Source organism: Pteronotus mesoamericanus, unplaced genomic scaffold (assembly GCF_021234165.1).
Source record: "Pteronotus mesoamericanus isolate MK-2021 breed Mesoamerican mustached bat unplaced genomic scaffold, CSHL_Meso_final contig_68, whole genome shotgun sequence".
Taxonomy (NCBI): Eukaryota; Metazoa; Chordata; class Mammalia; order Chiroptera; family Mormoopidae; genus Pteronotus; species Pteronotus mesoamericanus.
This window is the reverse complement of record NW_026555234.1, coordinates 9,099,311-9,225,599: the sequence shown is the minus strand read 5'-3', so window position 1 is coordinate 9,225,599 and position 126,289 is coordinate 9,099,311. Positions and strand designations below refer to the sequence as shown.

The 126,289-nt window shown below is 46.9% G+C and overlaps 3 protein-coding genes across 3 annotated transcripts; 1 reads left to right on the top strand and 2 right to left on the bottom strand.

Moving 5' to 3' along the window:
* Positions 1-5,299: 5,299 nt before the first annotated feature.
* Positions 5,300-84,739, top strand: FAM184B (family with sequence similarity 184 member B). The gene is made up of 18 exons (XM_054581972.1): positions 5,300-5,590; positions 42,765-43,526; positions 44,288-44,423; positions 45,798-45,937; positions 46,455-46,661; positions 51,843-51,953; positions 55,710-55,817; positions 63,979-64,085; positions 68,584-68,713; positions 69,473-69,685; positions 71,332-71,485; positions 74,423-74,586; positions 75,198-75,367; positions 77,151-77,297; positions 79,161-79,278; positions 80,925-81,029; positions 81,858-82,057; positions 83,685-84,739. Exons 1-18 carry the CDS (start codon positions 5,444-5,446, stop codon positions 83,776-83,778), a joined length of 3,213 nt encoding a protein of 1,070 aa, XP_054437947.1. The 5' UTR covers positions 5,300-5,443; the 3' UTR covers positions 83,779-84,739.
* Positions 84,740-88,009: 3,270 nt separating this feature from the next.
* MED28 (mediator complex subunit 28) lies at positions 88,010-95,536 on the bottom strand. The gene is made up of 4 exons (XM_054581970.1): positions 95,357-95,536; positions 91,934-92,000; positions 91,148-91,260; positions 88,010-89,886 (listed from the first exon to the last, which is right to left on the bottom strand). Exons 1-4 carry the CDS (start codon positions 95,513-95,515, stop codon positions 89,689-89,691), a joined length of 537 nt encoding a protein of 178 aa, XP_054437945.1. The 5' UTR covers positions 95,516-95,536; the 3' UTR covers positions 88,010-89,688.
* A 4,893-nt stretch (positions 95,537-100,429) lies between these two features.
* On the bottom strand, positions 100,430-120,925 carry LAP3 (leucine aminopeptidase 3). Its single transcript, XM_054581969.1, has 13 exons — positions 120,751-120,925; positions 118,267-118,382; positions 117,278-117,332; positions 116,711-116,816; positions 115,230-115,389; positions 114,181-114,345; positions 111,283-111,441; positions 108,922-109,046; positions 107,636-107,724; positions 106,649-106,751; positions 103,085-103,164; positions 101,330-101,439; positions 100,430-100,849 (listed from the first exon to the last, which is right to left on the bottom strand). Exons 1-13 carry the CDS (start codon positions 120,850-120,852, stop codon positions 100,660-100,662), a joined length of 1,560 nt encoding a protein of 519 aa, XP_054437944.1. The 5' UTR covers positions 120,853-120,925; the 3' UTR covers positions 100,430-100,659.
* Between the last annotated feature and the right edge of the window lie 5,364 nt (positions 120,926-126,289).

Below are 126,289 nucleotides of genomic sequence, written 5' to 3'. Positions count from 1 at the left end.
AGACCATGGGCCATGCAAATTAGTCTGAAAAACGAGTAGGACTAAGGCAGGGTAGGGAAAATAGACTTCTAGGTGCAAGGGTTAAATTAAAAAAAATACTCAAAAGTGTGATCTTGTTTTTAAATGAGTAGTAGAAGTATATTAGCAGTAACAACAGTAATAGAATTACTCATGCTACTTAATGGATTAGGGGGAAAAAATGACTTAGCAAAAGCTAAAAGATTATCTTAACAAATTTCTACTAAAGAAATCACCTAAGGCAGCACTTGAACTACCAGTCTGGTAAAGGTGAATTATTCAATACCTGTTGGGATGACTGCTTAGCCATCTGGAAAAACATAAATCTAGACACCAGCCTCACTCCATATATCAACATAAATCCCAACTGTATTTTTTTTTAAAGTAAACTTTTTTTTTTAATGAAACCATAAAAATGGCTAGGAGAAATTAATCTTGGATGGGGAAGGCCTTTCAACCCATGGTGCAAAAGCCAGAAAGTATAAAAGAAAAATAGCAATACATAGATTTGTCTATGTAAAAATGCAAAATATTTATAGAACATAAGAAAGCTAAAATAAATTACCAACTGGGGGAGATGTTTGCTTGTATATTATATGTTAAGCCCCTACAAAGAAAGATCTTGGATGTGTTAAAAATGAATAAGGACAATTTAGGGCATAAAAACATTTTATTTAGCCCTTCATGAAGGGGACAGTCTCCATTCAGAGAACAGAAAATGGAGCAGAAGGCAGGAAGCTTTTATAGGATAAAGAATAAAGAACAAGGAAGAGACAAATAGAAAAATACCTGGTTGTCTGGGGTCACACAGTCAACCTTGTTTGGGGTGAGAAGAAACAAGGAAATTAGTATAGAACCCAGAGTTGGCTTGGCATCTGGTGATTGGCTGACTGGATGTGCAACATTTCCGGTCAAGCAGAACATTTATAGGAACACAAAGTTATCTAAGTTTCAGTTTGCTGACCTGGCACCCTGAGCAGGAACAGCTCCATCTTGGGCCTAGAAAGGTATTTCAACAGAAGGAAGAAAGGCAGGTGAAAGCAGTGTACAAAAGGGTTAATTCCAATAACTGATCAATTTGTAGAAAGGTGTTCCCTCAGCCCCACTAGTAAACAAAGGGAGACACTTCACCTATTGAAGATGTTTGAAGATCAATAGTGGTTTGTTTGGGCAAGGACATGGGAAAACATAGATTTTTGTGCACCATTAATGACTGTGAATTGGAATAACTTCTGGAGAACAGTATAACAAAATATGTCAACATTTTAAATGTACTTACTCTTTGAAACTCGTTTATTCTAGGATCTATTCCTATGGAAATACTTGCACATCTGTGCAAAGATCCATGTATGATATCGACTAGGAAGTTGTCTGGATGCAATAATTACCTCCAAACACACTCTATCGGGCGGGTTATCCCAGATGTCTTAGACAGAAAACCATATGTCCTGAATTAAGATGCTCAAATCACTTGTTTATTGAATCACTTTTAAATAGAAGTCGATTGGAAAGTATAGCGAAGGTTAAGACATTTAAGATGGGGTGTCAGGGAAGTGAGAGGCCCACTTACCTGAATATTGTGTTACACAATGTTACATCCGTTCTGCTGCACCAGCCATCACCTCTGATGGAGTGGTTACGAGAACCACAGCTGAAATTGAAAGGGGGGCTGAGCAGATGGAGGATGCGTGGAATCAGTACATGCTTGCTCTGTAGGAAATGCACAGGCGCAAGTATGCCTGGTTAGCCACCTGCTGAGAACCACGTTTTCTATCTGTTTCTGGGGCAGAAGATACATGGGGCCAGAATGGGTGTCCACAATGAATGGCATTTTAGGGATGGTGTAGCTGTCAGCCTGAAGGTGGCATCATTTGTGCCTTACCATTTATTCTTTCCCTCTTCTTCTGTTAGTAACACTCTTGTTTCTTCCATCCTTCTTACATAAATTCCATTCTATCTTTAGCATGTCTTACAGTATACTATCTGTACTTGACACATCTTAAGAATTCTTTCTCGTGTGTTTCATGTATCTTTGTTTTTCCTATTCTTTAAAACAGTGGAATATTCTCATAATACAGCTAACTATAAACATATATTAAAATGTGCTTAAAATATAAAAAAAGAATTCTTCCACAGAGGATAGGCCAAGTATGATTGTTGTATATAATGGAGTACTGGCTGTTAAAAATAGGAATGACCTTTATCGGCAAAAGAAATAAAAATGTCCATTTTTATTGAATGAATAGCTTTCAAAAACATTTACAGCACCCTATGTGTTAAAATACATATATGTATATAACATTTTCTAGGTTGTACAGAGAAGTGTCTGGACAGATCTCAAAATATTAACAGTAATTTTCTTTGTGGGATTTGGGGTGATTTTTGCTTTCTCATACTTATTTTCTGTATTATTACAGGTGAGATGGGAGAGGTACTACAAAAAGCTTACATTTTTATAATCTAAAGAAAAAGCAAATGAGTTATGGTTTTTAAAAGTGTCCTGTGGCCAGCATTTTGCTCTGGGAAGAATAGCCTTACAAGTCATATAGACCCAGATCCATTTACTAGCTGCATAAAACTGGTTTCGTAGCCTCCTTTAGCTTTGATTTTCTAACCTGTACGATGAGATAATGAACACCTTAGTGGAGGTGAGAACATTCACAAAGGGCACAGAGCCCAATGCCAAGATTACCTTAGTGAGCTAGTAAATGTTCTTCCACCCCCGCACTTGACAGAATGCTGAATCCTCTTCTGCCCCTCTATTTCATTCCTGATAGTGTGAAAGGACCTACTAATCGCAGTGCTAGAAAATCCCAGGAGCTGCAGAAGACCCTTTCCAAGACAGGTCAGCTTGTGGTACCAAGATTACAGTAGCTGCAGTCCAGTAAAGCTGGTAAGGGAATCTGTTTTTCCCACTGTCTTCCATTATAAAGCTGAAAGTATAATACAGTATTTTCTACTGGAAAATACTTTGGCCCCTGGATCTAATGACATTGTATTTAAATGAGTAAACCTTGGGGTTAGAGTGCAGAATTACTAAACTTTAGGTTGCATAGGATCATCTAGGACAGAGGTTCTCAGTCCTGTTTAGACCCAGCATCACCTTTTTTATAATATTCATGTGGCTATCTTGAAATTCACAGATAATTTTTTAAATTATTACACACGCACTTAAAATCAGTATAATTTCTTGACAGTAACATGAAGAAATAAAAGGAAAGTAATTATAATCATGCATTTCAATATAGAAATGCTCTGGGATGATTAACTTTATGACATTGTACCACTCAGATGTTTGCACATATAGGTAGACTCATCATGTATCTGGCCGTTGTAATACAAATGTATTGGATTAGCAACCAAATACCGTGAACCACATGGCCACTGATGATATCTTCCAAAATGGCAAACAGCATTTGGTCAAGTTCTGGACCAAAAAGGCTAATTTCCCTCTAGTTTATACACTGGTTGATTTCCTGTAAAATTCAGTATGCAAAAATACTCTAAATATGAAATTTGGGCTTCATTAAGTAGAGAACTTATGTAAAATATTGATTCCAGAACACCCAACTCCAGAGAGTTTTGACTCAGAGAGTCTAGGATGGGACCCAGAATCCATATCAACCTCCCAGCAGTGATTGATTCAAGCATTCTGTTTTCTTTCTTTATTTTTAAAAATATTTTTTTTATTTATTTTTAGGGAGCAGGGAGGGAGGGAGATAGAGAGGGAGAGAGACACCAATCCATTTCTTGCATTCCCCCACCTGGCCGGCGGGGGACCTGGCCCACAACCCAGGCATGTATGTGCCCTGACTAGGAATGGAATTTGCAGAGCGATGCCAACTCCACTGAGTCACACCATTCAGGGCCAGGCATTCTGTTTTCTAAATCAGTTAGGGGATGGGGGGTGTTGTTCTAGTGGGTGGTTGTTCTAGAGAGGGAACCTAAAATGAAAAACTAGGAACCAAAAGCTCAGATTGGTCATTCCTATGTAGTGTAAAGTACTGAGATGAAAATTGGAATTTAGAATATCAGTTTGAGACAGAAGTCTGCTACTTGTAATTGCCCAACTTCGTACAAATTTTTTGTGTCTATTTCCTCATCTATAAAAATGGTTATTGTTACCTGCAGGGTGGAGGGTGGAGGGATGGGACTGTGGTTTCTGAGACTCTTTGAAGCTTGCTTGCTTTATTTGTCAAGATTATTAAAGCTCGATGATGCTAATTCCGACTTTCCGAAAATCTGGATAGGGTGCTGTAACTTTCCTAAAAGCCCACTGCAACCAGAGAAAGCAAGCCATAAATAAATAAATAAATAAATAAATAAATAAATAAATAAATAAATAAATAGGCCCGCTCACCTCCCCACTCACCAAACAAATTCACAGACACAGACTGAGTCCAGGAGTATGGGCAAGGACGAGTAAAATCACTTTCACTGGGCTTGGTTTACTTAGACTTTGAGCTCCGTCTGCTACTCAATTCCTCCTCAGTTCCTCCTCCTTTCCCACACCTGCCACCATACTACCTACCTATTTTCTTGGCGCTCCTCCCCCTTCCCGCACTGTGTGTTCTCGTCCCCGGTTTCAGTCACCAGCTCCTCGGCCGCCCCTTTTGGCTTTTTCCTTTGTTTGGTGATCCCGGGCAATCCTCCCGCAACGTCTGGGCTCCTCTCCAAGATGGGGGAAGTGGGGACTCCCTTTTGCAACCCCTACGGGGCCCACACTGTGCGCCCTGGTCCCCCTCACCTCCTCTCGTCCCCAACACTCGCTGTCACCTCCCGGCCCCTCTCTCGGCATCTCGCCCCCTCCCCCCAACCTCGGCTCTCAAACAGTGGGTCCAAGGCTCCTGAGCTGAGGAAGCTGGTGAAGGTGCTGGGTTCCCGTCCCTGCGTTCACCCTGAAGCATATCCCAGGGGCTCCTCCCCAGATCTTGCGCACCGAGGCTGAGGCCAGCTCTTCCTCCTTAGCCAGGGATGCCCACCACGGGCGGGGTCCGTCGCCACTGAGTCTAGAGCCCGGCGCCACCCACTTGTCGGAGAGCGCGGCGCCGGGCCAGTGCAAACCTCTCCACAGCCAGTGGCTCCTGGTCCCGTAAGCCCTATCATTGCAGGCAAAACACGCACCGGCAGGGGAGCAGGGCGTAGATCGCGAGCAGCACGTGCGGGTCCAGGGCACCTCGCTGCAGGGTGCGGGTGCCCGCAGAGCCAGCGAGAGCGCCACAGCGGGGAGAGTGGGTGCACGCGCGGCCGTGAGGCGGCCACCCGGGGGAGCAGGGGCCACGCGGCAGTGCGGGCGGCGGGACTGCAGTGCCACCTCTCCAAAGAAAGCCCACACGCTCACACGCCCGCGCGCGCACACACACGTGCACACCGTAGGCAGCGAGAACACGAGCGAGAGCCCATAAGCGCTGGACGCGTTTTAGCGATGGCTTCTGCCCTTAACAGCAAGATCCACGCACCCGGGACTTGCCTGGGCTCCAAAGCTGAGGCCCACAGTGGCGCCTGCTGGAGAATGGACTGCGACCCTGAGATGCACGTGAAAATGTGCAAGAAGATAGCCCAGCTCACCAAGGTAAGGTGAGGCGCAGTGAGCAAGCTAGCTGCGCTCCCGGGGTTCTCCGGGCCGGGGAGGGAGGGCGGGCCCGCCCAGGGGAGACCCAGGCCGAATCCAGGCTGAAACTTTGTCTCAGAGGCCAACCCAGAAGGAAAGCGGTCCTTAACCTCGGTGATTGACCTTCTGGAGGCACCATCCTAAAGCAACTGAGCAAGACGATCCTTGACAAGGAAACTCCTACAGCCTGTGTGCGGAGCAGGTGGTCTGTGCTCCCCCAGGTGGGAATGTTAATCGAAGTGAAGCAGTGCTGGGGGGTGGGGGGTGGGGTTGCTGCCTCTGTTCAAGTGATCGTGCATGGAATGTTGTGGTTTCATGAATCGCGGTACTTTACAGTCGGGGAGGTCATGTGCGCTCTATTTAAACACTCGATTCATTTATTCCTTCATTTAACAAATATTTGAGCCATTTGTTGAGTGCCAGCAGCTTGCAAGGCACCGTACTAAACCTGGAAGGCAGCCCAGAGGACTTGCTATCAAATTGGGTGTGAACGTGTGTAGGAGTGTAAATAAGCAAGTGCAGGATTCACCATTTAATTACGGGGTTACAAAGGACCTTGGGAGGTCAGCCAGCCCATCTCCTCACCTCATCCCACGGCCCAGATTGAACCTCCACAGGCTGTGGTGTCTTCCTTATGAACATTAGCAGGAAAACACTGCTCTGCCCTTTATTAACCTTCTATGGCTTCCCAGTTAGGAGCTCCTTGTATTAGGTTCCCCTCGTGTGCCTTGTGGGTAGATGGAGAACAGCATCCCTCTATGCCTTCTGTACATGGATCCCAGTGCCTGAATTTGGTTGTTTCCCCTGGGGTTCCCTTTTGATTTCATAATAAACTCCAGGTCCTGATTTTGTCCAGTAGTTTATGAGACAGGCTCTCTTCCCTATTTCCCTGCCCTGGCTGGGTGGCTCCATTGGTTGGAGCCTCATCCCATGAACCGAAAGCTTGCAGGTTCAATTCCCGGTCAGGGTTTGATTCCTGGTCTGGTCACTATGGAAGGCAACAAGTAGACGTTTCTCTTTCACTCTCTCTTCCTCTCTCTCTAGAAATGAAAACATGTTCTCAGGTGGGGATTAATACATAAATAAAGTAAGAAGGAATTCCTTAATTTATTCACAGTACTCTGCACCTGCTAAACAGATAACATATGTTAGTGTCATAAATATTCATTTACGCAGTGGTCCAACGTCCAGGCTGCACATTACATCCACATGGAGAGCTTTTAAAAACACACCAGTGAGAGGAATACGGCAATAGAGAAAATACAAATATTTGTATCAATGTTAAATGTGCAAACGTTGACAACTACATGATGGCTATGCAAGAAAATATCTTTATTCTGAAGAAATGCATGTTGAAATGTCTTCTAAGGAATTAGGTGAGATGTCTTACTCTCAAAGCATTTTATTTTATAAATAAAATAGAGAAAAGAAAATACAAAAGGAGAGCAAATGATAAAACAAATGGTATAAAATGTTAAGAATAGATGAATCTGGATAAAGAGCATGTGGATGTTCACTGTTTTTTTGTTTTGTTTTTTGCCATTCCCCTCCTACATTTGAAAATATTTCTAAATAAAAAGTTAAGGAGCATACAAGGCCCCAGTCCCCGTCTTAGGAGGAGAAGGGGAGTGGTGGCAGGCATTGCTGTTTGCCCAAAGCCTCTGAAGAGCCCTTGGCGTTAACACAGGGTTAACAGGATTAACACTGTTTTAGAACAACTGCAGGTTTAAACTGTGGAGTGGGCACAGAAGAGTTGTTTAGGACAACGGGAGGTTCCACATCCATTCCTGCCCATCAGCCACTTTGGAGCCGTCTAGGTTTTCAGGTTGACTGTCCTGGTGCTTGTGCTCATCACCCTTATTTTACTTAATAACAGCCCCAAAGCCATTCGCATAACTTCTATCACAGTATATTGTTATAATTGTTCTATTTTATTGTTAGTTATTGTTGTTAATCTCTTGCTGTGCCTAATTTATTAAGTAAACTTTATCATAGGTATGTATGTATGCGTAGGAAAAAACATAGAGTTTGGTATTGTCCGCGGTCTCAGGCATTCACTGGAGATCTTGGAACGTCACCCCCATGGTTCCGGAGGGAACCCTGTATCTGTAGATACTTCCTTTTTCTCATGGTCAGTTCTGGAGGTCAAAGCCACTGTTTCCAGCACAACTAGATCAAGGGAACTACTTCTTGTCATGTCCCAGAAACTTACCAAAGCCTATCAAGACACATAAGCTGAACCAATGATATTTGGCAAGGGTGGGTAGAATTGGGTAAGGAGGCGGTGGGGATGGGGTAGAGAGATGTTGTTATGAAGAATACGCACTGAGGATAAAATTAGAAATAGTAAGGGAAAGAATTCTACTTTCTACTCAAATTGATCTTTTAAATGGATTTAAACTTGATTTATTCTTACTCTTATTTGTACTAATACATACAGACTTAAAATTAACTGTGAGTAGAAGTAAAGACACCTGGAGAGCAAATGAACAATTTTAGGGTGAACCTTGGAATGTTCTTCCTCCTGCTAAGATGTCATCTCTTCAGAGAGGCCTTTCATGACCTTGTAGTCCAAAGGGACCAACTTTGCTTATTTGTAATTGGGAGAAAGAATTCCTCCTTCCTTGGTGATTTGCTGTGAGAGTTCGCTGATTTAAGCTACATTAAGTTAACTTACATCTATAAGTGGGGTACCTTGCCCAGGGCCGGATGCACTGTGAGCTTGACAGATGTTGGTTTGCCTTTGCTTCCTGAACTGGAAGCACTTCGGGGGGACAGAACTGCTGCCCAGTTGCCAAAACCAGCAACCTAGGGCAAAGCCAACCCTGCTCTGGCGCTGGGGGGCCAAGGCAGTGTCCAAAGGCCGGCCACAGGAGTGATGGCGGTCGCCACAGGTGTCCTCAGGAACCGGCTGCACTTGAACCCTGTGTTTACATGGCTTGAAGGTGTGGAAGTTTTACTGCACCCACTGACTCCCTTAGCTTTTCTGAAAAACCCTGCTGCTTGCAGGAGCTTGTTCCAGGAGATGTTTAAGCAGTTCTACACCAGTTTGCCTTAGGATTCTAGATTTGAAAACTGGAGATCTGTTTTAACAAGCCCTCTCTGTTGGAATCTTTTAATTTAACAATGTGATTCATGATGTAAAGACAGCTATCTTGCAAAAATCGCTTTGCCATAAGCAGCATGAAGAACACCTTCAGTTGAGTGTCTTCGAATCATACGAAGATGATGCCACTTTTGCATAACCATTCAGGTCTCTGCACTTCTCCCCGGCCTTCCTCCAATCCATCCCCACACGGCAGCCAGAATGATCTTAAAACTGACTCCTACCCTCAGACACTGCTGGTAGGAATGTGCCATGTTGCAGCCACTTTGGAAAAACAGCCTGGCAGTTCCTCAAGCTGTAAACAGAGTTGTCATGTAAACCAGCCATTCCATGCCTAGGTATTTACCCAAGAGAAATTAAAACATACACCTACACAAAAGCTGCTACACAGTATTCACAGCAACATTAGCCATAATAGCCAAAATGGGTATAAAGGAAATGTCCATCAGTTGAAGAATGGGGAGATAAAATGTGGCAGAAAGCGTAGCGTGGGACGGTGGGTAAGGGATGCGAGGTTTCTCTCGGGGTAATGAAAATATTCTAAAGTCAGTTGTAGTGATGGTTATGTAACTCTGTGAGTAGACTGAAACCCATTGAACTGCACACTTTAAATGGACAAATTGTGTGGTAGGAGAATTATATCTCAATAGATAAAATGAAAGCAAACAAAAACAAACAAGCCGAACCTTGTCTTTCTCCTGTTTAAATCCAGTTCTGAAGCAAGTTCTGGTAATTTAACAAGTCAGCCCACCTCCATTCTTCCTTTCCACATCTACCCAAACATAACAATATCACACTCACGCACACCATATGACACTTTAGGTGAAATGTTCAAATTGCTGTCCATCTCGTGCGAGACATTCACGTACCCTACCCACCACACTCAATGGCATTACTTCTGCTAGACCCTGTATTTTTTGTAACATAAAACAGGGTCAGCAAACTGTGGTTCACAGGCCAAATCCAGCCCACAGACCATTTTTGTATGGCTGTTAGTCAAGAATGGTTTTTACAATTTTAAATGATTTTAAAAATATCAGAAAGAAGAATATTTTGTTACATGTGAAAATTACATGTAATTCAAGTCTAAGTTCTGAATCCTTCTAAACCTTTAAAAATGTTCAGTTCTCTGTCACACTTAATTTGATAGCAGGTTTTTTTCTTTAGTAACTTGCCTTTGAAACCATGTTTTTTTCTTTAATAACTTGCCTTTGTTGAGTCTTTCCAAAGCATTGAGCCCAGTTTTCATAGGAGCAACAACTTATTTTTGACATTCATATATAGTTGACTTAGGATGGTGTTAAATTACATAATTAAAAGAGCAAATACCACAGGCATTAACAAGTGACAATTAATGTGAGCAGAAGCGTGGTGGTTTTCCAGTGGAAGGAGGGAAGTTGTTAAGTGATCCACATGTTGGGTGAATGGAGACTGGTTTAAAGAGTTTCTACTGTTTTTATACAAAAAGTGAATTGCTCTTTTGATATGCTACCAAGTGAGAAGTACGAAAACATTGAAAAAGCTTAGGGATCAAGGGAGGTTCCATGAGACAGGGAGGAACTGTTACTGGTAGACATTTTGATTGATTCCAGTTGTTCATTATTATAAGCAATATGGTAATGGGCATTCTTGAAACTGCATCTCTGCACACGTGCTAGATTATTTCCTTGAGATAGATTTCTGGGAGCAGAACTTACCTGTCACAGGTAGACTCTCATGAAAGAATATCAGGAAGGTTGGAAGAGAGAGACCAGGAGAGAGGAATATTTAGCAGTTGGTTGAAAGCAATCTAACAGACAAGATGTACTGAGGTCCTGGCTTGTGAACTACAAAGCCTGCCATTTGAAAAGCCGTTTACTACAACTCTCTCCTCTTGCAGTCCAAACACTGGCACAGTTTCGTGGGAGCAACGCTCGTAGTTACAGAGACAATGGCATAATTATCTTCAAACTCTAGTGACATAATCATGGGCCCAGGCTGTCAGCTCACATTATGATGGTTTTAATAGACCTATTTGAAGTTACACACTCTATTCTGAGCCTCCAGGGCAAGAGGATGTATCCGGAAAATGCTCCCACGTTGCTCAAGGTATTAGGGAAACCAGCAGCTCTCTCACAGCCCCGGGTCCAGGGGAATGAATAGCACACCAGCAACTCTCCCAGTTTTGTCCCTGTCTTGCGCGGGAGCCTTTTTCTTAGCTGTGGAACCTTAGCTGTGAATCATTAGCTGTGGAACCTTCCCCACCAAAAGTGACTCTTTGATGTCACCATCAGAAATACTGTTGTTCCCAGTCTTCTGAGGCAGAGTGGGTGTCAATTTTTCCTGAAAAGATGTGCCCCTGCCTGCGGGATCCTGAACAGCTACCATAATACCTTTACTCCCTGAACTTCAGGCTCTTGTTTTGTTAAAATTACAAAGCCCAAAGAGACTGTACAGTCTTTTACTGCTTTGTGCCAACTGGCGGATGCTGTCTTCTCTTGGTAGTAGCTGTGGTAGACCAAAAAATGGGCCCCCAAAAGTTATCAAATCCCTGGAACCTGTAAATGCTGTCTTCTCTGCGAAAAGGGTCTTTGCAGATATGATTAAGTTAGGCGTGTTGCAAGAGAAGACATGGGAGAGGCCAAAACCATGTGAAGACGGAGGCGGAGGTTGGAGGGATGCTGCCACAAGCCGTGGAACACCTGGAGCCACCAGAGGCTGGAAGAGGCAAAGAACAGGTTCTCTCCCTGAGCCTCAGAAGGGAATGCGGCCTTGCAATCACCTTGATTTCGAACTTCCGATCTCCAGGACTGTGAGAGCATCCAGTTCTATTGCTTTAAACCACGAGTTTATGGTGAATTGTTGCGATGGCCACAGGAAACAAATACACTGACTTTCTATCACAATGTCCTCTTGACCGTTACTGAAGGCTTCTTCCTTCTCAGACCCCCACTCAGGTTCTTTCCTCTCATAATTGTCACAATCAACTTGAGAGCATTTTTAACAAGAATTAAAACCTGTGAACTACAACCTTTGGGTGGAGCTCAGGCAATGATGCCTTTTACAAACTCCACTGGTGGCTATGGCTTTAGCCTAAAGCTACTGCAACAGGCCTGTGGCCTCTGGTCTACATGATAGGCCCCAGCCCATTGGCCCCTCTGGAAGCAGAGAGACTGTGTGTTCGTCTTATTTCCTCAACTTCTCTAGGAGTTCTGCAGGCCAGTTCCACGCGAATGTCAGCATTAAACACAAATGACTAGATCCACCTACAGCATTTGTCATTTAGTCCATCAAGGATGAGTCCTGAGAATTTGCATTCCAAACCAGCTCAGGTGACACTGCAGACCATCACTTGAGCTAGACTTTAAGATAACCCAGACCCTGTTTTGCCTTCCTTATTTCTGAACTTCTAATGACTCTTCACACAGTGCCCTGCTCTCAATAACATTCAATAATATGAGCTGAATTACTTTGAACTGTTAAACCCTTCAGGACAAGGACCTCATCTTATACCCAATTTATATATCTTTGGCACCTCCATTAGTGCCAGGTTACAGGGGGTGCTGGCAGAAGACATATTAAAGGGCAGGTGCATCAGCAAAGCTCCTATCTACAAAGATGCTCACACATCACTGGGTACCACTACATCATTGAAAATGCCAATGTGCTTCAATGAGCCATTCCCAGTTGGAAGTGCGACTTGGAAGGACCTTGAGGAGTAATGAGATGGGCAATAAAGTACTTTGTGAAGGAGGGTACTGCTGATTAACCAGGAAGCTTCTGTTTTGCCAGGGTTGGGGCCAGAGTTGAATTGCTCCAGGAAATGAAAGAAAGATAGCACTGTCTATGCTGCCTCCATCCTCCATGCATGCTCTTACTCTGCCGTCACCCACAAGTGCGTCTGGCATCCCAATCAGAACGAGATCATCAGCAGAGTGCAAAACTAGACCACGACAAGTGGGTAAACTGAGCAGGCTACCATCGGCCGCCCTTCAAGCCTGTAATTGGCCAACGCCTGTTAAGAAACTTGGGTGTGACGTGAGGAGACCCTACATGGGGAGATCAGTCTGTCTTTTAAAATTTGTCTACATCACAGATTCAGTTAAGCCAAACCAATTATAAGAAAGTGAACAAGAACCTGTTTCTGGTTTTTGTTCACTTTCATGCCAGGGTAGTCTGCCCTTGAGAAGCATGCCCCTCAAACATCTGCCATTCCTTGCTCTTGCAAGCTCATTAATGGCATTTTCTCAGAGAACCAGAAATAGCAAATTCATTAAAAGGTTTATCCTTAAATACAATACAGGTCTTTATGTGGGAGAAGGATGGCCTCTGAATAAAGAGTCCATTAGAGCTGTGGGCTGGAAAAAAATGGGTCAGCTTTCTTTTCAAGGAGAAATTAATACAGCAAGCCAGAGCCAGCCACACTGCCAACATTCATCTCGCCAAGCTCTTCCTCCTTGGGCTGCCAAAGCGCGTCTGTCCAGACTTGCTATTCCTGTCCTCAGCCCCCTGGAGCAGAGCCCATTTGTCCCAAGGCAGCCTATCAAATTGTCTGGCGACAACCTAAATAAATATGAGGGAGGAGAGTAGAGCTGAATCTAGGGTTATGTTTGCGTGTGTGCGTGCACTCTGAACGTAATCTAAACCAGACCACAGGAAAGCAAAAGCTAATGAGTGACTCACTCACTGACCTCTTGCTCTCCTTTGGTGGGTCCTGATGTCAATTCCCAGACATGTGAGGTGGCCCACCCAGAGAGGTGGCTCATGGCAGGGACCATGTGCTGTTGTCCCCAGAGAAGAGCTGACACAGGGAAGCTCATTTCCAAAGTTGGAGCTGAGTGCTCAAAAGGACTGTCCACTGTCATCCAGCTTCCTCTTTGTGACTTGGGCAAGCTGCAGCGCTGGGCATGGTGGGCCCCTGGTAGCTGTTTGAGAGTTGGGGAAAGAGCCAGCACTGAACCAGAAGGAACTAGGAAGTGAATATCCCCCTGAGAGCAGCCAGAACCCAGTCTATGAAAAGCACAGACAACACAGGAGTGAATTAGGCACAGATCTGCCATGGGAGAGCACTTGGCTCGGCGACCTAGGCTGTGCACCTTCCAGAAGGTGGATGATTCAGAATTCAGGATAGTTGGCATTTAGAAGTAGGCGTTCTGTCCACGTTCAGTAGGATCCCCTGCTGGTGGGTTGTGGACACAACAAGGACCCAATTCCACAGAAGGATGGAGTTGGCAGAGTGTCAGGTTCATAGCAATTAACGTGGAGAATTTAAGAAGTTTCTAAGACATTCTAGGAGGAGGTGTCTTATAGGAAATTCGATGTATAGTTGTGCTAGCTTGGAGTTTCCATTATTGTTCCACAAATATTCACTCACTCCTACCCCCGTCTCCCACCCCATTAGCAGAGAAGACTTCTTCATCCCATGGATGGCGGGCTGCTCTGGGAGACTTGCTTTGGTCTGTGGAAAGTTAGAGGATGAAAACATGAGCAGAGGCCTTAAATGTGTCATGCAGTTGGGTGATCACCATGAGAAAAGCACAGGCTGAGTGGCCGCTGCCCTGCAGCCTGGCCCTAAGGGACCAGGCCTGAATCCTGCTCACAGCCTGGAGCCAGGCCCAGAAGATCTGAATCCTGAACCGTGAGGCAGAGCTCACCCAGGTCAGCTTCAACACTGTTAATCTGCTTGAGAATACGTGCTTCCTGTTGTGAGTCCTTAAGTTTTGGAGGTAGTTTGTTACATGGTATTATCGTGGACAGTCCCTGGCTAAGACAGCGGGGCTGGAACTCAGAAGAGACAGTTAGACTAGAGATTCAGTTTTAGGAATTCTCAACTCATAAAGGATAGTTTGTTTATTTATTCATTTACTCATTCATTCAGCAAATATTTAGTACAAGCTGACTCTACGCTGGGTACTTCCATTCATTCGTATGGAGGAGATTGTCCAAGATCCTTATGGAAATAAGTCTCTTGGCAACTTTCCCGGGGAGAATTTGCAGAGGGAGAAAAGAAGCGGTCAAAAACTGAGCCTTGGGGATTGCTGGCCCATGAAAAAGCTTCAGAGGGGTACGGGAGGCACAGGTGAAGTGCTGTTTCAGAAATCAAGGGAGGAGAGCTTTCAAGAATGAGTGCTGACTGGTGGCAGGTGGTACAAAAAGGGAAGGAATGTTGAGCCCTGAAAAAAGTCATTACAATCAGCCATTGAAGCCCTGAGTGTCATCAGAATGATGGGCCAGTGTAGGGAGAGCCAGGCGTTGGCATCTGTGTTATTCAGCTCTGGCTGCCATAACAAAACACCGCAGCCTGGATGGCTGAAGCAACAGAAGTATATTTTCTCACAGTTCTGGAGGCTGGAAGTTCAAAATCAAGGTGCTGGCAGTGTTGCTTTCTAGTGAAGGGCCTCCTGACTCACAGACACTATCCTCTGGCTCTGTCTTCACGTGGCCTTTCCTCTGCATACACATGGAGAAGAAGGTGTCTCTTCATCCTCTTATAAGGACACTGGTCCCATTTGATGAGAGACCCATCCTTATGACCTCATTTGGCCATAATTACCTCTTTAAAGGAGTCGCATTGAGGGTAAGGCCTGCAACACAGGAATTTGCACAGGGACACAATTCCACTCATAACAGCATCAGGAGCCTTAGTTTTGGTTCCAGCTTTACTGCTGCCTAGATTGCCCCATGAACTTCCCCCGGGGCCTCCTGTCCTGATCTGTCCAGCAGGCAGAGTGCCCCCCACCCCCTGCCCACCTCACCCACCTGCCTCAGGGTTGCTGCAAGGAGAAGGCATGTCCAGGGCACCCCTAGGAGTTCAGTAAAGGTTTACTCACCTGGAAGAGGGATCCTGGTTAACCACCTGGCTGAGCTCTGTCCTCTCTTTCCCTCTGGGTCCGGGGTGGGGCACCTGTTCTCACGCCGGCTTTCCACGCCACCTCGGTGCTTCTTCTGGCTGCCTTCTCCCCCACCCCTCCTTGGGAAATGGGGCTTCTCAGCTACGCCCGCCCCCCACTGCCGCTCCCTCGCTCACTCCCCTGAAGGTGGGAGACATCTCTCCACTCTGGTTCTCAGCTGTCCTAGTGGGGCCCTGAGCACAATCGCACACTTTCATTCTCTTTACAGTCCCTTCAGTGCAGGAATAACTACTTGTGTCTGAAGTTCGAGGTCAGAGAACGTTGAGGCCTGCCACCCTCAGCTCACTCTGTGCTGGTGCTCAGCCAGCACCCAGGATGGAGCCCAGGTGTTGCCTTAGGCTTAGGGCAGAGGCCCTACCTGCGTACTGCTGACATTTGGGGCCAAAGAGTTCTTTGCTGTGAGAAGCTGTCCTGTGCATTGTGGGATGTTTAGCAGCATCCTCGGCCTCTACTCACTAGAGGCCAGTAGCCCTGCTCTGGTTGTGACAACCAAAAATGTCTCCAGATGTTGCCAGGTTTCCCCCAGAAGGAGAAGGGTGCCTGTCAGCCCTTGTTGAGAATCAGTGACTTAAGGTGAGGCCCTTGTTCATTCAAGGCTGGAACAACACTTGGACATTGACTTTGAAGAGCCTTCAGTTCACTATGGCAGGACTCAGTGGGAGTCCCAGAATCCTCTCGAAAAAAAGACATTTCTTCCAGGAAGCCCAGCACACTCCGTGTGGGTACACAACAGTGTGGTGGTGCTGGCTGGTAAACCAGAGTTCCCCAGGAGGACCTAGAGGTTAGCCACCACCCCCTCCCCCATTTTTCAGAAATTTTGTAAGACTCTAAGTGCCTTGAAAATTAAAAGGACAACCCTCACATAACTTGCCATTCCTAACAATGTCACATGCATTGCCTTTGCTCGGGAGATGTGTCTTTGTTTGTTTGTTTGTTTGTTTGTTTGTCAAAAATGGAGACAGGCAGATAGACAAACTAAGGGCAGCCTGGAATGGCACAGTAGCTTTGAGTACCAGGTTGATCTTAAATTTTCACCTCCTTGGCACTTTTGTTTCTCATCCGTGAAATGAGCATTTTAATCTTCACTACCCGCCGCCACCGGCCCGGAACAGTTGCAGGGCTTGGATGAGAATATGTATATGAATTCTTTACAAACTGAGCATGTCATAAAAATCTGAGATGTTTGGGGGATGCAACACAACACAGGGAAAGATCTGCAGCTGTGCAGTCAGCCAGTCCTGTATTCCCACAACCACCTGGAACCTTAGGCCGTTACCGTACTGATTAAGTTCCTTCCCTGACAAATATTGGAAGCAGCACCCACATTGGCACATAGAAACTGCAACTAAATGACAGAGATGTAAAACACCATTGAGAGTGGCTGAGGATTTTCTTGAATTATCTCTAAGAACCTGGATGCTTAGCATCCAACTTTGAGCTGCTTACTGAGCTATGATGCTATCGCGATGTAACCTCCCCCTCTGCCCATGGCGCAGGCAAGGCTGCCGCCCCCTGCCACTGGGAGGGTGCTCCTTGGGAGAGTAAAGGAGTCTGGGCAGTGACCACTGCTTCGCAATGTTTGCCAAGAAGCCGGATAGCACGTCAGGACAGCGAGCTGATCCCTAAGGGAACGAGTCCAGCGGAAGCAGGAACATGGAGCTAGAGGGGACTGAAAACCCCAAAGGTGGAGGGCGCTGGGGTTCCCACTGTGTGTTAATGGAGGTTCAAGTCATCTTGCCTTTGAAACTCAAGGATAGGACAGGGTGCCCCAGAGGACGTCAGACTCATACTGCCTTGGAGAAAAGATCGACTGAACTTAAAATGCATTATCATTAAACAGTTATAAATTCTGAATTGACCAAAAAAGGCTGATCCTCCTTTCGTCCACCTTTTCCCAAGTATCTTTTATTCCCGTCTGTATTAAGCTTACTCAACTTTTTTACTGCCTTAAATCAGGAAACCTCCTGGGCATAAAGAGAAAGTCAAGTCGAACGCCACGGTCCGTGTGCCAGTGTAGAGTGCCGTGGAGCGGAGAGCGTGTCACCGTGATCCCCAAGCAGTGTGCACTTGTCATTCAGGCCTCCCTCCCACTAAGTGCCATTTAATGGCCTTCAGGAGTCTTATTTATCATCCCTTCTGCTTCACCATGGGAGCACCCTCACTTATGCAATAAAAGTGACAAGTCACCCTTCCGCAGATGCTTCAGCTGACACACGAGGTCAAAACCATCTCTTCCTCTTGCCTTGAAGAAAATTGCACCTGTCACATTTCAGAAACAGATATAAAAACCCCGGCCCAGAAGAAACAGCCATCTAAATTACCTTCACAATGACAGACAGCTCCTTCACTCTTGCTACAGGGAGACAGGGGGTTAGCCACTTGACCTGTTGGTCTTGGGACACACAGTCCCATATTGAACACAATTGTGGGCTATTTGAAATTCCAGCCAAATGTACTACAGTTGCCAGTATTGAATAAATAATCACTGACGGCTAAACTAATTGCCCAGCTTCAGAAATGGCCAACGTATTCTAATCTTGCTTCATTTAGACCTGTATCTACTCCCTACCTCTAGATTATTTGAAAGCAATCTCAGAAATATATTATCCATTAATATTTAAGTCTATATCTCTGAAAGATAAGCATTCTTTTTTACAGCATATCCATAATGTCATTATCACACTGAAAAATCATGAAATGTTGCTACTTCTGAAAATATATAGGCTAAGTCCCTTTTAAGGTAGCTAATTTTTAAAAACAATCCATAATCAACAAGGAGAAAAGATGCAAGTTTTTGTCCCATATATTCCTTGAGCTGGAAGTGGTCTAGAGATAGTTTAGACATTCTTCCAGGTCACAGACTGGGGACTAGAGGAACCGAGAGGCTACTCTGTGGTCCCCCAGCTAGTTAGTTGCAAGGCAGGGTTAGTGGGGGTGGGGCAGGGTGCGAGGGATGATCAGTTTTGTTTGGGGCATGTTGAGGCTCTGGCGAGACATCCAAGTCAAGCTGTCAGAGAGGCAGTTGGATATTTCTAATGTGGTAAGAGGGAGGTCAGGGTTTGAGTTACAAATTTCAGGGTAGACATTATTGATCATCTCCCTCACACACATTTCAAACTTGATTCAGCATGTGCTACAGAGTCTACAAAGCTTAAAATTACATCTCTCTGAATTCCTTGCAGCTGCATTTCTCAATGTGATTCCCGTATACCAGTCGTGCTCTCAAATAAGATATTCGTTTGTTGTTTTATATAACTTTTTGCTGTACAGCAGGTCCTCAAATAACATCATTTCATTCAGTGTTTCATTTTAAAGTTAATGAGATGCCTAGGAACTTAACTCTAGTTTATATCAATTAGCCTATGGTAAAATTGGTTTAATGATAGGTTGTTTCACCTAAAGTCACAGAACCTATCAACAACATTGAGGACTTATGTATATACAACATTACAGAGAACAATACAATGTACCCTAATTGCCCAGCTTCAGAAATGGCCAACGTATTCTAATCTTGCTTCATTTAGACTTGTATCTACTCCCTACCTCTAGATTATTTGAAAGCAATCTCAGAAATATATTATCCATTAATATTTCAGTCTATATCTCTGAAAGATAAGCATTCTTTTTTACAGCATATCCATAATGTCATTATCACACTGAAAAAAATGACAGTATATGCTAATATCACAGAATATTTCCTCAGTATTTGTATTTAATCCATGTTTTCTTCTAGCACTTGTATTATAATTTTGTCTCATAGAATTTTTACAATTGTCAAATCAAGACTCAAATAAGAATTTATGTATTGCAATGGATTGATATGTCTTTTAGGTTTCTCTTAATCTGCAGTTCACATAAATGCACACATATCCTTTCTTTGTTTTTTTACTTGTTTAAGAAACTGGGTAATTTGTCTTACAGAGTTTCCAACAGTTTGGATTTTGTTGATTGCAGCCTTCTGTTGCCTTTTAACATGTTCTTCTGTCACTTGTATTTCCTGTAAATCAGTAATTACATCTACAAAACTGATTAAAGTCAGGCTTCACTTTTTGGTAAGGAAACTGCATAGAAAGTGCGAACTTGCATCAGGAGGAGCATATTGTCTGCTGTTCCCTTTGGGGGATGTTAGCAGTCCTTGATGGTTTCTCAATTCTCTCATTCCATCTCCATTGCATTGTTAAAATACTTCTATACAAAGAAGTTCTGCTGCTCACCTGCTTAATTTTCAGCTGGTGCAGCCCATATTAGAAAAGCAAAATAAATGCTTGATTGTATTTCTTTGGTTACCTACCTTAAAAATAATGGTTCTTTTCCCTAACACCATCCAAAGATGACTAATGCAGTTTTTTATTGAAGGAGAATATCATTACAGATTTAGTGGAATTTATGGATTTAAACATATTTAACATATCTCAACCCATTGCTGTTATTATTCTTACTGATGATGTTCATATTGACCCATCTTTGGGTTTAGCATCCACAGTGTAGGAAAGACCTCTTTCTGCATGCTTGTACCAGCAACCTCAGAAAATGTTTTTCTCTGCTCATATGACATGTAAAAAAAATGTAATTGCTTACTTAGAGTCTCCTTTTAAATTTTTGCATGAGGCTGAGCATCTGTTGATTTGATTGTTGGCTCCTTGCTTTTACTATTCTGTAAACTGGGTCCCTTGCCCATGTTTCTATTGGGTTCTACATTCTTCTCAAGACTTACACAATCTTCTGTTAAGTCAGGAAATCAGGGTTTTTGTCATATTTATTGCAAACATTTTTCTCAGTTTATTGTTTGACATTCTTGTATTTTTTCTGCAAGAAGTTTCACATTTCCTGGAAAATGTCCATATTATTCTTAACGGCTTCTGGGTTTTATGCTCCGGTGATGTATCAGTGAGGGTACTCTTAAGGCAATTCATGTAACACCTACCACGATGTGGTTTAAGGAGTTAGAAAACTCATAATCTTCTTTCACAGAAATCCACAAGTGGGGAGGACTTTGGGGTAGGTCGGGTGAACAGGCTGACACCATCACCAGGAGCCGAGGCCCTTCTGCCCCTGCTCTGACATCTGCGGGGGGACGTGGCCCCCAGGCTGGCGTCCCTTTTCATCGCAGAAAGGCTGCTGGCATGCCTGGGAAGACACACTCCCTGGTTCATACCTGTGCAGAAGAGCGAGGGAGACCCCTTTGTCTGCCATCGAAGATCAGTGCCTGCTTTCTTCATTGACCGGCTTAGATCCCTGATCATTCTGGATCGATAACCATCATTAGAGGAATGCTGCGGATGAATGGCCTAAACCAGTTGAGACCCATTGCTGGCGTGGAGCTGGACATGGGGTCGGCTTACCCTGAGTCACCCAGACTGCAGCAGGGTCGGGCGTAGCTGCTGGAACCTCCTTGGGGTCCTGTTAAGAAGGAAAAAGGAAGGAATAGCTGTTGGGTAGTTTTGGGGGGTGAATAATCAGCCCCCAAGATGTCTACCACCTAATCTTCCTTCTTGGGTATGAATCTGTTGACAATGGCATCTGCTGTTGATTGTCTAGTGTGACTGAAGAATCCAAAAATACATTTTAAAAAAGATCTTGTTTACTTTCAGAGAGAGGGGAAGGGAGACAGAAAGAGAGGGAGAGAAACATCAATTTGTGAGAGAACCATCAATTGGTTGCCTCTTACACGCTGCCAACTAGGGACCTGGCCTGCAACCCAGGCATGCGCCCTTACTGGGAATCGAACCCGCAACTCCTCAGTTCACAGGCCAGCACTCAATCCACTGAGCCACACCTGCCAGAACCAAAAATACATTCTGATGGGAACAAAAGGAGAGCAAGATGGCTCTTGGTCCTGAAGTGGTCTGGGGAGAAGATCAACAAAGGAATGAAGAGGAGAAAGGGGGGAAATGGCTGGAGGAAGATGGTGTCTGGGGATCCAGACCCATTTTCCCCACAGTCGCCAGAGTGATCTTTATAAAATGTGGATCATATCCTGTTGCCCTGTTCAGAGTTCCCTAGGGCTTCGCCTGTCACACAGGGTAAAAACTGTAGCTCTTCAGTGACCGATGGGACCTCTGTGACCTGACCCCATCACCCCATCACCTCTCTCACCTCTTCTGCCCTTACGATTGCTCGCTCTGCCCCGGCCACACCGGCCTCCTTGCTGGTCCATGAACCGCAACCACCTTGCAGCTCTAAGACTCTGCTCTCGAACCTGCCGCAGTGCCCTTCCCTTGGGCATGTCATTGCTCACACTTCATTTTGAATGAAGGTCTGACCTCAGACTTTCATTCAGGCATTAATTTCCTCAATGAAACCTTCCTTCTGTGCCCTGTGTAAAATTTTAACTCTATCCCCTAATCTTCCTTCTTTGCTTTATTTGTCTATTTAGCACTTATCACTGCCTAGCAAATTGCTTATTGTATTTATTTAACATGTTTACTGTCCCCCTCACCAGAACGGAAGCTTCATGGGCACAAGGATCTGGGTCTGTGTTAAGCGTGCTGGTGTCCCCACTCCCGTGCACAGTATCCCAGGTTTATCCCAGGTTCTTGGTAAGCAGTCTCTCAATGATTGAGTGAAATGGGAATGTGTTCACAGGAGAGATATATTTCACTTCCTAAGGGTAATTTCTTCTCAAAAGAAATTTTTGTGGTATATTTTTCAAGAAAAATAGCAAGTTGGCTATTTATTCTCACTAGCTACACAAATCCAGGGCAAGAGCCAGTCTGGTTTTGCAGCGTGTTTGTGTGCAGAATCAATAGTGAAGGCCGCTGTAAGGGAAGAGCAAGACATGACACGAAACATTAAGGTCCCTGTGAGGCTTTATGTTACAAAGCAGCTGGGAGCCTGGAGGAGGGCTCCCAATGACAGTTATCTTTTATAAATATTAAATCAGGATATTCGTGAAACCACTTACTCCTCTCCTCTAGGCATCTCCCTGCTGCCACTTGCCGGGTCTGCTGAGACCCGAACACCAGCAGCGGGGCTCTCCCAAAAGCAAGATCATCTGTTATTTCAGGAAGCAAAGACTGTAAGCAACAGCCCCACTGGGTCCTAAAAGCCAGAGTGAAAAATTCCAAGCTACCCCCCAAATATTCCCTGAACTCTAAATACCTACCCGTGTTTTACATATGTATGCATACTACTCATTTTCTCCTATCTTCATGATGTGGGCCATTTGACACATACCCATTTGTTTACAATTCATCAGACATTTATCATGAGCATTGATTTTGTACCAAACACTATGCAAGGCACAGGAGATACAAAAGCGAGCAAGAGAAAACATGGACTTTTTATTTCACATCAGGTTTGGCTGTGTGTAACAGCAAAACCCAAACAAATGTGAAGTTTATTCCTCACTTACATAAAAGAGGTGAACAGTTACAGGGTGGGATGGAAGATTCATGCTTTTCTATGTGCTGTGCCATGCCAGCTTCAGAGCTTCATCCTCAAGGTCACCTCATGGTCCAAGATAGCTGCTGGAGCTCCAGCCATGGCACCCACTTTCCACACTGCTGGAATGGAAAAAGGGTGCACCCTCTCTCAGTTAAGGAGACCTCTTGGAATCCTACATAATACTCTTGCTAATATTTTATTAAGTAGAACTTAACCACGTGGCCATAACCAGCTGCAAGAGACTCTAGAAAATAGAATATATTAGCAAGATATCAACTAGAAATTGAGATTCTAGAGATAAGCAACTTGTGGAGCAGAACATCATTCACTGGTTACCGATAATCAGGGATGGACTCCAACTTTGTGGAGGAAAACAAGGATCATAACTAGGCCAGCTACCAGGAGTAGAAGTCCAAACTGTTCTCCCCACGACAGCTTGGTGTTGGAGTTGCAAGGAAAACACAGTGCGGTCAAGCACAGGATAGAACAGCCAATGCTTTAGTCATGTAGAGAAAGGAGAGCAAGGTCAGCTCCAGGAGTGTGTGTCGGTTTCATCTGGCCAGCAATGCTCCAGCAGCCAACACAACAATTGTGCAGCAGGAGGAGGATCCCACCTCCACCCTTGCAGAGACTGAAACACTGACAGCTGGAAGCACGCCTGGGCGCCACTGGCACACTGGCTGCGGCAGAACAAGCGAGCAAGCACACATTGATCCTCAACTGGCAAAGATCTTCTTACACAATGTGAAAAGCCCAGCACAGGCCATGTGGGCACTTTACCTTTAGGTAAGGAGGTATCCCAGGCCCGAGGCTTTATCTTTAGTTAAGGAAGTGTTCCAGGCCTGAGGTCCTTGACTATGTGGCAGAGCAGGGGTCGAAAGACTGCGAGCCTGAGACTGCCTTTCCCCACCCAGTAGCCTCTACCACAGAACAGGATCTGGTGTCCTAAGAGGCTCCAAAGAGAAATGGACATGGCGGGGCAGAGAAGGAAAACCATAAATTTACCCCAGCCTCTTTGAGAAAAGAAAGTAATACCAATAAAACAGTGCATTTCTCTTCCCCTGTCTTCATACCAGAGGAGACCTGTCCTTGGGTTAGGAAAGAATAGCTCATGGGGCCAGCTGCGAGCTGTGGGACTCAGTAAATACATGAATCCTTGTGAGGGCCCTGGGGGAGCTTTTGGAAAGCAGATGGCATTGGATCTGGAGCTGCCTGTTGAGGAGGACTGCCCCAGGGAGAGAATGGTAAGGGAGGCATTCCAGATGGAGGGAGAAGTGTGAGCAGAGGTGGCAGGGTCTGCAAGTGTGTGGCTTGTTTAGGAATCAGCGTGTAACCCAATGTTGCTGTCACTTAGGGTCTGAGGGGGCGGTGGCATGATTTGATGCTGGCTTGTGCAGAGCCTTGAATTCCGGGCTGAGGAGGGGGGCAGTGGGGAGCCCCGCAGGGCAGTGCTGTGAGCAGCTGTCTCCAGTGCACTGGCTCAGGGTGCAGCGTGGAGGAAACCTGGAAGGGAGGGAGCTGGGCGTCAGGAGACACAGCTGGAATGAGGAGGACCTGAGGGGCCAGAGTGGGAAAGGAACAGCAAGGGGACAGATGGAAGTGAGGACTTTCCAGCAGTGAGCCTGCGCAGTCTTCAGTCACTGAGTGGACATGTCTTGGGAGGAAGAGAAAAGGGCAGAAGAGGACTTCTGGGTTCCCACCTAGGGTGACTGTCTTATGGCATCAAGAAGTAGGTTGGAGGATCGGGTAGCAAGGCGAAAAAGATGCCTTCACTGTGGGACACACTGCGTTGTGATGCCTGGGTTACTGTCCTCTAGATTAATGCTGCCTAATTGTCTCCCTGCTTTGACGCTGGTCCCCCCGTGGTTTATTTTCTACCCAGCAGCCAGAAGATCCCCTTTAAGTCAGATCATGGCCACCGTTCTGATCAAACCCACCAGTCACTCTCATCTGTGGATAAAAGCCAAAATCCTTGACTCTACAACTCAGGTTCCTCCTGCCTTTACTGACCTCACTCACTCCTATGACCGTCCCCCTCGCTCACTCTGTTTCAGCTCCACTGGCCTCAGGGCCCTCACCCTGGCCTAGAACTCTTCACCAGATGTCTGCCTGGCTAACCTCTCAGCTTCTTCTCATCTTTGCCCCAATTGCTCAAAGAAGTCACCCTGAACTGTCCTATTTTAAGTAACGTCACTCTCTCTCCAGGTCCCTGATCTCCTGTCCCTGGTTGACCTTTTGGTTTTCCACTCTTCAACATCCATAATGAACTCATTTATGATTTTTATTATTTATTATCTATCTCCCTGCTACTATAATTCAACTGTATGAAGGTCGATGTCTCTGTATATTGTGTCTGCTGATACATCACAAGAAGTTAGAATGGTGCCTGACACGTAGTAAGTGCTCCAGAAGGACAGCGTGTTGAATTCATAAACTCCTGTGGAGATGCTGTGTCAGGGTCAGAAATGGTGGTCTTCCGCTCTGGACAGACATAGGAATTGTAGAGGCAGAATGTGATGCCCACCATGGGACAGTAGTCCTGGGGACAGGGCCTGAGACTTCCCTACCTGGAGGGAGGACTTCCACTCATGGTGGTCAAGGAAGAGAGGTCAGAGACCCACCAGGAATCAACATAATGAAGAAGACTTCCCCATAGTCAGGCCATCCCTAAGGGTCAAGTGGTGTGAATACTTGAATCCTAGTTCTGCACAGGAAAATGAGGCCACCTGCCCTAATTCAGAGCCTTGCGGGCTCAGGGCTCCATGTTGCAGTAGAAAGAACTAAGATTTTAGAGTCTGACAAATTTGGGTTCATGGCCCAGGTCTCTCAACAACTGTGTGACCTATAGCAAATTATTTTGCCTCTATGTTCCTTAGGTTATTCTCCTATAAAAGGAGGATAATAATACCTTCACAATTTTATTAATTACTATCATTATCATTGAGATAATGTCAAGTGCCTACATTTCATATAGATACCATTCCTGGCATAAGGTAAAGACTAAAAATGTTAATTCTGATGATGACTAAGGATGAGGATGATGGTGATGGTGATGACGATGGTGGTGGTGGTGGTGGTGACAATGAGGATGTGATGAGAGTAATGATGACACAAGGACCTAGGTGTTTCTTGCTCTTGGACAGGCCTCTTTAACTCTTTCTCCCACTTGTATCTCTGCGTTGGTCTATGTGGCAGTGGCAGAGCCATTCATTCTTTCCTACTAATTGGCTTTTACCATGTTACGGAGGACAAGGACACGGGTCACTCTGAATTCACCTGCTTCCAACCTTCGGACCAAATAGGCTAGATCGATCCTCTCAGTGAATAAAGTCCCAGGAAGGTCTCTGCTTGGCCTGGCTTGGATCACATACCCATCACGTGCCAATTACTTTGGATAGAGGGATGGGATTCTAGCATCAGCCCAGCTGGGAATACCTACTCACCCTTGTGGAAAGAGTCCATCACAGATGGTGTATGGGATATTGCTTTCTGAGAAAATAAATAAAGTAGCCCACCATTCAATAGCCAGCCACTATGTCATTTTATACCATTTCATGATTGTTTTTATGTATTTGCTGCTAAATTGTAAACTCCAAGGCAAGAACAATGGCTTTTATGTCTTCACCTCCCCCTGCCTCAAGCATGGTGCCTGATGAAGGGAAGGACTTCCATGAGTAGAGATTGTTGAATTGAAACGTGCTGGTTTCTGAATGTGAGCCAGGTCAGAGAACAAAAGATTCTATAGCTAATGCCCAAGGAAATAGAAGTGGGATTTCCCAGGAGTCTCATGGACTGAAATTATAGGGTGTTTTAAGGCCCTCTACCCTTTTCAGAGGGTCTTTGAGATTCAGTGGAAGGAACATTAAAAATAAAAAGATAAAGGACCAGTTGTGGCTCTTTCACACAAGCTGTGTAACCATGTAGAAATCAGTAGACTCCTGGGGCTAAAGTTGCCTTATTTATGAAATGAGGAAGATATGGTCTTGGTGATATGGTGCTTACACTCTTAAAATTCCAAGAATATATTCACCTTTCTTTTTGACATTTATTGACTCCTTTTGAGCAATGTCACAATCAGGTATCATTTTTTAAAGGTCATTGTGCTTTTCTGACACAAGCTTGAAATTTGATGGTAACCTTTTGGATTTAATCTGAAGACTCAATTTAGGAAAAAAAAGAACACTGGTCTAGAAATCAGCAAACAGGCTCTAGATTCAGTTCTGCCCTAATGAGATGAAGGATATTACTTAAACTTTCTGAGCCTTGGCTACCTCATTTATACATAACTCAGCTGGTGTAAGTTGAGTGAAAGACAACATCTAACTTTAACTTTCTAAGGGGCTGGAATGGGAGAAACAGCCTGTCTCCCTTTTTCCTTTCAGTAATAGAACCATCTGTGCTTTCACTGGTCACATGGCAGCCCAGCTAGAAAATGCATCTTCCAGCCTCCCTTGCAGCTATGGAATTAAGTGCAGGCCATTGGAAAGTAAGAGAGGTGAGGTATACACCAATTCATTCCCAACCTAAGCACAAGCTGCTTACGCTGGACCTCCTCTATCTCCTCTTCTTATTGATGGGAATGGCAACAAACATGGCAGTGGCCTTGGGCCCAGATAACAGAAGCTGCAGGTTAAGGATTGATGAAGGCTGAAGTTGGCAGAGCTGAGTGATCATAGACCAGAGTCTTCCACCCACTTCTGACCATTACTGGCCTTGGGACTGTTATGAGAAAGAAAAATAAATTCCACCTTACTTAACCCTCTGTATTTAAGGAGTCTTTTGTAGTAGCTTAGCCTGTACCCTGTCAATCATAGAATTTGGTTTTACTTAAAACCCTACCAAGCACAGAATTAGAATTCACTTTTGCCTAATTGGCATTTCTGTTTTCCTTCAATGGTTTACATAGTGGTTAAGAACACTGGCTCTAGAGTGAGAATGGGAAAGAGTCCTGGTTTGGATGCTGTCCAGCACTGTAACCTCCGTCACATTATCCAACCACTCCATGACTTAGTCTGTCAGTTGATAAAACAAGACAATAATGAGACCTCCTTGCAGTGGGATTATTGTGAGAATCAGATGAGAGAGGGTGTATAAAGCTATGACCCTAGTCCGTGGCACCATGTAAACTCCCAGGAAGCGTTTCTATTATCAGTATTGTCAGGATTATCCCCACTGTTAGCATCATCATCATAATCATCATCATTGTCATCATCAATTATTTATGTCCTTTTAAACTGGCTTGCTCAGCACCCCCGATTTTGGAAGCTGTATAAGAATTGTCATGCATCCTGGATTCAGCACCTGGGATCCTCTGTACATCTGTGTGACACACAGTGAGTTCAGTGCCATGCATGAGCATGTGCCCTAAAGACACCTGCTGCTTTTGTATTTGTGCTACTTGTAATGTCATCTGCAGGTTGACTAAGTGCGGCATTCACTGTGCCCATGGTTTTGTGAGGTAAGCGTTCTCTTGAGCCAGAGCACCTGAACTGAGATCAAGAGCATTGAGGAAAAATGAAACGTTGAATAGAGAATGGTTTAAGTTTTATAATTGTCATCCTTACATTTGCTTTTTGATTATTAAAAAAAAATGCCAATGACAGGTGTCTAAGGAAGAAGCCTTCAAAGTTACCATTCATGTGAATAACTTTCCCTTTGAATCAAATACAATATTAGACATAGAAAAGTGACATGGTTAATTGATTCATATCATTTTGAGATTTTAAAAATATTTTATAGTTTTCTGTTCCTTTGATCATCTTAATTTACCAAATAATACATATTTTGTAGGAAATTAGAAAATGCAAACAGCAAAAAAAAATTTTAACAATTAAAATCCGCTCTAATTCCACCACCCGCAACTAACTGAGTCTTGAGTCAGCATTTCTCCCAGCTCTCCAGCAGCAGCATTTGCTCCCCTGGGACACCTCGACCCAGACTCCCTTCCCAGAGCTCTTGCTCACTCTGCCCCCAATGCATAACCTCTGCGCCCACAGGACCTGCCTGCCCTGACTGGGCGCATAGAAGGAGCTGCAAGCCCTGAGCTCTGCGCCATTTGTTCTCACATGCCTTTGACACTTTAACTCACAGGGGCAAAATCTGAAGAATGCCTGGCCTAGCACATCCCAAAATATGTGATGAGGGATATTAATTGGCATTATAAGAAGAAAAAGAACTCAGTGGCCAACTGTTGGAGTAAAACCAGTTAAACAAATATCTTCATAACAAAGCTCCCTAAGCACTCCTCAAGCCCATTTGACCTGAAACTCCTTGTTCGAATCCATTCCCTTTGGGAAATACCAGTTTAGTTGGACCATTGTGTTCCCAGGAGAGAAAGCTTAGCTTTCTTGGAGAGATTAAAGGACTTCTTGTCTTACTTGGGCACCAATGCTTAAGAAGAGCTGGGCTGGGCCTTGGAACCCAGGTCCCTTGTCATCAGCTCTGAGCTTCCTCTAACGTCCCATAGGTCATTCATCCTGCACCACGTTTCCACCTGAATGTTTTACGTGTTCCTGTGTGTATGTGTGCGTGCATGTACAAGTGCTTCCTGTCTCTTCTATGAGAGTCAAGACCAAACCCTAATCTGTTGTTCTATTTCCTCTGGTTCAGAAGCTGGTGCTCTGTGAACTTTATTGGGCTTCCTTGGAAGGGTCGGGAGCAGCAGCTGTAGTGGACATCAGTTCTTGCTGACATAGCATCCATTCTCCTGGTGCCAGATTTCCAATTTCCACTGAGATGCTGTTGTTTGCCCCACTCCATTCCTCTGTCTGTGTGGTTGAGGAAGATCAACCCCATTATCCTGGACCCCATGTGACTGAAATTAACCAATCGGTACATTCAAGTCCATTGACTGCAGGAATGAGCGTTAGACTCATGATCCTGCTCAGGCAAATAGACTCAACTTGGAGACTTTTGTCAGAACTGTTGACAAAAGTTAACTCTCTCTCTGGGGACACACTAAGCAGGTAAAATTTAGTCTTGATGCTTGCTGCCTGTGGCTGCTTTGCCAAAAACTTGCTGAAGGACAAAGCTGACTCAGGGAAAAGCAAAACTGGGAGGAGGAAAGAGATGGTCGAGGTGCTATGATTTAACAGCCTGGACCCATGTGTACTGAAGCTGGCACCGGCTCTGGGCCACTCAGGTACATGAGCCAATATATGGCTTTTTTCCCAACTGGTGGATTTGGGTTTCTGTTTTTGTATCTAGAAGAATCCTGATTATTAAATCTGTACATTTTTTAATATGTGGTTGCTAAAAGATGTTATATATTTCTGTTAGACAAAAAGGATCAGGCCAAGAAATGCTGTATTCCACAACCCCTGGGCATTTCTTTTTTAAGCAAAGAAAGGATTTTCAGGAGTACGTACTAAATGCATTTTCTACCCTCTAGAACTGGCAGGCATTGGAAGGCTGGCTAAGGGAACTTGGCCAAGATAAAGAACAGTGTCTGCATTAATGAAAATAGAGGTGACTTTATATTTGATTTTATTAACAGAATCCACCCTGGCAGCCTCCCAGATACTCACCTCCAGAATGTGCTGGTAGGAGTTTAAGAGCCATCAGACTTGAACGGGGTGAAAAGGGGTCTGATTCAGAGTCCGGCACATATTAGGTGCTCACTAAATGTTTATTAAAGAACCATTTCTAGTAGTTTCTGGCTTTATTACCTGGGATGAGTAAAATCACCAAATTGCATTTTTCACAGTTAAAGGGGAATACTAATTGCATGCCTTTCTTCCAAGGCAGCCCTGAATATTTCACTTGCACTTCACACATCCAAATGGTGTTTATCTCCTCTCTGTCATGTAGGATTCTTCATTTGTTTTTTCCATCACTCATTCACTCATTCACCCTCTGTTGAATTCTGGACCAGGGGTTCTGCTAGATGGCGAGGATGCAGTGGTACGTCACACGCATTCCCTGCTCGTTCATTTCAACAGCCTCTCACACAGGACCTACTGTGTGCCGGCTAGTTTCCTGGCCCAGTGTTTCACATCTGGACGCAAAGTTGAGTATATTCTGACTGTCCTCATGAAGCCAGTGGGCTCTGCAGTGGTGAGTCCGCCTTGACCATGTCGTACCCTCAGAGACACTGGAGCAAAAAGAGATTGACAGCCACTACTGTGGGTGATGAGGAGCCTCTGGGCAGTGTTAAGCAAGATTGCTGTGTAGTCCGCCCTTGGGTTTGGAAAGAATATGCTGGTAAGCAAGAGGTGAAGGGGCCCTAAAGGAGAGGAGTCATAGGCAGGGTGGTTGGAGGAAGAGATTCCAGAAAATTTTAGGCAATACAGAAAGCAGACTTTCCCTCAATTTTACAAAAGCCAACTGCTCCTACTCTTGTCATTACCCAGAAGTTCCCAGAAGGGGCTTGTGCAAGGATGAGTTCAAGAGCTTACTTCTGAAAGCAGAGTAGCTGCGCCCAGTGTGGTGTCTGTTATTTGCCTGTGGGCTGTTTCTCCCTGTCTCCTGGATCAAAGCTTTTGGTGGCACCATTCACACTTCATTACCCCTTTCACATCCATAGCAGCAACATGACTCTTAAACTCATGCTCCCCGAAGAACCAAGATCCTTAATGGCAAAGACAACACGTATATCATTGGGATGCTCGGACCATAACAGACCAACTTCTGCTCCTCACCAGCCAGGTGGAGGCAGTATAGGCAAACCCACATCTCCCGGGGAGGCCTCTGGACTGGGCTTCCCATCAGAATCTGTGTCTCAGGCTTAAATATTTATAGATTAACTGAAGCAGAACAGTTAGATGGTATATCCCTATCCCCAAACAACTACATTTTTTTCCCTGATTATAATTGAGGTATATACTCATCATAGATAAAAATGGAGAATGCACAAAAGCAAAAAAAAAGGCGAAGAACTGACCACCCTTCATTTTTATCACCCAGAGATAACTCTGGTCATATTTTGGTATACTCTTGACCCTCCTCTTTGTTGATATGTATGATTTTAAAACAGAATTAGAGCCATGTTGTATCTTCAATTTTATATTATTTTTATTTTAACTTAAAGTAATCACGGGCTGGCCCATGAACTTGACCCATGCGGCCCTTCTGTTTCTGGTATAGAGATTAAGTGAGCAACCCCATCACACATAAATTGAGAATGGAACTCCCTGCTGCTGAAGAAAGGCTGCATGCAACCAGACCACAGAGATTCAGCCACAGTTGGGAAGGCAGTTTGCAAAGGTGTCCAGAGCATCATAAATGGCTCTTTGCGTTTTGTTAAGGTATTGCTTGGACAAAAAAATTTAGCTTGAAACATACTGTTTATCTGAGGATTATGCAGAAGATACAATAAATGGATTGAAAAATGCTTAACGAGACACTCCCCCTGCCCCCCAGAGAACAGTGGCGGAAGTAAAAATTCATTGAATATGGGCATTCAATATGTTTATCTTTCATGCCTTTTAAAGCTGCTTTGTGAACTGGGAAGTGACAATAACAGCACTCATAGTTATATCATTGATATAGAACAAATGGGTATGCATGTCTTTATAGATAGGTACACAAAGCCTGCTTTCAAAATTTAAATATGTAAAATCACAATCTAAACAGGTAAACTTGAAGAGTGGCTATTTCTGCTTTTGAGTTCATTCAATTTTGTTTGTATGCATGCTTACAAGTTCTGATGCTCCTACTGGGTTACTTCTCTGTTAAAATATTTCCTGTAGAAGTATTAAGATTTCCTTGTACTGGTTTCATTCACAGAAGAAGTATCACTAATGTACATGCATATCTACTAACCAGGTTGGCTGCCCAAGGAAGCTATCGCTAGTCTTCGCTTTCCAAAAAGCTGTAAGCAAGTCACCCGAGATTTGAAAGACAGACAGGATGGTCCATTTCCAGGTCGCACACCTTATGCAGCTGGTGAAACTCACTGAAAGGCAGGCAGGCAGGCAGGGTGGTTTCTGTGTGAGTGAGGCCGGTTACCTGGGCTGGTAAGAGCAGGGGCTCAAATTAAGAGCCTTGGGGAAAGACTGCCCTTACCTTTCTGCCAAATCTCCATCTAATTCGGTTTGGGAGACAGTTGGGCTTCAATTACTCAGAAGCTTATGCCTCACAGCTCAGTGCCTTGTGCAGCGAGGCGCCTAGCAACAGCTCTCTGATGGGTAATGGGGGGATTTTAATTAGCGTCTTACACTCCATCTAGAAATCCACCCCAAGCCAGGAGCCCCACCTTCTTTGGGACCTGTTCTGCGCCACTTCCATAAAGGAAGGGACAGCAGCTGTGTGACCTTCACACTTCCCGGACATCTCCACAGCCAGATTCAGGGCTCTGACTATTCCTGGGTGCTCTGGGAAGCCATCAGAAGGTTTGGAGCGGTGAAGGGACATAATTTGACTGACTTTAAGCAGACTCTAGCTGGCAAGACAGAAACAAGGATTAAGAGGCCATTGTGGTCCAGGTGAGAGGTGCCGGTGACCCAGGCTAAGGGGAATGTGGAATGGTGAGAAGTGGAGAGATTTGAGATTGGCTGATGGAGTGGATGTGGGATGTGAGAGACAGGCTGAGTCCAATAGATTTTTATTTTCCATTTTCTTATTGTGCTAAAAATATAATTAACAAAATGTACCATTTTAAACATATAGTTCTGTGGCATTACGTATCAGTACATTCACATTGTTATGCAACCGTTACCACCATCTCTAGAACTTTTTCATCTTTCCAAGCTGAAACTCTGTGTCCTTTAGACAATAGCTTCCCTTTCCTTCCTCCCTCTGGACCCTGGCAACCGCTATTCTCCTTTCTGTCTCCGTGAATTTTACTCTGAGGAATCTCATAGAAGTGGAATCATATGATATTTGTCTGTTTGTAACTAGCTTATTTCACTTAGCATAATATCTTTTTTAAGATTTTTATTTATTTTTTTAACTTATAAATCATGTTTATTCTATTACAGTTACCTCAATTTTTCCCCCTTTACCCGCCCTCCACCCATCCCTCCCCTACCCCCTGCTCCCACAGTCAATTCCCACTCTGTTGTCCATGCCCATGGGTCATTCATACATGTTCTTTGTCTAGTCCCTTCCCCTTCTTTCCACCATTGTCCTCTTTCCCCCTCCCCTCTGGTCACTTTCAGTCTGTTCAGTGTTTCCGTGCCTGTGGTTTATTTTGTTTATTAGTTTACTTTGTTGAATAGAGTCCCCTTATAGGTGAGATCATATTGTATTTGTCTTTCATAAACTGGCTTACTTCACTTAGCTTAATATTCTCCAGTTCCATCCATGTTGCCGCAAAAGGTAGGAGATCCATCCGTCTCTCTTTCTTCCTTTCTTCCTTTCTTAAATGCAGATTGATTTTATTTTTTAAATGTCAAAGTTAATTATAAAATATTAAAAAATGTAAAACCATTATAAAGTCTCAGCAATTAAACCAACATGACACCAGCACAGAAATAATCAAGTACATCAATGAAATATAATGAGCATTCTAGAGACAAACGTATATATCTAACAATGTAATATATGATTACATTGATATTTCAGTCAATGGGGAAAATAAGGCTTATTCAACAAATAAGGTGCATGGAACACTATTACTTGAAATAAAACATATAGAGCCCTATTTCACACATTATACAAGAAATATTCAGGTGAGTTAAAAATCAATATGTAGAATCTAAGGAGTTTTAGGAGAAAATACAAAATAATATTTTTCTTACCCTGAAGTAAAATATTCAAACCCAGAAGCTATAAAATAAAATATTGACAATATGACTATATTAAACATTTAAGATTGTACAGTAATATACATATAAAAAAGTTAAAGGACAAGTAATAGAATAGGAAAATATTTGCAATACATATAAAAAAGGTTAATGGTTTATTTTGTTTTGTTTTTTAGGGAAAAAATTCTACAAACTTTTAATCAAAAAAATGGATAAAGAATACCAAAAAGTCATTTAGAGCTTTTTAAAAATATTAGAAATAGGCAAGAAATATACACAAACGGATTTAGTTTCAACAAATAATAAAGGAACAATTAAAATAACATCATTGTCACAATCAGATTAATACATATTAAGAAATATTGGTAATATCAAGTATTGGCAGCTGTGGAAGGAACTGGGTATTCATAGACTCTTTTTCTTCATCTTAAAGCAGTCCCTTTAGCATAGTTTGCAGTGCTGGTTTGGTGGAGGTGTATTCTTTTAGCCTTCTTTTGTCTGGAAAACTCCTTATTTTGCCTTCCATTTTAATTGAGAGCCTTGCTGGGTAGAGCAGTCTGGGTTGCAGGCCTTGCTTTTCATGACTTGGAATATTTCTTGCCATTCCCTTCTGGCTTGCAGTGTTTCTGTTGAGAAGTCAGTCGCTAGTCGTAAAATTATTTTTTAAATAAAACTTTTAATAAAGTGACATCAATATTTTTTTCCTAAAACTATTTACAGAGAGAAGAGAAGGGAAGGAGAAAGAGTGGGAGAGAAACATCAGTGTGAGAGAAAGCCCACAACCTAGGCATGTGCCCTGCGTGGGAATTGAACCAGTCACTTTTCAGTTCATAGGATGGCTTGTGATCCAGAGCCACATCCAGGGTCACCAACATCATTTTAAACAGTTGTCAGGTAAAAAGAGGGAGGTACTAGTTGTCCCCTCCAAATTAACATCAGTGATTTGGGGGAGGGAGCACAAATATCCCACAAGAACCCAGCAAGTCGTTGCAGGCCACGTGCCCTTCGCAGCCCTGGATTCCTGGCTTGGGAATGGTTGAGCCATGTCTCATGCCCATTATGAGAAAAGGTTCCCTTAGGTTTAGTGGTCTCCTATGATGATGGAGAAATATTCGTAGAAAATTACATCTGTCCATTTCCCCCACCACACACATAATCCAACCAGCAGCATCAGGAGGTTCAGTGATTTCTCATGTCTGCAATCCTGGATGTTAATTTACCCTATAAACATTCCCCCATGCGATGAAATTTCATAGGGGTAGTTTCCTTTGCCCAAAGTTTCTTAAAAGACTGCCTAGAGGGGAATAGCTTCACACATGATCATGTGCTTTCCAGAGGGACTGTGGCCAGACAAGAAGTGAGGGGAAGGAGAGAAAACAGTGAAGCTGGACTTTGTTCACTGCTGAATTCCACTTGGCACCAGGGGGTCCATGTGACAAGTCAGTGTGTTTGGGGGCAGAAGGAATTGAGTCAAGAGGGAGCCTGAGTTGTTTTCTTTTCCGCTTAGTGGGAGAGGGGGGCTGTTTAAAGAAATAAGAAAGTGGACGATGCTCTGATTATTGTGGCTCAGTGGATTGAGTGCAGGCCTGTTTACCTAAAGGTTCCCAGTTAGATTCCCAGTCAGGGCACATGCCTGGTTTGCTGGCCACATCCCCAGATGGAGGTGTAGGTAAAGCAAGTGATCACTATGTCTCTTGCACATTGATGTTCCTCTCTCTGTCACTCCCTTTCCTCTCTCTAAAATAAAATCTTAAAAACAAAACACTTGTTATCTTTTTAAAAAAGAGAAAGAGCAAATGCCTAACACATCAAGATCTAGAATTTCTGCATTCTCTGATAATCATGAATCTCAAGAGATGAGAGGCTTCAGTTGAATAGCAAGTCACTCAACAAGTGTCTGGGCGCTTTCTCTGTGCTAGACTCTGTTCCAAGCACTGGGAGTCCAGGAGTGAGGGAACCATAACCCGTTGTCTCACTGAGTCTGCACTGCTCCTGTCTGAGCAGAATCAGAGGTGATGCAGTAGAAAGTGAAAGGAAGGCTGCCTCAGCTCTGGCAGTCAGGGAGGACCTCTTTCAGAAAGGGCCTTTAGGGCACAGCCCCAGTGAGCAAAGAGAAGACAGCTGTATAGATATCAGGGACCAGGACAGTGTCCTCTCAACCATGGCTCAGGAGAGCCGTGTTTAGAAGCGAGGAAACTGGCGGCACCAAAGGATTCGTCTTTAGAAGGTTGGCTAAATATATTTGATTTGGGTAGAAATAGTGCCAAAGAACTACAGATACCGTTGTTGAAGGTGCTCTGAGATACAGCATTAAATGAAAAAAAACAATTGACAACAGTCTGTGCTGTGCACTCTCCTTTGTTTTTTTTTTAAAAAAAAACAACCCGTATTGGGGTTCCCTTATCCGTTACTATCTTTGTCTCCCTTGCTGCCTTTAGGATTCTCTGTTTGTCTTTGATATTTACCATTTTAATGATGTGTCTTAGAGTGGGTCTCATTGGGTTCCTCTTGAATGGGACCCTCTGTGCTTCCTGGACTTGGGGGACTTTTTCTCTCCTCCAATTAGGGAAGTTTTCCATCATTACTTTTTCGAACAGGATCTCTATCCCTTCCTCATCCTCTTCTCCTTCTGGTATCCCTATTATACAGATCTTACTACATTTAAGGTTTTCCTGCATTTCCCTCAATACCTCTTCATTCTTTCTGAGTCTTTTTTCATTTTCTTGCTCTTTCTGGGAGCTTTTTTCTACCTTGTCCTCCAGATCGCTGATTTGATCCTCAGCTTCATCTAGCCTGCTTTTGATTCCTTTTACTGTGTTCTTCAACTCAGAAATTGTATTCTTCATTTCTGTGTCCTTTTTTCATGCTGATATAGTTTGCAGTAAGTTCCTCATAGTTTCCCTGTAGTTTTTGGTAATTCTCTCTGAGCTCACTGAGCTCATTGAGCTTCCTTAGAACCATTGTTTGGAACTCAATATGTGATAGTTTACTTGCCTCTATTTCATTTAGTTCTCTTTCTGAGGATTCCTCCTTTCCCTTCGACTGGGGGGTATTTCTTTGTCTTCCCATTATTTGTGAGACTCTTCTTTTTTGCTCTGCTTCTTAAGTTGATCTGTCTTGATTTCCTGACTTTGTGGTGTGAACTCCTATGGTAGGAGACCGCTGTTTTTACTTTCTGGATCTCCCTCTGATGATGTCAGATGTTGACCTGGTCTGACCTTACACAGTCTGTTCAAGACTTCCAGTAGTCTACTCTCTGTGGCTATCTCCTTCAGCTGTTAATCTAATCACTCTGCACTCAGCAGGCCGTCTTAGACAGCTCAGGGCAGAGCAGAGTCCCTCCTGGGGGCGGGGCTATTGGACCCGTATGGGGGAGGGGTCAGCTGGGATCCCAACAGCTACTCTATCTGTTCTCTCCCCAAAGCCTCCGTCCCCAGTCTCTCCTCAAGTGTCTCCAGACCTCTCTGCGCCCCCTTTAGCCAGAGATCCACTATCTGTGGCTGCCACTCTGCACTCAGCAGGCAGCTTAGACAGCACAGGGTGGGGTGGAAGCCCACCTGGGGGTGGGGATATTGGGTCCTCTGACACTGCTGCCACTCAGGGGGAGTGGTCTCTGGCTGAGCAAGATGGCTGCTGCCACATGGGGGATGAGTCAGCACTGGGATCCCACTGGCTACTCTCTCAGTTCTCTCCCCAAAGCCTTCTTCCCCAGTCTCTACTCAGGCATCTCTAGCCCACTCTGCCCCCGCCTCTACCAGAGACAAGGGTAAGTAGCTGCAAATAAAAATTTATGCGTTGGCTCTTTAAACAGTTCTTTGTGTCTCCAGCTGCCTGTCTCTGGCAGAGAGCAACCCTGCTGCTTTTCACAGCTGGTTGTTTTCTGTATACTTTTTGGGCTCTGGTGCTGTAGGCTAGAGATCCCCACTTTTGGTTTAGACCCCGCTCTTCTCAGGAGGATCCAACTGGCCGTTTCAATATTCTTCTGGTGCTGCCCGTGGGCACCCCTCCCACCTTCTTGAGTCTCTACCGCACTCCTTACCAGTTAGATTGTGCTAAAGCTGATTCTTCTGTCTCCCAGATTACAAGGCTCCTCTCTCACTATTGTTCAATTGTTTGTTCCAGGTGATTTCTCCACAATTTAGTTGTAATTCCAGGTTGGTCCTGGGAGGAGGTCAGTGTGACTTCCACTCACTCCTCCATCTTATTTCTCCTCCCATAATATCTTCAAGCTTCATCCATGTTGTGGCATGTAACAGAATTTCCTTCTTTTTAAGGCTGAAAACTATGTGTATGTATATATCACATTTGGTTTATCCATTCATTTGTTGATGGACACTTGGGTTGTTTCCACCTTTTGGCTAATGTGAATAATGGTATGAACATGTCCCTTCTTTCAGTTGTTTTGGAATTGAAATTCCGGAAGTGGAATTGCTGGATTATTGGTAATTCCATGGTTAAATTTTTGAGGAACTACCATATCATTTTCACAGCAGCTGTACCGTTTCACATTCCCACCAACAATGCACAGGGTCTAATATCTCCACATCCTCATCAATGCTTCTTTTCTAATTACTTTATACAAGAACCATCCAAATGGATGTGAAGTGGTGTCTCACTGTAGTTTCGATTTGCATTTCCCTAATGATTAATAATGCTGAGCTTCTTTTCATGTGTTTATTGGTCCACTATGAAATTTGACCTAAGCAACTGGAAGAAGTAAGTTGCCATGCAGTGAGATGGGGAATATTGTAGAAAGAGCAGGTTTTGGAAAAAAAAAAATCCAGAATAAAATTTGAGATGCATGTTAGATATCCAAGTGGGGATTTTGGTGAAAAATAGGAGTTTGATGTTCAGGTGACAGGTCTAGATTGCACATGTAAATTTGGGAGTCATTAGCAAATAAGGCATGAATAAAATCATCAGCTGGGATAAGACCCCAGGGGAATGTTTGTAGAAAAGAGAAGCAGTCTAAAGCCTAAGCTCTGGGCACTCCTATTTGGAGGAATGGAGATGAGGAGGAACTAGCCCAAGCAATGAGAAGGAATGGATAGTGATCAATAGGAGGGTATTGTATCCTGGGAACCAAGAGAAGATGATAGTTCAAGGAGAAGAAAGTGATTTCTTATGTCAGATGCTGCTGAAAAGGTAAACAGATGAAGAGTGAGAATTGGCTATTGTTTTAGCAGCATGGAGGCGATTGGGGAGACAGGGAGGGGCTGTTTTGGTGGATTCGTTAGGTTGGCTTGAAAGACTGATTGGCAAGGGTTCAGGAGAGAAGGGGAGGTGAGGAATTAGTGACAATGGCTATAAACAAAGTACTTGAGGAGTTTGCTATAAAGGGGTGCAGAAAAGTGGGGGTCATGGGATCAAAAGACGGATTCTTGTTAATGCTAATGTTACAGGACATCTATAAGTTGATGGGAATGATCTGTTAATGATGATGCAGGAAGCATGGGGGAGAATTCCTGAGCACTCTGCTTTTCTACCCTCTGCCTTTCTTTGTGCCCCTGCAGACTTACAGCAAAGCAACTCAAATACCTCCAAAGTTATTAATTGGCTTCCTTGACTCTCTCTCTGTTTCTGTATTAGTCAGGCTTTCCTGCAGTAATGATGTGTAACAAACAGCACGACAACAGTGGTGCTTAGGTTGGCTTGGCTGAGCCAGGCTAACCCTGAGCATTGGCTTGGGGTCCAACCTATTCCACATGGCTGTCAATCTGGCACCCGTGGCTCCCCTGCATGTATTCTTGTAGAGGCAGACGGTAAAAAGCACAAGAAGGGAAGCCAAAACACACAAACATACTAAAAGCCTCCATTTGCAACAGTCCACGCATTCCATTGATCACAGCAAGTCACACAGCCAAACCCAAGAGGGAATAAAAGTGAGTGCTGTCCACAGACTGGAAGGGTCGTGGCAAGGAAGGGGAAAGGACAGGGGAAGAAACATGGAAATCACGCAATCTACAACCTTCTGCTAGTCTATAGGCCTCTCAAACCAAATGATCTTACTTGTTTCATTTTTCTAGTGTCTAGCACCATGCCTAGCATGTAGTAAATGCTGCCAAAATAGTGAGTGAAAAAATATTACCAGCTTTTTTTTTAAACAAGCTTATCATTCTATTTCTTTTTATTTTGGGGTCCAGAAGGATTTGAGTTTCAATTCCAGCATCCTCACTTTTTAGCATTATTTTTAATACTATTTTATTGTTGATTTTTACCATTATTTTGGCAATAATATCAATAATAGTAAAAAAATAACAATAGACAACATTTCTTCAGTGTTTACTTTGTGCTAGGAATGCTGCTAAGAGTTTTAGGTTTATGATATCATTTTAATCTCCAAATAAATTTATGAGGTAGGCATTGGTCTCCCCATGCCATGGATGAGGTGACTGAGAATCAGAGAGGTTCGGTAACTTTCTCAAGGTCACACAGCTAGAAAGAGGCAGAGCTCCAATGTGAATTCAGGTCCAGCGGGCTTTAAAGCCTCTTTTTAAGCAGCCTGCTATGTCACCCCTAAGTGTTCAGTTAACCCCACCCAATGTCTATTTTGACAGTTTCCTCATTTGTAAAATAGGTATAAGCCTGGGTCCACTCTGTAGAATTGTTAGAAGATTGATTGGCAAATAAGATGTATCTTATCTGCCACTGTTATTCTTTGGGTACTCCACAAATATTATTTGGAAGTTCTTTTCCATTTCACTCCTGACCCCTGCTGCCAGACTTGATGGACAGCTTCCTCAGCACCTGATGCTCAGAAGCCATTAAACACAGCTTGGTTAAGCCTGTAGTACTCAGCCCCTAAGACCCTAACAGGCCGTCAGCTGAATTTTCTCTGAAATCAAACCAGCGGATCTCTCTAACCCTCGGGAAGACTTACTGATTTGCTCAGTGTCACTCTTGGCTGCTGAATTATCCGTGTCCCTTGACGGATTCTGCCGTCGGCCTCCTCCTGAGAAGGTGGATTTGTCGATGAGGCCAGGGACGCTGCCTTGATGTTTCAGTTTAGTAGGTGGTGAGTGAGAGAAAGCAAACAGGACAAGGGTTGCCAGGTGACCTGTGAGACACCAAACCCCGGGAAGGGTGGGTCTGCTCAAAATCTGCTCAAAAATTTCACATGTGGTGCCTCCGAAAACAAGGGATGTTTCCTTTTGAGGGGATAATGTGAGAAGAGGGAAGGAAGAAACACTTAGTGAGTACTTACTATGTAGAGTACTACTATGTAATGAGTACCTAGTATATAAGTACCTACTATATGTGAATACCTACTATGTATGAGTACCTGCTATTTTTAAGTACTTACTATGTAATAAATACCAACTATGCATGAGTACCTACTGTGTATGGGCTCCACCAGGCTCCTGCCTTCCTTCACCCTCTTCTCCACACAGGAACAGTGCATCCCTGCCTTGTTTCTGAAGTTAGAGAGAAGCACAGAGTCTTTCCCCATGGAGTACAACACTAGCTGTGGGTTTTTCATAGATTCCCTCTATGAGGTTGAGGAAGTCCCCTTCCACTTCCAGTTTGGCGAGTGGTTTTTCTCATGAAGGAGCATTGGATTTTGTCAAATGCTTTTCCTGTGTCCCTGGAGACTATCAGGTGGCTTTTCCCTTTGCTTCTATTCTACTGTCCTTTATTCTCATCCTGCAGTGTATGACAGTAACTGATGTTCTGATGTTAAATCCACTTAGCATTCCCACTTGGTCGTGGTGTATAATTGAACAATAGCTGAATTCCATTTTCTAGTGTTTTGGAACAAATTGGAGCTTTAAGCCCCTGGCTGGGTTCCCTTGGCACAGCAGAGGTGCCCTAGGGAACGCTGCCACAGACATCCTCCGGGGGCCTTTATGTGGAATCACCCCCTTCCTTGCTTCCACACCATCCCACTTCCCTGTTCCCTCACTGGTTTCTCCTGGGGATAATCTCTAATAAATCACTTGCACACAAACCCTCTTCTCAGGTGTTCCTTGTGGGGATCCACCAACATCACCAGCCTGAGGAGCCCTCAGGTCACATGGTCCTGCCCAAACCTGCACGCCTCACACTCACTGTGGCTTCTCCTGCAGGTGATCTATGCCCTGAACACCCGCCAGGACGAGGCTGAGGCCAGCATGGAGGCGCTGCGGGAGGCCCACCAGGAGGAGCTCTGGAACGCGGTGGCCGAGACCAAGGCCAGGCTTCTGCAGGAACAGGGACAGGGCCGCGCGGAGGAGGAGGAGGCCCTGCTCCAGCGTGTTCAGGCCCTGGAGAGCGCCCTGGAGCTGCAGAAGAGGCTGACGCAGGAGGCGCTGGCCCAGTCGGCCACATGCCGGCTGGAGACCAAGGAGAGGGAGCTGAGGGTGGAGGCGGAGCACGCCGAGCGTGTCCTCACCCTCTCCAAGGAGATGCTAGAGCTCAAGGCTGACTACGAGAAGAGGCTCCGGCACCTGATGAGCCACGAGGCACCCCAGTGGGGCCGGCTGTCCCAGGAGAGCCCTGACCCAAAGGCGGAGCCAAGCCCCGGGCCCGAGATGCGGGAGGTCCTCCTGGAGGTGGAGCGGCTGCGAGTGGAGAACCAGCAGCTGAGCAAGGACTACGCCCGGAAGGCCGAGGAGCTGCAGGCCAGCTACGAGCGGGAGAACGAGGCCATCCGGCAGGCCATGCAGCAGTCGGTGAGCGAGGCCCTGTGGCAGTGGCAGGAGAAGGAGACTGACCTCCGCAAGAACTTCCAGGTCCAGGAGTCGGCCCTGCAGGCCCAGGTCCGGAAGCTGGAAGGGGATCTGGAGCACAGAGGCCGCAAGATAAGTGACCTGAAGAAGTATGCCCAGAAGCTGAAGGAAAGGATTCAGGTGAAGTAGGATCCTTCTCTACCTCTTCCGTGGGATAAGCATGACACCTAATTTTGAACACCATGTGTCAGGCACTGTGAAAAGCACTTGACTTCTACCGAAGTGAGCTTTTCATCTCCATTGAGTTAAATCTCACTTATTCAGCACATACTCACCAAACGTCTACCATGTGCCAGGCCAGGGCTAGGGGCAGGAGCCACACGATGAGCTGTTCTTGGTCCCTGACCTCAGAGGGCTTAGACTTCCAGTTTACAGATGAGAAGACAAGCCCAAAATTGAGAGGCTCAAGGAGTGGCTAGCCGAACACACAGCCGGTGAGTTTCTGAACTTAGGACAGCCTCATTCTGAAGACCCTGCTATTCCTTAACAACTTGCTTATCCTGAAATCCTTGAGGCTTTGTGTTCGTGGAGAGCCAAACTTTTTGGAGTCAGTTATGTGAGCCCCATGGATTTACAGAGCCCCATCCCTAAAAGTGGCAGTGGATAATGTTCCTAAGACTCCTTGAGCATTTTTTTCCTGTCCCATATACATTATCTCATTTGATCCTCACCACAGAAGTGTTAAATAACTTCCCCAAGCTCACACAGCCAATCAGAGGATTGGTAGGGAATTTGATGAACCCGGAGCCACTCAATTCTAGAGACTAAGGGCTTATGCTGTGCACTTCCCCGCCTTTCAGATCTGATGTTAGTTCTATGAACAAAGGATGTCTCCACACAGAACTGTAACCGGAGACATGAGCCCCTGTCTGTCTGTGTAGGACCTGGATGTGCAGCTCAAGGAGGCTCGACAGGAGAATTCGGAGTTGAAAAACACTGCAAAAAAACTTGGGGAGAAGCTGGCTGTGGCCAAGGATAGACTGATGCTGCAGGAGAGTCACGTGACACAGAAAACCGGTGAGATGCCCTAGAACGATTTCCTTACACATGGAAGGTTAGCTGCCAGGTTGGAGACAGTTAGGGGAGCAGAGCAGAGGGGCAGGGCTGTTTGGTCTGACCCCCTGGTGGGCCAGTCCGGTCCATGGAGGACGCCATGAGCCAACACCGAGTGCTGCTCCAGGCCAGATATCTAGACTGCATGAGGGATTGCTCCCTGGTATGTCCCCATCAGGCCCCCATAGTGCCCGAAGCTCCCAGCATTGGCCTCTGTCCCTCACTTAGACAACACTTCATACTTCGTAAATATTTAATTTATTGAGACATCATTGGTTAGTAGCATATAAATTTCAGTTGTACAACTTGATTAATGCATGTGTATACTCACTCTATTGTGTGCTCACCCCCTGAAGTCTAGTTTTCTTCTGTCACCGTGTATTTGACGCCTTTACCCTCTTTGTCCTCTCCCGACCCCCCTTCCCCTCTGATAACCACCGTACACTTTATACTTTAACATTATTGCACACAGTGCTGTTATAGGATCTTCCCAGTAACTTTGTGAGACAGGTAGTGTCAGTATCACAGGTTGCAGACGAAGAAATGAGCCTAAGAAAGGGTAAATGGCTGGGTCAAGGGCAACCAAGCTGTTTGCTGATGGAGCTGCTGTTTATGCCTAAGATTATCTGCTTCAAAGTGCCTCCCACCAGGTTCCCTCATCAGAAAGTTCTTGAATACCTACAGTGTGACCAGCTCGACACTGGTAGAGATAACAAAGGCACACAGCCTGGGCTCTAGCTCCAGGAAGAGTCTAGCACAGATCCATTACAGCCCACAGCATGCGTTGGTCTGATGGACGGGGCCCAGGCAGCAGGAGGGCGAAGTGCTGGGGAGAGAAGGAGTCACCAAGGGCTGGAAAGGTGCAGAGGAGCAGAGGTTCGCATTGGAACCAGAAGCCTGTGGAGGGTTCAGAGCAGTGGCCTCAAAAGTAGGAAAGAAGTACCTCAGGGAACATGGGGGAAGAAAGGGAACAATTTTAGTTATATTTACTTTTTGTCTTCTCTTTGAAATTCTATTCAGTTTAAATCCTTTGAATGTATATATCTCCAGGAACATGCTCAATTTTTTTTAATCTATGGAAAACACAATCAGAAAATTAAAGGTGAGTAGTTTAGGAAGGAGAGCGGGACAGCTCTTTGAATTCAGGGTGCTGCTTGAGCAAAGATGATAATCACAACCTCGACTATGCTTGAGGCCAGGGAGGCCACAGACCAGAATTACATAGGGGAGTGGTGGGCACAAGTGTTCAATAGCAGAATGGGGACCTGGTTGCCAAAGACCTCAGACTGAGGCCAAGGCCAAGGGCGTTCCAAACAATGTTGTGACTTTTGCTTATAGATGACATGAAGACAGAGCGAATTGCAGAGAATGAAGTCTTAGGGAAGGCGAATGACTTGGAATCCCGCAGTCCCCGTCCTCAGCAGGATCAGAAGTTTCCCAAGGAATGTCTGTGTACGAAAGGAGGCACAGATACACAGGTAGTGTGTGACCCGGCCCTGGGGGTGGAGAAGGCGTAGGAGGCTTTGTTAGAAGGAGGTTCAGATAGAGCTCAGTCCCCAGCCACAACGGATTCACCTGGAAGCAGCAGGTGCCGTGGCTCCAGGGGCATGTGTGCGGGTCTGAATTCCAGCCAGCTTCCTGCCAACCTCATGCCATTTGAAACGAGGAGATGGAGAATGTGGCAGGATTCTCCCAACTCCTTATCTTTGACTCCTGGGAAACTGGAAACTTGCTTAGGATTCCTGCTGTGTGTTCCCAGTCAAAACAAAGAAAGCACTCTTTAGAAACCACTACAGTATCTGAGCCTGTGACAATAGATGCACTATTGCAAAGAGCCCTTTTCCGATGGTGCATAAAGTCAAGTCTCTTACAAATATCAAATATATAGCCTTATAAACTTTTTATTGTACCTTGTGAAACAGGCTGTAAAATCAATACATAAACATTGTGAAAGTTGCACAAAGGAGAGACAGCGGTTCCCTGCTCTTTTTATAGACCAAGAGAGAGACGCGTGTGGAGACAGAACACATGAAGCAACAATATGAAGAGGACCTTCGCAAAATCAAACGTCAGACAGAAGAGGAGAAAAAGCATCTCAAAGAGCAGCTGGTGAAGCGCTTAGAAGACCTGGTGAAGACGCACACCGCAGAAATCAAGTCAGTCCGCTCTTCGGTGGAGGCCGAGAGGAAGAGGCTGCGGACGGTGAGATCCGCTTCGGCGGACCCTGTTCCATTTCCTTTTCTTCACCTCCCTTCTTTCCCCTTCTATTTCTTCTTTTCTTCCTCAAACATTTACTGAGCCCCTACTTGCCTGGATGAAGGTAGAAAGCTAGTTCTCCTTCCAAAGGGAGTTCAGGGTCTTTTGGAGGAGACACCCTAAGGGGACACCCTAAAACCATGGGCTGGAGTCATTGATAGGGGGCAGACCTGTGTCATCTGAGCGTTTGCTTTAGGGAAATTCAATTCCACTCAGCACAAAGAAATAACACAAAGCAACCGCTCAGGCCTGGCAGACTGCCTGGAGTCAAATCCCAACTCCGCCCTGCTCCAGCCCTGAGTCCATAGCACTATTTAACCTGGGCCCTCAGAGAGAGATTGTGTGCGCCTCAGGCTCCTCAGGTATAAAACAGGATGATAATAGCCCCTCAAGAGTAGCTGCGAGGATTAAATGAGGCGATGTGTGGGAAAAAAACAAAGCATATCCTAGTGCCTGGGGCTTTCTAAGCACTGAGTAGACGCAGGTAATTAGTCAGCCGCCTGGCAACGTGGGGGAAGATTTTCAGCCTCTGGGTAGTGTTCCAGCCTCTCCGCAAAGCAGGGGCTTTCTGCTAAGCAGGAATACAAAGCCTCATCTGTCCCGTTTGCTGGGGAAAGCAAATAACATATGTGAATGTTTTAGGAAAACAGTGAAGTGTAAATATTATTGTGAACATAGCTGGTGCTTGAGTTGTAGTCATCCCCCCCTTATTCACGAGGGGTACATTCCAAGACCCCCCAGTGGATGCCTGAGAGCGTGGATGGTACCAAGGCCTATGTACACTATGTTTTTTCCTGTGTGTACAGACCTATGATAAAGTTTAATTTATAAATTAGACGTAGAAAGGGATTAACAAAAAACTTATAATAAAATAGAGCAATTATAACAATATACTGTAAGAGAAGTTATGCGAATGGCTTTGGGGCCATTACTAAGTAAAATAAGTGTTACCTGAACACAAGCCCTGTGACACCATGACAGTGGATCTCATATCCCAGATGGGTACCAGGTGACCAATGGGCGGGGAGCTTACACAGTGTGGAGACGCTGGACGAAGGGACGATTCCCGTCCCGGCAGAACGGAACGGCATGGCGGGGCTTTCCTTACACTCCTCAGAGTGACGCACGACTTAAAACAGGCATCGTTTATTTCTGACATTTTTCATGTAATGTTTTTGGACTGTGGTTGACTGAAACCACAGAAGGTGAAACTGCAGATAAGGGTGGACACGTCTTCCCGGAAAGCCTACGCGTAACTCAAGAGCCTACACCCTCAGCGTTGAGTAGTCCCTGGAAGATAATCCCATGTCTCTGAGGAATGCAGTGTTGTGGGATGGTTAAGAGCAGCAAGTACTCAATACATGCGTGTTGGGTAAATAAACGAACTCATGAAAGACCCAGGCTAGTCCTGGGTCCAAGCCCTGACTCTCCCACCAGCGGTATGACTGTGGACAGGTCACTTAACCTCTCTGGAACCTGATTTTGAAATAAGGATACATACTTTGAGGGCTTATGACATGGTTTGAATATAACATTATATATAAACTCTTAGCTCAGTGTATGGCACGTAGTAAAAGTTCTAATAAACTGTGGCTGTGATCCGTTACCATGTGCACTGCATGATATCATGTCTGACAATATTATTTAGTACCCAGTATACTTTATACTTATAAAGCACTTTATTCTTATGAACACATTTAATCCTCCCAACAATATTACAATGTGTATTCGTATTCCCATTTTAGAGGTGAGAAAAATGTCCTGTGTCGACTCACACAGACAGTGGGTGGTGGAGGTGGTAGTAAAACCCAACAGCCTGGCTCCACAGCCCCTGTTTCCCATCCCGGTGCTGAGTAGGAAGTAGCTGTATAGAAGGCATGTTTTTCCCCATGAGCTGGGGCTGGTCCCGCAAATCCAATTCTCAGACTCCAGCTGAGCAATCTTTCCATCGTGGGCCACAGTCAGTGGGAGGGCCAGTGGCTGTCCCAGAAATGCAGGTTGCCCTGGTAACCTATCAACCATGCTTGACTCAGTGTAGAAATCCCACTTCAGCTTTCACCAGGGGGCATAAATCCGTTTGGGAAATGAATCACGTAAAAATACATTGTGTTTCCTCCTGGGTTTGGGGGTTGCAGCTGTGAGGTTTGTTTTTTTTTACCTTTTGGTAGTTTGTACAAACTGAGGATATAAATTATATAAATGATATATATAAACCCAAATCTAGGGTTATGGTCTAAAAATAGGCAACACTTTCCCCTCTAGTGTTAAGAGTGCACTCTTTCTTTGAGTCCTTTGCTGTAGGGATATTGTGTATCCTGAATGCTACCTTAGCCTGAAGAAGACACTACAGGGGATGGGCTGGAGTTGACCCAGGAGGCCTGTCTGTCTTCCCTGTCCACGGAACCAGATGCTGTTATCACATAGTCTCGACAGAACAGACTACACATGCTATAATAAGCACTTGCCTACATCGATTCCTAGGGAGAGTGTGGGGAAATTGATTGAGTCCCTCCTGAGCTGCGCTAATACTGCTGCATTCCACATCTCATCTGTATCACTTAGGATTCAGGGTGGCCAACATCATACACCCACCCTGGGCAGGTTAGGCAGAAAAGGAATTTAGTAACGGGTAATAGTGAGTTGTTCCTTGGAAGACCAGGGAACTGGGCAGCTACCCAGCCAGGAATGTTCCGGTCTACTGCGAGGCTAATGAGGCACCCTGCTGCCACCTCTTAGCCCAGACCTGCAGTTTTCATGGCTGACAGCACCAATACCAGGCCCTGGACACAGCCCGGACAACCATGCTGTCTCATATGGTAGCCACAAGACACACGTGGCTATTCACGTTTAAATTAATCACAATTAAATAAAATGTAAAATTCAGTGTCTCGGTGGAACGAGTGCATTTCAAGTGCTCAGTAGGCACATGTTGCTAGAAACTACCAGACTGCCATATTGGCTAGCATGGCACTGAGCAATTTCTCCATCTTAGCTACAGTATTCAGGACATTTCCGTCGTCACAGGTCTCTGTTGGTCAGTGCTGCTCTGGAATGACCTGGAAACTGAAGTTGCCATATCTGTGTGCCTCCCACTTGTACATATCTGTGGCTTCTGATTCAAAACCCAGGATGGGTGTCTCTGAGTGGTGGAACCTCAGTCACATGCCCAGGCCTAGTTGCAAGGGAGTCTGGGAAGGTAGCTCTGGTGTTTTTAGGTTCTGCAGTGGAAGGAAGGCTCTGATGTATCTGGTGGAGGATTTCCCAAACACTTGGAGGAGGATTGGATGCTGGGAAGCCAACTGTCCACTCCATGATTCGATCCTTATCTCAGGCCTGCAGGCTGGGCTTTCCCCATTTCACAGATGAGGAGCCTGGGAGATGAAGTAACTTGAGTGTCACAGAGCTTGGAGATGCGGGAGTCAGCTGTAAATCAGGCCTGCCTGACTCCCAAGCCACTAAGAGTTGTCCTCTGCGTATGTGGTATAAGCAATGCACACTGCCCCGGGCCTCAGGGAGCAGCCTTCAGATCCTCACCTGCCTCTGTCCCCTCACTGTGTATCCACCATTTCCTGAGTGTGTCTGCAGTGGTTTGGGCAATGCAGAGATACAGGAATCATGCTTGCCTTCAAGGACCTTGAACCCTCATAGGAGGAACAAGACATGCCCTCAAACACCAGCCTCAAGCCAGTGTGAAAGAAGCGCTGTGTCTGGGGAAACAGACTCACTGTCAAACCTTAAGGAAGTCACCCCAAACCATCCTAGGCCTCTGCTTTCCACTTTAAATAATTATAAATGTGAATGATTTCCTAAAAAAATTTTTCCAGCTTTTTATTTCTATCAACTCCAAAAATACTCCTGGTTATTTAGAAATATGTTGCTTAATATTGGAACCTTTTCAGATATCTCTTTGCTATTGATTTCTAATTCAGTTCCCTTGTGGTCAAAGAATGGATTCTATAATTTCATGCCTTTTCAATTATTCATCTTGTTTTATGGCCCACATATGGTCTATCTTGATGGATAGTCCTTGCATACTTGAAAAGAATATAGATCTGCTGCTGTTAGGTGGCGTGTTCCATAAATGATGATTAGGTTATGTTGTTTGATGGTGTTGTTCAAGTCTTTTATTTCCTCAGTAATTTTTGCTACTTGTGCTATTAATTATTGAGAACAGAGTACTGAAATCTCAGATTTAAATGGTCAGATTTTATATTTCTCCTTGGCTTTTGCTTTATATAAATTCAGACTTATTTCACTAGATTATATACACTTAGAATTATTATGTCTTTTAATGAATTGGCCCTTTAATCATTTGTGGAAATTCCCATCCTGAAGTCTACTTTGATAAAAATATAGACATTCCGTTGTTTTTATGGTTAGTGTTGCATGGTCTGTTTTCATTCATTTCTTTACTTTTAATCTAACTGTGTCTTTCTAGTCAAAGTGCTTTTATGGTATGCCTAGGTCTTACTATTTAGTTCATTTTGACAATTTCTGACTTTTGGGGATCATTTAGACCATTTACATCGAATGTAATTATCATTGTCTACCATCTTGCCATTTTTTCATTTGCCACTTCTCTTTTGTTTTTACCTCTTTTTTTCTGTTTATTTTTGATTTATTTAATATTTTTGGTATTCCCTTTCTTATCTCCACCAATGACTCATTAACTTTTTTTATTTTAGAAGAATGTGCTAGTGGTTGCTCCAAGACTTATCAATATAACATGCAGCTTTAACTTATCACTGTCTGCCATCAAATACCATTATATTAGTTTACATATACATTTCATTCTATCTTTAATGTTTCCCTGAATCTGAGGATGTAGTTGGCTTTTTGACTTATGGGACACAGAGAATTGTGTCAGTAACAAGCAGTCTCTTTTCTTATCTGATGCTATGAAACTTAAAGCCAGGGGTCTCCCCTGCCCTCCCCCATATGTATCAGATTTCATGGTATGAACTTAACACTTCTTTTGACCTTCTCTTGTATCTCTAATTTGTGTTCCCTTACAGTATTTTGTGACTCCCATAAGCCTCTTTGATTCCCTTTGGGACTAGGGCACCGTGTGTCCTGTCCATGTTTTTTGTGCCTGTGTGGCTAACTCTCCTCCTAATCATCATTTAGGAAGTAGAAGCACAGTTGGAGGAAGTGAAGAAGAAATCAGAAAATGAAATAAAGCAACTACAAGAAGAGAAAGCGGCCCTAAATGTGAGGCTCCAGAATTCTCTGCTGGAGGTAAGTCCCAAGTCGTGCAGTGCTTGGGAGGTATGGCTCTGGGCCCGGGGAGGAGTTTCTGGCTAACTGAGATGCCAGGACTCGCAGGAAGCTGCCCCAGCCATATTATAGTCAGCATCCCTGGGTGAAACACAAGGACTTCAGCATGACCGGAAAGCTGTCACAGGAGGCATCGATTTAGCTGCAAGTAACAGAGAGCCCGGTTTGTAGAGGCTTATCAGAGAGGCACTTCATGTCTCACATGAGAGAAGCAGGCAGAAGGCCACTGGTGTGGACGCTATGGCTGGACGACATCAGGCCTGTGAAGCTGGATTCTCCCAATCTCTCCTTCGCCCGGGCTTCACTATCACTGCTGTGGGCATTAGATATTTTTGTCATCGTGGCCTCTTCCCTTTATCAAAAAAAAAAAAAGAAAATTAAACATTCTATATTATGATTGGATTCATATAAAGACAAAAAGAGCCAGACTATATATTTTTTTCTTCTGATTTTAAAATAAATCAAACACTTTTCATGGCCCCTAAAAGCGCCGTGGGCGCTGGGCACCGCACCTGCCGTGTCGAATGGAGAGGTCGGCTCCAATGCCAAGTGCCTGTTGCTGCTCCGGCTGTCGGGCCCCAGTTTAAACCAGGAAACAGGGAGGAGCAGCGCTGACCAGGCCTGCCCACTTCACCAGGCATCAAAAGGCATTCGCAGAAGCCCAGCTGACTGCGACTCCCATGGCTGACATCTCCCGTGTCGCGCGGCCAGCCTTGGGAAGCCAGGCTGTAGCTGCCAGGCGACCACGGTGGAGGCAGATGAGGGAGAAAAGGGCGGGCGTTGGATGCAGACCAGATGAACAGCAGAGCTTGCCTCCTGGGCTTGCCTGTCCAGACCACCGAAAGGCCAGGTCCAAGTTTAAAAGAGCTGTTGTCCATGTGACTAGGGAGAAGGGGCTGGAACCAGGGTTCACTCCTGAGCCTAATTAGAGGGAAAGGAAACTGTGAAGAGGCTCCCTTGCTCCCCCTGCCCTCCCTCACACCCTCCAGGTGAGCGCTGCACCCCGCCGCCGCTCCACAGCGCCCATGAAATCGGTTCCTCAGCCCAGGCCACACATCACGACCGCCTGGGGGAGCTTTGAGAAATACGGAGCCGTGTGCAGGACAGTAATGATGTTTAGGAATGTATGTGATGGAGTTCCATTCAGAGTCATGCATGAGAATGATACAGCCAACTCTGAACCAGGGGTCATTTCTAGAAGGGGGATAGGCTGACGCGCCAGGAGAAGCACAGGAGTTGCCACTGCATTTGCGATGTGTTGTCTCTACAGCTGAGGGATGAGGACACACTTGCTGTTTTTCTCTAACCTTTATCTGTCTCACAAATTGTCATTTAAAAAATAAAAAAAAAAAAAAAAAGGATGAGTGGACCATGCCTTACACTTGAGGCAGCAGGGGCTCTAGAGGTGAGGCCTGCTATAGCGGTTTCTGTCCATTGCAGCCCAAGGCGGCTGCTCAGCAGAGAAGCCCGTGTCTCCCTCCCTGCCTCTCCCCCTCCCGCTCTGCCTTCCCTGCCGTCCCCCCCCCACCTGTCCTCCCCCCGCCGTGGACCTATACTGTTAGTCTTCACTTGGGATCTGGACTGCCCCACTCTGAGAGCGTAGGGAAGCTTCCCATATGTGTTTGGGACCAGCCCAGTTCCACTTGTCACTCCTGGGCCATCACCTGACTGTTTCTCCAAGTGCCCCTTAGAACCCTTCTCTTTAAAAATAACAGTGGTGACCTTTGTTAAGCACTTTCTCTAGTTAAGATGCTGTCTGAGCAGTTTACATGTGTTAACTCTGAAAATCCTTATAACCACTGTACTATTAGTAGCTCTGGTTTACAAATAAGGAAACCGGGGAACAGAGAAAATAAATCATTTCCTCAGAGTCACACAGGTAACAAGTAGCGGACCTGAGAATCAGCCAGGTCAGGGGGCCCTAAAGCCCCCACCGCTGACCGCTGTGCTAACGCTGCCCTTTGGTGACTGGGCATCACTCAGAGCCTGAGTGTCCATAGACGGCTGAGTCTGACCAGCCGCAGACAAAGCACCTCAGCCCTGCTCTTACCCTCTGTTTCTTCTGCTGCCTTCATGGTGTCATTATCTCTCCACCCGCTTACCAACACCAGAAACGGAAGCGTCACCCTCGACCACATCCCCTCTCCCGCTCTCCCGTCCTCAGCCTGAGTCCCCGCCTGGCCCCACCACCGCATTCAATCAGCTGTCAAGTCCTGTGAGTGTTTCTACGTAAGTGCCTAGGACCTCTCCCCTCTCTTCACAACAGTGCCTTGGTCAAAGGCCTCAGAATGGTTCACTGAAGTGCTTTTTATTTTTTCATCTGCTTGTAAACAATCTCACAGGATGCATTTAAATACTTCATAAACCTTAGCAAGGTGCAGTGTAAGTAGCTTCGTAATCTTCCACCGTTTCTTCCCCAGACGTTCATTATGTAAAGCCGAGGACACATCCTCACGGCCTGGCTGCTCTCCTGCAACAGTCTCTGCAGTCTCTCAAGGGCCCGTCCTGTCTCCGGCCTCCGCATTGGCCCCCGATCGCCTGATCCCTGAACTGGTGTCCTCAAACCCAGATCTGCTCAGGGCCCCGCTCCTCTTCCCAGAAACCTCTCATGCCTATGCTTTTCGCAACTTGGACCCCACCTAACTCACCACCACTGCCCCAGGACTCCGCCCCCTCCGTACTGGGCCCCGCCATGGAGCCTTCCTCAGCCCTCACACGCCTCCCTCCCGCCCTCCGCCAAGGCACCTGCTGTTCTTGCTGTGCGGAATGCCCTGTCCCACCCTTGCCGCTAACTCATGGGCTGCTGTTCACCCTTCAGAGCCCCTGAAGCTGCCCTGGACTCCCCTGGGCAGAGTTTGCTGTTGCAAATGCTCTGCAATCGTACCCAACGGCACCTACCTCATGGCAGTGGTGAAGAGTAGAGGAGTTAACACTGTAAAATGCTTAGGTCCTGGCCTGGCACAGAGCAAATGCACCATTAATGGTACTATTGTTATTTTGTGCGTAAGTCTGTTGAATGTTGCTGTGATTATAAACATGAATCTGTCTTCTCCATGTGATGACAGGTCCTTGAAGGCAGGGGCAATATCTCATTATCTTACCATTTTGCTCTAACTCACATCCTTCCCATCCGCCCACACACCTAGCACCGTGCCTGAGGAGTAGTAGGTTTCCTACGAAGATTCGTTAGTGGTGCCGGAGCTTCCTCTATGGGTGCCGGCCTCGTGCTGCTCCTTGCTCTACAGCCGGGAAGTCAGTCTGTCTAACTGACACCTGACAGCTGGGTAATAATAATAATCATCTTAATGAAGGCATTCCAGTTTAATAGCACCTTCTAGCTACTCTTCTCTCATATTGTCTGTTTAATTATTAAATAGTGTTTCTTTTCTTTACCAATTAACCTTTTTAAAAAAGAAATAGTACGCAATGGCGTGGAAGCCAATGGAAAGCACCCGCACCTCTAGCATAGACTCGCGTAGGTGAATAATTTAAAGGGAAGCGTGGCCGCCTGTAAACCAGCCAGGCTCCTCGTCTTCTTGAAGGACAGTGCAGCTAGCCCATTAGAAATGGTCTTTCTGGAAGCATGTTTGGAATATGCCGAATGGGGCACTGTCCCCAGAACTGACTGGCCCAGGGGCAGGGATTCCTAGTGTAATGACCACACCCAGGAGACAGGACCTTGTTTCATCACCAAGCATTTCTGTCCTTCTGTTGTAGGTATTAAGGCTGGAAGAATTTATCCAGCAGAACAAGGTATGTCCCCAAAGAGGGGAGGAACAACCCCAGGAACTCAACTACCCGCACCACAGCGTTTTAGAGACCCAGGTAAGCTTAGCTCTTTCTCTTTAATTAAGGATATTTCTCTGGTTCAACACTTCAGCATCCCCAGTGGCACATGCTGGCATTAATAGGCTTTTTATTTTCCCCCTCAGAGCTTCCAAAATGCCTGGAAAAAATCACTACAACATTCCTTCTGCTAAAGCCACGAACAAAATAGAGTTCTAAGTAATCCTCCACGTGGTTTGAAAAAGAACAAGGCTTGTCAGGTGCCCCTTCTCTCCCTTTCTGAAAGCAGCCTGGCTGGCAGACACAGGGGCCCTTGGCTCCGGAGGGGCCTTCAGTTCTGCTCAGCGCAAGGCATGAAGTCATGCTAATGTGCCCTCACCGCCCCCTCGCCGCCCCCTCCCCACGCCTGGTGTCAGTTACTCCCACACTGGCCCTCTGCACGCTACCCTCCTAGGGACGCTGCTCTGGGGCAGAATCTGGGTCCTGTGTGCCTCTCTGGTTGGCTCTGGTCGGCTGTATGACCTTCCTAGGTTTGTCCTGAGAGACTGCCACACATTTGGGGACTTAAACTGCAGAAAGGTATTGTCTCATGGTTGTAGAGGAGAGAAGACCAAAATCAAGGTGTTGGCAGGGCTGGTTTCTTCGGGAGGCTCTGAGGGGGTCCTGTTTTCTGCTTCTGCCCAGCTTGTCCCTCACTGAGCTCAGCTTCTAGAGAGAAGTACAGACCCTCGGCGGCACACGGCTGCGGGGGGACCCTCAATGAGTATCAGTTTCATTTGATTCAATTTAACGCCCTCGTGACTCACTCCTTCCACTGTCACTTGTGGAGTCCTAGGATGTGCCACCCTCTGAGCTAGATGTTACAGGGAAGAAACTTGCATAAACAAATAGCTTTGAAATGACTTGCACATTCAGTAGTAGAATCAAGCACCTGGTGCTGTGTATTCTAGCAGGCAACTAGAATGCACTTTGCAGGCATAGTTCTTTTAAATTTAACTTTCTTTTCAAATAAGCAATCTATGTGCATAGTACAGAATTCAAAAGGCATAGCAGATATACAGTGAAAAGCATGTTTCCTCAATCTAGTTTCCTACCTGTTTGTTTTGTTTTGTTTTCATTTTTTCTTTATTTTTATTTTCCTCGCAGAGTCATACCTTGTATGAGCAGGCATTTTTCCCCACAAATGATAGTATACTCTCCTGCCCTCTGCTTTTTCCAACTTAAATTTTTATAGCTTAGAGATTGTAACACATCAGTGCACTTCCATGTCAGCTTTATTATTTTTTATTTAAAAGAAAAACTGTGTGGTATTCCTTGGAACAGAAAAACCGTACTATATGTAACCCTCTCTTTTGATGGACATTTAGGTTTCTCCTGGTTTTTTATCTTTTAAAGATAATACTGCAGTGATAATAGATAATACAGAACTGTAGAGGGTTACAATGTAGTACAGGAGCTAAGTGAGCTCATTCCGAACTAGACGCCTGGGCTCTTACTGGCGGGAGGCTCTTGGACAAACAATCTGAAGGCTCCTGGCTTGAGCTGCCTCATCTGTAAGACTGGGAAGATGGCACCACGGCCGCCAAGGGTTTCCTGAGGACTACATGTGCGAATTAACATGCGCGCGGTATTGGGAACAGCACCTAGCACTTGTAAATGCTCAATAGTTGCTAATTCTTTCAATTGTAGAACTTGCCGGATCCAATGCATGTGCAATTTTTCCTTTTTCCGTCACAGCTGACGCTCCTTGTTGTGTCCTATTGCTTTCAGGGGTGGCGTTTGCGGTCTAACTTGGATAGACACGCCACACTGCCTCCCATTGTGCCGTTGTCCCACAGCCTTGCCAAGGCTGAGTTACAAAACCTTCTGAGCTTAGCCAGTCAGAGACTGTTTGTCATTTCGTTCAGTATTGGTGGCGAGCCAACTATTATATATGCCAGGCCAGCGAGTCGAAGCTTTGCGTAGGCCCTGGAACCACCGTCTTGCAGAAGTTCCCAGTGTCACCTGGGTGGTGTGTGAGCAGCCCACTGGCATGACATGGCATGGGACATTGCAAGGGGCAGATTGGTCTGAAAGGAGGAGGCTTAGCAGGGCCTGAACAATCCATGGCTGACCTGGGGATGGACACGGGGACCTCAAAACAGGGTATAAAAAGGCCAGCTTCCCCAGTGCCATTCTCACTGGATTGAGGGCTATGAATTTAAGCTTGTTCAAGACTCTGGAGTTTTAGTTTAGACCCTTAGCTGTTCTGCCAAAGCATTACAGTGAGTCAAAAGGATATAAATAATAGTGCCAATTGAGAGCCATATTTTCACTCCACTCTCAGAGTGTGCCAAGGGAAGGTTGCCAAAGCTGGGTGTGTCTCTGTCCCCACCCAAGTCAGCTGGGACTTTCCTGAACCTTTTGTCCCGGTCTCTCACATCAGGTCTCCTTGATTCCCTTGGCATCATAGTTTTATTCACTGGTTTCCAGAAAACCTGTTCAGTCTTGATAATTACGAGGGGGAACTTCTTTTCTGCAAGACTGTTCTGGTGCCAGGGTCGTACTGAACTGGGGGCAAAGAATGGTGACATTTTCATAGATTTCCTTGCTTGCATCTGCTCCCAAAAAAGAGAGAGTCGTTCGTGCTAGTTATCATTAAGTCATTTCACCTCAACAAGTAGGTGAGGGCTGTTGCTCCACAAAGCACATGGCTGAATACTGGGGTGAGTGGGACCCAGTCCTGGTCCTTGGAGAGCTCTGTTTCAAGTGGGGAAAATCACTATACACTTAACACGCTGTGTGAGAAATGCTATAACAATGACAAGAAGATGCTTGTGCAGCTGGTGGGGGAGAGGGAGGTTTCTGCCCAGGGAATCCAGGAATTCCACAGAGACATCTGCTGCCGCCTGCCTGGGCACTGAGGTTGCACGTGACTTCACCAGGAAGGGACATGGCAGGGGGAGGGGCACAGTGAAAGGTCCCAAACGAAAACCCTGAGGCCAGCGGGAAGGGACATGGGCAAGCCCAAACTCTCCCAGACCTGAGAAGTGTCCCCTGCTCGCGGGAGACCCGGGCTGGTTTGCTGTGCAGCCGTCACCTTGTATCACCAAACCCAGGGGATCATATGAGTCCATATGAGTCCAAGGGCGTTATCGTCTGGGGGTGAGCAGACACATAATCACTAAGCCCTTAAATAACTGACTCTCTGGGCATCGTCAGGCCACGGGGGTCTGTTGCGCTCCATCTGGTGGGAGCTGAGGGGTCTGGCTCCATCCAGCATGGAACCAGGTGGGCTGCACAGGAGACCCATTCCTTGGAGAGAGTCCAGGCTGGGACAGGCTGAGATCTGCGGGAGCCCGGGAAGGCAGCATGGGAAGGCCACAGCCCCAGGCTCAGGGTTAGGACATGGTTCCTTCCCGGCTTTCCCTCCCACCTGCACGGGTAGGGACCCCAGGCAAGGCCAAGAACATCTCTGAGAGCGGTTTCCCCATGGCTCCTAGTGGCAGCACAGAAAAGGCCCTGCCCATGAGCCAGGCACACAGTGCTTTACACAGTCCCACACCAATCCCGTGGGGCAAGTGTTATTACCGCCCTTGTACATACAGGGAAATCGAGGCCCACAGAGCAGCGCCAGGGGCCCGTGCTGTCAGCCACGTCGCTCTGCGGCTTCTCGTTAGTAAAAGGGCGGTGATCACCCCAGCCCCCACACCCCAGGGACTTGTGGTGATCAACAGGAGAAAGCACACGAAGGCACTTTTCAAAACTATTAAACGTTCTATAAATGTAGGGTGACTTTATAGTATCTCTTACAGTCCCGTGTAATCATTTCAGCAAAACCCCGTTGCATTAGGTGTTCTATTTTTAGATGTACATAATGTGCCTTTGAAAGATGGAGACTGACTTTGAAAGTTCCCTTCCAGGAGGTTTCCTGGGTGTGGGCGTTCCCCTAAAATGGAAACAATCCAGAAGAGGTTAGCAGCCTGGGAGATGAGAGATGAAGACCTAATGTGAACACAGGTTGAAAATAATCAGCTGTGTGCTTGGGAGGAGTAGGGCGGAGGTTTTGGCGGTGGGTGGCTGGAGAGAAGCAGAGCTATTTATTTTTCTGAGCACAATTTATACCCAGGTCAGTTTAACACTAGAGAAGGCACTGAGCTGAACCTGAGAAAGTGCCTGATGGGGAGCCTGCCCAGGAGTGCGAATGAAGGGCAGATGACTCTGGATACGCCCATGGCGGTTCAGCGTTGGCCCTGGGAGGAGCTTGCTGGGATGGGTCCCAGTGGATAACCAGAGAAGAGTGCACGGCTAAAATAAGTACTGGTGGGCTTCAGAGCCCTCTTTCAGCCAACTCTGGATCTCCATGGTCAAGTCTATTTGTGAAATATTTAAATGGCATTCTAACTCCTTTTTAATGATGTACTTGGATCCAAAACACAGGTAAGCAAGGTGTAGGAAAGAGAGGAGGGGACTGTTTGTGTCATTTACGTGGCTTGTTGGTCCTCCTACTGAACCATAAGTTTGTTGAAATCAAGAACTCTGTTTCATTAATCTTTATCCTTCCTGCACCTCACACACCTGCATGTGAGTGAAGCTCAGCACTTTCTGGTGCATAAACTGATGCAGGATGCGACAACTGAACAAATAGACTGCCAGTACCATTCTGAGTCCTGGTAGTTCAAAGGTTAGATTAAGAACTTCTTCAAAATTTGCCTTGGCTGGAGGATGATATAGAAGGACATGGGGGTCCTTTAGTTACTTGTGGGGGGAGGGGAGGGTGAGATTCATCTCCTTTTTTGGGAAGGACGCCTCCATCTCTGGTGTCCTGGGGCCTGGAAACAAGTGACCAGAAACAGGATCGCTGGGTTCGCCTCCCTGTTGATGTGGGATACAGCCTTCATCTCTCAGGGTGATTCTGAGTGTCTGCTGCGCAGACACTTCTCAGCAGCACGTTTGTGACAAACGGTTTGAAATCACACCCAGTTAGGTCTGATTCTGGCAGCTGGTGATCGCGCCAACGGGGCACAGCCAAGTGCCAGTGCGGTGACATGGAAGAACGAGGATGGGAGTCAGACGACCCAGGGGTCCAGTCCTCGTGCCACCCGCCCGTAGCCATGTGACCTGTGACAAGTCACTGAACCTTCCTGACCCTTGATCCCCATCGGCAGCACAAGGGCAGCGCTGTCTTCCCTGCCCCCTCGCGGAGCCCTGGTGTCCGTGAGTTACTGCAGGGAAACAGACACGAGTGAGGTGGCTGGGGCTGGGGTAGCCACCCAGGTGCATCGTCAGCCCTTTTAGTGTTTTTCCTCCTCTCCTGTTTCTGGACTCCTGCCCAATCGCCTTTAAATATGGTCGATAAGGCGGCTCAGCGGCCACATCCTGCACATTCCCTTTCACGGCCTTCACAGTGGCTTGGAGTCCATTTGAAAGTCTTTTTCATCTTTACAACTGACATGACATCTTTGTCCATTATTCATGCTGCTTTAAGTTCCTGCCCCTGGTTTCCTTGACCAGGCTTACCAGTAGTTTGATGTGTTTTTCAAAAGGCCAGCTTTCAGATGTGTTGGTTAGAACTATTTTGTTCTATGTCCTTAATTTTATCTTTCATATCCGTCCTTCAATTTTAGGTTTATTCCGTTATTCTTTTTCTAACTTCTTAATTCTTTTTTTACATACTCATTTAAGGCTACAAATTTCCAACTAAGTGTATCTTTTAAAGCTGTAGTTCAGAGTTTTGAACTTCATCTTGATTTTTTCAACCTACTTTCTGTTGCTTCTAACTTTATTGCACTGTCATCAGATAGATAACATGACCTGTGGACTGTCAGCACTTTGAACTGTATTGAGATTTGCTCTGTAGCCTGCTGCGGGATCAGGGTTTTGTTTTGTTTTGTTTTATTTTTTAACGTTCCCTACATAATAGACAAAAAGCATATTCTCGGTTGTTAGTTAAAGTACACGTATTTGAATTCTAGTTCTGTGGTATCGTCACCGTATGACCTTGGGCAGGTTACATATCCTCTCCTGCCTTTGTTCATTGCCTTTAAAATGGGATGGCAATGCCCACCTCATGGAGTTGAGGACCCAGCACACACGGAGCACCACTTCAATGTCAGCAGTGATTAGTAGTCTTTTTTTTAGCTATTTAGTTTTAGCTTATTAATCTTGTCCAAATCTTCCATATTCTAGCACATTTTTCTCTACCTGATGTATCAGTTCCCGAGAAGAGTGTATTAAAACCTCCCCTTATAAGCAAGCCAAGGAACACAAATGGAGGACTCATAGGCGGGAACAATGGGAGGGGACTGACTGTGGGCATCGGGGGGCAGGGCAGGGGAGAGCAACGGGGGAAAAGGCGGGACAACTATAATTGAGCAACAGTTTAAAAATGAAAAAATAGTCTTTAGACATTAGGATCAAAGGGGAAAATGTTAAGAAAAATAATCAAACCATAAAAATAGACCAAAGAGATTACTAAATGTTCTTTTGGTGTATTTCCAAATGTTTTCTGGCAGGTTCACTTGTGGATTATCTGATTCTCCACATCAGAGCTCTGAAAACTATGACCGCAGGTCAAAAACAGCAGCTACCATTTTTTGCAAATAAATAAAATTTAATGGGGAAAAAATGAAATAAAATCTCCCCCTTAGAGTTATAAATTTGCCCATTTTTTTCCTACAATTCTGAACATTTTCGCCATATGTTTTCAAGTTGTATTTTTAGGTGCCTACAGGTTCATTATTAGAGTGTTTTTGTTAAACTTTATTCATTTTTAGAGAGAAGGGAAGGGAGGAAGAAAGAGAGGGAGAGAAACATCAATCAGTTGCCTTCTGTATGTGCCCCAGCCAGGGACTGAACACACAACCTAGTCATGTGCCCCAACCAGGAATGGACAGGAGACCTTTTGTTTATGGGACAACACCCAACCCACTGAGCCACTGGGCTGTTGGAGTGTTTTAATGAATGATTTATTTTATCAGGATAGCTATCCATGTTGAACTATGCCAGTACATGCGTATCATGATTACTGGTACCATTTTGTTTTTGCCAACATATTTTGGCCTCTCCATTTACTGAAATCTCTTTGTAACCTTCAATCTTCCTTTTGAAACCTGAACCTAATTAACTTTAATCATCATTTATTTACTTATTTTGTAGTATTATGCTATTCTGATTTTTGGTGATAGTGGTTCCACATATACTGTGCAATTTTTTCTGTATTTCACCAAACATATATTTATAGCTCTGTCTCCCAAAGCAGTTTTGCTTAGCCTATGATATTTGCTTCTGGGTTTTATAGGAATCAGAGATCTACAAGATACTTTTAATGCCCAAAATGCCTGAAAATAGGAGGGAGATATGGGCCCTTTAGCGTCAGGTCCCCATGAAGGCTGTAAGTTAGTCAGGGACATCATTTCTGAGCGTACACGGTGGCCCGGACCCAAACTCGCTGGGCCCTGCACCTGGGGGCAGGGAAGCCACTGAACAAAGAAATCTGTTCCTATGCTATCTTACTGTACTGTTTCCCTGGACAGGAGTTACCTTGATGAGTGGAAAAATCAAATTCAGAAGGCCTTTCTCACCTTCATATCTCTGTGCAAAGGGGAAAATGACACGAACAAACTCAATTCATAGAAAAGTCCAAAGCCTGACCGCTAACTCCCAGTTTCCATATTCTCTTCCCTCCACACCCCCCCTCTCTCAGCAAGTTCCACGTTTTCTGATTGTTTGTGGTGAGACGTCACAGACCGTCACCTGTAAAATAGATACAGTCATAATGAGCAGCGGCTGTTGCCAGCACCCTTCTCTGATCCCCGCAACCCCTGTGACGCAGGCCCAGCAAGGACCGCTCTCTGTGGATCACATACGGAGTGGCATCACGAGGTGGTTGAACATCCAGGCCCCCGAGTCCAGTTGCCTGACTGCGTGTCCCATTTCTAGTACTCACTGATGGGGGAGCCCTGGACAAGCTCCTCATACCCTCTGTGGCTTAGTTTCATCAGCCTATGAAATGCTCGGTCACCTGGAGAGCAGGATACCAGGACCTGATACGCCTCCTAAGCCAAGCAACTGAGCTGGGTGCTGACCCATTCCGGGCCTCATCTTCCAGGCCTGCAAGCCGTGCTCCAGTGCTGAGTTGCTGGGGCTCTCTGCATTGATAGGTCACAGCTTGGATCAGGGCACTGTACTTAGTCTCATCTTGCAACTGTTTCTGCCTTAGGATCCATGCGTGACGCTGAATGAGCCTTCTCAGACCCTGCCCAGAGGAGAAGAGTATGAAGATAAGTTAGCAGCTAAGGAAGGAACCAGCAGTGATGAAGAGGACAGGTACAGGGGGACATGCACACTTCTGAGGGCCCCCATAAATGAGGGCTCAGACTGGGAAGGATTTGTTCATTCTTCTGTCCTCAAGTAATTATCGCTGCCCCTTGCATCATTCTTAAGGCAGGAACAGACATGTCTTGTGTGTCCTCAGCACAGCTGTGGGATTTCCCGAAACTATCATACAGAGTTGTCACACTGACCCAGAAAGGCCATTTTATACATCAGGACCCTGAAACTTAAAAAGGTTAGTAAACCTGACCAAAACTCAAACATGGACTGGCCCCAAACCCCTCCTCCCTGTCCTTCTAAGTGTTCTTTACTGAGGAGAGATGAGGGGGCTTTGTCATCAGGGGATATCCCCCAGCTGTGTCACCTGTATTAGTCACCTTTTGCTGCTATAACAAGCATTCCCAAAATATCAGTGATTTTTAGCTCATCAGCCAGCCACCTTGATTCTTGGTTCTGCCAAGCTCTGCTGGGCTTACATGAGCAGGGCTCCTGGCTGAGGGTCAGCTGTTATTGCCCCAAACCATGGGTAGAGTTCATCTGCTCCACAGGCTTTCTCACTCTGGGATGGAGGCTAACGTGTTAGTCCCTGACCAGGGCATGTTGTTATCATGGCAACGGGAAGAAGCTCAAAGGGCTGATGGAACTCTGCAATGCTTCCTGAAGCCTACACGCAGAATGTACTCTCTTGTTTCCATATTCCACTGGCCAAAGCAAGTCACATGGCCAAAATTTGTATCACTGGGCAGAGAAGAATATGCTCTTTACATGTCTTAGTCAGCTCAAGCTGCTATAATAAAATACCAGAGACTGAGTGGCCTAAACAGAAATTGACTTCTCACAGTTCTGGAGGTTAGAAAGCCCAAGATAGAGTTGCGGGCCTTTCCAATTCCTGGGGAAAGTTCTCCTCCTGGCTTGCAGGTGGCTGTCCTCTTTCTGTGTCCTCCCATGGTAAAGGGAGAGAGATGTGTCTCTCTCCTGTCTCTCTCATGTCTCTTCTTGTAAGAACACTAATCCCATCACGAGGGCTCCCTTTCATGACCTAATCACTTTTTAAAGCTTCCATCTCGTTGGGCAATAGGTTTCAACCTATAAACCTGGAAGGACCACAGACACTCAGACCCTAGCACTGGGGAGCAGCGTCTACACCCATAATCCCATCAATGACCGTGCCTGGCAACCTCTAGCCAAATGAACACCCCAGCGAGCGACACTTCCACAGCACCCTCCAGGTCCTGTGTCGGCCCATCTCTGAGGCAGAGAAGAACGCCAGGTGAACAGGACAGGCTCTGGAGTCGGGCCTCCAGGTGAAGCCCTGCAACCACCACTTACCAGTGGCAGCCACATTGTCCTGTTTATAACTCACAGTTCCAGAGGGAAAGAAACAATCTTTCCTGAAAATACCAGCAGCAATTTGAAAGAGGTCTTTAAGAAGCCCAACTTGGGTCACATGTCCATCTATGAGCCAACATTCCAGTTAAGGAGAAAGAGTGCTCTGATTGGCAGACCTGTATCACATGTCCTTTCCTGGGGCCAGCTGGGAATGGCGGCAGAGTTAGCTGTACCCGAACCCTGTGGACTAAACAGGATCACCATGGAAAGGCTCTCCCAGGGAGAGGAGGCTGGGCAGACCAGTAGCAGGTGGTGGTCACAACAGCCTTGTATTTTTCTCCCATGGCAGCTATTATTGGTGAGTGGGCATCTTCAACTACACAAGCAAACAAGGGGATGGGGGCTCTGGAGGTGGCTCACCCAGGGTTTTTGTGGGAGTTGAAGAGCTAAATAGTGAGGAGGAAGGAAGAGAAAATTATCTGAGATCTGAAGTCAGGGGCTGCGGGACAAAACCAATGCAGCGGTTCCTTTGGGGAAGGGGTCACATAGTTAGTAGTTACCCCCATGAGGGATGATTGTGATGAAACCAGGCATCTTGTTATGTTGGCTAAAAGGGAGGTGGCTTTCTCATTGGCTGTGTACTTAAGGTAGGGGAGAGCAGGTCAGGATCAGTTGTTTTTTTGTTTGTTTTTTAATCATCACCCAAGAACGTGTTTATGGATTTTAGAGAGAGGGAAAGGGAGAGAGGGGACCAAACCTGCAACCTAGGCATGTGCCCTGACCAGGAATCGAGCCTGTGACCTTTTGGATTACAGGAGGGTGCTCCAACCAAGTGAGCCACGCTGGCCAGGACAGGGTCAGTTTTAACAGGCAGGGAAGGGGGAGATCAGGAGAGCCAGCTGTGACTTGCTTTGTGATGGACGATGGCAGAGTGGGATGGGCTCCTTAGGATGTGGGGGAACTGAGGGCAATAAAATGGGGTCATTGCAAATATCCTTCAAAAACAGGAGGAAAATAACATTTCCAGGTACATAAAAGCCGAGATAACTTTTCACCAGCCAACTTGCAACATGATAAATGCTGAAAGGAAATTACACCGGATTTATACTTACATCTATAGGGAAAAAATAAAGAGCATCAAAAATGGTAAATGTATAAGTAAATATAAAAGACTACTGTTTCTCCTCTTAATTTCTTTAGAAGACACCAATTTGCTTAAGAGTGATAATAGTAACAATGACATTGTGTCACGGTGTTTGTATGTGTGTACAATAGTAGAACAGCACATGACCGCACTAGCAAGGAGTCGGGGCAGGATTAAAGGAATCATACTTTGTAAGGGATTTACATTTTACATGAGGAGGTACAATATTAACACTATGTAGATTGTGATGGGTTAAGGATACAAACTGCCGAAAAGGAAGAACAGAAGAACAACCACCAGAAAAAGGACTGGGCAAATAGAAAACAAATAGCAAGATTTAAGCCCAACCATTTCAACAATTATAATGTAAATGAAACAAACACACCATCAAAAAGAGATTGTCAGAGAGGAGAAAAAGGCAAGAGATTAGGCTACTCACAAGAGAGACATTTAAATATAAAGACATTTATATTTATATAAATATACCTCAGGATTCAACTGTAATTGGAGATGGGGCCTTTTAAGAGGTGACTGCGTTAAAATGGGGTCATTAGGACGACCCTAATCCAATATGACTGGTGTCCTTGTGTGAAGAGGGGATTTGCGCACGGCTAACACGGAAGGACCACAGAAGGGTGATGTGATGGTGGCTACCTGCAAGCCTCAGAAGACACCAAACCCGCTGACACCTTGATCTTGGACTTCTAGCCTCCAGAGCTGTGAGAAAATGAACTCCCACTTTTTCAGCCCTGCGGCCTGAGGGGTTTTGTCATGGCAGCCCCAGCACAGGCACACATGGGTCTGAAGGCAGAAGGGCGGAGAGAGATACACGGCACTAGCATTAAACGTAAGGAAACTAATGTGGCTACATTAGTATCAAAGTAGACTTCAGAACAAAGAATATTACCAGGATTTAAAAAGGTATATTTCAGAATGGTAAAGGGACAATTCATCAGGCAGATGTAACTATCCTACAGAGGAGGAAACTCAGGCCCTGACAGTTTAGCGATCTTGCCTAAGGTCACATAACTAGGAAGCAGCAAAGCTTGAATTTGAACCTGAACCGCCTGCCTCTAGCATGCGTGGTCTTAACCAAGTTGCTGGGCCACTCCTAGAACCTTCCTTTGCTTTCAGAGGTCCCTTAACCCCCAACCTGCGCTCTTGTTGCTGAGCCTTCTCACCTCTTTCAAGCCGGGCCCTGCCCCCCCCGCCCCCCCCGCCCCCCCGCCCCCCCACCTTCTCATGGCCTTTCTTCGTTGTCCAGGGTCCTGCCTTCCTAAGCTCTGGTCCCCTGGCCTGTGTCCTGGCTGGAGGAAGCAAAACACCCCTTCCACTTCAGCAGCCTCTACAGAGACGTCTGCCCTGTGACATCCTTTTCTGTTGTTAAACAGGACAAATGCCTAACATCACAACCTCAGCCAATTACATTTGAATTCCTCAGCTGGTTTAAAAGTTCAGAATTGAGAACTGGACTTCTCTCCAAAGACATTTGTCCGCCTCTGTTCTAGAATGCAGAAATTACTGCAGCTTTAAACCAGCATCATCCTATTCCTGTTACATTGTAAGGGCCTATTTATTACCCACCTATGTTTACTGGGGGATAGCCGGTAAAGGCTACGAGCATGCTCTGAAAGGTGGAAAGTACTGGATTCAAGTACAGCATTATTGTTGATTTTTTCATAAGCAGGAGGAGTTGTGAAAGTTGACCATGGAGACCTCTCCTTCTGGAAACCCCAGGGACCCTATATAAGTAACTAAGTTCGGCCACCCTGTCAGGTGATCATCGTGTATTAAGCAGCCACTAAAACTCTCAGGAGGCTCCGGCTGTATCCTGACTGTACCGTAAGGGCAGTGGCACTTAGAATTTGTACAGCAGGTGGTTTTTAATCCAAGGATGTTTCTCACTCCCCTAGCTGCCATGGGAGCGCTCTCAGCCCACGTGGCTGAGACATTATGGGTGTGGCGGTGCCATTTCTAGCCTAGGGTCTTTTGTGATTTTGGCCTCCATATCGTCAAAAGGATCGAGGTGCCGCTGGAGGAAGGCGGGGATCCGCAGGCTCCCCCGGGCCCTCTGCTGAAGGAGAAGGCCCCCGAAATCCAGCGTCTGCGGGAGGAGTGGCAGGGCCAGAAGGCCAGGCTGCAGGCCCAGGTAGGAGGACGGCTGCGATGGGGTGCGCCCTCGGGCTGGGTGAGCCCTGCCTCCTCCTCGCCCTTGCAGACAGGCAGCTTTGGGCGCGCACGCGGGGCTGTGGCGGGCATTCTAGGTCCAGGACAAGGTGGCGTTCCTAGTTCTATTTATTCATCTCTTCCACACCTGTGCGGCTCATGCACCACCACTGAGAGGCAGGACCCCTTCCAGGTGTTTGGGGTTCATCTATGAGTAAACCAGAAAAAAGTCCTACGTTAAAGTGCCTGTATTTTAGCAGAGAAGGAGGACACAGACCATAAATATTAGACATAAGAAGAAAGTAAAGCCCGTAACATATGAGCCAATGAGAAGGGCTCAGGAAAAAGGGAAAACAGCAGCGTAAAGGGGATTGGGAGGCTGGTGGGTGATGAGGGAGGGGGTATAATATGGAGTGGGCTTGTCCTGGGAGCTTCAATAAGCAGCAGAGCGGAGCAAGCACCTGAAGGCAGGGAAGGAGGCCATGTGGCCTCTGGAGGGTCCTCTGGTGCCTTCTTGATCTCTCTTGGATGGTCTGTATCCTAGTCCTCCTCTTCCCTTGCCCAGCATCCATGGCTCTAGCCAAGGTGCCCCAGGTTCTTCCAGCTTGAGGTTTCCGCCGGTGGGGCTCCCGCAGACAGAGGGGGCCCAGCTGGGTTGAGCAGACAGCCAGAAAACTTGTATCCTTCAAGGCAACCCGGGAGGGGGAACGGTCTCCGCTGAGGGCAGGCTGCCTGGGGGCAGGTGTCGCAGATGCAGCAGGCCCTGGAGCAGTGCGCCAGCAGCTACAGGCGCGACCTGCAGGAGCTGCGGCGGCTCTCAGACGAGGAGCGGGAGAAGCTGCAGCGCGAGCTCCGCGAGGCCGTCCAGCAGAGCCAGGCCGGGAAGGCGCAGCTCGAGGCTTCCCACCACCGAGCCCTCCGCGTGCTGGAGAAAGCCAAAAATCAGGAACTCAAGGTAAGGGTGCTAATGCGGAGTCCACCACGACTGAGCCCCGGCCACGCCGTTTACGGGGTGCCTCTCATACATCACCTCCATCCCCACAGCCATCTGCCAGGGTCATTATGATATTCCCTTTTCCAGATGAAGAAAGGCTCAGGTTCAGTCGCTTACTCCGGCTCACACAGCTAGGGAGTGGCAAAGCAAGGATTCAGACCTAGATTGGTTGGGCTCCTTGTACTGTTTTTCTTGACCAGCATGTGACCTTGATAACCTAAGAACAGTTTTCTTTCCTGACCTGGGCCATGGTGGGCACAATGCGTGCTGGAGAGTCAGGCTCAGCTGAGCAGCTAAAAAGCGGGGGAGGGCAGTCCAGAGTTGAGAAGGACCAGCTGCGCGGACAGGACCTTTGGAACAGCTTGGAAAGCTGTGGTGTGGGTCAGGCCCTCCGGCAGGCAGGTTCGAACACCTTCTACCTCCCACCATCGCCTTCTCCCTTCTACTTTCTCAGGAGGCAAGACAAGGCACCGCTGCCCTCAGCCAGCTGCCCCAGGCTAAGCATGCCCTCTGTTCTCCCTCAGGGCAGCCTCGTGCATTGGGTGAAATCCTGTTTCTCACGGTTCCCAGAGGTTGCCCGAGGGAGTAGGAAAGGCTTGTGGCCCAGACACTGCAGCCCCTGGGTCACTGTCCTGCCTCCACCATGACCTGTTTTCTGTCAGCAGGTCTCTTTCCCTTTTCAAGTCCAGTTTCTCCTCTGTATGGAAAAAAAAAAAAAAGAAAACAAAAGCAAAAACAAAAAAACCCAGCCCTGGCTGGTGTGGCTCAGTGGATTGAGTGCCAGCCTGCAAGTCAAAGCGTCACTGGTTAGATTCCCAGTCAGGGCACAGGCCTGGGTTGCGGGCCAGGTTCCCAGTAGGGACACACAAAAGGCAACCACACATTGGTAGTTCTCTCCCTCTCTTTCTCCCTCCCATCCCCTCTCTAAAAAGAAATTAATTAAAAAACAAACAAAGAAAACAAAAGGAGGTGGGGAAAGGTGGGTGATTTCTGCATCTTTGACTGCGTGACCTTGAAAAAGCTAATTTATCTCTCTCAGCCTCAATTTGCTCATTTCAAAAGTGGAGCTATATATTAACTGGAACTCTCTTGGAAAAAAAGAGAAAAGAAAGAAAGAAAAAGAAAGAGACTCCATTAGTTTCCTATTGCTGCTGTAACAAGTTACCACAACCTTGGCAGCTTTACACAACACAGTTTAACTATGGTCCTGAAGGTCAGAAGTCCCAACACCAAGGTATTGGCAGGGCTGTTTTCCTGAATGTGTTAAACTTGAAGACCTCTAGTCAGTGTCTATCTCTCCCTCTTTTCTTGTTCTCTCTCTTCTCACCTCCAGCACCAAATCCCCAGTGATCGTCCTGCTTGTAAGGAGGGCCCACTCTGGCCCAGTCAGCTGTGGACCAGGGTTATGTCCACGTGGTACAAAACAGCTGCTGTGGCCAGGCCATCTCTGCCACCCCAGACAGGCTGGGGAGGCAGCTGATAAGCCCTCCACCAGGGAGTGGCGAGTGCTCGGCTGGGCCCCAGCAAAAAAGGGGAGCTCAGCAGAGGGGACAGGTCTCCCCTCTGTGCCCACTTTTACACCTCCTTCCCCCTACTCCCCCCCACAGGCCACAGAAGAGCTCCTGAAAAAGGAATCCAGCCACAGCCTGCAGATGCAGCACCAGGCACACCAGCTGGAGCTCCAGGCCTTGGAGGAAAAGGTCCGGCAGGAGCTCCAGGGCGAGCAGGAGAAGGCGCAGGCCCAGCAGGCTCTGCTGCTAGGTATGTGACCAGCCGCCCCGTAGGGTCTGCAGAGGGAGCAGAGCAGCAGCATGCAGCCCAGGGGTCTGGAGCCACACGGGCCAGGGTGACCCTCCTGCTTCTGCCACCAACTAGCTGTGAGACTAGGGGTGGGTCACTCTCAGCCTTGTATCCCTTTTTTATAAAATGGAGTCACAATGCCCCTACCTCATAGGGGTGTATTGTGGATTTGATGAGGTATTAAATATAAAACACTTAGTTTGTAATCTGAGTTTAGTGAATGTAGATTATTTTATCATCTTTATTCTTATTGGCCACAAATCTTATCTCTGGGCCTTCATAAGAGTTTCATGGGCTGGCCTCAACCTCTCATTTCCACTCTGAAGATTTTTGTAAATTGGGGGGACTGAGGCCGCGCGGCTCCTGCATGTTCTCTGCTCCCTTTGCCAGCCCCTTCATAATCCCCAGCATGAAATTCACCTCCTCTTCAGTCCCCACATCAAAAACCAGTCACACAGAGACCTCCAGAGCCCAAATGTCTTGGCTACAAGCCCAGCCCTACCCAACACTCACTGGCTGTGTGACCTTGGCGAATTGCTTCATGGCCCTGTGCCTCAGTTGCTCAACTGTAAAATGGGAATAATAACAGAATCCACCTCATTGGGCTGTTGTTAGGTTTACGTGAGTAAATACAGAGCACACAGGCTATATAAATGTTCAGTTATTCTTATTCCATGTCCCACAGTTGCCTAGGCCACTCCTGGGGCCTCTCTCCATTTTGTAGATCATCTTTCTTCCTCATTTTATGCTTTACTCTCGTTTTCCTTCTCACTGTTTCAACACAGCTGCCTCTCCTTATTTCATGCCTATCATTAAAGACCATGGGGACCTTATTAGATGTTTTTTTTCAAACCCAGACAGGGCTCCCGTAAGAGAATTATGGTGAAGAGCAATTTCTTTACCTGCATAATTGAATAAGATCTACCTGCTGCTGGTGGAGTTTTCCTTAGACAGTGGGTCCTGCTGGAGGAAGAGATATGGGAGCAGGAAAGAGAGTCCCACAGGTTGGCCGGCTAACAGCTCCCCCAGAGTGGACGTAGCCATGTTGGAAAGGCTAAATAAAGGTAGCAGGAAGACTCATTATAGAAGATAACACTTTCTTTGTGCCCCATGTCTCAGTAGAAGACCCGCCAAGTTTAGATCAGGATGCCCGGCGGCTGTCAGCACAGAGGTCCCTGCTGCCCCTTCTCTGGCCCTTCTGATCACCCACCAGTTCGGTTCTTTCCTGACAGGAAAATTAGGAGAGACCCTGGGGACAGGCTGGGATTCTCAGCATCAGTCTCAGGAAGAAGGGGCTCTGTGGATGCCGCAATGATAAAATCGTGGGCTTCCTGGGTGGTACTTGGTGGGCGGGAGCACCTCCCATACAACAGAGTGGAATTCCGTACTCCTGGTCCCAGTCACTCCCGTTCCACTGTCTGCGTGGGACATACCTGACCTGCAGTCCAGGTCAGTGGTGAAGGGCAAGGGGCGAGTGTCCGGAGGTGCTGCGATCCTCTGGGTGGGGACCCAGACCTGCTGGCTGGCTGGCTGGGTGGGTAGGTGGTGGGAGAAGAGGGGAAGGTAATGAACAAATACACTACAGTTCATGCTTTGCTAAAGGGTTTTATTGCAATTTTCTGATAAAGAGTATCAAGAAATGGGGTTGTGTCTGGATTTTTTTAGAAGAAAAAATGCTTTAAAAGTTACTTTATTAAAAAATATTCTATTGAGGAGAAAAGATGATCAAGTAAGTTTTTCAACATCATATCATCAGAATATATTAAACACATGTGTTTGATATACTATACCTTTGAGAGGAGCACAGTAGGCGTATGGGAAATCTTTCACAACTGATACACTTTTATTATATCATTGATTTTCACTGTAAACATTTGTTTATTTTACAAATATATTTTGAGCACTTGCTATGTACTGAGGCCCATATTGGGTGCTTATTTTATGGCTCATGGGATTATTGCAAGAATATTTCAATAGTTATTTGCAATAACCAAAATATAGTCTCAAAAGTCCCTAACAGAAAAGTATTAAATTTACTAGCCCTTAAAAAGTATCTTCTTTTTAAGAAAATAATAAATAGCTCACTGAATAGCATATGCCCTATCAGAAAACATTGATTTTGAAATGATTGTTTTCTTTGCCTTTCAATCACACGAGGACACTACTAGAACTCAGCCACCATCCTCAGAGGAGGAATCTGAGTTTCTGGCTGTACTCTTCCCTGAGCTGGCAGGGGGAGGGACTGGTACATTTCTCCTGGGTGATTCTGATTTTAATCCTGATTCTGTTGGGACAACGTGCCATGTCCTGCCTCCACCACCCATGCAGGGAGAGGAGAACCTGGGACTGTTTTGTCTCCTTAAGAGTAGGTATAAATGTCAAAATTTCCAACCCAAGACTCGCAACCCCAGAAGAGGCCCCTGGTCATTTGATAATTCCCTGTTCTCCTCTTGGTTTTTGGCCTTGGTGCTGGGGCCTGTATTGCCTCAGGGTCCCGCCCTGGCTCAAGGCCATCACACCGAAGCCCACTGCCTCTCCTAACCACCTGGCAACAGTTGAGCCACGGTTCAGAGTGAAGAAGAACTCCTGGAAATGTTGGATCCTGACTTCACAGCTTATTAGCTGTGTGGCTCTGGGTTACTTACTCAACCTCTCCGAGGCTCAGGTTCCACTCATCAAGCCAGGAGTGGTAATACTGGATAGGACTGTTGTAGGGAACAATAAACAGTTCCCCGGGTTTTTAGCACATTTAGCGTGCTGTACACTGAACTCTCCTTACTGTTATCTTGGAATAAGTTTGGAGACCTCCATCCAAAGCCTTCAGCAGCACCTAGCCTGGGACAGACTTCAGCCTTCACCTTGACCTTGCGCCTGACCTTCTTGCTCTTCCTTTTGCAGAGTCCCTGAGGCAGGAGTTGTGGCAGCAGCGGGCCGCCTGCTCTGAGCACCAGAAGGACTTAGAGGCGCTGCAGGCTGAGCTGAGGGCCGTAGGCAGCTCTGACCAGCGGCGGGCCATCGGCCAGGGTGCGGGCGACATGGAGGACCACGTGGACACGACGGAGGTGTGCGCCCCTGGCGGAGCAGTCAGGGCTGCAGTGGGCTCCTAAAGAGGAGGCCCGGGGTACTCGCCCCTTGTCTCAAACGGGGAACACCCTTTTCCTTCCCTATGGGACCCCTGGGGGCCTGCAGGCTGACCTTTCAGTAAAGGAAACACAGGCTTTAAGCTCTGCATGTTGTTTTTAATTCCAACACAACAGCATCTCTGGGCGTTGGTGCCAGACGGGGCTCCGAGTCAGCCAGCCTGGTGATCCCTTCAGATCTGCAGGAGGATGTCTCTGAGCCCCTCCTCTGTCTAGACCTCCCTGTTCCCATGAGTGGGAGCAGCCTTGTCACCCGGGCTCAGTGTCCCCTCTCCTTGAGCGTCCCGGTCAGACCTGGCCCCCTGGCCCCTTCCTTGCACATCCGTCACTCCTCCCTAGCTGGGTAGCCCCGCGACCTCGCAGCCCAGACCTCCGAGCGCCGGCCCGCCGCCCCGCTTCAGGTGTGCCTCTGTCGTGCCTGGGCACCAGCCTTCGGGGGCTCCCGACTGCCGCTGCGGCTGGAGGCGGGGGCGGCGCGCACCTGGGCCCTTTGCGCTTCCTGAAAACGTCCCTCCTGGCTACCTTCTCCCCAGGAGCGGGGCGGCCCGGGCCCGGAGGGCTCCCCGAAGGGCGCTGCTGAGCGGAGTCCGAGCGAGGGGTGCCTCCTCTGGGAGAACTCGCAGCTCAAGGACACGGTGCGGCAGCTGCGGGCAGAGGTGGAGCAGCACCAGCAGGAGGCGCTGCGGCTCCGCGACCAGCGCAGGTGGGTCTGCGGGCCCCTGACCTTCCTTCCCTTCCCTTCCCTCCCTGCACTGCGGTGTGGTGAGCCGCGGAGATCTAAAATCGGCCACCCCTCGGCACCTTCCCGAAGACAAAGACTCCCTAATCCGCCAGCAGCTCGCCGATGTTACTCCCTGGACGCCGGAACAGCATCTAGGAAACTGCGGAGGACCGGCCCTGACAGAGGCGGGAACGGGGCTTCAATACAAATCAGGGAATTAATGGAACCAGACTGAACGATACCAAAAGTATCCTCAAAACTAACCTCGGGGAGACAGTGCTGTGTGCCCATAACTAGCTGGCGAGCTGGGCGACAACTACCCCCTCCAAGACTGTCCTCCGTAAAGTGGGGATGGCGCCACCCCGGGGATGGGACTCAGGGAAGTGTCCGAGCCCCTGAGCGCTGTCCCAGGCCTGAGGGAAGCGCTCCGTCAACCTTGGGGTCACTCCGACCTAATCCAGGCTGGACGGCTCATTATCAGCCCTGAATTCACTGCCTCCCCCGTCCCCCCACTTCTTGGATAGGTCACAACTAAAATTTTAACTTCACTAATAGATACAGGACTTTTCAGGTTATCTGTTTCCTGCTGAGTGAGCTTTGGTAGTCCATTTTATCCCCGCTGTTCAAGTGAAAGGGGTCGTTCGGGTGGGAGGCTCATCTAAGCAGCAGCCAGGAGCCCACCTGGCCAACGGGCAGCGCCTCCGAGTGGGTCCGGGACTCACCCTGTGGCACTGGGATAAGGAGATGGACCAGGGTAGGGTCTTCTAACCATTTGGGGGTACAGCCCCCTCCAAGTCAGAAAAGCAGTGGTCCTTCTCCGGGGAGAAGGATTTAGTCACACAGAAATATGCAAGTACTTGCCATGGCTGGGTGGCCCAGTTGCGTAGAACATTGTCCCATAAATCAGTTTCCAAAAGGTTTCGGGTTCCATCCCCAGTCTGGATGCGTCTGGGAGGCAAGCAATACCTGTCTGTCTGTCTCTCTCTGCCCCCCCCCCCCCGTTCCTCTCCTTTTCTCCTTTAAAATCAGTAAACAAGTCCTCGGGTGAGGATTATATATAACACTTTCTGAGGGTGACACACTCCGCAGCTTGTCTGTGGATCCCCACCCCTAGGCTAAGGAGAGTGACAGCTGATGGTTGAATACACACTGTGTGCCACACACTGTGTGCTACAGACTGTCCTGGACATGTAGGAACATGATCATTTTTGCAGTAACCTTGTAAGACAGCCACTGTTGTCACCTCCACGTAACAGATGAAGAAACTGAGAAGGACATACTTTGCCAGAGGTCACAAGGCTAGGAAGATCGCTCCAAGGTCACAAGGCGGAGGCCGTGGGTGGATGTGGCAGCCTGGCTCTAACGGCCCCCCTCCTACCCCGTCCCCACCTGCCCGTGCCACCCTGCCCGGTCCGAGCCCCAACCTTCAGTCATCCTGATGCAGAATCACTGCACCCACGCTCCCCCTGCCCCAGGTGAAGGGGACGCGTGCTGAGACTCCCATCCAGAGCTCCTTGTATCTCTCCCCGCAGGCCGTTCTTCATGCAGTGAAGAGGTTCCTCCCTCATGGAATGCTGGGGCGAGAGGTCCCCCAAGTCAGACACCCCAGGTCTCCTTCCCACGGTGTCCCGCCCTCAAAGTCATAACCACCCCCACCCATTGTCTCCACACCGGGCCACCCAGCAGAGTGGGGAGACATCCCCAGTGCCCAAGAGGCAGGTCCCCAGAGCCAGGGCCAGCCCAGCAGTGCTTCCCTCCACCGCAGGCAGCTGGAGGAGGACCAGCAGGCACAGCGGGCCCGGGAGGTGGAGAGCCTGCGCCAGGAACACCGGAAGGAGGTGCAGGCCCTGGTGGCAGACTTCAGCAGTGCCCAAGCCCGGCTCCAGGCCCGGCTGGCTGCCCTGGAGACTGAGTAAGTGAGGCTGTGGCCCCAAGTTGGGAGGGACGAGTAGATGTATCATTTTCTGAGGTGACTGACTCATCCCAGTGTTTCTAGGACCCCCCGAGTTTTAAAACTAGAAGATCTGAGTTCCAGGAAGCCCGTTGGTCCCTGAAAAACTGGAATGATTGGTCACCTGTCATACTATGGCATTGCAGCCCCTTTCACACAGGGCCCTGGGAATCTGTGAGGAATAGGACTGCCTCTTGGGCTTGGTTGGACCCTCCCCACGGGAAGACATCAGAAGGATCAAGTCCCCCTTTTTTATTAGCATTGGCCCTCTCCTGCCATGCATCATCTTGTTTAGTCTTCAGTTGTCCTTCATGGTGGAAATTGTCATTCCCACAGGCAGTTACAGCTCCAAGGGTCCCTTGTGCATGCATGCATCCATCTGTTCACTCAACAAATACTTACTGAGGGCTTACTGCTTTAGGCTCTGGATTACTGCAGAGAACAAAACAAAGACTGTGCTCTCTTAGAGCTCACAAATTCTAATGGGGATCCTGACAAGAAGCAGGGAAACAAATACTTAATTTCCTATCAGGTGGTGAAAGTGCGCTGGAAGGAAAATAGGCTCAGTTTCTAGAGAGTGGCAAGGATGGGCAAGGAAGGCCTCTTGGTGACATTTATGCACAAAGGGGCAAGGGAATGAGAGAGCCATCTGGAGAAAGGGCAACTCAGAGACAACAGCAAGTGCAAAGGCCCTGGGGCCTGCTTCGTAAGACTGAACAGCCCAAAGGCTCATGTGGCTTCCGTGGGACAGGCGAGAGAGTGAGTGGCAGAAACTGAGGTTGGTGGGGTACCTCGGAGGGATGAAGGAAATATGACAGGGAACGGGGAGCAGTTTGGATGTATTCAGGGGCACCGGGAAGCCACTGCACGGCTCTGAACTGAAGTGACATGGTCTGATTTACTTTTTAACTAGGGTCACTCTGGCTGCTAGGGGACTGGAGGATTGGGGTTAGCATCAGGGAGACCAGGTTAGGCAGCACTGAATGAAGTTAAATGTCACCTGTCTGACCCTTAGCTTGAGCTCTTAAAAACTGTCATCCACTCTCTCTAACACAAAGCCAATCATCCAAAGTCTGGAGTGGAAGCTTTTACCATCTATCCTCCAGTGGGCACTTACCATGTGCCGGGCACCCATTATCTCATTGAATCTTCACAATCTCCCCGTTTCACGCCCGCTTTAAAGGGGCAACGGAGGCTCACAGGTGAAATGCCCTGCCCAAGGTCACAGCTAGAAAAAAGGTGGGATTAGAGCCCAACTCATCTCACCCCGAAGCCCTAACCTCTTATCAGCGACAGTCCATAGGTCATCTGCAGCCCTAACCCTCCCCCTCCCACACCACCCCGAGAGTTCTTTCTCCAGCTTCACGCTGAAAGGGCGGTGGGGCCCCAGCTGCCCTCGCTGCTCTGCCCAGGAACTAACTCGTGCCACACCCCGTGTCGGCCAGCAGATAGCGCCAGAGCCACGTCGGCACCCACAGAGCCGGTGGGCATTGGTGGGAGCCGGACACGTTCCTGCGAGGTCGCTTCTCCCAAACATCCCCTTGTTCTTGAAGTCCCAGCGAGTGCAGCGTCTGTATGCACACACGAGCCACTGGTCCCTCGGCCATGCATCCTCGGGGGACTGACAAAGTCACACTGGGAGGGGAGGTCCTGGACTCCACCCCGAGCTCTGCAGCCAGTGCACTCGTTGGGCAAGCTCTCTGGGCCTCAGTTTCCCCTTTTGTGAACTGAGAGAGTGGCGTCCCTACCACGTCATCACCAAGTCTCCCGGCTGGTGGCTGAGTGACTGCAGCGAGGGGCTAACTGCGTGTCTATTTGAAACAGAAGGAAAGAATCTGGAGAGAAGCCGGGGAAGGGAGCGTCCAGGCCGGAGGACGTCCAGCTCATAGGCCGCCTGCAGACCCGCCTGAAGGAGAGAGAGGAGATCATCAAGCAGCTCACGGTGGGGCTGGCGGGCTCGCCGGCGGGCCCTGCTTGGGCACCACCGAGGTCCTGGGGGCGAGGGGAACTCACTTGGCACCTGGTATTTTACTGGGTCTTCCAGTTTTAATCCTGATAAACATAAAATCCCTTCCAAAAACCCTTGGCTGCTTTTTCTATTGTATAAACACTACATACTAAAACACACACACACACACACACACACACACGCACGCACGCGCACACGCACACACACACACATGAAAATAGCAAAACAGCACTCTATTCCCAAGCCCCAAAACATCTGCCTGCTACTGATACTGGTTGGTTTTTTTTAACCAACAGAATTCAGGAAGACCTAGAATGACTTGCCTTATATTTGAGTTTTAGTAGATTCAAGCAAGCTCATTATTCTTTATTGATCTTCCTTCTTTAAAAAGGGACCACCTGTTTTCCAGTTAGCAAAGCCACTCCCTGGGCCCTACCAAGGTCTGATGGCCATTTCTTTGAAGTGCCCCTCCCCCCATCCACTGCTGCCCATTCACCCAGACCCTGCACGGCCCACTGATGTCTCCTTATGCTTTGACCATTGCTCTGGGCTCTCACCCAGCCTCATCGTGCGGCATGCTGTGGTGGAAAGTTCCTTGTATCACCCCATTGGAGAGCTCCCAGTCCCTTACAGTCAACTCTGGGGACCGGGGCCACAGAGTCACCCCTGTCAGTATGGCCCAGGGGAGAGAGCCCGTTTGCCCCATCAGTAGTCCAGGCACTTCCCTCCACAGCCTTGACCCAGGCCGCACAGCTTCTCACATGCACAGTCTGAGCCTCCACCCCACCACGCTGACCTCACAGTGACGAGGGTGAGCTTGTGAAAACGTAAGTCAGATCACAGCACGGCTCTGTGCGGCACCTCCCGAGGCTTCCCATCTTTCTCAGGGTAAAACCCACGCCTTCCAGGGGCTTGCAGAGCCTCACGCCCTCCCACAAACGCACGCACACCTGTCACGTATAGCCCATCTCCCAACCCCGCTGCCCTGCTCCCCAGCCCTACTCTTCCATGCCAAGACGTTAATGAGCCCATCAGGAAAACGTTACCACTCCCTGAAAATTACACGACACTAATAAGGGATCCTCATTTGGTAAGTGTGACAAAGGTATTGTGGTTTTATCTTTAAAGAGTCCTTATCTCTTAGGGACACATTGATGTTTCTACAGGTGAAATTGTACACTGACTGGAATTTGCTTTAAAAATAATACAGAAGGGAAGAAAAATGTGGAGGATGGCACATATTAACAGGATTGGCCGTGTAGTGATTGTTTCTGGGGGTCTTCTTTCTTTGCCTCAATTATTACCTTTCTGTACCTCAATTAATTAGCTTTCTGTAGTAGACTCTTCTTAGTTGCTAAGAGAACTTGGATTTCTAACTTCCCTCAGGCATTCCAAATAAGCTTGTCCTTTGCTTTGTTACAAGAGGGGCTGGGGGAAAAGATCCCAAAAGTAAAAGTGCTTCCTGAAAGCTTCAGTGGATGACAGCTTGGTTCCCATTGGCTGCCCCCCACCCCAGCCCAACCCCCGGAATTCCCTTCTCCTTGTACTCCACCCTCACGCAGCTAATCCAGTGCCGCATGGAGAGGCTCACTTAAACTCAGTTGTATTGTTTTTTTCAGGAGGAGAGAAGATTTCACTACGCAGCGCTCCCCAGTGCAATGTCCCATCGGAATCGGTCCTTCTCTTTCAATCCTCACCCAGGGTATTTGACCCCTTCCATGAAGGTAAATTGGTTCTGCTGGTTCCAGTGCGTTACCCAATTCTGCTGGTTTCATTTTTCCTAAGGTAACTGCAGCCTATTTATCAATGGCTGGGATGCATTCAAAGGGATACTCGTGGAAAATAAGACCCACAGAAAATAGTCCAAATGATTAAACAGTGTGTATTATATCTGGCTAGGAAGAGAATGTGTATTTTTTAAATGAGTTTTTGTATTCTAATTTGCTATAAATAAATGTGTCACTATTAATAGTGGCTAAAATAATAATTGGTGGTAGGAAAGAGTGAAGAGCAGGCATCTTCCACTTCTTAACATTTTTCCTTAGATATTTTTGGAATTTGTTACAATGAGAATATTCACATCCAAATCTCTCATCTGCTATCACAAATCATAAAAGTGATAAAAAGAATTGTATTTTTCACAGCTCACAGAGTAATGAACCTAACCTAAGCTGAACTGATGAGAGATTATAATTTTTATGTCTACTATCCTCCTAGTGTAACAAAATGTTAAGTTTCATTTCAGAAATATGCATGCATTTGTGGGCAGGATAGGCCCAGCTTCAGCTGGGGGTGCTATGTGGCCTTTTAAAATCTAAAAGGAGATTTTGAATTACAAAACAGGAATATTAGGTAAGAGATAGTGAACATGTTTGTTTTCTAAAACACAAAATAGATCAGAAGAAAGGGAGCTTTAAACAAATAAAATGGAAATATATAAATAAAAGTATTGCCTCCTCTGTTACATCACTCCAGGCCAGGGGGCATGGTTTACTGTTACAGCAATGTCCCTCTGCGGTGACTCTCAAAGGCCTTTCCTTGAATGCAAACAGAAAAAGAAGATGGAGGAAGTGCCCAGCCGAGTGGTCAGCGTGCCAAACCTTGCCTCCTATGCCAAGAACTTCCTGAGTGGAGACCTGAGCTCCAGGATCCACGCCCCGCCAATCACCAAGTCACCCAGCCTGGACCCAAGCCCCAGTGGGGGCCGGCCTTACAAACCCACCCAGTCTCCAGATGTGAAAACAGCCGCAAGGTAGGGGGCAGAGGCTGGGATTCCGTTTTCCCACAATAGGAGGAAAATTGGGACTCCGTTCTGGCACCTGTTAAATACCCGGTACTTGGGCCAATATAAAGGGTAGCAAATCAAGCCCTGCCTTGGAAAAAGTACAGTCCAGCCAAATGGGAACATTGTGTAAAAGCAGAGAAATAGGCCATTCTTTAGAAGAGAGACTATTCCTGGTGCCAAATTCCAGAAAGCCTTTTTTTATTTTTCTTCATGGCTGATTAAACAAGGGACATTGAACCACCTAGCTGACAACTTCAGTGTGGGTTACACAGAAGATGGATCCTCATCACCTGGCCTTGGGGTCTGGATTGAAGTTCTCATCCTCCTCATGTTGAGCTGTGTGGCCTTGGGCAGGTTACTTGACCTCTCTGGGTCTCCATTCCTTCGCCTCTAAAGCAAAGATAATGCAGCACCTGCTTCATCAGACTGATGTGACAGGTTAAAGGAATTAATCCATCGGATGTGCCTAGCACAGGACCTGGCATAGAAGCATTCAGTGTATGTCCACTATTACCGTTAAGGCTATTTCTCAAGATCTATGGTATCTGCTTGGCACTTTAAGGCCTCTTAATCTATGGGTTTGTTTGATCATGCATGACCGCCTCAGGTCCTGCCTTCTTATTCCTCCAGAAAGCCCTGCAGCATGCTTCTCTTCCACAAAAGTGCTTTTTCCTTGTATTAGTTCTCCCTCTTATCCAGTCTTCATTCAGAGGTAAAATTTTAAATTCTGGGCTTTGAAGTCTGCATTTCAGAAAGGGCCGCTCCTCAAATATTCTTTTCCCTAAGGCCCTGCCTACCCGTCGCTATTTGGACAAATGGGGCAGCATCGATCTTAATGAGCATCGAGCTGCAAGGACCTCCTGGCGGTCCGTTATCGAGCCCAGCCCTTTGTTGCCCAGCGAAGGAAGCTGAGGCCTGGGCTCCCAGCACATCCCTGCAGTCGCTGCTGGAGCTGGCGCACGGTTCATCTCGTAATCACACACCTCTGTTTAAGGCTCTGTTCTCATTATTTTGTATGAGGTGCCAGAGCTGCAGATAGAGACCATTCAGCCAGGTACACACCATACTTCCTTGCTTACTGTTTCCCTTTTTCAATATATTGGGCTAATTGTATAGCCTCACTGTGATGCTAGAACACAGTAAATAGCTTTTAAGGAAGCCATAAATTGTAATGCTGTGTTGATCAACCATTTCTTTTACCTTTTTTTCTCTTTCTTTTTTTCCTTGTAAGAGTTCAGCTGAGCCAAACTGACAACATACACTGGGGAGCAAGATCTCAAATGCTCCTCTTTTACCTTCTTTATGGATTTTGTTTATTGTTTCATTTGTGCCTGAAATAAATTTTACAAATACACCTCATTGTCTTATGTGAAACAATAGACAACCTTTCGTTTTCAAAACAGGAACTAGACCTTCCCTCCCCATCCCTGTCCTTCACCCCTGGTTCCCTGATCCTCATGTGGGCCAGCCATTGTCCAGGAACTTTTGAAGAGTAAAGAAGCAGTTCTCTTTCCCTGAAAAGATGGCGGGATATGAAGTTGTTTACTGAGTAATTTTCAAAACCACCTAAACCTTTTTGTTTGTTTGTTTGTAGGACACAGGATGATGAAACAGCTCAATCCAAAGAAGTCCAGCAGAAACAGGGCTCTGCCCACCAGGAATGGTTTACCAAGTATTTTTCCTTCTAAATTGATCCTTGGGATCCATCACAAAGAGGATGTTTGAAAAACATTTCTTTTAAAACATCTGTTGAGGGAATGAACTAAAAAACCAATTGACCAAATACCTTGCCTTGTACCATGGTTTGCATACAATAGCTAGAACAGATTTTGGCATTGACAGTTCATACTGTTTCATTGTGACACCAGGCCATTAAAAATTCTTGACATTAGGATAAAACAAACCAGTGTTGTCATAAAGCATCATAGGAAGATGTTATTAATGTCACCAGTGACCCACCCATTGTATGCCTATGTCCCTAAGATTGCCCTCCACTTGGTGGTTTCCACTGTTTACTGTTAGGGCAACTTCATTTTCCCTTAGGACGCAAGTCAGATCCATTTGAAAAGTGTTTTTATGTAAGTGATATGATTCAAAATGCACATCTAACCTCAATAAGAAGATGAATAAAACAAAGTTCCGAATAACCAGGAAAGCCAATTAAGAAAGCAAAACAAGCAAATCAAGACCATGACATACTTAGATTAAGTATTTTGATTTTCTAATCCAGGACATGGAGCTGATAATAGAGGGGATAACACCTACCTCAAAGTGGGGCTTTATGAGGATGAAGCAAAATAATATGGGCCATGATCCCAACCATGCATTGGAATTAAGCACTGCCAGGGTTTTCCTGTGGGTAACCAAAAACACACCTCAGTTTCAGTGACTGCGACATTGACTTGGCCATTTGTGAAGGTTTCAGGATTGTTTGTTCTCTCAAGTCAAAGATCTACTGAGCCTCTGGGAAGAGGGGGGTGGCCATTCACGGTGCTGACCTCACTGTCAGGCCGCACTGACCTGTGTGACCCTCGGAGGGAGCTGTGTGATGTGACAAGACTCAGTACATCTTTTGATGGGCAAAATATGTTCTCAATCCTTTGGTGCTGGCCCAGCAAGGTGGCCCATAAACAGTTGTTTATTATATGCACTGTCAGATCTTTGCTCTGTCAATAAAACTTGAAACAACTGGGCAATAAGAATGGTTGTGACTTGTATTGATTTTTCAAAGAAGGGTGAAGTTAGGTGACAACTGAACTTGGAAATAATAAGTTCTCACTGACCTCAATCAGATCTTCAAATAAAAGGCAGCTCACGTGCTCAGGTCATTTTGAGAGAAATGCAATTACAACTCAAAACTTGTAATTTAAAGGTAAGTTTACTATCTAATCAAAACATATGGCCCCAATAAGATACTTTTTAAAAGCAAATACTTGCTACCATACATGAATATGCCATGTTATTTTTCAGTATCAAGCATTTAGGGTTTTTTTTTTTTGTTTCCTGCTTAGAGTGAGCACTGTAGGAGTATGTCTGTACTTTCTCTTTTAAAGACTACGTACAGATAGTTCCATCGTTCTTTTATTTGATGAGACATTTTCCCGCCACCAACAGCTCCTGATGACTAGCAAAGCAGGGCCTCACTTCCTTCTACTGTCCTGTCACTCATGGTCACACCTGCTAAAGGCATAGAATGGAACTGACACTCTACATCTGTTTTGACTGCTTCCTTGTTGCAGGTGAGTGAAAGATCTTGTTAAATTCCTGTACTCTACCCAATCATGACGTATTTGGTAACTAAATCTTTGCATGCTTCTGTCACTTTTTCTTTAAGACACATTACTTGAGCATTGAAGTGAAGCATCAAAGGATTTTTGATTTTTGATTTTTGATACACGCTTGAGATTTTTGTTTGATAAGACCAAGTTACCCACCCAGACGGTTTCTAGCCATCTACACCTTGACCAGCAGTGATTGACATCCTCTCTCTCTCTGTTCCCTAGATAATATTAAGAAATTCAATTTGGTAAAAACAATCGCCTTAGTTTCTTTTGCGTAACTTGCCCTGTCAGTCTCTCAGGAGCCGAGTGGCCTGGCGGGAACAGCAGCGATGAAGAGGAGTGACCGGCTCGGGACTGAGTTGGGAGGGAGGAACAACAGGATTGGCTGACAAGTCTCTAGGTTATATTATGATAGAAGGAAGAGGTCACATATCCCTGCAACTGGAAAGGAATATTACTGCCACCTGTTTTTTAACTGGGGTAGAAGAGAATTCACCTAATCAGGCGCTACATTCCGTGCACCTGAGCCCTTATTAGCTGCTCTAGGATTGATGCAAATTCCAACCAAGCAGTCTGTGACTGAGGCTACTTGGTCTACACTCAGTCTCCAGGATCCACGTGGGTCCTGCCTGCCCCTCAACCTTTAGGTTTCCCAGGGTTATGCTAACTAATCTCCATCACCACCAGGATGCAGTATTATGATCTGCTGCCTCCTGTGGGCTCCTCAGCGGCCTGCTCTCCCCTTGCAGGAGATAACCAAAGGCGGCCCAGGCATGCAGAGCGGCCTCTGACTCTGAAGCCCTGTCAGCCTGTCCTTCTCTCTCTGCCGGCAGTCAAGACAGCGTGGTGGTAAGCAGTCAACTCTCCTGTTTTTGTGTGCAGTATTCCTGCCTCCTTCCCAACGTCCGAGTCCTCGCACCCCGGCAAGGCTCCCTTCCACTGGACCGCTCCCCCCAGGCACCGCTGGTGGCACCTTCAGCAGCTGGGCCACCCCCTGTCCTGGCGACTGTCTGGGCTTCACATCCCACCTAGAATGGGTCCTCCTTACCAGTCGGACAGTGAGTGAGCCAGTCCCCAAACCGCACCCAACTGCCTGCCCCCTCAGACCTCGTCCGTCACAGCCATGTCAGTTGTGGCCTCTAGCGGCAAACCCCAAGACACAATGGGAGGTGCAAGGAATGCACTGGGGGCGCCTAGGCCGCTCAGCCAGAGGCCACTGGAAACACAGCTGCAGTGGAGTCGCTGGGTTTATTCCTTGCTGCATAGAGGGAACATGGTCATCACGCTGGGGCTTCTCGATGGGTCTTAGAACCTATTTTAAGATTCTGGCATTGGGTCATTTCAAGGGGTCTAAGAAGGCAGGGATGCACTCTAGACTGGATGCTGTCAGGAGGTGGGCGCAATTCTATGACTACGTTGTTAAATCTTATCTACAGGGAGCGTAGACGGGGGTGAGGAAAATGCTGTAAATGGTTAAAAGAAAAAAAGGTCACTGATTTTTGTCATGAGGGAATTTGGTTATTTGGGGGTTGGCACAGTGACTTGTTTCTTCAGACAAAATTACAAAGTGGTCTCGGCTCTACTTCATCACGGTCAGAACCACTGAGGTCAGTGCTGTGAGACTGCGTCCAGCAGGAGAACAGGGCCCAGCAGTGCGGGGTCAGCGTCCGGAAGTCGGGACATGCGTTCCGACCCCCGTCTCAGGGGAAGCACCTGTGGAAGAGAAACGGGAGAGGAAGCAGAAGCCAGGAGGGGCCTTGGGACTAGGAAGCAGGGCTGACGACGGTGGAAGGCGGCCAAGGTTTGGGCAAAAGAGCTGTGGGAAAGGTCGGGCTGGGGGAGCTGCAGCGCACGGGCCGCCCACCTGCGGAGACCTGCGGGAGGCAGAAACGCCCTGGCCCCAGTACCCGCGGTGGGCGGGGCCGCGCAGGGAAGAGCGTGGCTGCAGCGGCCCCGAAGGCGGGAGCTTCGGTAACCGCGTTCCCGGGCACAGTCTCCCGGAGAAGCTGAGCGGCGCTCCTCTGCGGCCCCCGGAGGCCCGGGACCGGACAGGAACGCGGACGTTGAGGGGCCGTGTAGGAGAGGAAGCAGAACAGGAGAGGTGTCTTAAAAGAGGAGTTCAAGTAAAGGTTGTGTCCATTCGCTACGGCCACTGCGAAGTGGCTGGTGACCGTCACCAGCACAGCGGTGGTCACACGGGGGTGGATGGCAGCCTGGAGTAAGGAGGGAGAAGCGGGGGCTGGAGACTGGAGGAGGGGCGGCCACTCGGCCCGGCGGGGGGGCGGGGGTGGGGAAACGCAGGAGGCCCAGGACTCCCGTGCGCAGTGCTGAACGCCCCGGACCTGGATGACGCGGGGGCCGAGGGGTGAGCCCTAGGGACGGCACCTGGCCTGGGACCGAACACTTGTGGGTGCGGTGGTCATACCCAGGCGGCACCTCGGCAGATGGAACAGGAGAAAAGGCGCCCTGGAGGTGCGGGCGCGCTTCCCATGACGGGAGTGGGAGGGTGCGGGAAATCCCAGATGTTGGCTTTTAACTTGCCCCCTGAAGGAGGGTCTTCTTGATCATCAACCAGCAAGATGTCATTTAAAATGAAGAGATACTTACAGACAGACAAGATTAAAAATTTATTTTCCAGATTTTCTGAATTTAACAAAAAATGGCAGTAACTGATACATTAATTCAAAATATTTTCACTAAGCACCAAGTTAACTTTTTACCAAGAACCTCATTATTGAAAAATGCTTAAAACTTAAGTTTGTTTAGGTCTTTAATGAAGAAATCTAAAGCTGCCAATTAAGATTCTAATTAGTGGGAGATGACCAGGTTGACAACCCTGAAGTCATAGAATGTGAGAAAAAACAGTTTTTAAAAGCTGTTTAACCCACACATTTTCACTGAGGGGATTCAGTGGCCACCAGCTGTACATCATACACAGACAAAAATGGGTAACAGTGCTCTGCAAAAACTATCAATAACAGATGACCTCTATATACCCAGAGCCTCATGAGAGGCACAGGGACAGATACAAGTTACTAACTCTCGAGGGAGCGCCAAGCAAGGCTGGCAGGAGACAGGGAGCCCTGTGTCCTGGCGGTGCCGCAGAGAAAGCATTGCAGGTGCCAGGGACCAGGTAGCAGCCAGGCCAGACGGCACCATCAGCGGGTGTCGCTGTGTGTGGGGAGGGGCCTTCAAGGATGGAGAAAGTACAGTGAGACGAGAAACCAAGCCCCAGGGGTACTGCCTGCTCAGAAGACAGTGGAGTGTGAAGAGATGCAACCTAATCAGAGACTAAGTAACCAAGACAGGAAAGAAAGCCGAATTCAGGGAGCCAGACGCTAAAACGCCTTCCCAAACGTGCTATTTGTGGAGGGTAAGCCACGGAGGGCCACCCTGCAGGCCTCTCCACACCCCGAGGCCCCGTTCCTCGGAATCAGCGTTGTCCATTAGCCAAAACCTTCCTTACTGGAAAACTTCTGCTCCAAGAAAGTAAAACACAAAAAACACAAGCAAACAAAACTCCAAAAGAGACTATCACGGTGAGCTTTAGCCCCCTTCCCCTCTGCCTAAGTCTCGTCACTGAGGGCAGGGGGGTGTATTAAACCAATTCATTAATGCAAAACATAAAAAAAATCAGCATATCACTGCTCCTACTACATTCCCCCACCCGAATAAGTAAACAAGCTACACACAAAGTATAAACTTCCCCCAACTAGGAGTCAACATCAACTCAAGGATTCCACTACAATGTTACTGCACTCACTCAGGACACTACAATCCTCTTCCGGCCCAAGTACAAAATATATCCCTTACTCTGAGGGCTCTGGAAGCATTACAAACATTGCTGCATTAGATTCCTCTTTTTGAGGTAGTTCAGAGTCTTGAAACATGGCAAATGTACATATTTTTACAAACTAGCACAAGGGCAGGGGGTGGTAGTTAACATAAAAGACCTAAACCCAAATCCTCACCCTCAGATTCACAGATCCTATCATACAAGTTGTTTTTCCCTCAGATGATACAAACTCATATAAAACGGGAAACAGATTGAAAGTTACACAAAAATTTAAAAAATAAAAACAAGCAGAAAAAGGAAACAAAAAGCAATGTTAGCCAGGCTATGGTGCATTCTACAAAGTATAAAAAAGTAAGAGCTTATAAAAATAAGAGGAAAATGTAGTGAAAGCATTCGACTAGAGTCATCTCATCCTCTGGCGGAGTGGTTCCGAGAGGCCACGCCACCCAGAATGGGAGCCTGGCAAGAACCACCGAGCTTGCGGGACGTGCACGCCAGCTGACTGTCACACCAGCTGCCCCTCAGGTTTGCTTCATGGGTGCGGGGATATTAGCGGACGCCTGCTCCAGGTAGGCCAGGGAGCCCTGAGGGATGTCAGCCGGCTTCTTGTGCTGCCCGTTGACGTCCTCCAGCACCTGCTGCCAATGCCGCAGCTTTGTCAAGTGCTTCTGGACTAGAGCATCTTTCCGCTGTAATTCGTTCCTCAGCTCCGAGACATCCTACAAATGAAAGTGATCACGTCAGAGAAAACTCATGAAAAGGGACTATAGTTCCTGAATAATTAAGAGCACTAAGAAGTAAATTCGGAACAAAGAAAATCTATTAAACAAACTAAGCCCATTATTCGGCTTGGCTCCACTATTTGAACAACTCACTGCAACTCTTCCAATGGCAGATGTCTGCCTAACACTGACAGCTTTTAGAGTTAAGTACCCAGATTACAATATTCCAAAGTATCCAAGAGCAGCCAAAAGAAGCCAGTCTACCCCCCTGCCTGGTCCCCAGCACTCAGTGTCTCTGTCCAAAGGCTGCTGCGGAGCATCTCGGCCACTGAGACTCTGAAACACATGGTAACAGCCATTTAAAAGAATCCACGACCACTGTCCTACCCACTCAGCTTATGAAGTGTTAAAACTTCATTTTCAAGAGCTTTTTAAATGAATACTAGCATCATAATTCTTTAGCAAGACCTGCCCTGAACACACCTATGTTACTACTCAGATATTCAAATCGGAACACGATCTGATAGGATGAAGTGTGAGAATATCCCTCACCATTCACCTTCTCCACAGTTGATATCGTTGAATAAAAAGAACATTTTTAATTGGTGAGCTTGCGGGAGCAGTTACTTTGAAAACGGCCCCCGGGGTTTTGTGTTTCTCGTTAGCGGCACCACTGGCCTGTTGGGCAGGACGAGTCTTCCCTCTCCCGCGGCAGGGGTGGCCCGGCCCAGCCCGCTCAATGCCCCCGAAGCTTTCTAGTTGCTGCAGCAACCCCAGCGCATGTCCAAATGCCCGGGTTTCAAACAAGTGAGAAATGAAACCCTGAGCTTCCGAAGCCTGGGGGAGAACATGAATTTCTGATTCATTGAACACAATTTGACAAAGCCCTTCCAGTGTATATAGCGCTGTGTAAGGCAACTGGGATACGAAGATCACAGTTCTGGTCCAGAATGGGCTTTCCATCTACACTAATGGCTTTTCAACCCTTTTCAAGCAGCAGAACCTCTCCTTTAAGAAAAATCATCCATGAAAACCAGTACATGAAACCGCTGCTTGAAGCCCTGCTTCCCTACCGCCTGCTCCTCCACTCCTTGTCCAGGGCGGCACAGACACTACTGACAACCAGCAACATTCCTTCTCAATCGGTAAAGCCCTCCTATGAGAGGAAAGGGGTTTTCATTTAAGCCATTTAAAGCACAGACGGTCTCCTGACAATACAGGCTCTTCCTAAAAGTCGGGGAGAAAATGGAGCTCATACCTCTTTGATAACCTGCTCTGGTTTCTGGACAGATAACTGCAATCTTTTTTGTAGAAAAAAACATTCTGTCTGTCTTGCAATATCCAGAAATTTCTGGATACACTGATCAACACCTTAAAAAAGAACAAAACCCAAAATATTAAATCAAGATAAATGCTAGACACAAATCCCTCCGTAATACATGAACAGTCAGAATATCAAAACATCGCCTTCTCGTAGATGTAACCCGGGACTTTACTCCTGGCCACCCCAACTGTAGTGACCCCTGGCTCTCCACGTGTTAATCAACATTACACAGCAGATAGCTTGTTCTTTTATCAGCTGAATAAGAGACCTTACACCAAGTTTTTTGCAGACAGACAATCCAGAGTTGCAGCAAGTAGCATGACTGTAGTTAAAATGCAACACTGAAAATACAGTACAGAGTCAGAAGCACTGGACATGCCCCAGGAGAGAACTTGGGCGAGGAGGAGGAAGCACAGGAGACTGTTAGCCTATTCAAAAAGTAATCAAAACTTGTTTTAAAAGCAGTGCACACTATTGGTCTTTTTTGTCCTAATACCACTATGAAAAGCTCATCACAGGTGGTTCATTATGAATGACATAAGATGTCAATTAATAAACTGAACAGAGAACCAGCAGTATACAGACGTGATCTGCGCAAATTTTATTTCACAGAAAAGTTCTCTGAGGATACCAGCAGGACTGAAATATATCAAGTGTAAAATCAGCAATCAAGAATCTTGCTCAAGGCAAGAACATTGTCTAAAAAGAGGGAATTCTTACCAGTTCGAATTTCTTCCTGATCAGTGCCATTCACGTACTCCTGACTTACCAGAGACGCAAAGCAAGCCTGTTTGATCAAAACATAACACAGAGAAAAAAAAGTCACTCCCATGTCAAAAATCTTACTTCAGAGTAAGGAATAACTTCTCTTGAAGTTGTTCAATGAGTTGCTAGCTTCTGGGCTGCACCCCAAACAAGACATCATACCAATGAAGAAACTCGTAACCCGGCCGCATGAGGTGCGCGGAGGGAGAGCCAGGGAAGGAGGCAGCTGGAACCGCTAGCAGTGCATGTGTTCTCGCGCCTGCCACTCGCTCCTCTCCCCGCTGTCCCACTCCACACCAGGGCCTGGACCCTTATTCCAGTCCTACTCGTGGCCCCTCCCTCCAATGTCACATGACCTGTATCACCCATTCAGGCCTCAGCTCAGTCATGACCTGCTCGGGAGACCACCGCTCTCTGCTCCTTTGAAATGGCACCCTTCCTGCTCAGGCTCTATCTCCAAGCCCAGTTTTGTTGTTCTGCACACAGTTAACCGACTTCATTCCACTCTTCCAGTCCAGTGTTAGCGGCCCCCTCCTGGCAGGTGGGAAGCGTGTCTTGTGCACTGTGCGCCTAATGCAGCAACACCACTTGGCACACAATAAACACGTGCTAATGACCGACCGGCCAGCTCAAGAGAACGAGGTTGGCGTCATGTGGATAAACAGGCCCCAGAGACGGAGTTCTCCCTAAAGGGACAATGATCCAGATGTCTATGAGACTCAGCCAGGGAGGTCCACAGACAAAGGAAGCCTAACAAAGGGCAGTGCGGCCAGGAAGAGAACTGGACGGGAGCTGGGGGAGCGGGTCAGACAGGGAGCCCGGCCCCCAGGAAAGCAGAGCCGTGCCAGCAGCAGGCACACCACATCTGGCACAAGGCAAGGAGACCTGGGCCCAAAGTCAGGCCATCGGCCAGATGTGAGGACCCTCTGCCCGCAGTTGCTGCCATTTGATTTATAGAGAAAAACCACAGGATTCCAGCGTGTCCCCCCACCCCCGCCCCGGGGCAAATCCCTGTAACTGCTCCATAAATCAGAAAAAACAGGCTTCCCATTCTGTGTAATGCTCTGAAAGATGACTCCTTTTGGATTTGGGACATGAGGCGGGTGGCCCTGCTCGGGGAACCTGTGGCTACTGGACAACATCCCGGCCAGGATGTCAACCAGTCCCACGCTGCGGATAGCTGGGCTGCTCCCCCAGCGCCAGCAAGGCCACCAGCTAGGGTGGGAGGAAACCTGATGGCAGGAATCTTAGTATCCTCATCCCCCTTAAAAAAAATAAAATAAACACAGACCTTTATAAAGAGGTGCGTGGAGAAGCAGCGCGCGGCCAACTACAAAAAGGTTATGACTGTTAGCATATGTCACACACAGAGCCTTTGCCTGGAAAGTCAGGAGGCCTGAGTGGTGGGCCCCTTTCCACACACGGAGGGTCTGGCCAGCCATCCCCCCTCGGAGCCTCCGCCTCTCCATTGGTAAGGGAGGGCATGCTCTCCAGGGTTCCTCCCACAACCAGCGGCACGGTCTCGATAAACGCACTCCATCAGAAAGCACTGACAAAGCAATTGATCGAGCAAGTCAGAGACCTCAGGGGAGCACTGGAGGAGCAAAGAAGAGCGGGCGAGCAGTTCCTGAGCCACGGGAGGCTGTGGAACAGAGGTCCGTCCACCCCCCCCCCCCCCCCCCCCCCCCGCAGGCCGCAGCAGGGGAACCGGAAATGAGCACGGGCCTTGAGCTGAGTCTTGACAGGAGCCTGGGGGTCGCTCACCCAGCGCCAGAGGAGGGTCCAGGCAGCACCTCTCCCCCTGCCATGTAGCTACTGAGTCCCGGTGCCCTTTTGGGTTTCAGTTCTCTGGAAAGCCTCGTCTGACAGCCACGCCCTTACAGGATTCCAGGTTTCTTCTGTCAGAGCATCGACCCTCAGCTCGGCCACTGCCTGCCATTTTTATCTGTTCCTCCCACTGTGCTGTCATGAGCTCCTGGGAAACAAGGACTGGTTTCTCTGTGTCCTTAGCACTCAGGACAGGGCCTGACACACAACAGCTTCCTTAATGGTTTGACAAATATTCACCAAGCATTTGCTCTATGCCACCATTGTATTAGTACTACTGATAAAATGGGAGAAAAGGTGGGGTGTCGGGGGGGGCGGGGGGTCTCTGACGTCCGGGAGCCTGGTCGGGGTTGGTGCTCCGAAGGTGCCAGGGAAGCGGCACTGAGGAAGTGATGTGTGAGCTGGGGGATGGGACCTGGGATCCCACAGGGAAAACATACGGCGTTGGCAGGAAAAGTCTTGTGTGGCCAGAGTAAGAAGAGATGGCTTCAGAGCTGAGTCTTGAACATGCAGTACTGGGGAAACCTCAGCAAACCTCCCGGTCTCATCCCGAGTCACAGCTGGACACCAAAGGGTTTTCAAGCATTAGGGAGCTGGGGGTCAGCTTTGGCCAAGGCTTCTCCAGGGCCAGTCCTTCCGCAAGCGCTCACCAGTGAGAGCCGCCGCAGCTCAGTGCTAGACGCCGCTGCAACGCCTGCCTGTCTCTCCTTCACCGCTGCCCGCCTTAACTCAGTTCTCTCCAAACTTCCGAATGCGCACTCCATCAGCACAGGCATTCTGCGATGCTTCCCCAACAATGCAACCACCTGCAACCTCACCACGTACTATCGTGCTATCACATAGGCACTGTATAAAACCCACCTGACCAGGACTTAAAAAGGTGAAAAAGTCACTCCAGTTAGAAGTTATTTTATTTCCACACACTAATGGCTCAGCTTCCCCTTTAGACAGGACACGGGAAGGAACCAAAGCACGCACTTTTATCTCTCCTTTGTTTACTATCATTTCCCATCTTCGTAGCTACAGGGTACACTTTTTGGGCCAAACTCTTATTTTGGATCATTTCTGTCTGCCTCCCTTCCGCCCTGACCCCCGGCTTTCCCCCTCCCTTGGCCCTCCCGGCCCTTAGTACTGAGTTCCGCACAACTTTTAAGTCCATTTCAGCTCCAAGATTCTCATTACTTCGTAAGACCGAGAAAGAGTGGAGCCCAGCGGTAAGGTGTGCTGCGGAGGGGTGGGAAAAGGAGGTCAAAGGCGGAAAAAGAACAGCCCGGGACACGAGCAGTTGGCTGAGAACCTGGAACAGGGACAGTGAGAACTCCAAGCCCACGTGCCACCAGAAATGTCAAGTTGATGCACCTCCGCCAGCAGACCGGAGCGAAATACTAGTCACCACTCACTGGGGAGACTAAGAAGTCCTTACATTCCCTGAGGCAGCTTCCCCATTTGTAAACCGGGTGCGGGATTTCTGAAAGAGAGAACCTGCGCGTGCGCAGCTCACATTTCAGGAAAGAAGGGAGGCTGGGCACAGACGCCCCTCTCTCCTTTTACCTCGAACGATGACTCCAGCTCATCCACCAAGGTACTCGGAGAAGATCTCGGAGCCCCTGGCGCGGCCTGAAGAAGCGAAGCCTGGCCCGGGAGTCCCTGCGGCGGCGGCGGAGGTCCGGGGGGCTGCCCGGAGAACATACCTCCCAGCGGAGCCGCCATTTCTGAAGTGGCGAGTAGAAGCCCACTGAGCTTGCGCAGCAGCTGGCGCAACACGCGTTCACGTCACGTGACGTTAGCAATCACGTGACGGCTCTGAGCGTCGGGAGATTGTCTATTGGGCGTCCGGGAAACCGAATGTTTGATGTGCGGGTTGCCTTCTCCTTCCCAGCGCGCGGGGTTCTTGGCTTTTACTTTTACTTTTCTTGGGGCTTGTGGGCTTTGACTGGTTTTGGCACAGTTGTGTGGAGAAGATCAGTAAATACGTTTGGACTGAGCCCACCCTCAGGCTGCGCTGGGCCTGACTGTTTCCTTAACGCTTGGAGTGACTTTGGCTAAGTCTGTCTCCGGGTGCGGTTTACCCGCGGCGCGAGGACGGAGGCACCCGCTCACTCCAACATTAACTGACAGTTTACGGTGCACCGATTATTAATCCAGTCACTGAATATAATTATTTCTGGGGAGAGAGACAGGTAACAAAGACCACTTAACATCGTTGAGACTCCCTACCTGTGTGGCTGGCACTGTTTCTGTTAGATAATAATTCTCTCAAAGAGTCTCTATGTTATTATATTAATAACTTACTTTTAACACTTACTTACTTATCGTTTTGGAAGGTAAATATTTTTATTATATTTAACTTTACAGGCAGATATGTGATAATGCGGCGCATTTATTGAGGCCTCCATGTGCCAGGTACTATTTAACGACTTGCGTGTTGTAGCGATCACTCCAAGTCCCTGCCCTCGTGTTTTTGTGGGAAAGAGACAAACACATAACTATTAAGATACATAGCAATATCATGTTGAGATAAGTGCTAAGACAAAAAAAAAAAAAGAAAGAAAGAAAGAAAGAAAGAAAAAGAAGTATCCCCGTGAGGGGATTGCTAGTGATGGACTTGAGAGAGGTGGTTGGAAAAGGCCTTTCCAGGGAGATGCGTCCTGGAGTGACTGGAGAGAAAATTGAACTTGGAAAGCTTCTTAGACAGAGGGGTCCCCAAAGAAGGAGCCTGCCTGATGGGTTTAAGGAACCACAGAAAAGCCAGCAGGGCCAGAGTGAGGGAGGCGGGGCAGTCGCAGGTCAGATCAAAGGTCATCTTCCTAGCTTCCCTCTTAGACCCAAACTCTCAGCCGCTGCCCTGTTTTCTATTTTTTTTTAATTCAAGATTTTGTTTATTCGTTTTTAGAGAGAGGGAGCGAGGGAAAGAAACATCAATGTGCGGTTGCCCCTCATGCGCCCCCAACTGGGGACCTGGCCCACCACCCCTCGGGCATGTGCCCTGCCTGGGAACCAAACCGGCTGACCTGTTGGTCTTCAGGTGGCGCCCGGTCCTCCGAGCCACACCAGCCAGGGCCGCCCGGTTTAATTTCCTTCACAGCGCTTAAACATCATCCGCAATGGTTTTGTTTGTGGTGTTCATTGACTAAGTTGCCTTGCACACACGCCCACACCAGCTGGGATGCAAGTTCCGCGAGATCAGGGCCTGCCTTCCCCATGTGTATTCCCAACACCCAGACCTGTGCCTACCATAAAAGAGACATCATAAATGTCGCTTGCCAGGAGGGAACTGGTCTGCTTCAGCAGTTCTCAAATGTTTGGGTCTCAGGATCCTTTGTGCTCCAAAAACTGGGGCCTCCACCTCTTTTTGTCTACGTGGATTATGTCAGCCAATGTTTACCTACTCAAACAGACTAGGTAGAATAGGTACCTATTAATTAAAACTGAGACTTTAAAAATGTATTTAAAAACTTACTACATATTCATATAAATATTATTTTAATTAAAAGTAAAAATTTTCCCAAGCCAAAAATAAGTTAGAAGAGTGGCAGCATTTTACTTTTTTGCAAATGCCTGGCTGAAAAGATTGTACGTATCTCATGTTTACCTAACTATGAGTAAGTTGCCAGAGACAGTGGTCCGTAGCACTTCTCTTGGATTCACCCCAGAGAAGAGCCCATTTGGATTTTGCCGAAAACACATTTCCTTGTTTAACAAATGGCAGAACACTGCCTTGGAAAGATCACTGAGAGAGAGAATGTGTGTACGGAGTTGAATACAGTGGCTGACATAGATTGAGTACTGCTGAGAAAAGGCAAGTGACATGATGTGATTTATTTAAAAATGGTCTCCCCCAGGTATAGGAACAGAAGGTAAGCACGTGAAGGCAGGACCAATAAGGCAGTGATCTAGAACTCTGTTAAGCCACACACAGAGAGGGTTGTGACTTGTACAACACTAGGGCAGTTGAGGCAGAAGGCCGAGGTGGTGAGATGTGGTCAGATAAACTTCATGACTGGCTTAGGAAAAAAGCCAGCTGTTTGGGAACGGAATATGTGATGGCACTTGTTGATCACGACTTACGTGAAGGGTTTAGGCTACCACTTCCCCAGGATTACGATAAAGGGAGTAGCCCAAAGTTCAAGAGTGGCAGAGCTGCAGCCATGGAGTGCGGCAGGCGGTAGAGAAAGGACCCAAGGAAGTGGTTAGGCTGATACTGTCTAACTGACCTACCAAGTGACAGGGCGTGGTTCCAGCACTCTCCTCCCTTCTGCCCTAGACTGTGATGCTCCTAAGGGCAGGGACTACATCTTGTCTGCTTGGCCATGCCAACTGCCTGTGCAATGCCTGGCACAGGTTAAACGTGGAATAAATGTTGGCTGGATCAAATTCTTCACTCCGAAACACCAACACTTCCTGTTTCCATGACTGTGCAGGGTACAAGAGCATTTTTGTATTTACTGTGCTGTAAACTTAAAATCTTTTAACTGTCAAGATTTCATCATTTCCTATCCCATTGCCTCCTTTCTCAAGCATTCGTTCAACCAGTACTGACATTCTGTGCAATGAGCAGAAACACAGTGAGAGGGTGCCTCCCGTCACTGCACTTATAATATGCGCAGTCCCTTTACAGCAAGCTTGGATACCGCACTGTATTCATGATGCTTCTTGTGCTCAAGGCCATGTGTTGGGTTGCGGATGCTGGGCTTTGAGATCCATTGATCTGGGTTCTCACCTTTTTCCTACTTTCTAGTTCAAAAACATTAGCAATTTACTGCTCTTGAGATTTAGTTTCTTCATCTGTATATGTCACAGAGATTGTTACCAATCTCCTGTGTCTTCTGCCTTTTTTCATCAGGGTGACAAGTGTACCCAGAAAATCTTCATCTCCCCAAATCATTGGTGGTAACATGGCTTACGCCGGTTGATGATATAAGCACATTATGTGGGACTTCAGTGAAAGCTTTCAAATGTGTTAATGGTTGTCCTGGCTGGTGTGGCTCAGGGGACTCAGCGCTGACGTGTGGACCGAAAGGTTGCCAATTCAGTTCCTGGTCAGTGCACATGCCTGGGTTGTGGGACAGATTCCGGTCGGAGGCATGTGAGAGGCAACTGATCAGTGTATCTCTCATGCACTGATGTTCCTCCCCCTCTTCCCCACCTTCCCCCCATCTAAAAATAAATAAAAAAGTATTAAAAATAACTAAAATGTGTTAATGGCGATGCACCCCCTTTGCCCTGCTCCCTTTCCTCATTTTCATGTAGCCTTCAACCCCCCAGCCACCTGGGACTGAGGCCGTGAGGGGGACGCTGAGCCTGGGCGCTGCTTGAGTTTTGGATTCCTCACTCTACCTTTTACCACTCTTGTTCGAAACCGCTGCTGTTTGGGATGTGCTGCTCTCCACCGCCATGCTTAGCCCTCACTGCAAGAGATTCAGGTGAGACCACCCGCCTCGGATCTGGGCTCTGAGATCAGCCGAGGGTCTGTGAAATACCTGGCAGCCAGCTGCATGGGAATCAACCAGATTAGATAAGCACGCGACTGGAGGGCCGTGCCCAGCCTTTTGTATCACATAATCTAGAAAACACAGTAGTTCTATTGTTCCTTTATTTATAAAAGGCCTTTGATAGAAAGCCTTCCGTCATACCCCTACTTGGCCTTCTGAATCACCCAGAAGGAATCTCAGTGGTTTTTGTTCGCTTTCACAAGTGGATAGTTTCACTTCCAATTTCATCTCTTCTGGATGTGAAGACCTGGAGGAACATGTTTACTCACTATTCCTGCCTGACTTTAATTCTAATAACACAAACACGCACAGCTACTTCAATGACCTCTCTATCAACCAGTTTAGACATAAACAGTATCTTCTTAGATGTCAAGTTTTTAAAATACTAAAAACAACTCAATATTAAGAGCTTTTCCTGTCGATCTTTTCAGTCTTAAAAAAAAAAGGCAGCCATCCTACTCATAGGTAATTTGATTCCCTCCATACAAAAATGAAATAGAAGAAAGCTGTCTTTCCTTTATTGCACAAATGGAATTTTGTTGACTGGTGGTAGTACCAGAGGGTAAGCAAATAGTTTACCTATTAACAGCCCCTTTGTGGTCTCATTTCAGTACTTCAGATAAATTCCACATTCAAGTCACTGAACTGAAAGGAAGGATCACAGTGTAAGCAGAACAGCAGCTGGAGGCAGACTGCGTGGGTCTAACTCTGCTTTCCTACTCACTAGCTTGTGACATTGCTGGCATGTCAATACCTCCTCTGTGCCTTGCTTTCCTAATCCGTCCTGTGGAGATGATAGTGCCCACATCGCAAACAGGTAAGGTCATCACGGAATGATCATTAACACTGAGAGAATATCTGTATCACTGTGCCTCAGCTTAGTTCGCACAACAAAGCCAGAAGAGATGAGTGACGGTAGAGCAGTCGCTGGGTTTACAGTGTCATGCGATGTAAGGAAGTACCAGAGCCACACCGGGGAGCACCAGAAGCTGGATTTATTGTTTCTGACAACTGCACAGCAACTTGTAGTTTGTTTATGTTCCTAGGATCACAAACCTGAAATACAATTTTGCTCCTCAATTAAAAACATGTAGTCCGAAAAGTGATTAGGTAGTTTTCAAAAAATTCAATCCATTTATAGGATATCTTAAAAATCTTTGCCAAGCAACATACTAGCTTTCTATTTTACAATCTCTGCATAAAAATGAAAAAACAAACCCAAGGCATACAAATTTCATTTTGTTCTACATTTTAAAATACCATCATTTGTTTCCTTTAAAAGGTTTTTATCCATTGCAAAATATTTTGAAGCTCAACTGCCCATTTAAGACAGAAAAAGGAGCTTTCAGTAGAGTGTCTGCACTAAGCACTGTCTTGACTGAACCGAACCAAGAACTCTATCAGAGTCCTCGTGGGCCTCCCAGTCATGCCTTTGCACAGATACGAAATCTCATCTTTGTTGGTCATCACACCTGCGATGTCTAAATGTGCCCACTTTGGATGAGTCACAAATTCTTTCAGGAACGCTGCAGCTGTGCATGCTCCAGCGGATCTGAAAAGAGACAGAAATCATTGTTTTACCCCATGTAAATGTGCATGGAACGTTTTATTAAGACACTCCATTCTTGCTAAGTAGATTCTATGACCAGAGAGCAAAAGTCAAGCTTATGAGACCTATTAATAAGTTAACCCAGAAATCACTCCCAGATATTTATCTTCAGATATAGTTTTAAGCAGTAAAGGATAAAGTCCAAATTCCCCTTTTCCCAAGGTAATAAATTTCTATATTATCCATCTCCTTCACTTACCATTTGTCTACAATGACCTTTAGATTTGAAAATGTGTAAAATTTTGAGAACCATTTAAGAAATACCTTAAAAATTATATACATTAGAAATTAATGCTTATAACCACTACATCAAAAGAAAATTGGTGAGTTAAACTTTTTGTGAATGGGGCTAAAATTGAAAATGGTCATTCTGACAACCAACAGTGATTGCAAAAATGCACTTTAATAGCTCATTTTACATACCTATATTTTCCAATGTTATTAACATCAGCAAGCTGGCAATCCACAACCTGTCGTGTATAATGTTCAAAGAGAGGCATCCTCCAGACGCGGTCCCCTGTTTCAATGCTGGCCTAGAGGAAACAGGCACAAAGGCTGGAAGACTGGATGGCACAAGGCTTTGGGTAAGTTCACAGCACTGAACTTGGAGTGTCCAATGCAGGTAGAAGAGAGCTGTTCTGACCGATTACTCTAAAACATTAAGCTACATAGCAGATTCAGGATTATTTTATTATCAATTAAAACACTTAAGAATTTTAAAAGAAACTAAGTGTGTCGTAAAACAATCCCACAGATTTATAGAGCATTTGCTCAAATCATCAAATTAATATTAAGGGTCTCAGTTTAAATTATGGAGCTGAGTGTGTATAACTCTCACACAACCCTGAAATATGTATAGGCTGCGATGTTTGTCGCCTTGGTGAGCTGGGGGACACGAGGGGCCAGTGTTTTAACACACTGTGGTGAGAGATGAGGCAGAGAAGCGAGAAGTCAGAAAGCAGCGGTGTAAGCTGAGCGACTGTCCGGGGCATGGGCCAAGGGCTGACAGCGGCTGCCCCCGGGAAAACAGACATTCAGTTGATGTAAGCAGCTGGCAGTTATGTAAATAATGTGTGTGCACATATTCCTTTGATTTTTTCAAAGAAGCTTAAATTTTTAAAGAAACCAACAGTGTTGTGGGTGCTACGATAGAGACGCGGAGTGCATGGGAGGCCAGGCGTCTGTGGCCCACCCTGGGAGGAGGCACTGAGCTGATATCACAGGGGTGGGGAGGCGGGAGCTTCACAAATGGTGGGAAGACAAAGATGAAGACGAAGCAGTTCAGGGTGAAAAGACATTTAGCACCTTAAACCAACACCGAGAATTATTCTGGGACATTTTGCATTTGCTCCCCGCTGGCACACAGTAAGCTCCCATTAATTTCTTGTTGAGCGAATGAGGTGCCGCATGGAGCTGCCTCATAGCCAGGGGGATGCACAGGGTCTGGGGCTCAGGAGCGAGAAGGGACTTGCCAGCCAAAAGGGCTGGCTGAAGCCATGGGAATAGTTGCACTTCCTGGACGGGAACAGTAAGATGAGCATGTGGCCCGGGACTGAACGTCCACTACAGGGACAGACACAGGAGAAAGCTGGCAAAGGAGGTTGCAACAGGTCAGCAAAGGCGGGGGCCAGAGGCAACTTTCACAGGAGCCAAGATCGGGGTGTCACCAAAAGGTCACCGAGTGACATGCTGCCTTTAGATGGCCTCAGCGAGGCTGGGAGAGTGGGGCTGGCAGGGGAAAGCTGAAGGTAGTGAGGGAAAGCAAGGCGGGTGGGGACCGGGCTGGGGACTAGTGCATAGGAGGCACAGAGCAAAGCAGGCGCAGGCATCCTTATGGCCCCTGAGGAAGGACCAGCGGTATTCATTACAGGCCGCTCCTTCCTTTACAAAGCTGTCCTCGTGACCTTTTCTACCTCAGAGACTAAGGGATGGCCACCGTATTTGAGAGTCATTTTTACATTGTGAGGTTACCGGAGGGAGGAAGAAGGTGGTATCATACCCGTAATTTTGAGACACTTATAGAAAACCCAAAGCACCCCGAATTAGGTTTATTGCATTTTCAAATCAAAGGCAAATCTATGGCATAAAAATCACTTGAATACAGGCATTTAAGAAATAGATCATTCTAAGGCTAGAATAATCATCGCTCCCGTTTAGGTCTCTAGGCGTTATTCCTACCTCAGAAAGCTTGTTCCACAGCCAGGACGAATTGGTGAAGACCCCAGTGGCGCCGGACCCCAGAGCTATGTCCATGGCACCTGCAGGGCACAGCGCTCAGGTCAGCGTTCTGTCCCTTCACCCACGACGGGCTCCTCTGCCACCCACACCAAAGCTTTCCTTAAGTATTTCCCTCGTTTTCAAAAATGGAAAAGCCTAGGAAATCCTTACAGCATGTATCTTTCTAGTTCCTCACCTTCACTTTCAGTTCTTAGGGAAAAAACAAAAAAGAAAATAATATTAAATATCACCAATAATCTCATCCCAGGGAGAACCATCACATATTTTTAATATGTCCTTTCAGGTTTTTCCTAAGCTTAAAAAAAACCCTATACTTAAGGCCATACTGTACATGTCCAAGTATGTATTCTTGCTTTATGCTTTAAACATTTTCCCTCTTTTACAAGCAAATGTTTGAAAGTAGCTTTGATGATTTTAAAAGCACATTGGGTAGAAATATCATAATTTACTTACTATTGGGTATTTAGGCATCTCTAATTTTTCAATATTTTAAGTCAATCTCAGTAAGTATCTGCTAAAAGAGTACGATGACTTTTTTTTAAAAAAGTCTATTATCATCCCATTTATTGGTTTCATCTTTGTTTCCTTTCCCAACAAAGCTGTGTCTCATTGGCTGATTTCAGAAACCAAGGTTAGAGCCACCCTTTCATTCGTCACTCTGGTCAATGCACTAGCCACACACAGCGCCACAGTGATTCCGCCAACGCTCCCCCAGGAAGGGAGCAGCCCTCTCGTGTCAGCTAACCCTGCACCTTTAGGGTGCTGGATGGTATGTTTTTTCCAATAAATTACGTTAATAATTAGTTCACAGTAAGAAACTGCAAACAGTTGACAATTGAAATCACTCTTTTGACGTGGTGGCCACATGCAAACACCTGTGATTCTGTGTGACTCTACGCAACCTGGGTCTGTCTAAGTCATTTGTTCCTTCGGGTTTTGTTACTCTTTACCTCCCAGTTACCTCGCAAACCCCCACACACCTGGGCCCACCATGACCGCTGCCATCACCTGCCATCGGATGATGGTAACAGTCTTTCTAAAAAACTTACTGCGGAAAATTCAAAATACACACAAAGCAAAGGGAAGGGCAGCATGATCGGCACAGGTACCTGTTAGCCCACATCAACAATGATCAGCTCATGGGCATACGGGTCTCATCTACACCCCACACCCAACAGCTTCATTTGAAGCCAATCACAGATACTGTGATATTCACCCCTAACACACACCACTTGCAAAGCCAACAGTTACACACTGCTCCCCAGTCACTGGCCTGCCAGGGCCTCCCGGGCCCCTCTGCGGGCCCCCAGCACACTGCCGCCAGGGCCCCTGCCCGGCGCGCTCACCTCGCTGCCTCTGAGCTTAGGACTGCTCAGCAGCTTCCTGCTGCGCCGGCTCAGGACAAAAGCCCGCAACATGCCAGGGCCGGCCAGGGTCTGGTGCCTGCCAGCACGCCACCTAGCCACACCGTGCTCCTCCATCCCACTCACTGCTGCCCGTGGGTCCCCACACGCCCGTGCCCCTGGCTGCCGGACGCTTGTCCTTCCCTCCTCCACCACCCAGGGACGCTGCCTCCTTCAGATCCCAGCGCTTCTCGGACAAGGCGCCTGACCTCCCAGCCCATCAAGTCCCCGCTGCACAGGCGCTCACACTGCTTTTACCTCGGCTTCTCAGGCTTCTCGCCTGCAGCTTCAGACCTGCCAGTGAGAGGGTGTGCTGACGACCACTCTCCACTGGGCACCTCACATCTGCCCTGACCCACTCGGTCACCCCAGCCACTAACCGAGTTAAATACGTGCTGGCCGTGTGGACAGCCGCGCATCTGGCACCCACTGGATACCAGACGCCATGACTGGAGCCAGCCATTCTCTCAGCCTACAGTCCATCTACACGGCTGTGGGCAGGGGACCCACTCCGCATTGTAGGTACACACTCATCAATACTTTACTTTTGAAGTCTGTGGTATTTTCCCATACTCATTTATCCTCAAAACATTCCTATCGACCCAAAAGTCTTGTTTCAGTAAATTTATCAGAGAAAAGATGAGCACTAAATTCGAACAAGAATGTGATGTGTTTTCTTAAAAGAACAGAAAATGATAGACAAATATTTAATATAGTCCAACTGGGATCATGGCCCTAAGATGATTTCAGCACATACTTCAGAAACCCTCCTATGAAGGAGGGGCTACCATACTCCTTCTACAGGGGAGAAAACTGAAGTCTTGTTCAAAGTCACATGCTATTAAGAGGAAGGCAAGTTTTCAAATCAGGTTGTCTCTCTGAAGACTGTACTTCCCTCTGCACTGAACTTGGGGTTAGAAACTTTCTTATTCTCCCCTGTGACCCCAGCTTTAACTCAGAAGGGCCTCCGTAAGTGTTTGGGGCGCTGAAGTGAACTCTCTACAGCCTTCAGCCAGCGCAATGGCCAGGAGATCTAAAGCCTCCCCCCTCAGGTTGCCCTTGGTAACCTGGGGCCAACTTCCACACCTCAAACCCTGAGGCTGGAAATAAAGGGTGGCGCTGTGACTGCTCATTTACAGAAACGTGCACCGCCCCCGCCCCGTCACTGCCCCCGCACCTGCACCTGCACCTGCACCTGCACCTCCTCCTCTGAGCTTGAGGTGTTTGCTGAACTGAACAGGGAAACAAAAGGACCAGGAAAACACTGTAAGACAATGCCAGCTTTAAAAAGGACGCCCCAAATACATCTGCAGGCTACTGCCTGACCCACACAAACAGGTGTAAAGGGAGAGCTCTGCTGAAAACGGGGGAAGGATTTAGAACGAAGGATAAAAAAAAAAAAAGATCTGAATGTTAATCTTAGAAGAGGCACAGACAGACTGAAGCCCTAGCAGCAGAGCTATGAGGTGAGAGATGGCAGCGGGGGGCTCTGGACTGAGGTACGGCTGCTGGCGGCCCCTGAGGAAGCCATGCCCACGCTGCCGAGCCGGCGGCGTCCAGCCTGCCCTCGCCCGCGCCCTGCTTCCTGCACCCACCACAGGCAGGTGCTGGGTTGTGGGGGGCCTGCCGACACGCCCTCCCCCCTGCACAGCTCTGCCCTCAGACTTGCCCCAGGCAGTGACGCTCAAGGGGTCCTGTAAGCTGCCCAAGGCTGACACAGCAGTGAGTGGCACGGCTGCACGCCGCCCCGGGGCTGGCCTTAGCACCAATGCGCTTCACACGCACACGACTCCGGCCTGCCCCTGTTAAAGGAGAATCTTGCCCCCTCCAAAAGGTTTTTATTTCCATGTCACTCTGGAAGGGCTGATCTGACCCACTTGTTATTTCTTGTTCTAAAGCTACAGCTCGTCATGTTTTAAAACAACAAACCTAGTACTCAAAGCAGTTTACAACAGCGGCACAGCTCCTCTGGTGAAAAGTGCCGAAACGCAGAGGGAGCCAGGCATGAGTGCAGCCCGACGTGAGCGCAGCCCCGCCCGAGCACAGCGGAGCTCTAGGCCAACCCAGGAGACTCCCTTCACACAAAGGCAGGCCATCTGACCTGTTAGGGTGGCCGCATCGATGATGACCTTGGGGTTAAAGGTGTGTGCGTAGAAGAGCGCATCAGCCAGGATGAGTCTCCCCTCGGCATCCGTGTTATCCACCTGCAAAGAGAAGAGCAAGATAGAAGGTCAGCTGGCCCAAGGAATGGATATCAAAACGGGACACTCACAGCAACAGTCATTTCAAAAGTGAGGAAAAGCTGGTGTGATGCTTGTCACTGAGCACCAAAAACACGCTGATGCTTCAGTTGGAATGGGGATGTAATTAAACTGAATGGCAAATACAATTCACTGACACCTTTACCAGAGCTGATGGCTTTGGAAGCTGAAACCAATAGAAAATGTCTGGTCCCCTTCACCAAGAAGTTTCTAACAGAAGGGGGGAAATTTCAAGATTTCTGAAAACAAATAAGCTGAAGGGTTTAAGGAAGTTATAGGACGGTGGCAGCCTAGCCGCCCAAACACAAGGATGCTGCCGCTCCAGCCACTTTATATACAGGGTGTTCCCTCCTTGAATGTGAGGCCCGGTTGCCATGGGAAGCGTGTGCAAGCACATGCTCCGGCCGAGGACCCGCTGCCTCGTCCCCAGCAGTGCGGCGCCCGTGACTCAGGACAGTGTCTTCCACCGGAACACCGGCATGGACAGAGCTAATCATGGCACTGGTGCATTCACAAGGCAGCCCGCACTTCCGCTCTGCCATGCTCAGCAGGGCTCGCTGCAAATCCATGGTGACGTGCGTATACGGCGCACAGGATAGAGGGGGAACAATAAGGTAGGAAAAAGTTCTTAAAATTCCTATAAAGAAATACTTTCAACTTGGCATGAAAAGCCACTTGAAATAAAGACACCGCCCGCCCCCCACAGGGCCTGCAGCCCCCACCCTGCGCCCACTTAGGTGTGTCCGTGTGGCAACTGGGGCTTCCTTTGGGAGCACGAGAATGGGGAGGGCTGCGCTCACTCTTGGGTTTGTCTCCCATTTACAAACCTGGATGGTCTTCCCACTCTTGGCTCTGATGACATCCCCAGGCTTGTTGGCCTTACCGCTGGGCATATTTTCACAAAGCGGGGCCAACCCTGTTGGAAAAAAGTAAATGAAAAGGAAGCAACATGGAATGTGTGGGTCCAAATACACTACCCACAGCAGGGATGCCACTGGCGGGCCATCAGAAGCATGCCAGACACAGACATCACCTTAACCAAGTGATCAAATTTAGCAGCACCCATGACCCAGCTGACATTGTATGCATCTGCAGCAGAAGTACCCATCGCCTAATCTGATCTGTCATGAAGAAACAACCAAACTAAAGCAAATCCTGGAACACCGCGAGACAAACCTGGACCTTCATAACCACCAATGTCAGGGAAGGGAAAATAGGGTTCTAGATTTAAGAAAACTAGAGACGTGGAAACCATATGCAATGTGTGTTCCTTCACTGGCTCCTGTATTTTAAAAAAATAAATAGAAATAAATAGGTGTGTGTACACACACACACACAAACAAACATTGTTTAGACAACTGGGAAGTTTGAATTAGGTTACTGTATCAACCCTTGGAAATGGTAATTACACAGACTGCCCTTGTTCTTAAGAGATACATGCCAAAGTGTTCAGGGATGACATGTCATGATGTGTGCTACTTACAATTTAGCAAAAAAAAAACAAACAAAAAAAAACTATGATATCAAATGGGGTGGGGAGATATCAGGCAGACCTGGATTCCCATTGCGCCGTCCTGTGCTACGGACGCAACACACTGCACAAGTCAGTTAATGGAAGTCTCCACTCCTCCCCAACCCTTTCTCGGAACCATGGCCAAATCCCAGAACTGTGTCTGCATCCTGTACTACACAAAGAACTGCCATGTACAGGGTACTTTTTCAGTTTCTAGCATTTTCTGTGCATCATGGCATTTAATCAGCCACACCCCTGTGTGCTAATCACTAAATGATCCAGCAACATCCTTCCACCCTGATGAATGGGCATCTTCCCCTGGAAGAAATCACAACTCAACTTCATGTGCTCCTGGCTACTACCCACTTTTTGCAAAAGTAAAACAAATCAGTCCTAGTTAACAGCCCACGATTGCAAAATGCATTTAACTCAATCAGTTCAGACCAACAGCTTCCCAGCTAAACAGCTTCTGCTTGATGCAGAGCTATTTCAAAATCATGCTCAATGTGCTCAGAGCAAAGGAAACCCTATATGTTATCTCAGTTCCACCCTTGGCCCGGGCCCCAGGAGCTCCCCATGACACAGCCCTGGCCCACTCACCGATGATGTTGAGGGGCAGACCGAGCTTGGCGGCAGACACGATGGCTGAGCATATGGTGGCTGCCCCTCCCATGTCAGCCCGCATGAGGTCCATATTTGCAGACGGCTTGATGGAGATGCCACCACTACAGGGAAAAGGACAATGTGCAATATTAACACAAAGAAGAGGGCCGCTGTCTTAAAAAAGAATACACAAGCTGAGGGTTACCTACCACATAAAAGTACCATGCACCTGACAAAGAAAAAATCTGATTTCTAAATTGAAAATCCAGATGATTTCAACATTTTAAAAGATGATATTGCACTCTTTATAATAATATAGACAGGGGTCTTAGCTCATTCTGTTTGTTTGAAGGAAATGTAAGCAGCACCTCTGGAAACACTACTGTGTCGTGCAGTCAGCGCTGCTCAAGTTCCATTTCTCTCTCGGCTCATTAGCTCCTGACCCCACAGAGATTTGTTTCTTGGGCAAATTTTATGACTTAATCAACTTACTGAACCTGAAGGCCACAGATCATTAAGGAAAACCGACAAGATCGCAGAAGACTGGGAGGGTCTTAGCCCACAGGGCGGGGCACACAATACCCTCCTACACCCCCAAGTGCGCTAGAGCCTGCTGGTGGCAAAATATAACCAGACGAGGCACAGGCATGTGAAGGTGCTCACCCAAAGCCTCGGAGACAGCGCTCAAACACGACAGCTGACAAGGGTTTCCATTAGCAAGAAACCAAAACTACTCCCCCAAACTGGCTTCTGTAACTGACTAGTGCCTTTCTGCTTCCAGATGTAAGAATCCAGACAGCACGTGGTTTGCACTCTGGGTATGGAGTTGCGGCTTCTGGGATCTGCTGCCAACTTGCCCTGGTGACTCTGGGAGATTTACCCCCCCGCACTGAGGTCTCCTTCCTGACCAATCAGGTCCTAATTCTCACTCACCTCCGAAGCACCTGGTTGTTAGATGGCTGTCACTTATACCTAGAATTAAAAATTACCCACTGACTCAGCATAAGGAAGGACACACTCTTGGTCCATGAAGCCCAGGAGCAACCCCATGGGGGCAAAGGGAATACGCTGGTTCACCAGGCTGTCCTGCCTACTCACACTCCTGTCTCAAGGCCACTTCCGTTCCGGGAGTTCCACTCTCTGTATGTAGGACTCCCGTTCTTAAGTAACGAGTCACCTTCTAGGTCTCTCTCGAATGCACCCATATCTTTTCTATGGCATCCATCCTAGTTGAGGCCGCCACCCCCTGTCATTCAGGTGTTCGCCATGGCCGTACATATTCAGGTCTCCCTCGATCTGTCTTACCTCCTCATTTCATTAATCACACAACCACCAAATTTTTACCAAAAAAAAGTCTATCTTAGTCAAAATCCCAGTGGAAGTGTATAAAAACGGCAAGCAGGGTCTAAAATTGATATGCATGCAAAGGACACAACCAAAGTAATTTTAAAAAAGAAGGGCAAAGCTGGAGGGCTCAATTACTAGACTTCAGGACAAAGCAGTAGTCTTCACGATACTTGGTCACAAGGTCCTGGTGGAAGGCCACAGAGTCCAGAGATAGGTCAATAATTACATGGTCAACAGATTCAACAATGGTGCTAAGGTAGTTCAGTGGGGAAAGGATAGTCTTTTCAACAAATGGTGTTAAAAAAATGGTACCTATATAGAAAAGAAAAAAAACAGGAAAAGGAACCTTGATGTATCCACACCATACATAAAAATTCAAAATGGATCATTGCCTAAAAGCCAAAACCATTAAGACTTACAGGGGAAAAAAAACCAAACCCAGACTTTGGCATAGGCAATAATTTCTTAAAGAGGGCAACAGAGGCATGAGCTAAAAATGGATAAATTATACTTCCTCAAAATTAAAAACTGCTCTTTGAAAAACTCCACTTAAAAAAATGAAAAAGCATGCCTCAGAGCGGGAAAACTGTATTTTTGAGGTATGCATCTGATAAAGGACTTGTATCTAGAATGCAATTATAAAAACAACTCAGTAAGACAAACATTTCTAAAAAGAGCAAAAGATTTAAACAGACATTTCACTAAGATAGGCCAATGGTCATTAACAAAAAAAAGAAGATATGCCAATGGCCAATATGCACCTTTCTTACTTACAGAAGGTCCACAGCGCCTACTTCCTAGGGGTAAGATCAGGGCTAATATATGTAAAACGCCTAATAGAGTCTTTGATACACAGTAAACAGTTTATAAATGGCAGCTTAACAATTTAAAGCTAAAGTATAAGAAGATATGGCCCAACACCATGCTTCTGAAGCAAACCATACACCCAATAACACAAGTGCACACAAAGCGCTCGCCAAACTACAAACCACAGATGCGGTGAAGGCCTACCTATCAAAGGTAATTCCCTTCCCGACAAACACCAGGGGAGCGTCACTTTCATTGGGGCTGCCTTTGTAGTGAATTTCCAGGAAGACTGGAGGCTCATCGGATCCTTTGGCCACACTTAGAAATGATCCCATGTCCTGTTCCTCAATCCAAGACTTGGGTCTACAGGGCAGAAAGGGAAAAAAGTAAATACACTTGGCCTGTTTCAAAGTAACCTAGAAAAAGCTCATCCATGTATAAAAAGGTGTAACATATAAACTTTTAAAATATACACTAGTCAACACTTCAATTAATGCATCCTGTTTGCTCTCATTTTTGGGCCAGCCACTTGTTTCTGAGTCTGTTTCCTCATCTATAAAATTAGGTCAATCACACTGCCATCAAAGACTGTCTACAGAATTACTAAGAGTATTCATGCCTGGAACATAGTATGATGTCAAGTAATAATGCATAGTCAACAAACAATTGTTACTTCATTATTTTTCCCCCAACCTGCTCATATTTTTTTGAAGTTTTAGTACAAAGATAAGGCTCTGAGACCACCAAGAGTGCATAAAGACAGTGAAGGGGTCTATTGCTTTACTTTCTGGTATTTCTAAAAATAACAAAAACAGTCAATCAACAAACAAACAAACAATAAACAATGCCACAATTCCTAGGTGAACAAAAATATCCCATTTCCTTGGTTTTTTTAGAATTGCTGGAGTCCAATATTTTCCATATTGTCATACTATTTCTCATGGCTGCAACCTCAATTTGAGATGTTTATTACTTAATAAACACAGGACCATGAAGGGTAATATAATGAGAATAGCCCTGTGTGCCAACCAGACAATGAAGGCCATATCGTTATTCCCTGGGGCTCGGGGTACAAAAGGGCTTAGTATTGCCTCCCAGCCACTGTAACTAGGCCAAGAGAAACCCTACACTCGACAGCCCGCCCAGCAACAACCATATCCAAGGGATGCTTCTCTTGGCTTGCCTATTCATCTGTTGAAACCATTAAACTAAAATTGTGTTATGGAGAGATGGCCACCAAACTTCAGAGGGCGAAGAATATAAAAATGGAAGGTATGACAATAAAAAAAAAAAAAACACTTCAGAAGCAGCAAGGCTGCATCATGTGTTTACTTTAAATCATAAACCCAGTCCTCGCTGTTTTATCCAAGCCCTGCCCTTCAGGACGCACTGTGCTGCTTTGATCTGTACACACTTACACATGACCAGGGCAAGCACAGCTGTCTCAGTTCAATGGGTAACACTATGCCCACGTGCCCATCCCTGGTTCTGGCTGAGTTCCCTTTGCTCTGTCACAAGCCTTGAGAGTCCCAAAGGGTCTCTGCATGTGCTCCCCACCTAAAACACCACACCCACCCCGTTACCTTCTAAGCAAAGCTCCAGATTCTGCGTAGGCACAACCTTTGTTGGGAAGCCTTTTCGGCTCTCCCACAATCCTCCTCACCTCTCTGTTCCTGCAGTCCCTGCCTGCCCCCTTTACCTGCCCAGTCCTTCCCACCCGGTCCTCCCTGCTTTGAGAACAAGGATCACCATCATTCATCCCTGGGTGCCAAATCCCCAGGCGTGCAGGAGATGCCACCACGATGTGTCACGGCTCAGCCACCATTTCCTGATACAAATTAGCTCTGTTGTCCCCTCAAAGAGAACAAGTGAGAATCTTTGCCACGATGCCTTTCCAGAGACGAAACACTGCTATGCTTTAAATATATGCTAACCACCTACAACTTTTACCAAGCTCTAAGTACTGCGTTTTCTACAGATTTCACTTTTTGTTTACAGTCTTTCTGGACCATAGGGGTTTTCCTGAAAAAAAAAAAAATGTGAACTCTAATCACAATTAAGTACTGAAGAACTCTCAAGTTCTTTTGAGAAACAACTTTGATAGTGAAGAATTCTTTATGCAAAGCAAATACCTCTCAATTTATTTTCATTGTAAATCCCCAAATGTTTAGACCTGGTTTGATTAAAGGGTCATGGGTAGGTTATGGGTACCAAGAGGGTACTGGGACCCGGAGGAGCAGCCTTTTAAGTCCAACAGCCTAGCTGCTGATGAGCACTCAGGGCAGCCTGGGAACATCAGCCCTGGTATCTGTCTAGCTCAGAGAATCTACAAGGCCAAGTGAGGTACTCTGCATTTTTGACTTGTGTCGAAAAGAGAATAGGAGAAGTCACCAAAACAAAACAAAAAATTGGAAGTTCTTCAGAAAGTTAAGTAGAGTTACCATTTGATCCAACAATTCATCTCCTAGGCACATACCCATGAGACAGGAAAATATTTGGCCACATCAAAACTTGTAACTCACACTCACAGCAGCATTATTTGCAGTATCCAAAAGGTGGAAATAACCCAAATGTCCAGGAACTGACTGATGGCTGGGGGTGGGAAATGAGGAGTGACTGTCAATGGGCACCAGATTTCTTTTTTTTTTTTAATTGTTATTGTTCAATTACAGTTGTCCTCTGGGTACAGGATTTCTTTTTGGGGTAATGAAAATGTTCTACAATTGATTGTGGGAATGGTAGCACATCTTTGAATAGAAATCATTGAACTGTACAATTTACATGGGTAAACATGGGTGAATAACATCTCAATAAAGCTATTCTCTCTCTCTCTCTCACACACACACACACACACACACACACGCACACACAGAGAATGCAGCCTGAAGTCATGACACTCTTTCAAAGGTAAGGAAAGCCATAATAGGAAGAACCTCAAAAAGCCCTCATCCCACTTGTCTGTGGCCACTGTGAGTCCCCTCACCTCTCTGGTCTCAAGTTACAAGTCACTCCTCTGAATAGTTGAGGGAGCTGGATTTCAGGACCCGCCAGGCTCCTTCTGGCTGTTATGTCCCAGGAGTCTATGACATAAACCTGAATTACCTGATGTAGACTTCTGTCTTACTACTAGCGCTTTTGAGGTTCTTCTCAATAGCTTCAGCAAATTTGGTTGGCGTCATCTCATTGGCAGGCGTCTCCATCAGCTGGCGTGCCAAGTTCTGCCCAGAAGCAAAGAGGACCCCTTTCTGCCAGGCTTCCTGGTCACCGCTGGCAGAAGGAAGCACAGGGTCATGGTCAGACAACCGTTCAAGACACTGACCGTGGCTCGGCTTGTAAAAGCAAAGAGGAAGACTACCGAGATGGCGGATACAAGGGGCCTGGGTTTGCTGTCTGGGATCTGACCCAGAGTGGCAGATGGTCAGGTGCAGCATGGAGCCCACTGTGTGAGCTGGGGGACCCGGGCGAACCTGTCACCTCACAATCCTCATCTGTATAAGAAAGGGGTTGGAACGATGGGTCTTGGAGGCCCCACATCTACCATACACGTTGATGACAGGCTTCCGTAGAAAGGCCCACTTTGCCCTCATCTGCATCGGGAATGACGTAGCCCCCGGTGCTAACTGCAGGGGGCACTGCTTAGTGCTGACAAGGAACGGAAGGCCTGTCCACCTAACTTTTGCCTGGGACAGGGTTCTGAACACCAACCCACCAGAGGGCAAGAATCAGCTTTAACAGAGAAAAGCTATGGGCATGAGTTTCCACCCTAGCTCTTCTTGTGCACAGCAGGAGTCAACGTGAGCGGCACGATGCAAGAGTCATCGTCTGGTGGGACGGGAATTGTCTGGGTTGAAACCCGCTGGGACCCAGCATCTTGTTCACCCCTTCTTCAGGGAGCCAACTTGGTGTGGCCGCCTAGTAACCAGCAAGCCTGAAGGGGCCAAGGGAGCCATGGGGGGATGTACACATGATGAACGTCAGGAGCAGATCGTGCGGACAGGTACCACACTCTGAAAATGGCTAAGGCAACGGGGGACGTCGCAGACAGACCTTGCGGCAGCACCTGATACTCAAAGGCAGGCAGCTGCTACCTAAGGGGCCCCGCTGTCAGAACACCTGGGGATGCAGCCCTGAGCTTGGTTTTGTTCCCTCACCTTCCATGCAGCTTTGCCGCCACGACCACCTTCTTCTTCTGCTTTAGGCAACTGTACTCGTAGAGACCAAGCACGGCCCCTTCCGCAGCTGCCTGGGCATCTCCACAGGGATCCACCTCCACAGAAGAGAGCTCCAGGTCTTGAACCTGCCTGCACCCCGCTTTGAAAGGACGGAGGAACCAGAAAAACTGGAGTCAGTTGGAGACAACTAGAACAGCAGAAGGCTGAGCCATGATGTGCTGTGTCGGGAAAACAGCAGGAATGGGGTTTGAATCCCAGCTCTGCCACTTGACCTTCCTGAGCCCCCACTTCCTCTTAGGTGAAATAAGGGTGTGCACACACCTATGAGGCTGCAGGAAGACAGACTGAAGGATAAAACGGCTGGTATGGGTCCTCACAGAGTGACCATGCTTACTAACTAGTATTACTTCTGAAACACTAGGATTTCCTGATGAAGTGGCCCAGTTACCAGGAACTTGCCAGATTAAAAATGACAGAATGATGATATTGAAATTATAAGCAATGAACTGAGCAAAGTCCATTATTAACACAGCATTTATTAAGATCAGGTCAGCAGAAATTTCCACATAAAAGTTGTGAAATAGTCACTCACCATGAACTTTGACAGTAAATTTAACCAGCATATATGATCCACACAGGGCCAAAGGCCCCTCGGGCTAACTCTCCCTGCCTTTGCATCCCTGACCAGTCTCGGTGGCGAAGGCCTCATCCTGTGCTGAACTCTGAGGGGACTCAATGGTGTCTACCTCACCTTTTAAACCAGACACATGGCAAGCTGGGACCTTTGGTAACAGGTGATACACAAGCACCTCACTCTTTCCACTCATTTTCTCTGATTTGTAAATATGACTCCATATGGCTTAAAAGGTGGGCAACACCAGGGCTGCATTACAAAAGCGAAAAAAATCCACACACAGAACTTTCTAGTAAAATAGAGCCTCTAGAGGCAACACTGTGAGAGTGAACAAATGGTTGTGAAACCTCCAAACACGAGCTAAAGAAATATAAAAATAAAACTCCTTAAGCTAACCATCTATATCTAATATAAGGCCAAGCATATTGGGTAAGGGAAATTGAGTATTCAGATGAGTTAATTCCCTGTGAATGTGGCAGGGGTGGGGATGGGCAAAAAACCAAAAGAAGGGAGGCAGAGTAACCTTAAAGAATAGATCTTAAGGAATCTCTATCAATATTTAACCTCAAAAGTAAACTAACCCTCCTTGGCCAATGTGGCTGTTGGTTGGAGGGTTGTCCCATACACCAAAAGGCCACGAGTTTGATTCCTGGTCGGGGCACATACTTAAGTTGTGGGTTCCATCCCCAGTTGGGGTGCATATTGGAGGCAACTGATCAATGTTTCTCTCTCACGTAGACGTTCTCTCCCCCTCACTCTCTCCCTTCTCCTCTCTCTAAAATCAATAAGCATGTCCTCAGGTGAGGGTAAAAAAAAGTAAACTAACCTGCAATGGCTGTTCTGATGTTTTCTTTGCCTTCATGCCAGTTTTCCTGGTCATCCACGCCAGCCCCCTTTTTGCCAAGGCCAACCACCACCACGCTGGGGAAGTCCTGTTCCAGAAACACACAGGATCAGCTACTTTATAGCTTTAAAGCATTCATTTCTAACAGAAGATGGTATCTGAGCTCAACTGCCTTAACCTCAGCACAAGGCAAAATCAGTGTCAAATCTGATTGGGTTTTTTGAGCCCTGCATTTTGCTAAAATTTTATAACATGCGTGTTTAAAAGGTAGAGAGCAAGGAGAACCCTGCAAATAATTTACTACGTGAAAGTGCTCCAACCCTGGCAACCGAACAAAGCAAGCCTGCAGTTCATGTGCCACAAGAGAGGCAGTGCTTTCTGGTAGTAACTCACCTCTTGACATTCTTAGATAATGCTTATGGCCTAATACTAGGACAAAAGTACACATACAACACGATCTAAGTTTTCCTGCAGGACCCTGCAGTCACAGTCCTTGGCACACAGTAGGTGCTCGCTAAGGGTTTGCCGCATCTGATCTTCATCTCATACCTCATGCAGACCATAAAAAGTTCGGGTTTTGCCTGCCTTCAGTGGTGGTCCAGATCTGAAAACAAGAGGAAGTAGCTGTTTAAATTATTCCCTTGCTCTGTTCCTTTGAGAAGTGACATGTACATACCTTTAGCATTATTAAAATACTCCTCTGCTGCTGTGAATTCGCTGCACTTATGTTTTTATCAATATAGGAAATGTTTCTCAGGCCAGATTTCTCAGATGCCACGTTTCTAATTCTAGCTCAAAGACTATTTAGCATACGTCCAGATTAGATTGAATGCAACCTTATTTGAAAACCAACGTGGAGAGCGATGCCCTGGATGGATGGTGCATGGCCGCCGAGGGGAGCTGGGCACCGATGAAGGCTGACTGAGATCTTCATTCTTTTGAACATAAGCTGTCAGACACCAGCCTAAGGGCTCCCCCGACGGCCATGTGTTCGGCATGGACGCCTTTTAAGAGGGCTTATCTGCAAATGGGATACTGGGCAATTTCCAATCAAACCAAGCGGCCAGGCAGGGCTATATCCAAGGACTGGGTGCTTGGTTATCAGGCAGGAAGTCCAGATCGTTCTGTACTCTAACAGATTAGCTTTTGAGTTAACAAATTGAGCAAGGCACAGGCGAAGGCTGTCCACTGTGGAATGACTGCTAATTAAGAGGGAATGCCAATTCTATTATCTACTGATTAGACAGTCACTATCATTAGACTACATGTATTAGATCCAAAAAATTATCTATAATCTAAATAAGATGTAGCTGCAGAGGCTTATGGTGACACTTTTTGTTCCCCAAACGTGGCCTGATTTCCCAGAACTGCAGACCCAGGCACAGGGAAACCCAAAAAACCAAAGTGAATTTCAGAGACATGAACTTTCACTTTCAAGAATGTTTCCGAGAATTTAGGTCTACTAACAATAAAATATACAAAAAAATAGTTTTGTTTTCAAGGCATTTAAAAACTGGAACCCACAGAGGAATACTTACATGTTCAAAACTTCTCTCAGCTTTCCAGACACCAATTTATCAAAATTCTCTCCTGCACTTGTAAACCGGGGCGCGTCATTTTCTTTTTCTCTGGCATAGATGCCTAAAACAAGGCCCTGAAAACAAGCCAAAAATATATATATATAATCTGGGTCCTCACATTCCAGGAGCAGATAACTCCACCCAAACCATCCGGGGCAGAAGAACAAAGCCAAAAAAACAGGTGCTGGTGCTGGGTCAGCTACACTCACATCCTGCCTAATGTTTCAAATTCCTGCCAAGGCAAGGCTATGATCACTGCCAGTCCTGGGTCTTCACGGTTCCTTCCCAAGAAAGCAGTCTCACAACATAACACTTGCAAATAAGAGTGGAAAGCTGTTTTGTGTAAGAAAACAATCTCGTTTGTAACCAGGTCAGAAGGGGTTCAGAACATGCCACCTAAAAATAGGCTGAATCTGTCGTATTGATTACTTTGAACTGCAGGTGCCTGAGAAACAGCAGGCTTCGGAAGGGCTCTCCGACCTCCTGCCTTCCACCTAAAAGCAGGTCATAAAATTTCCCATGAGAAACATGCCATCGCGGTACCAGGAAGGGCACATTCTTATCACCAGAGGTTGGGAGGCAACACCAAAATGGACCTGGACAAACACACCTAGTACAATATCTCTTATCTTCCATTGGTTTCCCCCCACCTATTTCCTAGTCACTGTCACAGTTTACTGCCTCTAGCCCAAGCCCGTGTGTCTGGTCACCTCCCCACCATTTTCCATTCTCTGTTTAAAACAGCTTCTAAGTTTGGGGACCTCACGGCCTTTGGGTCTTTGTCTTCCTTTTGAAGACTCCCACATCCACTAAAGTATCAAATAAAGCTCGTACATACGTTCCTCCTGTTAATCTTATGTCTGCTTAATTCCGGGCACAGAACCTAGGGAAGCAGAAGGAAGTTCTCCCTCCCCTACAACCTTCAAATGCAAATCTCAGGCACTCTGGGCTGCTACCCCAGGGGGGCCAAGGCGGCACCTGCCAAGGCTGGGAACCGCGGGGCAGCTCGCAGGCTGAGAAAGAGAAGATGCAGCCTTTCCAACAGGGGCGGGGCGGAGCATTCGGGCCGAAAACTCCGCGTCGGGCCCCCTCGGGCCTCCAATGACTGAAATAAGGAAGAAAACCTAGAAATCACTATTTGCCTTTGCCCAGCAATTTGTGTTTTTTTTTTTAATTAATTTATTTACTTTTTAAATACATTTGTCTCTGCCTTCCCCCCACCTCTTTCCCTTGCCCCCTCCCACTAAATCACTATTTGCCTTTGCCCAGCAATTTGTGACTTTAAAAATGTCTTCTGCCTTATGGTAACTGTGAGATGGAAAGGACTGTAGTCTCCTCACCTGACCGATAAGGAAACTGAAACCTGACACAGAGACACACTGGCCTGGGACTGAGCTGCACGAGAGCCCTGAGGCCTCCCCACAGCCCTGCGGCCTCGTCCCGGAAGCCCACTGTCCTTAGGCCAGATTGTGTCTCTTCTGTCCCTTCCGTCAGAGACAATGGGCTTCCGCGGCGGGGGCAGCCTTTCCAGGTTCTAACTTTCCCACGGTCGCTCATTTCCTGGATTCCATGAAACCAAGTGAAGAAGAGAGGACCCATATGTTACCTGGGCGCGGTGTCACACAGAAAGCTCTCGGGCAGGCGTCGGACACAGCCGGTGGCCTGAGCTCAGGCCCTGCCTAGAACATTCCTCGCCAGGGACCGCCATTTCTTTCTGGTCCTCAAGCCTGAGTCTCAATCCTGTGCACCTTGCGCCACACATTCCCCTTTCCAGATCCTCCCCATCCCAACAGCGATCTTCCTAATTATTTATTTATTTATTTTATTATTTTTCTTGCAGTTCAACTAGGTGAAGAAGGCTTTTCTTCCGGAAGATCCCCTCCTCTTAATTTCACGGAGAGAGGGGGCTCTTTGCAAAGCCTGTTCCCTAGAGAGGTACCGTTTTCCTGGCCTTCCCCTTCAGGGCGGAGGGCCTCGAGGTGTGGAGCCCTAGTGGCCGGCTCTGGGACCTGAGATGACATCCACCTCTGCAAACGCGGGCTCCCTCTCGGCTAAGGTGGGCAGGATACTGGCACCGTCCTTTGCGGGGTTACTGCGAGCACTAAAAAAATAAGGGCATGGCACACAGCGGCAGCCCAGAAAACAGCAGCTCTGGCTACGCTCTCTCGCCCAGAGTTCGGATCCTAGGGCTCTTCCAGGCAAGGAGAGGGAGGAGGGTGCACCCCAGAAACGCTGGAGAAGGCTCCGGGTACTCGGCGGCCCCGAAGCCACGGCTGATGCCCAGGATGAGCTTCGCAAAAGGAGAGAACTTTCCTTCTGAGCCCTTTTTTTTTCAACTTGGGGCACAAGCCGGAGTCACCGAGGCCTCGACCCGTCCCGCCGCCTCGGCTGCCCGCGAACAGGGCTGCGGGGGCGGCCCCGGATCCTGCCATCGTCTCTTACCTTCGTCATGTCTGCGGCAGCAAAACCTCGACTCCAGAAGCGCTTCGCCCCGAGACGTCGGACAGCGACTCGTCCCGCTGCCGGAAGAGGCAGCAAGAACATTTTGTCGGCTCGGCCCCTAGCACCGCCCTCAGCGAGCACGTGGCGCCGGGAGGATGCGCTCGCATCGCCGGGCTGGGCTTCCGCGGCCGACCGGCGCGCGCATAGTGGGCGGGGCAGGAGCCGGGGAGCCTCTGCGGGGCGGGCTTCAGAGGCGTGGCGGGAGGGCGCCTAGGGGCGGGGACTATCGGGAGATGCAGGCGCCCGCGGGAGCCCCTAGTGCCTTTGGGGCGGAGCGGATGCCCTTGGGGCGGGGCGGAGGCGGGGCTCCAAGAACACCCGGAACTAGGCAGGTGCACGTGGCCTCACTGCCGAGGACTAACGTAGGAGGGAAGCTCCTGAGTATTTTAAAAAATTCCTGCGCTTTTTCTCCAATTCTTTTGAATTTGCATCTGATCCAAGGGTGTAACATTGTAGGAAAGTTAACCCAAAGACTGTTTTTGAAGATAGGAGCTTTGTAAATAGTGCTTAATGTTTTAATATATTTTTCTTTTTAAAAGGGGGTTTGAAATAGTTATGAAAAAGTACGTGGTAAAAAAAGAAAAAGAACAATTACACGGTTGAATGCTACCCAGAGAACATGCGGAAGCTTAAGGAGGGATACACAAAAGCCGTGCTAGGTGTTAGCCTGACCTTAGTTTTGGCTCTATCTTTGATTTTAGCTTAGGGCGTCGAGGTGGGCGGGACACAGAGCCTAAGTGCGCACCATCTCCACTTTGGTCCCAGTCACAGAAAGCAGAGACTGTCTGTTTCATTCTCTGAGGCCTGAAGTGTAGCAGTGATTTGACTGTCTCTTGAAGGCTGGGAGAGTTGGGAATGACAGGTCCTCTTTGGCTTGCACCTCCTTCAGACAGTTCACGCAAAGTTGTATCATAAGCTCAATAAACTCTCCAAAATTCATTTATATTCACTTCAACAAGAGAAATCTTTGTACTCACTTTATAGCTCCTTTCTTGTTTCAACAAGGTCAAGCTGCAGTTTCCGCCACCCAAAATTAAGTGCTAAAACCTGCCCCCTAAGCTTGTGTGTGAAGCGAGGGGATGCTCTGCTGGCTTCAGAGGCAGCCGGGACGCAGAGCTGTCGCCGCTGTTTCCGTGCACCCGAGTCGGTTTCCTTCATGTCGTCTGCTGCTCCTACAAGGAATAACGCTCTTCCTGGCATACCCTCATTTATTCCTTCAGTTCAAGGACCACAGCTTTTACATCTTCCTATGGGAGAAATAAATTTCACAGCCCCCCAAAACTTTTGCCCTTACTCAACGGTATTATTGACCACTTTAGGATGTAAGATTTCGTCACCCATCAAACTGGAAATTCAGAGTGTTTCCTATATTTTTCTGTTAAAAACTGTAAAATACAACAGAATTTGTGTCCCTGGCCTCAAAGACTATGATCTAGTAGAGACAAGATATGTGGTAACTATAAAGAGATAAAAATCAACAATGTTCATCCAGTTATATGTGCACATGCTTCAGTTCCTCCTGCCCCCTTCTCTGCTTGACGGAGACTTTGGTCTGATGCCATCTCCTCCAGGAAACCGTCACTGACATTGCACATCTGGGTAACATGCCCTCCCTTCGCAGCCTGCCTCAAAGCGCTAGTCACCTGTGTGCTCAGTGTTTGTTGCCCTGAGGCATCTTGGGAGCCATGACTTTCATCTCTGAGGGTCTAGTGCCTAAATCTAGAGCCTAAACTGGGGCTGACACATACACAAGTTGTTCATAAAATGTGTGAATGAATGCGTGATCAAGGTCTAATGGGCGTAACATTGATAACTAAAGAACAGCATAGGTCCCACTTGTGTCCTTCAGATAATAAATGCAAAAGTTTAAAAAGCGTGGAGTGAGCCAGCAAAATGAGAAGGGCGCAGGTTATTGAGGACATCAGGACGTGGAGGCGTGTGTGGGAGGGCGTTGGCTTGGCTTGGGGAGTAGCAATCAGGAATAAATGGTGGTTATAAAAGACAGTGATGCTGGATTAAAGAGGATTTTGAAAGGCTGGAAGAGTTTATTATTGACATGGGAGCCTACATGGACTCAATAATGCCCTTTGTAGAAGCTGGGAGCGGGTAAAGTCTCTATTTTAACATGATTGATAGAGATTGGAGTCAAAGGTGGAGTAAGACTGGCGAATATAAGAGAAAGCTGTGTTTCAGTGGAAACCTATGCATTGTCCAGAGAGATTGTGAGGAGACTTTTCTGGGTTACCTGATTCAGATTCCAGGGGAAATCTTTTACAACTCTTTAAATTGTTACTCAGTGCAATGCAAGCCTTATCTGTAGATATGCAAATTATGTCCTGTCCTGTAGAAGTTCAACCTACAGCTCTCTGCTGTGGAAAAGCCAGTTAGTCTCCATATGCACATTCCTTTCAGTATGCCTGACCTATATAACCATATGGGTTCTTGGAATTCTCTTTTGAACCAGTTATAACAACTGTCTGTTTCAGGAGTTAAAGAAACTCTCTAACATGTATTCAGTTTTACATCTGCAGGGGAGTCATGCTTTTAAGTTTTGGGGAAAATTCTCCTTTGGCAGCAGGGAAGCTGGCTGGTGGCATGCGTTTCTGATAGAACTTGCTAGATGACTCTGTTTGGGAAACGAAAAGCAGAATCAGTGAGATGCAATTTGTGAATGTGGAAGAAAACACATCAATACCTTGTTTAGGGCCTTAACACTCCCTTCCTCCTTAGGGAGGGAGAAGCTGTGAAGGTGATGGGTGATGGGGAGTTTAACTAGAAATGTTGACTCTGATGTCACAATGGACCATTGAAGGGAAGCCGATGGAAAAAACGTTCCGTGGGAGCTTCAGGTGATGATGCAGATGCAGACTTTACAGGGTGAGTTCAATGGCCAGGAGTCTGAAGTTTCCCTAAAGGAGCCATCACAGAGCAAGAGGTGCAAAGGGAAAAGACAGAGCCTGTGGAAGACACCCTCTGTCAGGAGATGGAAGCACCTGAGAAAGAGGCAAAATAGGGGGCAGTCGGAGAGGCAAGAAGAGACCTAATTGCAGGAGCATTAATGAGTAACAGTAACATTGAGCACTTCCTCGGTCACCAGCATTTCCTAAAAGGTCTCTAAGGGATATCAAAATAAACCAGTTTCATAAGCTGAAAATTGTAGTGCATTAATTTAGTCATCAAATATTATGAAGTGCCTATTACACTATATGCACTGTTCTAGATTCTGCGGACACACGAGGGAACAAAATTTCTTCCCTCATATCACTTATATTTGAAGGAGGATAGGGCGAGAGACAGTGAAGTAAGTAAATAAAATAGTATGTTGATGGTGATAAATGCTATGAAGAAAAATAAGTAGGAAAGAGGGACAGGGCTTGAGTGGAAACAAAAGTGACTTAAATTGAATATCAGGTAAGGCCCCACTGAAAGATAACATTTGAGCAAAACCCTGAAGAAAGCTAATGGGTGAGTTTGACAGAAACCCGGGAGCATCATTTCTGGCAGAGCAAACAGCAAGTGCAAAGGCCCTGTGGCAGGGGCCTTCCTGGCATTTCAAAGACACAATGAGGAGGCCAGTGGGGAAGGAGCAGAGAATTGTGGGACAGGAGTTCCAGGAGATAAGTAGTTGGAAGTGGAGGGACCAGATCACTTGGCAGACATTGTAAATCTGAAAAGTGAGTGAGTGGGAAGACCTTGGTGAGGATAGAAAAGATCTGAAGTTGCTCTTGCCAAGGTGAGTAACCTGCCTTGATGAGAGGGTGTGTCCTAGGAACAGAGAGAAAGGAGAGAATAAGGTCAGAGGCAGGTGACTTTATAGGTTTGGGAGCAGGAACACAGTGGCTTCTCTCCTCCCCATTAAACAGAGAATGGAGGCCATGCTGAGAGAAGTGCTCTGAGGTTAAAGGGCCTGGTGGTCAGACAAGGCTGGGAAATGCTGCTGCTGCTTCTTTTTTAAGTTTTATTTATTGATTTGAGAGAGAGAGAAAGAAAGAGAGAGAGAAACATTGATTTGCTGTTCCACTTATTTATGCATTGATTGGCTGATTCTTGTATGTGCCTGGGCAGGGACTGAACCCACCACCTGGACGTATTTGGACAACGCTCCTACCAACTGAGATACCGAGCCGGGGCCAGGAAATGCTTCTTCTTAATGCAGCGCCCCAGGTATTTGCCCTGAACAAATACATTTATGTGGTGAAGGGTTAATAGTTTTCCTCTCCACATTTGTTTCTAAACCCTCCCTTACCCCCGATCCCCAGAGAACAATTTTCTCTTCACACAGATTTGGAAAGCTCTGGAATAGAACATAGCTGCAATAAAGCACTCACAGAATTTCACCATTGGAGTGTACATCTCCATTTAAATATATGTGGGATTAGAGCATCATGATCAGATTTTTAGTACGATCTCCTAATACTGAAAAAGTATTCCAATATAATTTATTTTAAGCCCTGGTTTTGCCAAGCTGATATTGGAAAATGAGTTATCTGAACATTTGAGTTATTATAGAGGTGGTACTGCACAGATGTGGACAAATAGTAGTCTTTTTTAATAAATAAAGCCTTTTGGTCTTAATAAATGAAGCTGGATAAATTGGATATTCACAAGGGAAGAAATGAGGTTTGACCCTTACCTCACATGAGACACAAACATCAGTTTCAAGTCAGTATGAAGGTTAAAATAAACTTTGAGGAGATCACATAGGAGACAACTTTGGTGAACCTAAGGTAGGCCAAGATGTCTTAAGCAGAGTACCAAAAAAACACGCCAATAAAGAAAAAGATTAGTAAATATAATTACATTACAATTAAGAACCGTTCAAGAGAAAGACATTAAAAGAGTGCAAAGGCTAACCAGACCATGGGAAAAAATATTTGGTATCCATGGAATGAGCAAAGGATTTGTGTTCACAATAAATGAAGAAATACCACAAATTAGCTGCCAACAGACACTATAGTAGGAAACTGGGATGGAGAGCCAGACTGCTCACCTCAAAGCGACCTCACGGTGTGACTTTGGGCACATCGTTCAATGCTTCTCTGCCTTCATCTTCTCATTGTGAAAGGAGAATAATAGTAGGCCCACCTCTAAGGGCTGTTGTGAGCATTAAATTACTGAATACAGATAAAACATTCTGAGTAAAGTGCTGCACATTGAAGGGGCCCAACCAAGGTTCGCAGTCCTTCTATGTCCTCTGTGAACCTTGGTTGGACCCCCAAGGGTGGGTGCTTGGTGCAGGGAACTTAATACACTTTCATTGTCAACGTTCCTGTGGCCGATGTACCTGACATCACATTTCCTATTGCATGCGTGCAAGTGTGAGGTGCCGCACCATTCAACGCGACCCCGCCCATCATAACTGGGAGGCATTCTTGCCTAGCCAACCTGCAAGGATCTTGGCTGTAGTCTCCCTCACCCAATAATTTTGACACCTTTCTCATACCCTTACATACAATCACAGTATCAGTTGCATACTTGT

Coding starts and splice junctions, on each gene's coding strand:
- FAM184B (XM_054581972.1), top strand. CDS start 5,444: ATGGCTTCTGCCCTTAACAGCAAGATCCACGCACCCGGGACTTGCCTG. Junction 64,086..68,583: donor AGCAGTGATGAAGAGGACAG/GTACAGGGGGAC, acceptor TATCGTCAAAAG/GATCGAGGTGCCGCTGGAGG. Junction 71,486..74,422: donor CCAGCAGGCTCTGCTGCTAG/GTATGTGACCAG, acceptor TTCCTTTTGCAG/AGTCCCTGAGGCAGGAGTTG.
- MED28 (XM_054581970.1), bottom strand. CDS start 95,515: ATGGCGGCTCCGCTGGGAGGTATGTTCTCCGGGCAGCCCCCCGGACCT. Junction 91,261..91,933: donor TCAGGAAGAAATTCGAACTG/GTAAGAATTCCC, acceptor TTCTTTTTTAAG/GTGTTGATCAGTGTATCCAG. Junction 89,887..91,147: donor CAGAGCAGGTTATCAAAGAG/GTATGAGCTCCA, acceptor TTTCATTTGTAG/GATGTCTCGGAGCTGAGGAA.
- LAP3 (XM_054581969.1), bottom strand. CDS start 120,852: ATGTTCTTGCTGCCTCTTCCGGCAGCGGGACGAGTCGCTGTCCGACGT. Junction 106,752..107,635: donor AGAGTGGGAAGACCATCCAG/GTTTGTAAATGG, acceptor TTCTCTTTGCAG/GTGGATAACACGGATGCCGA. Junction 101,440..103,084: donor TGTGGAACAAGCTTTCTGAG/GTAGGAATAACG, acceptor TGTTTCCTCTAG/GCCAGCATTGAAACAGGGGA.